Source organism: Mustelus asterias, chromosome 17, assembly GCF_964213995.1.
Source record: "Mustelus asterias chromosome 17, sMusAst1.hap1.1, whole genome shotgun sequence".
In the NCBI taxonomy this organism is placed as follows: Eukaryota; Metazoa; Chordata; class Chondrichthyes; order Carcharhiniformes; family Triakidae; genus Mustelus; species Mustelus asterias.
The window spans coordinates 59,919,809-60,063,987 of NC_135817.1; the positions used below are offsets into that span (position 1 = coordinate 59,919,809).

Here is a 144,179-nt window from a genome sequence, read left to right on the forward strand (position 1 = left end):
TGGAGGAAGAAATTGCTAAGCAGATTATGGATATGTGTGGGAGTCACAGGGTAGTTGTCATGGGGGATTTTAACTTTCCAAATATTGATTGGAACCTTTGTAGGTCAAATAGTTCGGATGGGGCAGTTTTTGTGCAGTGTGTGCAGGAGGGTTTCCTGACACAATATGTGGATAGGCCGACAAGAGGTGAAGCCACATTGGATTTGGTACTGGGAAATGAACCGGGCCAAGTGTTAGATTTGGTTGTGGGAGAGCACTTTGGAGATAGTGACCACAATTTGGTGTCTTTTGTTATTGCAATGGAGAGGGATAGGGCTGTACGGCAGGGCAAGGTGTACAACTGGGGGAGAGGTAATTATGATGCGATTAGGCAAGAATTAGGGGGCATAAGATGGGAACAGAAACTGTCAGGGAAAGGCACTAATGAAAAGTGGAACTTTTTCAAGGAACAAATACTGGGTGTCCTTGATAGGTATGTCCCTGTCAGGCAGGGAGGAAATGGCCGAGTGAGGGAGCCATGGTTCACGAAAGAGGTGGAATGTCTTGTGAAAAGGAAGAGGGAAGCTTATGTAGGGATGAGGAAACAAGGTTCAGATGGCTTGATTGAGGGTTACAAGTTAGCAAGGAATGAGCTGAAAAAGGGGCTTAGGAGAGCTAGGAGGGGACATGAGAAGTCCTTGGCGGGTCGGATCAAGGAAAACCCCAAGGCTTTTTACTCTTATGTGAGGAATAAAAGAATGACCAAGGTGAGGTTAGGGCCAGTCAAGGACAGTAGTGGGAACTTGTGTATGGAGTCAGTAGAGATAGGCGAGGTGATGAATGAATACTTTTCTTCAGTGTTCACCAAGGAGAGGGGCCATGTTTTTGAGGAAGAGAAGGTGTTACAGGCTAATAGGCTGGAGGAAATAGATGTTCGGAGGGAGGATGTACTGGCAGTTTTGAATAAACTGAAAGTCAATAAGTCCCCTGGGCCTGATGAAATATATCCTAGGATTCTTTGGGAGGCAAGGGATGAGATTGCAGAGCCTTTGGCTTTGATCTTTGGGTCCTCACTGTCCACGGGGATGGTGCCAGAGGACTGGAGAGTGGCGAATGTTGTTCCTCTGTTTAAGAAAGGGAATAGAAATGACCCTGGTAATTATAGACCGGTTAGTCTTACTTCGGTGGTTGGTAAATTGATGGAAAAGGTCCTTAGGGATGGGATTTACTACCATTTAGAAAGATGCGGATTAATCTGAGATAGTCAGCACGGATTCGTGAAGGGCAAGTCATGCCTCACAAATTTCATTGAATTTTTTGAGGAGGTAACTAAATGTGTTGATGAAGGCAGGGCAGTTGATGTCATATACATGGATTTTAGTAAGGCGTTTGATAAGGTCCCCCATGGTCGGCTTATGATGAAAGTAAGGGGGTGTGGGATAGAGGGAAAGTTGGCCGATTGGATAGGTAACTGGCCATCTGATCGAAGACAGAGGGTGGTGGTGGATGGAAAATTTTCGGACTGGAGGCAGGTTGCTAGCGGAGTGCCACAGGGATCAGTGCTTGGTCCTCTGCTCTTTGTGATTTTTATTAATGACTTAGAGGAGGGGGCTGAAGGGTGGATCAGTAAATTTGCTGATGACACCAAGATTGGTGGAGTAGTGGATGAGGTGGAGGGCTGTTGTAGGCTGCAAAGAGACATAGATAGGATGCAAAGCTGGGCTGAAAAATGGCAAATGGAGTTTAACCCTGATAAATGTGAGGTGATTCATTTTGGTAGGACTAATTTAAATGTGGATTACAGGGTCAAAGGTAGGGTTCTGAAAACTGTGGAGGGACAGAGAGATCTTGGGGTCCATATCCACAGATCTCTAAAGGTTGCCACTCAAGTGGATAGAGCTGTGAAGAAGGCCTATAGTGTGTTAGCTTTTATTAACAGGGGGTTGGAGTTTAAGAGCCGTGGGGTTATGCTGCAACTGTACAGGACCTTGGTGAGACCACATTTGGAATATTGTGTGCAATTCTGGTCACCTCACTATAAGAAGGATGTGGAAGCGCTGGAAAGAGTGCAGAGGAGATTTACCAGGATGCTGCCTGGTTTGGAGGGTAGGTCTTATGAGGAAAGGTTGAGGGAGCTAGGGCTGTTCTCTCTGGAGCGGAGGAGGCTGAGGGGAGACTTAATAGAGGTTTAGAAAATGATGAAGGGGATAGATAGAGTGAACGTTCAAAGACTATTTCCTCGGGTGGATGGAGCTATTACAAGGGGGCATAACTATAGGGTTCATGGTGGGAGATATAGGAAGGATATCAGAGGTAGGTTCTTTACGCAGAGAGTGGTTGGGGTGTGGAATGGACTGCCTGCAGTGATAGTGGAGTCAGACACTTTAGGAACATTTAAGCGGTTATTGGATAGGCATATGGAGCACACCAGGATGATAGGGAGTGGGATAGCTTGATCTTGGTTTCAGATAAAGCTCGGCACAACATCGTGGGCCGAAGGGCCTGTTCTGTGCTGTACTGTTCTATGTTCTATGATATCTTATTCGTGTCTTCCACCGTGAAGACCGACACAAAGTATTTATTTAATGCCTCTGCAATTTCCTGTTTTCCCATTATTATTTCCCCAGTCTCATTCTCCAAAGGGCCTATGTTCACTTTGACCTCTCTCTTCCTTTTTATAAATTTAAAATGATCTTGCTGTGTGTTTTTATATGCTAATTTACCCTCATAATTCAACTTCTCCCTCTTTATTTTTTTGGTAATCTTTTGTTGGTTTTTAAAACTTCCCCAATCTCTGGCTTCCAATTAATTTTTGCCATTTTATGGGCAAGATTCTCAGTGTTTTTCTTGGTGGAGGGAAGCGACACACCATTTGCTAGCAATGGGATCCTCTAGTCCCGTCGCTGTCAATGGGAATTCCTATTTAAGTCACCCCATGCTGCTGGGAAACACATGACAGTTGACCAAAGAATCCTGCCAGTGTGAATGGTCAGAGAGTTCCAGCCTATAGGTTTCTCTTTTATTTAAATATAACCCTTAACTCCTTGGTTAAAAATAGTTGATTCATCTCATTCCTAGAATCTTTCTTCCTCACTGGGATGTATCTTTGTTGTGAGTCATGAGCTATTTTTATGAACATCTGCAATTGCTGATCCACCATCTTTGCTGCTAAACTCCTTTCCCAGTCCACTCCAGCCAACTGGATTTGGAGCATTTGGAATATTGCGAGCGATTTTGGGCCCCATGTCTAAGGAAGGATGTGCTGGCCTTGCAGAGGATCCAGGAGAGGCTCACGAGAATGATCCTGGGAATCAAAAGCTTGACATATGAAGAGCGTCTCAGGACTCTGGGTCTGTCCTCGATGGAGTTTAGAAGCATGACGTGGGATCTCATTGGAACTTACAGAATAATGAAAGGTCTGGATAGACTGAACGTGGGGAAGAGGTTTCCATTAGTCGGAGAGACTAGGATCCGAGAGCACAACGACCCTTTAGAACTGAGATGAGAAGGAAAATTTTTCAGCCAGAGGGTGGTGAATCTATGGAATTCATTGCCAAAGAAGGCTGTGGAGGCCAGTTCATTGAATGTATTTAAGACAGAGGTTCTTGATTGGTAAGAGAATCAAAGGTTACGGGGAAAAAGCGGGAGAATAGAGTTGAGAAACCTATCAGCCATGATTGAATTGTGGAGCAGACTCTATGGGCCGAATGGCCTAATTCTGCTCCTATATCTTATGGTTTTATGTTGTAACTCTGCCCTCATTCCTTTGTAATTATCCTTTTTAAGTGTAACTCAGTTGTTTCTCATCCTCAAACTGAATATTAAATTCTACCATGTCACCATCACTGTTTCTTAGGGGATCTTTTACCCTGAGATTGTCTATTGAACCTGCCTCATTATACATTACCATTTCCAAAATAGCCTGATTCCTCATTGGATACACGACATATTGTTCTAGGAAACTGTCCTTAATACACACTACGAATTCTTTCTCTTGGCTACCTCTGCCAATTTGATTTTCCCAATTCAGATGAAGATTAAAGTCACCCATGATTAATGTACTGCCTTTTTTACATGCCCTCATTATCTCCCGACTTACTTTCTGTCCTACAGTATAGCTACTGTTAGGGGGCCTATAGCCTATTCTCACCAGTGTCATCTTCCCCATGTCATTTCTTACCTCCACTCATATGGATTCTACATCTTCTGATCCAAGATCATTTCTTGCTTTCATACTTATTCCATCCCGTACTGTCCATGCTTTCCTTCCTGCCCTTACAAAAAGTCACATACCCCTGAATATTTAGTTTCCAGTTTTCATCTCCTTGTAACCATGCCTCTGTAATGGCTAGAAGATCACACCCATTACTCTCAATTTGTGCCGTTAATGCATCTACTTTTGCTGACTACTATGTGCATTTAATTAACGAAACATTAATTTTTCCTTGTTGCCATTCTTTCTATTTTTGACCCTATTTGCTGTTTTTTTAAATGCTTGTACAGTCTGTCCCTTCCTGTCACACACTGGGTATCATTAACTAATAGCTGTTTTCCAATACTGCCACATGCTTTTTCTTTGCAAGCCCACATATCCCCTCTCTAGAACCTTCCCTCTCTTCATTTAGTTTAAAGCCCACTTTACTTACCCAGTTATGCAGTTTGCGAGAACACTGGCCTCAGCACAGTTCAGATGGAGACCATCTCAACATACAGCCTCCACTTTCCCCAGTGTCAGTGTCCCACAAACTGAAACTCACTTCTCCGACACCACCCTTTGGTTCTTTTATTCATCTCTCTAATTTTATGTAGCTGATGCCAATTTGCACACAGCTCAAGTAATAATCCAGAGACTATAACCATGGAGGTTCTGTTGTTTAATTTAGTGCTTAGCTCCTCAATCTCTCTATGCAGGACCTCTTTTGTCATTCTACCTATGTTGTTGGTACCTACATGGACCACAGCAACAGGGTCCTCCCAGCCTGGAGCAGATATCCCAAACCCTGGCACCGGGCAGGCAACACAGCCGCCTGGACTCTTGCTCCTTGCTACAGAGAACAGTGTCAATGCCCTTCACTATACTGTTCCCTACTATCAGTGCATTATTATGTGCTCCCCCCACTTGAATGGCTTCCTGTACCACGGTGCCATGGTCAGTCAGTTCATCCACCCTGCAGTCCTGACTCTCTTCCAAAGAAGCTGAGAGAACCTTAAACCTGTTGGAAAATTGCAGAGGCTAACACTCTTGCCCTTGGGTGCTCTTACCAGCCTTGGCTGCAGTCACACCCTCCTTTCCAAACCAGAGGATTCTAACTTAAGGGGTGTGACGGCCTCCTGATACAAAGCTCCCGGGTGACTCTCTCCCTCCCTGATGTGTTTCAGTGTCTGCAGCTCAGCCTCCAGCCCAATGGCTCTGAGCCGAAGCTCCTCAAGCTGCAGACACTTACTGCAGATGTGTTTGCCCTGGCTAACACTGGTATCCATGAGCTCCCATATGCTGCAGCCCCAAGACTGGAAATTCCCCACCGAGCTCAACATGCCTTTGATTGGGTCTGCCGAATGTTCTGCCTTGCCTGCTACAATTCCTGCGGCGGGCGAGACGGGAAAATTTTGGCCCATCTGTCCTGCTATACTGATTGAAACATAGAAACATAGAAGATAGGCGCAGGAGGAGGCCATTTGGCCCTTCAAGTTGCTCTGCCATTCATTACTATCATGGCTGATCATCCAACTCAACAGCCTAATCCTGCTTTTTCCCCATAACCTTTGATCCCATTCACCCCAAGTGCTATATCCAACCGCCTCTTGAATGCATTCAATGTTTTGGCATCAACTACTTCCTGTGGTAATGATCCCACAGGCTCACCACTCTTTGGGTGAAAGAAATGTCTCCTCACCTCCGTCCTAAATGGTCTACCCTGAATCCTCAGACTGTGACTCCTGGTTTTGGGCTTCCCCATCATCAGGAATATCCTCCCTGCATCTACCCTGTCTAGTCCTGTTAGAATTTTATAAGTCTCTATGAGATCCCCTCTTATTCGTCTGGAATCCAACGAAAACAATCCTAACCTAGTCGATCTCTCCTCATACATCAGTCCCGTCATCCCAGGAATCAGCCTGGTAAACCTTCGCTGCAGTCCCTCAAGAGCAAGAACATCCTTCCTCAGAAAAGGAGACCAAAACTGCACACAATACTCTAGGTGTGGCCTCACCAAGTCCCTTTGATCTTTAAGTAATTACTTAATTATTTTATCCAATTACATGATTTCATTTAGATATTTATTCATTGGATCAAAAACTGCAGGACAACTTTAAACCTTCAAAAAATCGACCTTGACCACTCACATGTCTATATGGACTTTAGTAAAGCGTTTGACAAAGTCCCTCATGGTAGGCTAGTGAAAAAGGTTGGATCTCATGGGGAGGTGGCTAGATGGGTGGAGAACTGGCTTGGTCACAGAAGACAGAGGGCGGTAGTGGAAGGGTCTTTTTCCGGCTGGAGGCCTGTGACTAGTGGTGTTCCGCAGGGCTCTGTATTGGGACCTCTGCTGTTTGTGATTTATATAAATGATCTGGAAGAAAGAGTAACTGGGGTGATCAGTAAGTTTGCGGACGACACAAAACTGGCAGGACTTGCAGATAGTGAGGAACATTGTCAGAGGCTACAGAAGGATATAGATAGGCTGGAAATTTGGGCAAAGAAATGGCAGATGGAGTTCAATCCTGATAAATGCGAAGTGATGCATTTTGGTGGGAATAATGTAGGGAGGAGCTACACGATAAATGGAAGAACCATAAAGGGTGTAGAGACGCAGAGGGACCTGGGTGTGCAAGTCCACAGATCTTTGAAGGTGACGTCACAGGTGGAGAAGGTGGTGAAGAAGGCATATGGCATGCTTGCCTTTATAGGACGGGGCATAGAGTATAAAAGTTGGGGTCTGATGTTGCAGATGTATAGAACGTTGGTTCGGCCGCATTTGGAATACTGCGTCCAGTTCTGGTCGCCACACTACCAGAAGGACGTGGAGGCTTTGGAGAGAGTACAGAGGAGGTTTACCAGGATGTTGCCTGGTATGGAGGGGCTTGGTTATGAGGAGAGATTGGGGAAACTGGGGTTGTTCTCCTTGGAAAGACGGAGGATGAGGGGAGACTTAATAGAGGTGTATAAAATTATGAAAGGCATAGATAGGGTGAACGGTGGGAAGCTTTTCCCCGGGTCGGTGGTGACGTTCACGAGGGGTCATAGGTTCAAGGTGAAGGGGGGGAGGTTTAACACAGATATCAGAAGGACATATTTTACACAGAGGGTCGTGGGGGCCTGGAATGTGTTGCCGGGCAAGGTGGTGGAGGCGGACACACTGGGAACGTTTAAGACTTATCTAGACAGCTATATGAACGGAGTGGGAATGGAGGGATACAAAAGAGTGGTCTAGTTTGGACCAGGGAGCGGCGCGGGCTAATTGTTCTTTGTTTCTCGTTTCAAGGCTTCATTCTATGATCATCTTGCTGGTGCCAGTACAGAGCGAGACTGCGGATAGTTGGGAACCTGTCTCGGGGGCAGGGAATTCAGATGGTGTTCGTAAAGCAGAAGTGGAAATGAATAGGGTTGGGAAGCATTTTCTGATCAGGGCCAGTGTGATCTCCTGGACTCGTTTCGATCGCCTCAGGGGGTCGGAGAGGAATTTCCCAGATTTTTTTTCCCCATATTGGCCCTGGGGTTTTCACTCTGGGTTTTCGCCTCTCCCTGGAGATCACATGGTCTGGAATGGGGAGGTGGGGGTGAGTTATTAGGTTGTGATGAACAAAGCATCATAGCTGTGAGGGACAGCTCGGTGAATAGGATATTAGGATGTAGATAGGCTGGAAAATTGGGCGGGGATCCTGGATTCAGGATTCAATCATGGACCGGGGAGCGGCGCGGGCTTGGAGGGCCGAAGGGCCTGTTCCTGTGCTGTGTTGTTCTTTGTTCTTTGTTCTTTGTTCATTGCATATTTACCAGAAACTCACCAACATTTGGATAATTATCTAAGGAGAAAGCATAAGGAGGGTGGGGTGGGGGGGACAGTGTGTTTAAGGGTGGCACCAGCTGAGTTACCATCGCAGACAGGCATGATATGCTGAATGGCCTCGTTCTATAGAATCATAGAATCCCTACAATGCAGAAAGAGGCCATTTGGCCCATTGAGTCTGTACCAACCACAATCCCACCCAGGCCTATTCCCGTAACCCCACACATTTACCTTGCTAATCCCCCTGACACTAGGGTCAAGTTAGCATGGCCAATCAACCTAACCCGCTCATCTTTGGACTGTGGGAGGAAACCGGAACCCCCCAGGAGGAAACACAGGCAGACACGGGGAGAAAGTGCAAACTCCGCACAGACAGTGACCCGAGGCTGGAATTGAACCTGTGTCCCAGGCGCTCTGAGGCAGCAGCACTACCCGCTGTGCCTCTGTGCCGCCCTAAACAAGTGAGGGCTTGTCCGGGACTTGAACCCGGTACCTCTCACACACTCACTCAATGAAGCCCCCCGAAGCAAGAATCATACCACTAGACCAATGAGCCGTAAATGTAGAGCTGTACCCATTCTATGATTCTATCTTGTATTATTATGGATGAAAGAGAGATCCAAGAACATGAGGTTCCTAACTTACATAGGAACATATGAACATATGAACTTGCAAACATATGAACATATGAATTAGGAGCAGGAGTAGACCCTCGAGCCTGCTCCACCATTCAATAAGATCACGGCTGGTCTGATTATAACCTTGACCTCACATCCCTGCCTACAGTTAATCTTTCGCCCCCTTGATTATCAAAAATCTATCTAACTCCGTCTTAAAAATATTCAAAGCTTCTGCTCTCACTGCCTTTTGAGAAAGAAAGTTCCGGACACCCTCTGAGAGAAAAAAAGTATTTCCTCATCTCTGTCTTAAATAAGCAACCCCTTATTTTTAAACATTGGCCCCAGTTCTAGATTATCCGATCAGAGAAAACATCCTCTTGTGCTTCTGGCTCAATATTAAAAGAACCTTAATGATCTCAGAGGAGTGGTTATGGTTAGTAAATGTATCTTCAAATGTCACATCCCACCCACAAGCGTCAGACACTGCTCAATGGCACCACACCCTCATCAGTCACCTACCAACAACCTCCATCTGTCACAACTCATAGCTAACATTCCTAACAATCTCCATCAACCACAACTCATACCTAACATTCATAGCTTCACCATCACTTTCATACACTGAGCACAGTTGCAAGTGTCTCACAGAAAAAGGTAGTGCCACAAAAATGGTAACAGCTGACTGATGGGGATGGGGGTGGGGGATGTGGGGGGTACAGGCATGGTTGCATGTTGTCATCCTGATGGAAGCTAAATCCTGACAGCGAAAGGCACAGAATATAAAGCTAAGGAAGTATTGTTGCAACTATGCAAGGCATTGGTGAGGCCGCACCTGGAGTATTGTGCACAGTTTTGGTCCCCTTACTTGAGGAAAGATGTAGTGGCATTGGAGACAGTTGAGAGGAGGTTCACTAGATTGATTCCAGAGATGAGGGGTTTGAAGTATGAAGAGAGATTGAACAGTTTAGGCCGATACTCTCTGGAATTTAGAAGAATGAGGGGCAATCAAATTGAGGTATACAAGATGATAAAAGGTATGGATAAAGTAGATGTGGAGTAGATGCTTCGTCTTATGGGTCATTCTAGGACGAGAGGTCATAGTCTTAGGATAAGGGGTAGCAAATTTAAAACAGAGTTGAGGAGGAACTACTTCTCCCAAAGGGTTGTGAATCTGTGGAATTCGCTACCCCAAAGTGCGGTGGATGCCGGGATAGTGAGTAAATTTAAGGAGGAGTTGCGGCATGGTAGCACAGCGGTTAGTGCTGCTGCACAGCGCCAGGGACCCAGGTTCAATTCCCGGCTTGGGTCACTGTCTGTGTGGAGTTTGCACATTCTCCCCGTGTCTGCGTGGGTTACCTCCGGGTGCTCCGGTTTCCTCCCACATTCTGAAAGACGTATTGGTTAAGTGCACTGACCTGAACAGGCGCTGGACTGTGGCCACTGGGGAAATTTCACAGTAACTTCATTGCAGTGTTAATGTAAGCCTTACTTGTGACTGATAAATAAAACTTTAAAAAAACCTTAGACAGATTTTTAATTGGCAATGGGCTGAAGAATTATGGGGAGAAGGCAAGAAAATGGAGATGAGGAGCATATCAGCCATGATTGACAAAGGGTCATCTGGACTCGAAACGTCAGCTCTTTTCTCTCCTGAGAGATGCTGCCGGACCTGCTGAGATTTTCCAGCATTTTCTCTTTTGATTTCAGATTCCACGGTTTCCTCCGGGTGCTCCGGTTTCCTCCCACAGTCCAAAGATGTGCGGGTTAGGTTGATTGGCCAGGTTAAAAAAAAACAACAAAATTGCCCCTTAGAGTCCTGGGATGCGTAGGTTAGAGGGATTAGTGGGTAAAATATGTGGGGGTAGGGCCTGGGTGGGATTGTGGTCGGTGCAGACTCGATGGGCCGAATGGCCTCCTTCTGCACTGTAGGGTTTCTATGATCTATGATCTATGATCTGCAGTAATTTGCTTTTATCGAATGGTGGAACAGACTGAATGGGCTGAATGGCCAAATTCTGCTCTTATATCTTTTGAACTTATGAAGAGATGATGCTCTCCATTGCCTTTTAGCCCTGCTGCCATGACCATGCCACGGCTGACAGCAGGGCTAAAAGGATCAAAAGTGACAGTATGTTCATACCTAATCCCCTTTCTCACATCCCACTAGGGTATAGGAATGGGGGAAAGGAGGGGTGGTAATACTGGAGCTGTGGTCAAGCTCAGCTCTTGATGGGAAGAATCAAAGGTCAAGGGTGAAGGTCAGAGGTCTGTGGAAAGTGGCCTCGAGGGATGAAGGGAGGATTTGGAGGCACGAGTGAGTTATTGAGGAGGAGAAGTTGGAGGCCTTGTGAAAGTCAGAGGCCTGGTGCGGAGGGGAGATTGGAGGGAAATTAGGGGCGTGGTAGGGAACTGAGGTCCGGCAGAGAATTTGGAGGCCTTGGAGGGAGGATGTTATAATAGAGGCCTCATGGGTGAAGGCCGAGTGAGCATATGATCATGGGAGGGTTCCTAATGTAGGATCTAGGAGGCTGGATAGCAATAGTTTCCCTCCCGTGACTGTGGAATCCTGGCTGACAACAATTAAAATCAGAAAGTTAAATGGAATGAGACTCAGAACCTCATTATCATATTTAAAGCTGCAACCCACCTCCTTGGATTGGGTTTGTAACTCCACCCCCAACCCCACAACTACACTCAGCGAAAGTCACAATTGGGTGGGTGATGGGTTAACACTGGGCTTGGATCGAGAATCTGAATTTTAAAATGTTAATCCCCACTCAAACCAAACCCCATCCATTATTGGTTAAAACTCCTCCCTGTAAATGGTCTCGGCTCCTCACTGTTTGGTCATCTATAATCTACTGAAACATTTTGGTTCAATTGATTTTTGAATGTCTTTACTGCAGTGTCTTTTGAACTCAATGTAATACAAGGGTAGCATTAGAGTTTGAGTTAGAAAATGTGTAGGGCCCATTCTGTGCCCTCAATTCTTTCTATAATGATTTGGGTTAGAAAATATTGCTCTGCAATGCATTGCATCTAGAACAGGAAGATATATTTGAAATTAATTATTCTCCCCTGATCTTCTTTGCAGATGCATAATTTAGACCATATTTCAATTGTTTAAAGTACACATGTATAAAAGTGTGGAGTTTATGGTTGTCAAACCATTCTATACTGAAAAGAAGCTGAAATGTGTTACCAAGAATTATTTTAATCAGTTGCTTGGTAGCACAGAACTTGAATATTACGGAAAAGAGAGACATGTTGCTGAAACATTTAGCCTTGCACTCATCAGGACAAAGTCAAGAACACCAAATTTCAAAGTCATAACAATTTACACTACAGGAGAAGAGGTTGCTGTTTAGTTGGCGGGTTGGCTCTAATTGGTCGTGACGCTACCATGGAGAAATTTTCAGGAACCCCAGGAGCCAACCTTTTCCACCGCCACCCCATTCCTCCAACATCACATTGCACTTCCCAAGTGGAATAATGGTCACAGGAAATTCCAAAATGGGGCAGTCAACTATCCCAGTGTATGACTATATAAAGCAGGAGGAATTTCAATTCATATTCTCTTCTTGTGATGGTCTGTTCTGATCGCTTATCAAACACGACCTTAACTTGCAATAACCATGTCCATTTTCCTGTCATCAAATTGTTATTGACCTCATTGTCCTTGCCTTCTTCAAATATGAGATGGTTATCAAGCACATTGATTTCAACATTTACTTATTACTTTGTCTAACACTCTGGCAATTCATCTCTAGCTAGGACAAATCAAGGTTATCAGTGGACTACTAACGACAGTAACTGCTATTAGATTGCTTTAAAGTATTTGCATTTTAGATTTTAGAACCCTTCTTCAACTTCCTGCACCAATTCCCTCACAACTAACATCCATTTTTATGTTACTCGCTTTTAGAATCTTAGTATCTCTACAGTGCAGAAGGAGGCTATTTGGCCCATCAAGTCTACACTGACAACAATCCCAGGCCCTATCCCCGTAACCCCACGTATTTACTTGATCCCCCTGACACTAAGGGGCAATTTAGCATGGCCAATCCACCTAACCTGCATATCTTTGGACTGGGAGGAAACCGGGTCACCCGGAGGAAACCCACACAGGGAGAACATGCAGACTCCACACAGGCAGTCACCCAAGGCTGGAATTGAACCCAGATCCTTGGCGCTGTGAGGCAACAGTGCTAACCACTGCACCACAGTGACTATAAAGAACAAATTTAACAAGTTTTAGTATAAAGTGATAGTTATCATGAATAAGTTTCCAACGCAAACTGGAGGAACAGTACCTCATTTCCGATTGGGCACTTTACAGCCTTCCGGACTGAACATTGAGTTTGAAAACTTCAGAGTATGAACTCTCTCCTCTACCTTCACCCCAGTTCCATTTATTTTATTTCATTTCTTCTTTTCATCTCATTCATCCATTTTTATCATCCTTCATTCTTACTTCCATTTTTCCACTTCTCCATTCCTGCTCTCCAGATTTTCTTTGCTTTGAGCTCAGACGAAGGGTCATCCTGACTCGAAACGTTGGCTTTATTCTCTCTCCACAGATGCTGTCAGACCTGCTGGGATTTTCCAACATTTTCTGTTTTTGGTTCAGATTCCAGCATCCGGTGCATTTTGCTTTAAATTTATTATGAATAGTTTCTCATTGGATCTATAGCCAAGACTCAGGCAGGAGGAAAGGAGAAGGTAAGTGATTAATAATACTATCGATACACTGCATAAAAAGCTCCCTCTTAATGATTTACACCACACAAAGAAAGTTTGATTTATATATAGGAATTACAGCACAGGGAAAGGTCAGTCCCTGTTGGCGTTTAAATTCCGCACAAGCGGTATTAGTATTGAAAAGAAAAGACTTGCATTTAACAGCATCTTTCACAACAATAAGCCATCCCAAAGCTTTGTACAGCTAACAAATTATAGTCACTGTCGTAATGTAGGAAATGCAGCAGCCCACGCGCGCACAGAAAGCTGCCACAGGAAGCAATGTGACAATGACTGGACCATCTCCTTTGGTGATTAAGTTGATTCAGGAATAAACATTGATCACTACACTACGGATAACCCTCCTATATAAAAGCAAATTACTGCGGATGCTGGAATCTGAAACAAAAAGAGAAAACGCTGGAAAATCTCAGCAGGTCTGGCAGCATCTGTAAGGAGAGAAAAGAGCTGACGATTCGAGTCCAGATGATCCTTTGTCAAAGCTGGATAACCCTCCTACTCTGCTTCAAAATAGTACCATGGGAACTTCTACATCCACCTTAGGGTGGCAGAGAGGGCCCCACCTGAAAGATGGCATCACCAACAGTGGAGCACTTCCTCAGCACTGCACCAAAGAGTCAGCTTTGATACTTTGTGCTCACATCCTTGAGAGAACCTGGAACCCACAACTCTCTGACTAACAACCCTTTGTCAGAGCACTATTCCGGGAATGCCTACCCCGAAGAAGTACTGCTCTTCTCTTTGTCAAAGGGTCATCCTGATTCGAAACGTTGGCTCTATTCTCTCTCCACTGATGCTGTCAGAGCTGCTGAGATTTTCCAGCATTTTCTGTTTTGGTTCAATCAAATGTCCATCTGTCTATCGGTTTTGGTTTGCATTTCCTCAACATGCAGCATGTATTTAATTGTTTGTTCTTTTCCCCAGTGAAACAATTCCCCTTCCCTTCTTGGGTTTTCCCTTTCGCTGTGACCTGAGCAACTAGATCAAACTGTCAGTAACTTTGCATTTGCGTTCAGGCGTGTCCGTAAAACACAGTCAACTATATGTAAAATATTTGCAGGGGCATAAAGATATGGGGCGGAATTTTCTGGCCCCGCTGGCCCTGAAACCGGAAAATCCCGCCTGAGGTGAATGGCCCTTTCCATTGTCCACCCCTCGCCTGCTACAACTCCCGTGACGAGCGGAACGGGAAAATTTACCCAAAGTGTGATCCAATTCTCTTCCCACACCTTGTGATGCCCTAAGGCAGATTTTTGTCTGTGTCCACAGCTGGTAATTCCCAGCAGAGGTCACTAGTCTGTCGCCAGGGGCTTATAGCTTGAGGAGCGCCACTCCACATCAAGCATGACTGACCAGGAGTCACTCCCACTCTTACCAAGAGCTATTGTCATGCTTGGAAGGAGCTGCAGGTTGACATGAGTCCAGAACTAGTAGACACTTTTAAAATTAGAAGTCAGTCTTTTAGTGGAGATAAGGAGAATTTTTTTCTTTCAGAGCGTTGTACGACCCTGGAACTCTTTGCATCAGAAGGCAATGGAAGCAGGGTCCCTGAATATTTTTAAGGTGGAGGTGGATAGATTCCGGTTAGGCAAGGGAATCTTAGATTACCAGGGGTAGATGAGAATATAGGATTTGAAACACAGAAGAGATCAGCTAAGGTCTTAAAAAATGGCGGAGCAGGCTTGAGGGGCTGAATGGCCGACCTTTGCTTCTATTTCATGTGTTTGTCGGTTCGTGTGATAACTCCCATGAATTCCATGGGGAATCTGTAATTGATCTCCCTGTGGGGCTCGCTGAATATGAATTCCCTTGATAACTGACAATGGCCTGCCCAAGTGGAACTCATCACCTGAACTCTCTCATCAACTTTTACAGACACACCATAGAAAGCATTCTTTCTGGTTGTATCAGAAATTGGTATGGCCCCATCTCTGCCCAAGACCGCAAGAAACTACAAAACGTCATGAGCGTAGCCCAATCCATCACGCAAACCAGCCTCCCATCCATTGACTCTGTCTACACTTCCCGCTGCCTCGGCAAAGCAGCCAGCATAATTAAGGATGCCACGCACCCTGGACATTCTCTCTTCCATCTTCTTCCTTCGAGATAAAGTCTGAGGTCACGTACCAACTGACTCAAGAACAGCTTCTTCCCTGCTGCCATCAGACTTTTGAATGGACTTACCTTGCATTATGTTGATCTTTCTCTACACCCTAGCTATAACTATAACACTACATTCTGCACTCTCTTGTTTCCTTCTCTATGATCAGTATGCTTTATCTGTAGAGCACGCAAGAAACAATACTTTTCACTGTATGTTAATACATGTGACAATAATAAATCAAATCAAATCAAACCCTTTATAAGGCGTGCAGGGAAGGGTATGCAGAACTCTTGTCCTGGTTGGGATTTGTGTAATTCCTGTTGGGACTTACATATGTACCTATGGAGTGGAGGCTTTACTTTATGTTTAACAATAAATACTGTTCCTTTCAAGTTGGGCATCCTGAGTTATTACAGTCCGTATGACTTACTGAGTAAATACGCTAACTCAGGTTGATACTAGAATAGGAATGTCCCAGTTAGATCCGAGGCCAGAACTTATCTAGTCGGATTGGGTTGAATACATGTAAGAGCTCCAGCATCTGTTGGAAGTTCAAAATAAAGTCAACAGGATTCTCATTCCTGATTTCCATCCAGTGGGACTGCCAGGAAAGACTATGAGCTGAATTTTACCAGGATGGCTGAGCTCTGCTGTAGAGACTGAAAGTTGGAGATGACCTGGCTTGGCTGGGCAGTGTGTCCCAAAGAGGCACATTCCCAATGGTGGGCAATAAAGGTGCTGCTCACTGCCCACTGCCCCACACCATCCCCTGCAACAAAGAGCCCCTGGCCTAATTCGCAGCACCACCCCTAGCCATGGCCATTGCTGGAACTGCAGCTGCAGCTGCAGGAAGAGGGTGACAAAGAAACTGGGCACCCTTGAAAAGGGGTAAATGAGGGTAAAAGATGCCAGGACCCAATGTATGGGGCGGTCCTAATGGACAGATGACTTTCCTGCTACAGGTTGGGTCTTGCTGCCAGGCACCCCCCACCCCCCCCCCCCCCCTGCTACCTCTATGGATTATTGAGGACACTAAAAAGAGAGACCCCCCTTCCCCTTCACCCAGAGCACACCAGGAGGCTGCTGGGTTTCAACTGACAATTTCCACAAGTGGTGGCGAACCCTAAGGAAAATAGGCAAAATACCTGTGGAGGTGGGAAGTGAATCTTAATTCGTCACTTAGGAATGCAACTTGCCTGCCATCTTTCCCTCCACTGGCACAATTGCATGAAGACAGAAAGGTAGGACGAAGATGCTGTCCTGTACCATTTTGTCAGCTTTCAGCCTCCCAGCCCATTCCCAACAGCTTGGTAAAATTCCAGCCCACGTGTGTGGACATCGCATGAAGCAGGATCATGTTGGCTGTGATGCAAAGGAATGCAGCATTGCCTTCAAAACACTGAAAATATTTAGTTCAACCTACTTGCACTTGGAGTATTGTGTACAGTTTTGGTCAACCTGTTACAAGAAAGACATTGGTAAACGAGAAAGAGTGCAAAGAAGATTTACGAGGATGTTGCCAGGGCTAGTGGGCCTGAGTTATACGGGAGAGATTGGCCAGGCTAGGACTTTATTCCTTGGAATGTAGGAGAACAAGGGGTGACCTTATTAAGGTGCATAAAATCATGAGGGGCATAGATAGGGTGAACGTACATAATCTTTTTCCCAGGCTAGGGGAATTGAAAACTAGGGGTTTAAGGTGAGAGGGAAAAGATTTAAAAGGGACCTGAGTGGCAACATCTTCACGCAGCGGGTGGTGCATATATGGAATGAGCTGCCAGGAAAATGGTTGGGGCAGGTACAATAGCAACAATTAAAAAGCATTTGGATAAGTACATGATGGGAAAGGATTAGAGGGGTATAGGCCAAATGTGGGCCATTGGGGCTGGCTGGGATGGCACCATGGTTGACATGGACCAGTTGGGCTGAAGGCCCTGTTTCCGTGCTGTATTACTTTATGAATCTATGACTCTACTTACAGGAATCTCGATGACAACATCAATGTGAAGAAAAATACTGGACCAAGATAAACCTTGATGTGCCTGTTTCCTTGCTGATGAAACCTCCATGTCTTGACAGAATTGTTGCTTAACTTAGCACCATCAATACATTTTATGTTAAGTATTAAAATATTAATGAACATGTGTTTAATTGTGTATTTTTGTTTACGTATTGTTACTTTCCAGGATATAATGGACTTTCAGTCAATACTTCATATTATTAAAAACCACAAAAAAGTTGGCTGCATAAGGATCACCTGGTTTACCTTGTGGGTTGAAACACTCCCCTGTCTCAAGAGGGAACAAAAGGAACTTTCCAGACTGATGTTGACTCAGTGCCTGTGAATAAATCAAAAGTGTATTTCAAATTGAATGGGTCACTCAGATATACAAACACTTGCTGTCTCAAACCCTGGAGGTTTTATAACATGCAAAATAGGAGGCAAAGTAGGTTCTCACTGGATTTATAATCAGCCCAGTCGCCCACTTTATTTGGAAAAGAACTTTAGACTTTTAACAGGTCACATGCTAAGACAACCATGTTTGCTGCCTGCGCTTATAACAGCAAGAAGCTGTTCTACATAGAGAAATCCATTAGCTAGCCATTGAAACAGCTGCGCATCAACTAACACCAAGGTAATAACCCTCGAAATGTTGGCTCTATTCTCTCTCCACAGATGCTGTCAGACCTGCTGACATTTTCCAGCATTTTCTGTTTTGTTTCAGATGCCAGCATCCGCAGTATTTTGCTTTTATATTAAGGTAATAATCATACCTTGAAAGAGGGAGAAGGGTTCTTCCCAATCTGTTACAATTGCAAGTTGACCTGAGAAGCAAACTTCTGAAAATCTGTTAGAAGTCTCACAACATCAGGTTAAAGTCCAACAGGTTTATTTGATAGCATGAGCTTTTGGAGCGCTGCTCCTTCATCAGGTGAATCTGTGTCGATATGCACGATCTTCTTGGAGGTCCTCTCTACTTTGAGCCGGCATTCTGCGGTCATTCGGTGGTAGCCATGATGTGGAGATGCCGGCGTTGGACTGGGGTAGGCATAGTAAGACGTCTCACAACATCAGGTTGAAGTCCAACAGGTTTATTTGGTAGCACGATCTTTCAGAGCGCTGCTCCTTCATCAGGTGAGTCCTGAAAATCTGACTGCATGAGGATTCACAGCTTACAGAAAATCCTCTGCTTCACAAGACCTTCACTTCAACCTAAGCATTAACTCATCTAAGATGCAGCGGGCCTGCTACAAAAGATAGACTGACAAAATCATGAATTGTCATTATCTTGTTTTTTTTCTCATCTGTGTCCAATAAATATGGAACAACAGTGTGGGTGAGTCGAATGAGAGGGACGTTGGCCGGAACGCTACTACCTCACCCGCCACGGAATCGGCGTGGGCAACGGCTCGACAACAGAAATCTCCGTTGACCTCGGCGGGAATTTCCAGTCTCACCCGAACAAGGCCATAAAATCCCGTCCATTGTTTTTTAAAAACTCTTGGGCAAATGTAGGATAAGAAGTAACATTTTTATTTCAAAATTCACTAAAGCTTTCTGTAGGAATTATTGCAATTGTTACAATCACTTTGAGGGTAAGGAAGAGTGACACGGTGGTGCAGTGGTTGGCACTGCTGCCTCACAGCGCCAGGGAGCTGGGTTCAATTCCAGCCTCGAGTCACTGTCTGTATGGAGTTTGCACATTCTCCCCGTGTCTGCATGGGTTTCCTCCGGGTGCTCCGGTTTCCTCCCACACTCGAAAGATGTGCAGGTTAGGTGGATTGGCCATGCTAAATTGACTCTTAGTGTCGGGGGAACTAGCAGGGTAAATATGTGCGATTATGGATTAGGGCCTGGGTGGGATTGTTGTTGGTGCAGGCTCGATGGGCTGAATGGTCTCCTTCTGCTCTGTAGGGATTCTATGATTCAATGAAACACAAACACCTCATGTAAAAACACACTGATCTTGAACAGTAAGAAAAACAACATAAATTCTGTCCCTGACAACACAGGAACAAATACTTGTGTTACATTTTGTGATTCTTTTATAACATAGAACAGGAGTTTCAGAGGGAAAAAATGCTGAACACCTCTGATCGAGTGAATCAATTCTGGTACAGCCTCTCAAAAAAGTACCATCCTGGTACACAGACCCCTTGATGAATGTATTGTTGCATTCAAAATCTCTCTGAAATGTCCATCTTGGTACACAAACTCCCCTGGTGAGTACATCCTGGTACACAGACTCATCATGTTGAATACATCCTGGTATACACACTCCCCCTAGTGAATACATCCTGGTACACACACTCTTCCTGGTGAGCACATCCTGTTCGCACACTCCCCCTGTGAGTACATCCTTATACACACACTCTCCCTGGTGAATACATCCTTGCACACAGAACCCTCTGGTGAATACATCCAGGTACACAGACTCCCTTTGGTGAATACATCCTGGTACACAGACTCCCTCTGGTGAATACATCCTGGTACACAGAACCCTCTGGTGAATACGTCCTTGCCTACAGAGTCTTCCTGATTTATTTACCCCAGAGAGTTCTTTAATGAATCCATCCGAATACAGAGACTCTCCCTGTTTGAACCATCCCAGTCCAGTTCTTTGCCAGTTGCTGAGGTTTCTTTGGCATGTACATTCCAGAATAGAGTCCCTCCTTTCTGAATCTGTCCAGCTTTTCAATCCTTTGCCACAGCTTAATGGTTCAGGTACTGCCCAGAAGCCTCATCAGCAGCAAGTCAGATGGCAGTGTATAGGCATAGCTGTCAAAGATGAGGCAACATTTACTCTATGAACAGTATGCTTTGTCTGTATTGCACAAGAAACAATACTTTTCACTGCAAACATTTGACAATAAATCAAATCAAATCAAAAAGAGAGCAAGCGATCTCGAGGCCAAAACAGTAAAGTGAAGGAAATCATGGGTGGACATTTCCCATCCCCCCCACCACGGGAATCGTAGCGGGCGGGACAAGGGCCATGCAGAGGTCCATTGACTTCAGGTGGGATTTTCCAGCCTTGGGGTGAGTGTGGCTGGAAAATCCCGCCCCACGTGGATGCTTGCAATGCTGGAGGAAGTTACAGGTCTCGGGAGAACAAGGCTAAGTATGGGTTTAAACAAGAGAATGGAAATGATGAGCTGGAGGTGATTGGGGATTAGAATCGAATGCCATTCACCATGCACAAGTGACCCCTGCACCAACGCTATAATATAACATACCAACAGGCATCTTTTCTTACACAGCTCCAATATTTTCTTGCTCTTTTTTTGCTGATCTTTATCGACATTGGTCTGTGACTTGTTTTGCTGGGCCATTTGCCATCAAATCTGACAGAAAATCAGTTCAGGATCCAACCATGGAAATTTGTCCATTATTCTCTTCTTAGATTGGGAATACAAAGGGAAATATTCGGAACCTTTACATGTGCAATTAGATTATGAACAAAAGCCATTATAAGGAAGCTAATTGCAAAATTTGCCACCTTTGAACGAATGAATAGAAATCAAAGCAACCTAAATAGATCAGGGCACTGCTTTCAACAACTTCTATATTATCTTATGTCACTCTGCTGGTTCTTTTATCGCTATCTAATTCCATGTGAACTGTGAGATGCGTGTACTTCGGTGGAGACACTTCAATGGGTTTAGCACATTGTGGGAATGTGTGTCATGCGAACAAAAATAAGCAACAGGAAGCATGTACTAATTCAAATACATCATTTTAAATATTCAGACAAACATGTTCCATATCTTAAAATAATATTTTGTCATGTGTATCTAATTTTGACCATTATCTTGTTTCGTTTGTGTACTAATAAGTGAATGGTGGACCCCAAAAAAAGGACTGCGTGTGAATGGACTCCCCCTATTGTTATAAAAGCCAGTGAAGTAATCATAGAAAGAAATCATAGAAACCCTACAGTGCAGAAGGAGGCCATTCGGCCCATCGAGTCTGCACCGACCACAATCCCACCCAGGCCCTACCCCCACATATTTACCCGCTAATCCCTCTAACCTACGCATTTTAGGATTCTAAGGGGCAATTTTTAACCTGGCCAATCAACCTAACCCGCACATCTTTGGACTGTGGGAGGAAACCGGAGCACCCGGAGGAAACCCACGTTGACACAAGGAGAACGTGCAAACTCCACACAGACAGTGACCCGAGCCGGGAATCGAACCCGGGACCCTGGAGCTGTGAAGCAGCAGTGCTAACCACTGCGCTACCGTGCCACCTTGCTGTTAAGCCTTGGGAAAAAAATCTGACTGTAATGGCATGACATTTCCATTCATCCGCTGTTAGAAGGAGAGTTACGTTTCCTCCAAAAATATTCTGAGTACTCTGTGATAAAACTTCACCCCCTGTATTTTAAATGAAAGCCTTTGGAAAATCTAGTGACTATCATGATTTTACAACAACCTACTTACCAAAATCTAGCCTTTTATGGATTTCATTTGTTATTCGCATAAAAGTATACCTCAGCTCACTGTCTCTTGTGTTCCTGACTGTACATCCCTTATCCAAGCAATACTTTTATTTACCACATCCACTCACTTGCAGAGACATTATACTGTCTCTCGTGTGAAAAGTTAAATTTATAAACAATATCCAGTGCACCACTGTACAATCATTAGAAGAGAGAGAAAGAAATGTTTCAATGCTGGAATAAATATTGATAAAGTGCTGGAGGCTAACCAGCAACTGAAAGAGAATAAGTTAAAATAGTGATGGTGATCCCCTCGGATCAGATTCAGAGGGAAATTTTTAACCTCAAATAGTCTGAGCCAGAATGTGATTTGGAGGCTGGTGATCCGAGACTGGAAATAAAGGGCGAGAGAATGAAATCAAAATAATCGTTTGGGAAAAGCAACGAGCTGTAACAATAGAAACGTAGAAAATAGGTGCAGGAGTAGGCCATTTGGCCCTTAGAGCCTGCATCACCATTCAATATGATCATGGCTGATCATGCACTTTCAGTATCCCACTCCCGCTTTCTCTCCATACCCTTTGACCCCCTTTAGCCACAAGGGCCACGTCCAACTCCCTCTTGAACATATCTAACGAACTGGCCCCAATAGCTTTCTGTGGTAGAGAATTCCACAGGTTCACAACTCTCTGAAGTTCTTCCTCATCTCAGTCCTGAATGACTTACCCCTTATTCTCAGACTGTGAACCCTAGTTCTGGACTTCCCCAACATCAGGAACATTCTGCCCACATCTAGCCTGTCCAGTCCCATCAGGAATTTATATGTTTCTATGAGATCGCCTCTCATTCTTCTGAATTCCAGTGAGTACAAGCCCAGTCGATCCAATCTCTCTTCATATGTCAGTCCTGCCATTCCAGGAATCAGTCTGGTGAACCATCGCTGGACTCCCTCAACAGCAAGAATGTTCTTCCTTAGACTAGGGGACCAAAACTGCACACAATACTCAAGGTGTGGCCTCACCAAGGCCCTGTATAATTGCAGCAAGACATCCTTACTTCTACACTCAAATCCTCTTGCTATGAAGGCCAGCATGCCATTAGCTTTCCTCACCGCCTGCTGTACCTGCATGCTAACCTTCAGCGGCTATTTAACCATGACACCAGGTCACTTTGCACTTCCCCTTTTCCTAAACTGCCACCTTTCAGATAATAATCTTCCTTCCTGTTTTTGCCACCAAAGTGGATAACCTCATATTTATCCACATTACATTGCATTTTGAAATATTGCATATATTCCACTCAGCCAGCTTATCCAAGTCACCCTGCAGCCTCTTGGCATCCTCCTCACTGCACACGCTGCCACCCAGCTTAGTGTCATCTGCAAATTTGGAGATATTGCATTCAATTCCTTCATCCAAATCATGAATGTACATTGTGAATAGCTGGGGTCCCAGCACTGAACGCTATAGTACCCTACTAATCACCGACTGCCACTCTGAAAAGGACCTGTTTATTCCCAAACTCTGCTTCTTGCCTGCCGACCAGTTCCCCATCCACGTCAATACATTACCCCCAGAACCACGAGCTTTAATTTTGCTTACTAATCTCTTGTGTGGAATCTTGTCAAAAGCCTTTTGAAAGTCCAGATACAACATCCATTGGTTCACTTTGTACATTCTACTGGTCACATCCTCAAAAAATTCCAGAAGATTTGTCAGCATGATTTCCTTTTAGTGAATCCATGCTGACTTGGACCAATCCTGTCACTGCTTTCCAAATGCTCAGTTATTGCATCCTTTTAATTGACTCCAGCATTTTCCGCACCACCGATGTCCGGCGAACCGGTCTATAATTCCCCATTTTCTCTCTCCCTCCTTTTTTAAAAAGTGGGGTCACATTAGGTACCCTCCAATCCACTGGAACTCTTCCAGAGTCTATAGAGTGCTGGAAAATGATCACCAATCCATCCACTATTTCTAGGGCCAATTCCTTAAGTACTCTGGGATGCAGAGCATCAGGCCCTGGGGACTTATTGGGTTTTGATCCCAGCAATTTCTCCCAATACAATTTCCTAATAAGTATTTCCTTCAGTTCCTCCTTCATGCTAGACCCTCTGTCCCCTAGTACTTATGGAAGATTATTTGTGTCCCTTAGTGAAGGCAGATCCAAAGTATTTGTTCAGCTGGTCTGCCATCTCTTTGTTGCCCATTATGAATTCACCTGATTCTAACTGTGACGGACCTACATTTGTCTTCACCAGTCTTTTTCTCTTCACACATCCATAGAAGCTTTTGCAGTCAATTTTTATGTTTTCTGCAAGCCTATTTTCGTATTCTATTTTCCCCCTTTGTCCTTCTCTGCTGGATTTTAAATTTCTCACAGTCCTCGGGTTTGCTGCTTTTTTGGGCCAATTTATATGCCTCCTCTTTGGCTTTAACACTATCCCTGATTTCCCTTGTTAGCCACGGATGAGCCACCTTCCCCGTTTTACTCCCACACCAGCAGGGATGCAAAGTCCCGAATGGTACAGAATTGACTCTTAAATGTATCTGCTCCATGTGCTTCAACTGCTACTTCTAGGAGCAAGCTCCACATTATTATCTCTCGAGGCAAATAAGCTTCTCCTGAATTCCCTATTGATTGACTTGTAACAGGATTCCCGTGGTGTGGAGGGAACTTGTTACTAGTTTCTGTCATAGTCTCTGGAGAAGAGTTACAAAACTGTTAACCAATGGAGATAGGATGGTAGAAATTGACAGGCATGGCTCAAAACCAATAGCTGATTTTTTTGGTCTGTAGAGTAGGCACTTCCTTAAGTTACAATTGACAGGAGAGGGTCACAGGAAAGTACAGGACAGGGAAAGCCCGTGGATTTTATCTGGTCCATTGCAAAAACAGACTTTCAACCTTTCAGTCCAAAAGCTAAAAGCAGAATAAACAGCTAAGTGCACACTAGCATTCCAATCACACATCAGTCAGAATATAGAGAAGCTGCAATATAGAACTGTCAATGTCAGAATGGATAGATTAGTTACTTAAAAAAAAACCTGAGATCTTCTTTATAATTTAATGTTTAATAAAAGCTGATGAAAGTTTCACCTTCAGTATTAAAAATATTCTCACTAGATCCAGGCTGGTGAGCAGCAGGTGCTTGTGGCTGTTTCACTTACATAACTTCACACTTTTCTGCTTGCCATGCTGTGAAAATGCAACATTTTGGTCAGGATTTTTTACAGAAGTGGTGATCCCATCCCCGGCTGAAAAGTCTGGATCGAGCCCGCCTCCACCAGCCTCCACCAGCCTGGAGGCCATGATTGAATTTACGGTTAACTGCCTAAGGTCATGGCTTCATAGAATCCCTACAGTGCAGAAGGAGGCCATTCAGCCCCTCGAGTCTACATCGACACTTCCCCAGCATATTACTCAGGCCCTATCCCTGTAACCCCACGTATTTACCCCGCTAATCCCCCAACCTACACATTTTGGAGGGGGGCTAAGGGGCAATTTAGCATGGCCAATCCACCTAGCCTGTACATCTTTGGACTATGCGAGGAAACCGGAGCACCTGGAGGAAACTTATGCAGACATGGGGAGAGCGTGCAAACGCCAAACAGTCACCCAAGGTCCGAATCGAACCCGGGTCTCTGGTGCTGTGAGGCTAACCACTGTGCCACCGTGCCGATAGATAGAAATGGGCAGTGGGTAAAACAGCTCAGCTCAGTTCTGCTCAACTAGCCTGTTGATAAGCTTGATTCAGGCTGGCATGCAAGAAGTGTCAGTTTGGGTGAGGTGCTGGATTCTCGCCAATAGCTCTGGAAATATACCCTATCAAAAAACCGACACCTTCAGGGTAGGGATAAGATAAAGACACTCAAAGAACATTCCGCAGGCAACTGAGCAATTCAAATGTAACTCTGCCTGAATCTGATGTCGTCAGACAAAAAGGTCAATTTCAGTTTTGTTCAGGAAGTAGAACAGCACCACTCTCTGGAGTATAAAGGCAGGAACCTCCAGCGCCTTTCTACATGATTCTACTTGACATTTTAGACTGTGACGTGGCGGGGTTTTGAAATTGTTCCAAAAGGTCATGCTATAATTGTGGAAAAATACAGCAAAGTCCCATCGGAATCTACAAACCACCTCCGTCACCTCCTTGAGTTGGCTCTGTGTTTACAAAGTCTCCCTCTTCCGAGACCACCTTTGTGCTCTGGATCTTCAAGTGCTATAAAACAATAAAGTGATACACGGCGAGTTATTGTTTGCTAAGCTGCAAAATTCTAAAGGGCGATTTAATGGATTTGGTAAAAGGGGAATAAAGATCTAACACCCCCAAATTAGAGTAAAATCGCGTGCTGATCAAATGTTCTACCTCAAGCCCCTAACATCAGTGGAACTTGCCAGTGTGGTTGCTTACTTTTTTCTGGTTTTCTAGTTATGAGATTGCAGACAAGCTTTTGGGTGAAGGTTTAATAATAAACCTATGTAGGCACGATCAGGATTTTAAAACTATGTCCTACGTACTGACTAATTGAATAAGTAGTCTGTCTCTGTGACTCAGAGCAGAGAGATGTATTAGTAAGCTCTCCCTGTGATTGCCGTGTATTGGAGCTGATGGAGCTGACAGCTGTTTCAAAGGAGGCTGCTGCTCCAGAGGTTCCTCTGGGGTAGTTCCCTCCATGCTTGAATCATGAATAAATGATTGTAACCTGCCCCCAGGTCTCCTGTGGTTATTGGCAGACGCGCGCCGCATTTCCAACAGGGAAGCAACTCATGCACTGCTGGGTCAGCTTTCAATTCTACTCTGCTATTCTTGCCTTGCTGCAACATATTTGAACTCATTCTAACTGCATTCAGGAGATTTAGTCCCAAATAAACATGAGCTAAGTTTAGTCACGTTTTCCCAAAATTACTTCCACTAAACATTAGCTGGAGGCAATCCTTGCTGACTTTCTGTGGCTTGTCATCTTGCGACTTGACTACACAACAGCCCAAACTTCACATGGGGAACAAGAGCAGTTTGCTTCCCTGTACCCTTATACAGTGTGTGCAGCCTGACGATAGGCAAACTGCATGTGATGCACACATTGACTCTCCATGAATGAATAACATCCACGGTGTGGTTGGTACCCCTCTACAATTGTCCAAAGTCCTTCAGAAATTAAATATTGACTGCCAGGACACTGCTACCAGTGAATCCAGGAGAAAAACCCCCACATAGGAGCAATGTTATTCTCATTTTCTTTGAATGCATTTGCTTATAGAAGTATTGGGGATGGTGTGGTGGTGGGGGTGGGGGGGGGGGGGGGAAAGAGGGGCTATGAAGTATGGTGGGGGATAGTGGAAAGCTATCTGGCTGAACATAACAGTTGAACATCGTATGGTGACGCCTCTAGAAATATATTCCAACAGAATTAACCATTCTCCCATGTTTTTTCTTAAAGCAGTTTAAAATATCCCCTCCTGTTGAAAAACACATTGGGCATCCATCCATTAGGAACAATTAATTTTGCACTCCGTAGAGCTTGCTATAGACTTCACTGTAGATCTCGCTATAGACCTTGCTGTAGGCCTGTCTAGTCTTGTCATTATTGTGGGTAACTACTTATGAGGATGTGTCTTCATTTTCCAATGACACAGGAGTCCATTTTCTGCAGGTTTTCCTCTTCCAAAAGTAATAGTTGTCACTCATTTGATCGGTGTGTACACTGCATGCAGAAGTGACTTGGAAAGACCAAGTAGCCTGAAAACATTAGGCTGTGGTAACATCCTTATAGGAGGATTTTATGCTCATCTAGGTGTGGTCATTGTGCAAGAGCTGCCACAAATTTTTCTTGGGAATTAGCAGCAACAAGGTCAGGTTAGCCATGCCCAGGTAAGTGTGAGGTGGTCTATGAAAGCAAATCCTGGGTATGGCCAAAAGGCACTTGTCCTCTCACAACCACAGAGATTCTGTGGAAGGGTCACATGGACTTGAACCTCTGAGATGCTGCCAGACCTATTGCGTTTATTATCCAGCATTTTCTGCCCTTATTTCAGACTTTCCAGCATCCGCAGTATTCTGCTTTTATCTTATTATAGTAGATTAATGGAAATGTGCGCCAAGAGCAGAAAGTAGGGTTTAGTTTTGAGATGTGCTCGGAGAGTAGCTAGAGAAAATACGTGGATCGTTGGTTAATTATCAGAGTGGGGGAAGTTTTAGGTGGTGACTTGGTGAGCAAGAGAAAGGAAATTGAAAAGGATGGTTTCAATTTGAGCAACAAGGAAGTCCATGCACTCTTTGTTCAAGATGACTGCAGAGGTGGGGGTTTCAAGGAGATTAAATTGTAGCGCATAAAAAAAGTCAAAATTCACCTCTGCTTTCCAGGGTAGAATTCTAGAATCCTTACAGTGCAGAAGGACGCCATTCGGCCAATGAGTCTGCACGAATCCTACGGCCCCATTCCCGTAACCCCACATATTTACCCTGCTAACCCCCTGACACTAGGATCAATTTTAGCATAGCTAATCAACCTAACCTGCACATCTTTGGACTGTGAGAGGAAACTGTGACACAGTGGTTAGCACTGCTGCCTCACAGCGCCAGGGACTCAGGTTGGATTCCAGCCTCGGGTCACTCTGTGAGGAGTTTGCACACCCTCCCAGTACCTGCGTGGGTTTTCTCCGGGTACTCCAGTTTCCTCCCATGCTCAAAAATGTGTGGGTTAGGTTGATTGGCCATGATAAATTACCCCTTGGTGTCAGGGGTGGTTAGGAAGGTAAATATGAGGGGTCACGGGGATAGGATTGTTGTCGGTGCAGGCTCAATGGGCCAAATGTCCTCCTTCTGCGCTGTAGATTCTGTGCTTTTGTGAAACTGGAGTGCCCAGAGGAAACCCACACAGACAGTGGGAGAATGTGCAAACTCCACGGAGACAGTGACCCAAGGCCAGATTTGAATCCGGGTCCCTGGCGCTGTGAGCCAGCAGTGCTAACCACTGTACCACCCTGCTGTCCTTACAGATGATCCTGCAAGAGTGATAGGTCTTGCTGCTCTGTCAAAACCAATTAGTGGTTAATGTGGTCTAACCTGATAAGGTGTTTGATGTCAAACAGAACAGTTTGAAGCCAGTATGCTTAACTCATTGTGGCTAGGATTTTCCACGCTCCTCTTTGTGGTGTGTTTACTGGGGGTGGAAGCAGCTCGTCATTGGTTGCCTTAGATAGGACTGGAAGATCCTGTCGAGGAAGGGCCAAAATATGTGTCTCCTGTGTCTTCACAGCATGAAAATGGTGTTATCCTAGGATAGGTAGCACGATCTGGTGAGGAAATAATGGTTTTACTCAGAACAAGGGGATCAAAGCTGAAGAAGAACATCAACTACAGGCTAGAGTAATCTTCCAACGCCGTTGTAAGTGACTTCCAGGAGACTTTATTCCACAGGTAGATGCAGAGGGAAGTGGAAAGTGAGTGGCACGGAATACAGAGGAGCATTTGTAGATGGCCCCATCCGTGATCAAGATAATGGCAGCAGAGAGGCAATTTGAGACGATAAGATTAAAGTAGATTACCGTGAATGTGACTGGAGAGTTCATACTGGCAGCTGGGTTGAGAGAGTAGAAGGAAACTGAAATCAGAGGATACAGGACAAGGTGAGATAAAAGATTCACACCAGTATGAACATGGAATCTGTCTGCAAAGAGGCCAAATAGGAAGGCTGGATAGTAAAAAAAAAAATCAGGGTTTTAGGGGCAAATGAAAAAGAAGGGGCAAAATGTTCTCAAGAGAGGGTATTAGAAATTGTGGGAGGGGAGCAGAATCCAAGGTGTGATTCGATGTTTAGGGCATCCCATGATTTCACCAAGACAGACGATTGTAAAGACAACCAGAAAATTTGTTAGTGAGGAACGAGCTGTCACCCATTCACTAATTTTCCGTCAATTGTAATAATTCACAAGGAGGTTTTGAATAACAAGATCCTTGTTTAAGAGTGAATGGATGTTCTGGAGGGAAACGGAGAGAGAGGATAGTAGTCATTTATCCAGTGGCAGATTCTGAGGGGACAACGATGGGTCGGATGACTGAGTGTTTTGTTACCCACAACAACACAATATCTTAAGATGTCTTTCCTCAAAATAACTACAGGTTGATGAGCTTTGTGGTTAAAAATAGTCAAAAGATCCAGTCGGACGTGAAAAGTAACCTTATTTGTTTTCAGTAAGACGGGTACCAAAGTTGAGTGAAGATATGGTACAGGGAAAGAAAGTTCAACCAATGTGATTCCCTTTACAGACATACCTACTGTTAAAACTAATTTTGACTGTGGTTCTGCCGGTGGTATTAACAAGCAGCTGGAGCTTAAAGAACTAGGTCACTCTCTTAATTACCAGCCTGATAAGGATTGGCTATGGATTCAATATTTTCATTTTATGCGGGAAGTGTTACATCCGAAAAAGTAAAGCCAACAAGGTCTTTAAAGCAAATGTATTTAATTGTAAACATCCCACATTTGCCCAATTATTCCAATCTGTACAAATATGAACAATATGTACAGCACAATTCAATAATTTAATAGTTTACTGATATTACACTTCTAGACTTACGACTTGAAAGGTTCTAACATTGTACACAGGATGAGTATACTGTGACGAGACATCACAAATCAGTAATTTTGTACTTTCCACTTTTACCCAAGGTAGTCACATTAACAAGTAATCAATGGGTAGCTCAAGTAACCAATATTTCAGGCTAGGATAACATATTAAAGTGTAGTGGTACATATGGAATTGGATTAGGGTTGTGGTTACAATAACTCATCATCAATAAGTCTTATTCCCAACCAACAGGTCTTGTGCTTCTGCATGTGCAGAACAAGTTTTCCTTTTCTATCCTTGTATATAAAGCCAAGTTACACAGTCCCCTTTTTTATTCCCAAACCTGCTGTCTAGTTCAAAAGTAACATTGGTAGGTGGATTGGTTTGGGAAGCAAATAAGGAAAAAATGACCGCATTCAAAGAGCTTTTTGGTATGAATTTCATTCCATTCCATACAATAACCGTCTTCAGGACCTGGCCCTCAATCTGGATTATGAAGTGCAAAAATCATTCAATCATTAGCAACGTAAATCATTCTGATAGTACACAGCAGCACTGCAGTCCTTCGCTGTGTAAGTAAACCAATCAGAAGAAACAAAAACGCAATGGGCTTAAGTATCTAAGTCAAACTCTAACATTAAAGGACAAACTAAAATGGAATTGATCATGCAATGATACATTGTGAAGCACATCGTAACACAGCTCAAGTGACTTGTGCCAGTTGATGAATTTAAAAAAAAGATTTCAACACAGTAACTGTGCTTTAGTATATACGGTTAGTTTTAGCACATGTAGCTATGTTACAGAAGATATGCAGATAGATAAAGCACAAGGGAGTGCGTCAGTCATAAACACACCCTTTGTGATGCACTTTGATAAAAGATAATGCTTTATGTAACTTTACTGATAAAAGTTTCAAAGTAAAAAGATACTTGAACAGATCCTGATAAGTGACTGAATTAACACGTGCAAGAGCTACTGTTTGCAATTAAGTTCACTTCCCCCGTGTAAGTCTTGAATATGCCAAAGTTCCACACGTGCTGCCTCTGCTGGAAAGGGCAACCGTAAATATCGGAGCAGGTCACGCTAAACACCACATGATTAACTGCAATTTTGCAATAATATGCAAATGAAGTAAAACCGTGAGGAAACAAGTCATTCCAAACATTCAAGGACATCAAAAATGGTAGAACAGCCAACTAACAAAAATTGTTCGGTGCCAACCACAGAGTTTTCGTGTGGACCATTATCACCCCTGCTGCCCTATCTGGCTGTCCTCATTAATATCTTTGCAAGTTAATGTGCAGGCTTGCAGCAGAAAATAACAACAGAATTTATACAGTACAAATTTCCCACATTCTTTCTGCCTATCAGTACACATACAGTTATATATTTGGGACCTCAATCATTTGCACGAGTTACACTGTTTGCTGTCCAGTATCCCCTTTATAACTCAGTAGTGTGGTCACTCTCTGCATGAGGAGTCCAAATGCCAAAGAAACCGAATAAGGTGGTAAAGTTCACTTTTGCTTAGAATGGCTGGCAGTATAGTCTGGCCGTCTTGTTTGGATGATTTTTGGTTTAGGTCGATTTTTCCCGTCCTCCTCCTCTTGCTCCTGCTCCAGCTCTGGGTCACTATCACAGACATGAACAACAACGCTGGGGGTGGTGTCAGTTCCCGCATGCAATTCGTATTTCTCCCCTGTCGAGAAAAAATAGATCTTAGCAGCAACTGAAAAAAAACAGCTCCTTATGTTTGATGCAAGAGTTAGAACAGATTGTTACATCCACACCTCAGTGCGTTGACCAGGTCACAGTGGATCACCTTGTACAACAAGTTCTTTCCAGGAAAAACTAGAGGACACATTATCCTTAGGCCTTCTTTCCTCTTAATCTACAGGTTTCTTTACCCCAAGTTTTGTGGTACAGGATAGATAATTGGTTCCTGATTTAACTGGTCTTTCCTCTCATCTCTTTCCATCCAGTCCTGCACCATAGTACTCACTCTCTTAAAAATAATTATCCTCATGGTTTAACCTCCCCTTCCCCCACATTCTTCATGGGGTGAGGTGGTGGTGTAGTGCTAGGCTAGTAATCCAAAGACCCTGAGTAATGCTCTGCAGACACAGGTTCAAATCCCACTACGGCAGATGGTGAAATTTGAATGCAATAAAAATCCGGAATTAAACGTCTCATGATGACCATGAAACCATTGTCGATTGTCGTAAAAACTCATCTGGTTCACAATCTGGTCTGGTGACTTGTGTGACTCCAGGCCCACAGCAATGTGGTTAACTCTTAAATACCCTCTAAAATCGCCCAACAAACCGTTCAGTTCAAGGGCAATTAAGGATGGGCAATAAAAGCTAGCCCATGTGACGTCAACACGTATGAATGAATATTATTTCCAAACCACACCGTTTCAATACATTTCTTCCATCTTAGATTTCCTTCCTCCCTTTCCACACTTTTTATTAAGAATCAGCTCAACCTTCCTGATAATGCAAACCAGCAGCCTCTGGACAACCCCAGAGGGGTGGCAGAGTGGTTAGCACTGCTGTCTCACAGTGAGAGGGACCCGGGTTCGATTCCCGGCTTGGGTCAGTGTCTGTGTGGAGTCTGCATGTTCTCCCTGTGCCTGCGTGGGTTTCCTCCAGGTGCTCCGGTTTCCTCCCACTGTCCGAAAGACGTGCTGGTTAGGGTGCATTGGCCATGCTAAATTCTCCCTCAGTATTACCCGAACAGGTGTCGGAGTGTGGCGACGAGGGGATTTTCACAGTGACTTCATTGCAGTGTTAATGTAAGCCTACTTGTGACATGAATAAATAAACTTGAAAACTTAAATCAGTAGCCTGGGTTGACCTGCCCTTTAAGCATCCCCATCAGTAGCATTGTAATTCAAGGCATCTAAGCCAACTCAGAGGAAATGTCCCACTGGGACAGTGGACAGTGGGTGGGTGGGGGGGGGGGGGAAGAGAGAGAGAGAGAGAGAGAGAGAGAGAGAAGGACTGTACTGTGATTACCTGGGCCCAGCTTAGATATCGCATACAGCAGGTCATAGTTTATAACCGGAGTGGCATCTTCTGCTTGCTTCCAACCAACAGGAGGAGATGCTGGCGGAGAAATCAGGAACTGCTTTTCTGGACGCGGTGGAGCCAGGTGTGGGCTGCCTTTACTGAAAGATTTATTCTGGATCTGGGAAAAAAAAATGCATTTTTAAAAAATGCTGCACGTTTTATTTGAAAAGTTAGATTTTGATTAAAAATTGCTGCTCATTTTCTGCACAAAAGTTAAATAGTACTTAAGAGCGGGACATTTTTCTATTTCAGACACCCAAGAGTGTATTTTTTGATCAGCAATATCTCTAATTTTCGGACACAAAGTGGGTATTCTTAATTGTGAGATGAGTCATGTTGTGCACCCCTAATGCCCCCAACCCATTTTCAGGGCCTGGATCTCATGGGATGTGGGCATTGCTGGCTGGCCAACATTTATCCTCCATCACTAATTGCCCTTGAGAAGGTGGTGATGATGAACTGCCTTCTTGAACCGCTGCAGTCCTTGTGATGTGGTTACATCCACAGTGCTGGTAGGGACGGAGTTCCAGCATTTTCATCCAGAAATGCTGATATAGTTCCAAGCCCGGGTGGTACGAGGCTTGGAAAGGGAATTCCAGGTGGTGGTGTCCTCATGAATTAACTGCCCTGATCTTTCTAGGTGGTAGCAGTCATAGGTTTGGAAAGTGCTGTAAAATCACTGCAATTACCTATTGTTCTAGATGGTAGTGATGCAGACTCGAGAGATCGGGTGTTGAGCTACTCAGTCCCTCGTCTGTAGACTCCATGCCATACCTTCATGTTTGTTTTCCTTTCACTTTACTTTTGTCTGTCCATTCTTTCCCCCTTTCATTTCACCTTTTCTTGAGATGCCTTAGCAAATGTTTAATACTTTTTCCCATTTATGTTCCCTTGAAACATTTCCATCTCCTGAATTCCCTATTTTCTAGTTGGCTCATTTCAAAAGACCATAGATGCCCACACAGCCATCAACAATGTCACTAATGAGCTGACCACTGTAATAAGTCTGCGGAGGCAGAAGTCCCTTCACCAAAATCCCTTCATTTACAATTCTAACAGCAGTACACAGAGTGCTAGCAGTTAGCAGTCTACTTTCCGGTTAAGTACAAGGCAAAGACTACCTGATTGGCCCATCAATTGGATCCTTAATCAGGGAGTTCATACTCCAATAGGCCAGCCTGAATGGCCTGATTGAAGTCATTACAACCATAAAACATTGCTTGCGATTAAGGGAATCCCTGCCATTGAATTGATTTTTTTAGCCAATTTGGACTGAACTTGCTTGGATTTGGAAACAACAACTTCTCACATCTTAGACTCGCCAGGTCTCCCTCTATTCTGAGTCTAAACATATCAAGCTCAGAATACCACTGCATGTGGCAGCAGAACCTTTATTCTCACATAATCAGTCATCCTTGTGCAATAAAACTTAAAATGTAATGTTTAAATATCTTTTTCGGCATTCCTTAATTTAAGACAATGAAAGTACAGGAAGAGTTTGGAGGCACTTCAGTATATTTGGAGCAAATGGGTTTACAAAAGAGGAACTTGCTTTCAAAATCACGAAAGTAAAAACGAATACCTGTGCGAAGTACAGTTTCATTTTCTTCCCGTTAAACTCTGTTTCATGAAGCTGAATTCTGGCCTCAGTTGCTGCAATAGGGTTGCTGAAGTTGATCCGCACACGTCTGAAGCTCTTAAAAAACTGAAAGGTCACGTTCTTGTCATAGGCCCTGAATAGCGTCTCAAAGTCATCCTGTCGAGAGATTTAATAAATGATTACATTTCAAGCAGAATAAGTTTAATAGCTTTTCAACACTAGCTTTGAATCATAGCCGTTTGTCACTTCTCCACCACAAAAATCTGGAGATCAAAGTTGAGGGAGAGAACTTCCGTTCTCTGCTCAAAGTACTCGCAATTTTCTGAATTTTTTCACTGCTTTTCTGAGTTCAAAGCGGGAACAAGAACATATTCTCCTCAGTCTCATGAATCATAGAGTCATAGAATCCCTGCAGTGCAGATGGAGGCTATTTGGCCCATTGAGTTTGTATCAACGACAATCCCACCCAGGCCCTCGCCCCGAAACCCCATGTATTTACCCTGCTAATCACCCTGACACTAAGGGGCAATTTATAATGGGCAATCAACCTAACCCGCACATCTTTGGAGAGTGGGAAGAAATCAAAGCACCCGGAGGTGATCCACACAGACACCGGGAGAATGTGCAAACTCCACAAAGTCAGTCATCTGAGGCCGGAATTGAACCTGGCTCCCTGGCGCTGTAAGACAGCAGTGCAAACCACTGTGGCACTGTGCTGCCACGTTCAATAATGTCAAACAGGCAATAGTGGCCTGAACAGTTCTCCATCGGAGATAAACATGCCTTTGGATTGCCACTAGCCATAATGCAAGGAGCACAGGGAATGCAAAGCTAATTGAGTGGGAAATGAGGGATCCCAAATGGTAATACTGTTTAGTGTATTTTGGCTTTCTGGATTAGGCTGTCAGCCACCCCATGACCAGAAGAAGTCCTCTGGGCTTTTCTTCCCCTTGCAAATCAAAGAACTGGCAAGATTGATTTTTAACATCTGAACTTTTAATTAAACAGCCAATAACTGACATGGTCAAATGCACTTGGGATTTACTGGCACACTCTGGTGAAAACATTACTTTATTGAGTTACAAGACAATGATATTTTTGACTGTGTCAGTCAACCTGATTTCTCACAAACTGAATTAAAATTCAAAACATGCAAAATGGAATGACTGACAAAAAGATCACAACTTTCGGAATAATTAGATGCAGCCTCTTTGAATTGGAGCACAGCAACGCAAACACACAGTAAGCGTTTGTTACAACTTGTGAATACATGAAAATATTACCTTTATTTTTCAAATGGTTTTTCTTTCCCGTAAAGACATCCTAGCAATAATTTTCTTTTAAACTTTCTTCACACAGTGCAAAATGGTCCAAAGCAACTGTGACGCATTTAACATTTTGCACAGGAGTAATCGGTCTTTTAAATCATTCCAAATATAAAAGCTATATCTGCCTTAAAATTGAGAATCATACAACATTCAGCTGCACGAATTCCCGTACTATACAAATAAATTTTCCTGCAAATGTATGACATCCTCAAAGTCTAATAGCAATATGCAACAACTGTGACTTATTTCTGATGCATACCAATACTGATCGCAAACTACATAACGCCTCATTAATGACAACACAACAATCAGAATCGCGCTGCCAAGTTCACCCAAGGAATGATCTTGCATGGCTGGCGCTAAACTAAAATGTTAAACTCTCGGGCCAGTCTTCAGGGACTGCATGTCTCGCTTTCAGCAAGGTTTACTTCTGGCCTGCAGCCAGTTACGTGAGACCAGCAGCTGGTGAGCCCAGTGGCATCAGTGCAATACAAGACAATGAGCAATAGCTCTATTTTTGATTATTTGCTTGCTTTCCAATGGGGATTTGTCCTAGCTCACTTCACTCATGCCTGTCTCGCCGCATTTCCTTCAAGTGCTTCTCAGTTGCCCGCTTCTCAGGGGCAACGGTTATTTATGCAATCTTACCTACCAGTGTGCTTGAACAAGGAACTGTAAACGCACTCTAAATTGCTCTATTGCCATGCAGACCCAAAGACATACCACGTTAAGCATAGCAACCATCTGATTTAACATGGTCTTGCCTGGTTGATGGATGGGTAAAATGTTGTCGCTAACTGTGGATAAATAGAATTACCTTTCTACCAGTAACACGACTGAAGCTTGCTCGTAATCACATACAACATTCAGAGCTTAATCACAGAGGTAGGTTTTATGGAGCATCTTAAAAGACGCAGAAAGATACAAGGAAGGAATCCCTGAGCATGGAGACTGCCACTGATGAGATGGACGAAGTGGGGAATGCACAAGGGTTCGGTAGAGTTGGAGAAATGCAAAATTCTTGGATAGTTTGCGGATATGGGGATAGGGAGGAACTTAAACACAAAGATGAAACTTTTCAAATCAAAAAGTGTTCTACGACCAAGAATAAATGTGGATCAGTGAGCACAGGGGTGATGAGTGGACAGAACTGGGTTAAGACGTGGGAAGAGTTTTCTATTGTGTTCAAATTAATGGCGAGTGTGGAGGTCAGGTGGGATGACGTGGGAATAGTCATGTCACAAGACCTGGTTTCAGCAGCAGATGGACTCGGGCAGAGATGGGCATTATCACTGGAGGTGGAAGCAGGCAGACTTTGTATTGGAGGTCAGATAAGGGGTCATAAATTGAACTGAGCAGAGATTGTGAACAGTCCACTTCAGTCTCAAGAGGTAACCAGGGACTGGAATGGAATTGGTGGTTTAGTGAAGGGAGTTTGTTGCTCAATTCCTGGTCATATCATTCACACAAAACAATGCCAGGCTTCATTTTCAAATACCTCAAAAATAAAGCCTAGTTAATGCCCGGAACTCATTCCTCAATAATAAACTCTACCAGGTTATAGTCAAATTTAAAAGGTATTAGTTTCTTACTGATATCCTCTTACCTCCAACTCCAAAACAATTTTCTACATGGGGCATATTACGTTCATGGAGAACAGTAAAACATTGAGAAATAAAACTCCTTTCCCATGTTGCCAAGTCAAATTGAATTCTTCTACTGTCCTCCTGTAATTGGAGTGCTCTTAATCCAAATGGAAACTTCCTCCTTTTGCAATTATAAACGACTACTTAAGTTTCTCCACTTAAAAAAACAAGGTCTCTATTTTAGTGAAAAACGACACAAAAATGCAAAACAAAAGTCAGAACGTGAAAAGATAATTCAATCTATTGAGCACATTCATTTCAGCTTACTAACGGTTAACTTACTCCATCATAGATGTTAACCAGTTCAACATGTAACAGGTATGCAATGAACCTTTTTCCTACCCTCATAGTCAAGAGGATTCACCCAAAACATCTAACCTTCATCCTAAATTACGCACTTTGCGCGTACAGTTTTGGCCAGTTGCTTTCCTCGGTAAGAGTGTAGTATTTGATACGACTAAAGCTCACAAGACATCATTGGGAGGAGTCTTACCAAAAAATGGCAGAGTGCTGTTCCCGGTGAGAAAACCGGCGTGTTTCTCCACAGATCTACAACACTGCCAGAAAAAATCAAGGGGGAGTGTTTCATGCCTTCATACAGTGAGGTGGAAGGGGGGCATAGGCCACCACAGAGGTCTCAGGGGCTCCCTTCCCCAACCCCGATTGGAATCAGCACTTCTCTCCCCTCAGCCCTGATCATTGGCTCCTACCTTCCCTCACCATCATCAGTCCCTTCCCTGCCCAATCACAGGCCTCTTGGCCCCCCCCAGTCATCGGTCCCACCCCCCTAACTACCTAGTCGGAGCCAGCACCCATGTTACTGCACCCCACTTGATCGGCCTCTACCCCCCCACCCTGATCATCAGCTCTTCCCCCCAACCCCAATCACCAGCCCCTCCCCCCAGCCCTCCAGTTGGAGCTGGTCACCCACCTCCAACGCACCCCCCCCCCCCCCCCACCCCACCCCTTGCCTGTGAGATCTGTGACTTCCAGATCTTGAACCCCCCCGGCATTTGCGTGGACAGTGAGTGCGGGGCTCAAGATCCCACCCATCGGTCTCCCTCTGTATTCAATCTTCAATCCATGCAATTTCTGAAATTGTTTATGACGATTGAATCAAACCAGCAGCAGTGATTAATGGCTAAATTCGATGCAAGCTCTCAAAATGGAAGTGTTTTTCTGTTAAAATGGGGTCAGAAGAGAAAGATGTACAACTGTAAATATAATTAAACTATAAATCCATTCTTGGGCTAATTAGCAATCGGAATTTTCCATTCTGACTCAGTGTTCAGTTTAGACACTTCCTGAAATGCTTTGTCCAAGTCAGCAGCTAATTAAAAGGTTGGATGAAAAGAACTGACATCAGACTGGTGAAATTAAACCCTCCTTTTCCTGAATCATTTAGGTTGCATTGGTAATATTCTACACAAGTGCTTTATAATTCATTATATAACACAATACCTTCCAGTGGAAGTATTTCCATAATATCATACATTTGTCCTTGTTCTCAATTTGTCCCATTTATAATGCAGAGTGGATTCAGAGGCCAACACTGCACCTCCACGCAAGAGGGAATGTTGCATGTACAGCTGGTCTGAAGTCATAGTGAAGACTTTACCCATCTCACCATTCCTGAAGGTGGAACAGAAGCGGCACTGACATCAAATGTTGGCTTGCAGACTTAGGTGACATGCCTAATCTTTGGAGGAACGCATGATGCCTTATGTTAAGGCAGTGCAAGTTTTATACAAAGCAGAGCATTACGGGTTTACTGCTGTGCCAGACCATCCAGGCTCTACCCCTCCCCTCCCACCCCACCCCACCCCATCCGGTCCCCAAGGAATTTTGTCAGAGGATGTTAAGTGTATTTCAAATCCCTCACCCTCAACAAAAAACAAGGTCAATAGTAAAATTTCAAATGATGGGAGCCCCACTTTTATAGTTTTAAACATACCTTTTTGACCAAGCAATGGGGGGGGGGGCACGATGGCACAGTGATGAGCACTCTAATCTAATGTTTTCTTGCCTCAACACGGTCCACATCCCCCTATTCCCTGCCTATTCATGTATCTATCCAGATGGGGCAGCATGGTGGCACCATGGTCAGCACTACTGCCTCACAGCTCCAGGGACCCAAGTTCGATTCCCAGCTTGGGTCACTGCCTGTGTAGAGTTTACACATTCTCCTCGTGTCTGCGCGGGATTCCTCTGTGTGTTCCAGTTTCCTCCCACAGTCCGAAAGACGTGCAGGTTAGATGGATTGGCCATGCTAAATTCTCCCTTAGTGTCAGGGGGACTAGCAGGGTAAATGCATGGGATTATTGGGATAGGGACTGGGTAGGATCGTGGTCGGTGTGGGCTCGATGGGCCGAATGGCTTCCTTCAGCACTGTAGGATTCTATGAATCTGTGTGTTGACTCTTAACTGCTTGCAATGGATAGGCAACAAATGCTGGCCCTGCCAGTGACACCTCAAGAAAGAATTTAAGCAAAGCTTTTAGTTACATGTCCCAATATCTCCCTGTGGTTTGGTGCCAAAATTTGATTGTGTACATACTTCAAATGCCTTGGAGTATTGTGCTCATTCTCAACTTGGGTAATGCATTTGTCATCGTCAAAAAGGCCCATAAATGTTACTAGTTTTCTCTTCAAATGGAAAAAACCACAAAGATGGGAGCGAGGATTACAAAGATTTCATTTTACAGAGACAGAGTCAAAAGATTTAAAATAAAAGAGTGCAAGGAGAAAATAATTGAAGCTGCTTTGCTACTTTCTTGAACAGCCAGCCACCCCCATCCGCTCCCTATTCCAGGTGCTCATGTTCATTTTTGTCCATCTACCGTCTCTCCTCAAATCTGGCCGTTTGAAAATTTCTCATTGATGGCTCTGCTTACAAGTTGCTGCCCGTCCCCCCTGAACTGTGGCTCCCACAACAATAGTTCCTGATCTCCCATGAAATTCTTGTTGCTAAGTGGAGTTCCTCTGTACATTCCAGTAGTAAAAGGAAAGACTTGCATTTATATAGTGCCTTTGACAACAACCTGCAGTTGTAGGAGTGGCTTTAGCATAGTAAAAGGTCCCTAAATGCTTTATAGTCAATGAAGTACCTTTTGAAGTGCCATTACTGCTGTTATGTAGGAAAGAAAGCAGCCAATTTGCATACAAGAAGGATCCACAACCGTATTGTGATAATAATGTGATAATCTGTACTTAGGTCTTGATTGAGGGATAAACATTGGCCAAGACACCAGGGAGAATGTCTCACCCAAACAATGATACTTCCGACTGTGCAACTCCCACAAATGTCAAATTCAAATTAAAAACAGCTTTGTCCCTCTGCTATAGCACAAAGTATGTCTATAACTGAAGGCTGAAAGAAAGCAAATGGCTCATGTGAAAAGACCCTGACCACTCTACTCAGACAACCAGCAATGTCAGGATAAACATTTCAGGATATACTGCTGACATTGCACACTGGGTCTCAGGATGGCATTAAGGCCTACGCAGGCACTCTCATCTGTCATTGAATTCAAACTAAAGAAGAATTAAACATCTAGTCAATACTAGAGCACACGGAGCCTTTTGACATAGAGCAACACATCTAGGAATGACCAAAATTGTTCGCTATGATTTGACCTTTGTATAATCCTATGCTTAAAACATTAAGTGTTAGCAACTACATATTAGATGATCAGGCCAGAACAGTACTCATTAAGCACATAGTCACTCAAAGCTCTATTATAATTCCAGTTTGCATTATCCTTTTGTGATAACATTTAAAAGTTATCTGTAACTTTCAGAGTGACGACTTGTCAAACATATCCTTCTCAATCTCAATCAGACTGGTTTGTCTGGTGTACAAGAGAAAGACATAAGAAAGTTTAAAGTTTATTTATTAGTGTCACAAGTAGGCTTACATTAACATTGCAATGAAGTTGCTGTGAAAATCCCCTAGTTGCCACACTCCGGCGCCTGTTCGGGTGCACTCAGGGAGAATTTAGCAAGACCAACGCACCTAACCAGCACATCTTTCAGACTGTGGGAAGAAACCGGGGCACCCGGAGGAACCCAGACACGGGGAGAACGTGCAGACTCCGCAGAGACAGAAACCCAAGTCGGGAATTGAACCCGGGTCTCTGGTGCTGTGAGGCAGCAGTGCGAACCGCTGTGCCACCATGCCACCCATAATCATGTACTTTATCTAGGCTGTTGGTGATAACACATTTTATATCCACATCTTCCTCAGTTTTGCTTCATATTTTAGTCCTGGAAACTTGTGTTATTTACAAATGGAAAATGCTTCTTTCACCAACATGAAAATAATAAGAAAAGGGGCCACATTATTTACCATGTTTGCAATTATGAGTAAGAACTTCAAACAATACCCGGAGCACATTTTATTCACAGAATGCTCCCACGTATGAAATAGTCACTGGGCTCAAACATGTCAACAGGCATTCACTTTAAATCTTAAATTAGGTTTATGTCACTGAGGATTATAATCTTCACTGAAGTTATAATGAGATGTTAGGAAAGATTGGGGATTCCATTCATACATTTCTTCAACAGATACCCTCAGATCATCTACTCATTAATTCAAGTACAAAGGACAAAGAACAGTAAAGCACAGGAACAGGCCCTTCGGCCCACCAAGACTGTGCCGACACAGATGCCTCTCTAATCTAAATATTTTCTTGCCTCTACGTGGTCCATATCCCTCTATTCCCTGCCTATTCATGTATCTATCCAGATGCCTCTTGAATGTTGTTATAGAATCTGCTTCCACCACCTCCCCCGGCAGCACGTTCCAGACATTCACCACCCTCTGTGTGGAAAAACTTGCCCCTTACATCTCTTTTAAACTTTCCCCCTCTCACTTTCAACCTGGGGCAGCACAGTGGCAAGCACTGCTGCCTCACAGCACTAGGGTTCGATTTCCAGCTTAGGTCACTGTCAGTGTGGAGTTTGCATGTTGTCCCTCTGTCTGCGTGGGTTTCCTCTGGGTGCTCCAGTTTCCTCCCACAATCTGAAAGACGTGCTGGTTAGGTGCATTGACCCGAACAGGCACCGGGGTGTGGCGATGAGGGGAATTTCACAATAACTTCATTGCCGTGTTAATGCAAGCCTTACTTACCCGGTCAGACCCCACCTGGAGTACTGTGCCCAGTTCTGGTCGCCTCATTACAGAAAGGATGTGGAAGCCATAGAAAGGGTGCAGAGGAGATTTTCAAGGATGTTGCCTGGATTAGATGGCATGCCTTATGAGGATAGGTTGAGAGAGCTAGGTCTTTTCTCCTTGGAGAGGCGAAGGATGAGAGGTGACCTGATAGAGGTGTATAAGATGTGAGAGGTATTGATAGAGTGGATTCTCAGAGGCTTTTACCCAGGGCTGGAATGGTTGCCACAAGAGGTCACAGGTTTAGGGTGCTGGGGAGTAGGTACAGAGGAGATGTTGGAGGTAAGTTTTTCACTCAGAGGGTGGTGGGTGTGTGGAATCGGCTGCCGGTAGCGGTGGTGGAGGCGGATTCGATAGGGTCTTTTAAGAGACTTTTGGATAAGTTCATGGAAGTTAGTAAGATAGAGGGTTATAGGTAAGCCTAGTAGGTAGGGACATGTTCGGCCCAACTTGTGGGCCAAAGGGCCTGTTTGTGCTGTAGCTTGTGACTAATAAATAAACTTTTTACTTTACTGTACCCCTGAATAATTGCCCCAAGTAATTTTTTCTTTTAAATTATGGGATATAATAAAAGGAGGCCCGTCATTTAAACCTGGCACAAAAAGCAGAATTCCTCCTGAGGAAAACAAGTATAACATGCAGCTAGTCACAATTCTGGGATTTCCCCCCCCCCCCCCCACCCCCTTCCTTTCTCAATCATCAGTCCTCAATTGTGCTCACTCTGTATTCTGTACAAGGTTTATAGCATAGAGTTCCTTCCCGGGTTATAATATGAATATTGGTACGGAAGTAACAAGCCAGGACAATGCATTCGCTGCTTACTGTGTTACCTTGTGAAATTCTCCCCCTTTATTTCAGAAACTATAGATGTTCCCAATTGTTTACGGCCCCCAAGTGATAAAATTCACCATATCTGCATTCAGTTTCCATCTTCTTAGCCCCAAACTATGTTATACACTAAATGTGCAGGAGCGGTTTTGCAAATGAGGATCACAAAATGTTCTCAGATCTTTCATTCCATGTCCGCTATTAAGAAACCAATATCGGATATCTCCAATATCAATTGGCATACCCCCAGTATATAATCAAGCACTAACTATAGTGTTACCACGTGCTTCCCAAGTCAAAATGCCAAACATTCATAACAGCACTCAGATATACCAAGCCAGTTAAATATGTCCTAAATGACGGCAGCAACAACAAGTCTTATAAACAGCCCTAAAATGGACAATAAATTAAAACTAGTTTTAAAAGAGAATACAAAGTAACCCAACTCCTTACCCGAACATCAACATCAGTAAAGACTTCGGTGTCAGGCAAACAGGCAATCAGTATTACGTTGCAGTTTAGGCTCTGCAAATGCATGGTAGGTTTAGGAAAAAAGACTCCCAGGTCTGATTTGTAAAGCAGTCTTGAGCTGCTGCTGACACTTCTATGAATTACAAGCAGTTGCACTCTGCTCTAATTTATACAGCAATGAGTGCTCGCCCTCAGGATCTTTATGGTATGAGGCAGCAAATTCTTAAACAAAAACCTGCACGTTCCAACTCGGACCAAATGAACTTCGAATGGAAAGTAGTGACATCAGCACTTAGTCAAGATATCTATGCTAATCAGCTTGGCTTTGCACTGGAAGATGGAAAAAACAGCTGATGTTGCCTGGCAGCTGTGTTATCATTGGTTCTGTACATAGTTTCCATCAGCAGTAATTCCATTCAACACCCACAATATGCACTTAATTTGAATGGCTTGCCTGAGATGGAAAATTTTACACCGTTGAAGCAACTGTTAAATAGTAACAGGAATAAATCATTAAACTGAAGATATTAAAGAGAATGGTAGGAAAGCTGACTAGTCACCCTTGAATCGCCCCAACTCGCTTTCCTTCCACTTAAGACAGGCAGCTTGTGGATTTAACCACCTTGGCTAAACCAAGGCTAACATGTAAGAAACTGCCAGCACCCTGGCACATTTCTGAATTTGATGGAATTCTTTGGGAAGTGTCCAAAGAGACTGGAAACCGTTCAAAGGAGCTACTGCATTACATTTAATGGTTAGAGAATTGTTATCAGTTGAATGTAATGGGTGGCAGAGAACCACATTCGTACTGCCAGCTTCATATCATAACCTGGCGAAGGAAAACTGAACTGCTGGAGGGCAGGGGCCCTAGGGTGGGGGGGGGGGGGGGGGGGGGGGGGGGTGGGGGGAGAGGAGAACATATTTAAAGATACATTTAATAGAAAACAAGACAGGAAGTCAAGACAGAGTGGCATGGTGGCACTGTGGTTAGCACTGCTGTCTCACAGCGCCAGGGACCAGGGTTCAATTCCCGGCTTGGGTCATTATCTGTGTGGAGTCTGCACGTTCTCCCCAAGTCTGCGTGGGTTTTCTCCGGGTGCTCCGGTTTCCTCCCACAGTCCAAAAGACCTGTAGGTTAGATGTATCGGCCATGCTTAAATTCTCCATCAGTGTACCCGAACAGGCGCCGGAGTGCGGCAGCTAGGGGATTTTCACAGTAACTTCACTACAATGTTCCAGATCTTATATCCTCAAAGTTAATTTATTCATTAGTCACAAATAGGCTTACATTCACACTGCAAGATACTGTGGAAATCCCCTAGTCGTCATACTCCGGCGCCTGTTCGGGTACACTGAGGGAGAATTTAGTATGGCCAATGCACCTAACCAGCACGTCTTTCGGACTGTGGAAGGAAACCGGAGCACCCGGAAGAAACCCACACAGACAGTGACCCAATCCAGGAATCGAGCCTGGGTCCCTGGCGCTGTGAGGCAGCAGTGCTAACCACTGTGCCGCCCCATTCTTGATTGTTATCTGGACCCTAAAATTGCACTGAACAATCAAGGATATAAGATCTGGAAGAAAAGGATTGTATATAAATAGCACAAATGTAAGAATGTGTCTCGTGGTGACTAACAGGGAAATCATTAACAAAACATGACTGGAAAAAATGTTAGAGGAACTAAATGTGGCAATTACCAAAGTATGCAAGACTTAAATATGCACATTCTTCTGTGGAAAACCAACGTAGTCGGAAAATCTTTGCCACATTTAGTTTGTGGAAACAAGGAAGGAGATCATGCTGAATGAACATAACTGCAACCTCAGAATGAATAGGACTTTGTTCATTAAGCAAGTTTTTAAAAAAAACAATCTATTTCAAAATAGGTCGAAATGTCCCCTCAGGACAATAATGCCACAACAGAAGCTGAAGTGAAGAGTCATTTACGGAAGTGTGGAGCATGCTTCAAGCAATGTCAGTTGCTGTTCCACTCAGGTCAGTAAATAGCTCAGGAAGCAGTTCTGGTAATTATTACAAAGCAAAATACTGTGAATGCTGACAATCTGAAATAAAAATTAAAAAATGCTGGACAAACTCGTTCTGATGAAAGGTCATTGATTTGAAACTCCCTACATCTCTCTACATGGATGCTGCCTGAGCTGCTACATGCATAGAACACACATAACAGGAGGAGTAGGCCATTTGGCCCTTCAAGCCTGCTCCGCCATGCAATAAGATCATGGTTGATCTGATTGTAATCTCAACCCCTCATTCCTGCCTACTCCCGATAGCTTTCCACCCCCTTGTTAATCAAGAATCTATCTAGCTCTGCCTTAAAAACATTCAAAGACTGCTTCCACTGCCTTTGGAGGAAGAAAGTTCCAGAGACTCACGACCCTCAAAAGGAAAAAATTCTCCTCATTGCTTAAATGAACAACCCTGTATTTGTAAACAGTGATCCCGAGTTCTCGATTCTCTCATAAGAGGAAACACCCTCTCCATATCCACCCTGTCAAGTCTCAGGGTCTTAAAAGTTGTAATCAAGTTGCCTCTTACTCTTCTAAACTCTAGTGGATATAAGCCTAGCCTGTCCAAACTTTCCTCATAAAACATACCCACCCATTCCTAGCATTAATCTAGCAATTCTTCTCTGATCTGTTTCTAATGCACTTACATCTTTCCTTAAGTAAGGAGACCAATGCTACGCACACTACTCCAGATGTGGAGTATTTGCTGTTTCTATTTCATCTTTAATAACTATTGTAGCCAAGTGTCCAATAATGTTTCCACACCAACACCTCCTTTTCGTGCATTATGCATTGCAGAAAATAGCTTAATCTATTAAGCAAAGCACAATAAAATTTAATTTGTGAAGCATTTGGAAAATTGAACTCCAATACAGAATGCAATGCACAAGTTGTAATAAATATTACATTTCAGTCACATCAATAGAACTCTGTCACACAGCCAACCTTTAGCAGCTATTCACAGCACAATATTTACATGAAGCATTTACTGTTAGTTTTCTTTGTTGACTAAAATACAGTTGACATTTAGATGTTTTGTCAGTGCATGTTTTCTTTCCCCTCAAACTTTTGAAATTCGGATATTTACAATCATGGTGAACCATCGCAATAAATGAATACGACCACTACCACTAGAACAACAATGAAAGGGTGGAAGAGAGGCAGAGGGGAAGAGAGGTGTAGGCGTGGGGAGGGAATGCCAGAGCTTGGGGCCAAGGCAACTGAAGATGTGGCCACCAATGGTGGTGTGATTAAAACTGAGAGTGCACAAGAGACCACGGTAATGAACAGAATTGCAGTGCTGGGTTACAGGGACAGGGAGGGTTGGGGCAATGGAGGGATTTGAAAACAAGGATAAGAAAAGAAAAAGTATTTACTTCCCACCACACCCATGTGAAACATTACAGGAGCTCTTAGTTAAAACTTGCTGCACGACAGACTTTGGGATAAGACTTTCGTTATAAGAAAACAGCAAGTGTAAAGAGACAAAGAATGAGCAACATTTTTCTCATTGCATTTCTGGTTGCTTTGATTTAGGATCTCAACTTGTATACTACACGGACAACAGTTTGATAAATGAATGCCTAAATTTCTTGTTACTGTACACAGTTCCATTGTGGCATATTAGTTTTACCAGATTTGCTCAATTGCGATTTGCAGCTTTTATGCCCATATTAAAGACAATTCAAATTTGATCAAGGTTTATGAAATGGAACAAAAAAAAAATTGTGTTGTGTAGGCAGTTTGTTTCAACTAGATAAAGGAGGCAACCGGTGGTCACAATCTCGAGTTGTCCAATCTCGAGGTTAGATGTTAGGAGCTAATTCTTTTCCAAAGTATAGCAGACCTGAGGACCAGGTTGTTGTCTCTTCTGGTGGCGCCAACTTGGTGGATTGCTTCAAACAAGAGCTTGACCTGTTTTTGGTGAGGATAAAGATCATCTGTGCAAAGATGGTTTCTGCGTAACATCAACCATGGCTGAAGTGGTCTCCTGGACTAGTTTTGATCGGCTTGGGGAGGTGGTCAGAGAGGAAATTTCCATATTGTTTTTCATTTGTTTGCCTGAATTTTAGGGGACGTGGTGGTGTAGTGGTATTGTCACTGGACCAGTAATCCAGAGGCCCAGAGTAATGCTCTGGGGACCTGGGTACGAATCCCACCACAGCAGATGGTGAAATCTGAATTTAATGAAAACAAAACTGGAACTAAAAGCCGACTGATGATCATGAAACCACTGTCAATTGTTGCAACAATCCATCTGGTTCATTAATGTCTTTTAGAATCATAGAAACCCTACAGCACAGAAAGAGGCCATTCGGCTCATCGAGTCTGCACCGACCACAATCCCACCCAGGCCCTACCCCCATACCCCTACATATTTTACCCACTAATCCCTCTAATCTACGCATCCCAGGACACTAAGGGGCAATTTTAGCATGGCCAATCAACCTAACCCGCATATCTTTGGACTGTGGGAGGAAACCCACACAGACACGAGGAGAATGTGCAAACTCCACAGAGACAGTGACCCAAGCCGGGAATCGAACCCAGGTCCCTGGAGCTGTGAAGCAGCAGTGCTAACCACTGTGCTACTGTGCCGCCCCAGTAAACACCTCACTTTATACCTCTAGTACATCTCTAGTATCTTTATATCTCTAGTAAACACCTCACTTTATATCTCTCCCACAATTCTTCCAAATTAATTCCTTCAATCAGAGTTTTTCACGTCCTCCGTAGCAGTGAAAATGGTCCTGTGCTGCTCATGGAGTTTGGATTGCCTAATTACCTAATTTTAGAGAAGGAAATTTGCTGTCCTTATCTTGTCTAGCCTACATGTGACTCCAGATCCACAGCAGTGTGGTTGACCTTTAAATGCTCTCAGAAATGGCCTTGGAAGCCACTCAGTTCAAAGGCAATTAGGGATGGGCAATAAATGCTGGCCCAGCCAGCAACATCCACATTCCAAGATTGAAAATAAATCCTTTCTTGCTTCTTCAGGAGCTTGTGCATCTTTCAGGTGGGGTGGGCGGTGTACATATTCTGTTGCACAAAAGCATCACAATTGTGTGGGACAGCTTAGCTGGACGAGTGGGGTTTATTCTGTCTTTCACTGGTGTATGCGCAAAACGTATGAGCTTTCTTTTTTAAAAAGTGGAAAGGTTCAAAACATTTTGCCCAGCACTAAATTTCACAATGCACTTGCAGGTCAGCCTCTGTGTAGTACAACTATTTATGAAGCAGCATCTAAACTGCGCTGCTGTTGGAAGCCAAATAGAAAATATATTTCACAACAATGCTAACATAATGATGAACTTGGCTCATTGCGAGTTGTACAGTCAAATAATCCATCATACGTTGAGCAATATAAAAGAAACTGAGTCACAGATGGATTTTCTTATTTTTTAAAACAATACGATATCAACGCACCAAGTTTAGGTAATCAGGAATCATGAGTCATTCATTGAAAAAGTCTGTGTAATTTTCATTTCCAAATTTCCAGAGGGCACATTTGAACTTCACCTTGGATGCTTGGTCATATAACCAAAGCAGCTGTTGCAACTAAGTTCTGACATATGTTCTATATGTATGGAGTACAAACTGCAGAAAAACACAGAATTAGTAGTCAGCTCTAAATGCGAATGTCACATTATTGCAAAGTAACCTTGGCTTTACAGCAAAGCACAACAGAGGCCCGAGTTCATGATCGAGGTCACCTCCAGGACGTACTCACACAACTCAGCTCCAAACCAGTTGTAGCAAGAATCTTTCCAGCTTTCAGTAACAGGGTCATGCACCTTCGCAATCATTTTACACAGCAGTTTACAAACTATTGTGCAAGCATTCGCAAGGGCAATTATGGATGGCTAATAAATGCTGGCCTTGCCAGCATCACCCGCACTCCAATAACAAATAAAACATCATTGAAGTGTGCGCACAATGCATTCTGCTTTATATGAATATGAGAACACATAGAACCAACAGTTCATAGAAATCATAGAAATCATAGAAACCCTACAGTGCAGAAGGAGGCCATTCGGCCCATCGAGTCTGCACCGACCACAATCCCACCCAGGCCCTACCCCCACATATTTACCCGCTAATCCCTCTAACTACGCATCTCAGGGACAATTTGTAACCTGGCCAATCAACCTAAGCTGCACATCTTTGGACTGTGGGAGGAAACCGGAGCACCCGGAGGAAACCCACGCAGACACGAGGAGGATGTGCAAACTCCACACAGTGACCCGAGCCGGGAATCGAACCCAGGACCCTGGAGCTGTGAAGCAGCAGTGCTAACCACTGTGCTACCGTGCCGCCCAGTTCAATTGATGCTCGCGATAGAAAGGCAGAATTAGACAGAGAGAAGTCGCCATTGTATATTTAAACTATAATTTCAAGGTATATTTTCATTGTTGGGCAAGTGACGCAGTTAAGTGGCACCCAACATAGTAAACAGGAAAACACAATGACAAAGAATCCAAAACAAATTAGCACAAAGAAAATGATTCAGCCCACATCACAACTATTTACTCTATTCCCATATGCCTCAGTATTTTCTTCCACATTTATCCAATTCCCTCGATTCAGGTAGTCACATGGCAATGTGTTCCAAATTTTAGTTTGTTTGTTTTATTATTAGTCACAAGTAGTCTCACATTAACACTGCAATGAAGTTACTGTGAAAATTCCCTAGTCGCCACATTCCGGCGCCTGGTCGGGTACACTGAGGGAAAATTTAACAAGGCCAATGCACTTAACCAGCACATCTTTTGGACTGTGGGAGGAAACCGGAACACCCGGTGGAAACCCACGCAGACATGGGGAGAACGTGCAGACTCCGCACAGACAGTAACCCAAGTCAGGAATCGAACCCAGGACCCAGGCATTGAGAGGCAACAGTGCTAACCACTGTGCCACCCTAATCAACATTTTAATTAACATTGAGTGAAAAATTCTTCTAACCTCTCCTAAATTTGTGGAATGTAAATCTGGAATCTGGGCTTCAGCTCATTCCTCACCTTTGCCCCCATGTCAAGTCAGTTATCTACACTAGATTCAGGCTGAAAATACATTATAGCAATAATGTCAGTCACATTACAGTCTATAACATAAAAGGATACATTTGCATTGGAGGCAGTACAATGAAGGTTCTCTAAATTGGTTTGTGGGATGTGGCATTGTCCTATGATGAGTGACTGAGCAAATTGGATTTGTATTCTCTAGAGTTTAGAAGAACGAGAGACGATCTCATTGAAATCTACAAAATTCAGAACAGGCTTGACTGGGTGGACAATTGTTTCCATTGGTCAGGGAATTTTAAAACACGGGGGCACAGTCTCAGGATAAGGGGCAATCATTTAGGACTGAGGTGAGGTGAAATTACTTCAAAGTGTTGTGAATCTTTGTAATACTCTACGCCACAGAGGGCTGTCTGTGTATGTTCTGTGGTTGAATATATTTTGAACTGGGAAGGACAGAGTTTTGGTTTCACAGGGAATAAGAAATGCGGGGGAGTGAGCAGGGAAGTGGAATTGAAGCCCATGACATCAGCAATAATCATATTGGATGACGGAGCAGGCTTAATGGGCCATGTAGTCTACTCCTGCTCCTACTTCTTATGATTTTATCTTCTGATAAAGCCCCCCAACCATGATGGATGACCAAGATACTTATTGAATGGGTGATTTTAAAACATTAATGCTCAACTTTCAGGCATAAAATAAAACAGAAGATTGAGGTGTTTATAACGCTGAAAGAGGTTCTATAGTGTAGATGAAGAGAATCCTAGAATTCCTACAGTGCAGAAGGAAGCCATTCAACCCATCGAGTTTGCACCAACAACAGTCCCACCCAGGCCCCATCCCGTAACCCCATGTATTTACCTTGCTAATCCCCTGCCACTAAGGGGCAATTTATCATGGCCAATCAACCTATCCTTCACATCTTTGGACTGTGAGGGGAAACTGGAGCACCTGGAGGAAACCCACACAGACATGGGGAGAATGTGCAAACTCCACACAGTCACCCTGAGGCCAGAATTGAACCTGGGCCCCGGCACTGTGAGGCAGCAGTGCTAACCACGGTGCCGCCCAATTCTTCTGATAGGCAAGTACAAACTCCATTTAGGAATGAAATCAGGAATCAGTTTTCATGCAAATGGTAATAGAGAAATCTAGAACTTTCTCTCCACCTCACTTTCCAAAAAGACTGTGGATGCTGAGCCAATTGAAATTTGAGACACTGAGACCACTGGATACTTTTTGGGAAACAGTATCAAGGGATTTGGATCAAAAGTGACTTAATGGAGTTGAGGTACAAATCAGTCATGACCTAACTGAACATTAGGGTGGGTTTGAGGGGTTTAAGGTCCTAATTCTGTTCCTGGGGTTATGGCAAGGAAGGACTAAATGGAAGGACCAAATGTTTTCATATGGGGCACCAAGGTCTTTGAGAAAAATGAGATAATGAATGATCCCATTTACTTATTTAACATGGCTCATAGCCTTGTAGAGGTCAAATCTGTAGCAACGTACATTGGAAAGACAAAGTAGGGTGGAAGGAAATGTGCGTGGAGCATTAACAGCGACCATGATCAGCTGAGCTGAGTGGTCCTGTTTTCCGCTGTACATGCTATATAATTTTACATTATTTTCATACACCTATTTCTTGGCAACATTCATGAGCTAAATTCTTGGGAGGAAAGAAGGCTGAGGTGAAATTTGATAGAGGCATTCAAAATCATGAGGGGTCTGGACAGAGTAGACAAGGGGAAATTGTTCCCATTTGTGAAAGGATCTGAAACAAGAGGGCAAGGTGTCAAGTCATTGCTATGAGAAGCAAAAGCGAGATGAGAAAAAATGTTTTCATGCAGCGAGTGGCTAGGGTTTGGTGTGCACTGCCTGGGAGTGTGGTGGAGGTAGGTTCGATTGAAGCACTCGAAAGGGAATTAAGACTGTTCGCTGGAAAGGGAGAATGTGCAAGGTTCCGGACAGCAGGTGGAGAGTTGGCGCAGACATGATGGGTTGAAGGGCCTCCTTCTGCGTCTAGCAATTCTGTGATTATGGTGGGCAACTCCGAGTTGCCACTACACAAAAAACGAAACACTGTTTAGAAATGGGGCTCACAATTCATTAAAAACATACATTTTAACATGTCGCAATCCCCCTTCTTCGAATCGGTTAAAGTGCAATGAGCACTTAGCAATTGAAAACTGAACCAAGTTGTAAGACTGGGATTAACAACATCTTACAGCTCGAAATGCCAATGCTTTGTATGAACAGTCCACATAAAAATGAGGCAGCTGCTCTTGTAGTTCCATTTCCTTTTTTTAAAACAAGTTGCAATTGTTGAAAACACAATGTTCGGAATTTTTTGTACATTAGTAAGTGCTACTGAAAAATCTAATCTGTGCACCATTTCCATTCAAAATCCTTGCAGCTACGTTTTAGAACTAAATACTTTCCACAAGTGGTCAGCTGTCAAAGCCACTGTAAAAAGAGATTGGGAACTGACAAGTAATTAACTGCTTTTTGGGAGGTGAAGTTATGTTGACGGTGGGTGGGAGAGAGGTTGGGGAGAGCTCTCACGCAGTAACACATAACTAAGCATTTCCACAAGTACTAGAGCACAAATCACATTAGTGAACTTTAGTTCTGTGAATGTAGATAGTCTGATTCAGATTGTACAAAGACCAGGCTATTAATACTTGACTTTCAGCCAACTTAGAACAATATCACATTTTCCATTCCTTCCGATCAGTTCCATCTGTGAAAGGCTTGATATTAACCCACTGATAGTCGCCAAATCCACACACACAAAATTAAAGAAGCTCGACAAAAAATTATTGCACTTGCAAAAGATAATGGTAACAAAAAAAACTACATAAAAAGGGAGCCATTCCATTGCTTAGTATAATTTCTTTGAAAGGAGGGATGTCATAAAGGGCAGCACAGTGGCACAGTGATTAGCATTGCTGCCTCACAGCGCTAGGGTGACTAGGTTCAATTCCAGCCTTGGATGATTGCCCATTTGGAGTTTGCACATTGTCCCCGTGTGTGCGTGGGTTTCCTCCAAGTGCTCCGGTTTCCTTCCACAGTCTGAAGATGTGCTGGTTGGGTTGATTGGCCATGCTAAATTGCCCCTTGGTGTCCCAAGATGTGTAGGTTAGAGGGATTAGCGGGGTAAATACGTGGCGTTACGGGGATAGGGTCTGGGTGGGATGCTCCATTGGAGAGTTGGTGCAGACTCGATGGGCTGAATGGCCTGCTTCTGCACTGTAGGGTTTCTACGATAAATGCACTTAAAACTAAACTACATGAAGTACATTGCATGTCCTTTCAGAAATTAATATTGCACACCAAGGGCATCAGGGAGATTTTATGGAAAGATTGGAAACATAATCTTGGGTATTAAGATAGTGTCCATTGATAGTCATACACGATTGAAAAAAATGGAACATTTGTATCAGGTTTGAATCCAGTGACTGATCAAGAGGAGGAACTTTGGAGCTTAATTTTTAACCAATTTTACTGAGGTCATGCCATATCCTTTTACAGGTAGCTGAACGTATGCTGGTATAGTTTCCAGTTTCCCATATCAAACAAAAACAAAAAATAAAAGACATCTCAGCAAACCTATGAAAGATATAACAGTCTATCTTTTGATAATTACTGTACGCTTACTAACATTTGATTCAGCATTCTGTAGCATGTCTTAAAATAAGTAACCCGAAGAAGGCAAATGGAATTTTGTCCTTCATTGCTAGAGGGATGGAGTTTAAAAACAGCGAGGTTATGTTGCAGCTGTATAAGGTGCTAGTGAGGCCACACCTGGAGTACTGTGAACAGTTTTGGTCTTCTTACTTGAGAAAGGATATACTGGCACTGGAGGGGGTGCAGAGGAGATTCACTCGGTTGATTCCGGAGTTGAGAGGGCTGGTTTATGAGGAGAGACTAAATAGACTGGGGCTATACTCATTGGAATTCAGAAAAATGAGGGGAGATCTTATAGAAACATATAAGATTATGAAGGGAATAGATAAGATAGAAGCAGGGAAGTTGTTTCCACTGGCGGGTGAAACTAGAACTAGGGGCCTGGCCTCAAAATAAGGGGAGCAGATTTAGGACTGAGTTGAGGAGGAACTTCTTCGCCCAAAGGGTTGTGAATCTGTGGAATTCCCTGCCAGTGAAGCAGTTGAGGCTACCTCATTGAATGTTTTTAAGGCAAAGATAGATAAATCTTTGAACAGTAAAGGAATTAAGGGTTATGGTGAGCTGGTGGGTAAGTGGAGCTGAGTCCATGAAAAAATCAGCCATGATCTTATTGAATGGCAGAGCAGGCTCGAGGGGCCAGATGGCCTACTCCTGCTCCTAGTTCTTATGTTCTTATTATGTTCACTCTCACATAGAAGTAAAATGCTACGGATGCTGGAAATCTGAAATAAAAACAGAAAGTGCTGGAAAAAATCAGCAGGTTTGCCAGCATTTGTGGAGTGAGAAACAGAATTCAGACCAGAAACGTTAACTCTGACCTACACATACACACAAATGAAAATACAATAAGGATCTGTCTACTTAAACCAACAAGGTCTTGTTTTAAAAATTAGCCCAGTGGGAATCAATAAAAAGTTACCCAGTGGCAAACCCCAAGAACAGAAAAGGTTGTCTTGCAACTAAGTAAGAATCCAACAACTAGCCTCATCAAATCCTTGGAAGCCTCTCAAGGGCATCAAGTCAACACAGTTTACATAAGGTTTAAAATAACTCATTTGGGAGGTTATATTTGGAATAGCATGTGTAATCCTGGGCATCCCACGTTAAATACACTGGTACATCGGAGAGGCTTCTGAGAAAAAGGGACATCTGCAAATATGAATTACATATTCAGATTCATGTCGGACTAAGATCATGTAACCAGAGGACAAATACATAAAAACGACCTTCTCATGTAAAGTCAGGAAATTCGCTTCCTTTCCCTTGGAAAAATACCTCATTAAACAAACTACAGAATCCCTTTGATTCCAATCCTAAATGGTAGAAAAAGATCGTAACCATCCTCAAAAGTAACCCATCTGAATTTAGATAAATAAACTTTTTCTATACATAAAAGGGCAACCTCGGATTTCTTTCTAGTATGGCATCCAGGTACATTCAGGTTATGTAGACCACAGTAACATGTTAATACACTTATAATCAAGATTTCTGCTCTCATCAGTCAAGGAACTTCTGAAGGGAGGGGTGGCCAGGAGAGAAATTACATTGTTGGGAAAGAGGGAGGAAATCCAGCTACGTTATACTTGACTTATGACAATTAAAACATTTCTGCTTCATGATGGATCGTGGCCTTGATACAGATGGCTTTTACCTGCCTGGTCATTTTTGTATTTCTTTTTCGTAATATGGACATTCCTCATTCCGTGGGAAATCACAGGATAAAACCCGACAACTGGATTCAACCAAAAAAAGGACACTGGGCAGTGACAGATTATTTATTTTGAGCACATGCAATGTAAGTAAAAATTCTTGAGATCCACAAGGTGCAGCAGCAGCTGGTATAAAAAGACCTTTGCTTGCAGACTAACAGTTGTGTTTTGTTTCTTCAAGAACACAGTCTAAGCAAAACTATCCCACCAGTTAAACATCCTTTGGTGCTGCATATGGGATAAGATCTTCTTCGAAGAACTTTCAACTTGATGTGTTGAGTCGCCATCAATGCAAATGAATTATGGAAAAAAATACTACATGAATGTACATGCACTGATTATCATATAAAACAATTAAAACATTATGTATTTCAATTTTAATAATTTTACTTTACATATGTGAAGGTTAATGTTGATGGAAAAGAAACTCTTCCTTTTGCCACATAAAGGGCAAATCTGACTGTTGGAATTCTGTTTTTTTGGTACGCTACAAATATATTTTTGTTGTGCTCAATGTAGAAGTAGACTTACTTTCATGTCCCCATGAACAGAAATATTTAACCCAATCAACCTGGCAGGCAACAGGTGAGTGGGCAGTTAAAATGATCTGGGTTACTTACCAGTCAGAAAGCCCAGATTGTGGCTGTTTCTGGTCAGGTGATCAAGCTGTCTATTCAAAGGTGATGTACATGAAATTGGGTCCAATGATATCACGAGTCATTTTTACACCTACGCAAGAGGGAAAGCCACCTGATTCTATATACACATTATCTTCAGGTGCTGTATACAACAAGCACACTGTTTTGTACCACTCTCTGAGACAAGATTCTCTCCCATTAAGTTTAATTGCTGGGAATTTCTTCATTATTTGTGCTTGGGACACGTACAATTGGGGCTCAAAGTAATCCATTTGGCCCAAAAGATCACAGAAATTCACAAAAAAGCAAGTTTGTGGGCGCAGGTACCAGGCATCCAATTCTCCTTGATCTCCAAGGATTGTCTAGCAATCCCTCCACTCAAAGGGATCTGAGCCCACAATAATAGCCTCATCCCAGGTTAGAATCATTTACAATACTCGCTTCAAGTTACGACCAGTTTTTCAGGTGTAGCATGAAACAGTGTAATTGTTTTGAGCTTTTGTAGAACTATCAAGAGATCTGCACTGTGCCTTCAGATCTGCTGAATGCACCCTTATGATATCAGTATAAGTCACATTAAAAACTGGAAAGTTCTTCCAATTGTAGATTCTTAAACCTGTTGTGACTAAACTGCATGAACGATGGTTAAACAAGTCAAAACTTTAATTTTCATGATCAAGCGTTTACTCTGAATTTACGCCTATTTTATGTTTGAGCATATCCTCATGAGATTGTGTCAAATGATAATCAAATGTCCTGCCAGACAGTATGGGGTGTGGTAATGGGTGTCATTTCCAAGCTGCACTTTCACAGGAAATTCCAGGCCAATCTGCACATTTGTATTCTTGAGATTTTTTTAAAAACTTCATTCATGGGGCATGGACATCGCTGGCTGGCCAGCATTTATTGCCCATCCCTAGTTGCCTGAGGGCAGTTGATTGTCAAACACATTGCTGTGGCTCTGGAGTCACATGTACAAAGAACAAAGAACAGTACAGCACAGGAAACAGGCCCTTCGGCCCTCCAAGCCTGTGCCACTCCTTGGTCCAACTAGACCAATCGTTTGTATCCCTCCATTCCCAGGCTGCTCATGTAACTATCCAGGTAAGTCTTAAACGATGTCAGCGTGCCTGCCTCCACCACCCTACTTGGCAGCGCATTCCAGGCCCCCACCACACTGTGTAAAAAACGTCCCTCTGATATCTGAGTTATACTTCGCCCCTCTCACCTTGAGCCCGTGACCCCTCGTGATCGTCACCTCCGACCTGGGAAAAAGCTTCCCACTGTTCACCCTATCTATACCCTTCATAATCTTGTACACCTCTATTAGATCTCCCCTCATTCTCCGTCTTTCCAAGGAGAACAACCCCAGTCTACCCAATCTCTCAACCCCAGTCTACCCAAAGTAGGCCAGACTGGGTAAGGACAGCAGATTTCTTTCCCTAAAGGACATTAGTGAACCAGTTGGGTTTTTCCGACAATCGACAACGGTTTCACGGTCCTCAGCAGATTCTTAATTCCAGATCATTTTTATTGAATTCAAATTCCACCGTCTGCCGTGGCGGGACTTGAACCCAGGTCCCCAGAATATTAGCTGAGTTTCTGGATTAATAGTCTAGTGATAATCCCACTAGGCCATCACCTCCCCAGTCTTATCACAGAAGTTTATTCGCTCTATTTTCCTAACTTCATAAACGCGTAGCTCTTTAGGCATTGTGATTTTTTTTCTTTAGGGAGAAACAAAACTACATTTTTTAAAATTGCATCTGTTTTCTCTTCTAAAATTTCTTTATCAGTACGGGGGCAGAATCTATTGTACAAATCAAATATTTTTTCATATTATTTGAGTGGGACTTTCTAACCAGAACTAATTGAGGGCAGGACGGGAACATTTCGGGAGACTCATCGCTAATTGTCACGAGAGCTGCTGGTTGGAAATCTCCGGCCATTCATGCTGGTGGGATTCTCTGGTCCTGCTGGTGGTGCACCCCCACCGCAGGCTTCCTGGCGGTTTGAGATGTCTGCAATGGGAATTCCCACTGGGAGCGGTGGGACCAGAAGATACCGCAGCCGGTGAACGGCGCACTGCCTCCCGCTGCCGAGAAAACCGCTGAGGAGAGGCCAGGAGAATCTCGCCCGTTGACTTTTAACGACTCTCCAAATTTTCCCTTCCCGCCCATGACAATGCCCGCCAGTGTTGCGGCCGGAAAATCCTGTCCAACAGCAAATTAGATTGCACAATACATGCTGGCCCTGCCAGTGACACACACACACGCAGGCCATTGAATAAAAATATATCAACTCTGCGGCAAATCAGCTGGAATCACAAAGCAGACATTAAAATGAACAGAAACTACTCAGCACTTGTGCCATGTGCAGACCCGGAAACGCTACTATTGTCCATGAAACATGGTTCTCTAACAGCCTGGAGAAGCAGACATGATTCACTGTTCTGATTCATCTGTACAAGTATTGGGCGAAAACATGATCATTTCAAATAGTTGAGAAACATGCATCTACGTTGTTGAAAAATCCAAAAGCCCGTCCCACGATAAGTGATTTATAGATTGGGGCGACTATTAGGTGGGGAAACACAGCAGCCATTTTGCACAAGATAAACAGTTAATTGTCCTTGCGAGGAAGAAATGTTGGCTCAGATACTGGGAGAACTGTCAGTCTTCTTTAACAATTAGTAAAAGTTAAATAAAGTTTATTTATTAGTCACTAGTAGGCTTATATTAACACTGCAATGAAGTTACTGTGAAAATCCCCTAGTCACCATGCTCCGGCAACTGTTTGGGTACACAGGAGAATTTAGCATAGCCAATGCACCTAACCAGCACGCTTTTCAGACTGTGGGAGGAAACCAGAGCACCCGGACGAAACTCACGCAGGCATGGGGAGAATGTGCAAACTCCACACAGACAGTGGCCCAAGGCCAGGAATTGAACCCACTTGCACACTAATTACCGACTTACACACAGATTGATATTGTAGTAGTATCTAGATACAATTTTAAAAGTCCTCTGAGTTATCCCAATAACTCGTGGCAAAATCAATTTCCCAATGCAGCACTAACACATTGGATGAGGAGGCCCGTCGCTAGCCCTCACCAAGTTAGCTGATCCCAGTTAAGAAGCATACAGGATACTGGGAGATAGATACAAGTAATCTATCATCTCCAACTGGCCCCATCACTACTAACCTCAGCGCCTCTCAATGCCTAATGGGGGTTGTGTGGCAGCTATTCGGAAGGTGGGGCAAGAGGGTAGAACACAAATAGCAACTAAAATAGAAATAAATATTAGGTTTGATCAGAGGTGCTATTCAAAGGTTGTCGTGGGAGAAGCTGGAAGAATACACAGTTTGCAAAGTGCACAATTAGCATCTTACCAACTTTCTTGCAGTTATCCATAAATAAGGATGGAAACATGATCTTCACTTGCATATATGTTGTGTCACAGAACTATTTCTCTACCTTCCAAAGTATCAGAATGTGGTGTGCATCTTGCATATTTTTCAGTGAGAAGTTGCTTTGATGTGTGGTTAATTGTTTGACCTGGGTCACATTTGACCTTCTCAGGGGAAATTAGGGATGAGTCTTGCCAGTGAGGCTCACATTCCATGAAGTAATATTTTTAAAATATATGAAGCAGAGGGCAGGGGTGCAAGTTTTTCTACTTATGCCTACTTGTTGAAACTGTAGGTTGGTAATGAACCCGCCGAGAGTTTGACCTGTTCATTACAACTGAATAACTTTCAGATGCTTTCCAACTATACTCAGGCATGAAGAATAATTACTTGGCAAGGTATTAGAGAGTTCCTGGTAACCATGATTTGCACAGCAGCTGTATAGTAAAGTTTTAAAGTTTATTTATTAGTCACAACTAGGTTTACATTAACACTGCAGTGAAGTTACTGTGAAAATCCCTTGTCATCACACTCCGGTGCCTGTTCAGGTACGCTGAAGGAGAATTTAGAATGGTCAATGCACCTAACGTGCACATCTTTGGACTGTGGGAGGAAACCGGAGCACCCGGAGGAAACCCACACAGACACTGGGAGAATGTGCAAACTCCACACAGACAGTGACCCAAACCAAGAATTGAACTCGGGTCGCTGGCGCTGTGAGGCAGTATAGGGCTAGGAAGTGGGAACAAAAAAAAAGAAAAATGGGGAAAAATGCTTTGGATGTAACAGGCCCAATTCTCCCATCGTGCTAATTCTTTGGCGCGTCAGGGTTGGGAGATGCACGTGTCAGCCATTTTGCAGGATTCGCGCATGCGTTCCCGATGCATGCATGTCTCCCACTGCCAGAGAGCAGGGGCAGTCGAGACCATGCTGGAAACCAGCGGAAGACCAGGTAAGTCATTTTCATCTATTGTTAATATAATTTAAATGTGATTATCGAGCCGGGGACTGAATTCTCTGGGCCCGATAGCATCTCCCACCCCGCCAGGAATATTTCACTCAGGCAGGGTTTAGAGTAGCTCCCCACTTTTGAGGAACTAGCGGGAGACCCCGCTGGAGTGCAGGGGGGGGGGGGGGGGGGGGAGGAGACCCCGCTGGAGTGCAGGGGGGGGGGGGCAATCGGGGCCCCCCAGGGGTTGGATAGCAGGGGGGTGGTACCCCCTTGGCATGGATACCCTGGCTGTGCCAGCCTGTGCCCCAAGGGTCAAAGTGCCATGCCCAAGGGGCAGCTTGGCAATGCCCACCGGGCATTGGGCAGCGCCAAGGGGGCAGGGCCTATTGTGGGCAGGGCTTAGGGATGATCTGTGGAGGTGGGGGGGGTTCCTGCTGCCACTCTGCATGGGGATCGGTCAGGGCTAAAGGGACGCCAGCAATTGGGGTGGGCTGGTCTGCCGGGGTAGTCTGCCTCCCATGGGGGGGGGTTCGTCTACCGGGTTGGGGGGGGGGGGGGATCGTCACTGCTGGGCGGGGGTGGGTGGTGCTGGAGATTGGGGCCCTCCAGGACGGGGGAGGGGTGGTGGGTCGGGGCTGGCCCCGGAGTGCTCATGGGGCCACGATCGGGCCGTGGGAGGAGCTGGAGGGGCAGCACTGCGGGGGTCCCGGGCTGGTCAGTGATTGAGCTGGCCAGCAAACGGGAGTCTGACAGTGCGGGGCCACTGCGCATGCACAGAGTTCCGGAACTGTCAGACTCCCGGCGGGAATAGGCCCCGCCTCCTCGAGCGTTTAATGAGATTCATGGTTGTGGCCTCTGCAGTGCACAGGGTGAGAGAGACTGGAGTGTGAACTCCCACTGAAAAAACAATCGCGAATTACACCACTTCTCCCGCCAATTCAGCATTTCGAATTTTCTTTGGGAGAATCACCCCCAACGTGTCTGGAGTAGATACTGTGCTATCATCAGGGTACATTGAAATAGGTATCTTGACAGTTACAACAGCATCTAACACTGTTACCTTTGCAATGGCCTCAGATTGTATGAAGGAAATGGAATTAAGAGTTTGGGAATCAGAAACAAAAATCTTTTGGAAAAAGCTAACTGTTGGAAGATGCAAATCTCAAGAGAGAAACCTTCCAATTTATAGATAAAAATGGTGCAGAATGTTCCTCCCCTCTGCAATCAATCATTCACTGAAAAGATCATCAATAGAAGTCATCTACAAGGAATCCTTGGGAAAACGTTGCCAGACGCATACAGAATCACCTTTCAAGGTCTTGAGATTTTCCTGAAAATAGCCATGGGCCTTCAGTCATTAAGGAATTCTAAATTAGGAAATGTTTAAGCCCACCCGAGAAACCCAACCCTTTCGAACTGAAGGGAAAAACACATATGGTGCTGTTCCGTGGCAGAAGCCCATTACCACTTAGACCATGTCACTGAGTATCTATCCTCTGGAATCAGTCGATGGAAAGACCATTATCTACTCAAGGCAACACTTCACCGAAGGCTCTGAGTGACAGCTTCAAACAGCTGCTCTGCAAGCAGTGGAAACTTTGAACAATTTGTACTTGACAAAACAATTTGTACTCGACAATCAAATCCTACCTCCCTGCCTAGGTCGGCTGTTGCCACAGAACAAATCGTTCAAAGCATTGACTCAGAATCAAAGTTTCCAGTCTCTTTAAACGGCACAATGTTTCCCATCCAAAGAGATATGAATAAAATCATACTGGAGTGAATGCTCCCCGGTACGAACGCTCCCCGGAGTGAATGTTCTCCGGAGCGAACCTTCTACGCCACTCAGTGACGAAAGTCAATACTGAGGTTTCATCTGCAATAAGTTTTTATAACAAAAGCAAATTTAAACTCAACCTTCACACTTCTTCTCCTGCCTGCATATGTGGAACCTCAAAGTCGATGAAAGAAGGAGGAAGAGAGAATGTCCGGGGTGCGTGGGGTTCTTAATTATGCGGGCTGCTTTTCCAAGGCAGTGGGAAGTGTAGACAGAATTAATGGATGGTCCAGATCATGCATTTGGAATGTGCTGTTGAAGGAGCCTTTACACGTTTCAGCAGTGTCTCTTCTGGATAGTACAGTTGGCTGACACTGTGCGCTGGTGGTGGAGGGGGTGCCAGGGCCGCTTTGCTGCTGAATTTCTTGAGTGCTGTTGGAGTTGTATCCAGTCATGAAAATGGACAATATTCCATCACACTTCTGGCTTGTAAATAGTGAACAAGTTTATTAATGGGGATCAGGAGGTGAGTTACGGGATACAGAATTCCCAGTCTTGCATCTGCTGTTGTTGCAATTGTATTGATGTGACTGATCCAATTCAGTTTATGGTCAATTGTAACATCCAAACATGCTGTGGATTCAGCAATGGTAATGCCGTTGAATGAAGCTTAGATTCTCTCTCGTTGGAGATGGTCATTGTCTGGCATTTGTGTGGCAGAAATGTTACTTGCTACGTTTCAGCCCAAGTCTGAACGCTGTCTAGGACTACCGATAAGGAGGCGCGGGCTGCTTCAATATCGGAGGATTTATGAATATACTGCGTTCAGTCCCAATCATCATTGACGGCACAGTGACACGTTGGTTAGCACTGCTGCTTCACAGTGCCAGGGACCCTGGTTCGATTCCTGGCCTGGTTTACTGTCTGTGTGGAGTCTGCATGTTCTCCCCCGTGTCTGTGTGGGTGCCCTCCGGGTGCTCTGGTTTCCTCCCACAGTCTGAAAGACGTCCTGGTTAGGTATATTGGTCATGCTAAATTCACCCTCAGTGTACCCGAATAAGTACCGGAGTGTGGTGATGAGGGGATTTCCACAGTAACTTCATTGCAGTGTTCATGTAAGCCTACTTGTGATACTAATAAATAAACTTAAAAACAGTGAACGTTCGCACTTTTGGCCTAAAGACGAAGGAAGATCATTGATGAAGCAGCTGAAGACAGTTGAGTTAGGAACTCCTGCAGCGATGTTTTGGGGCTGTGATGATTGGCCTCCAATATTCATAACCATCTTTCTTTATTCTAGGTAGGGCTCCCCACCTGTGGAAAACGTCCTCTAATCCTGATTGCTATGGACTTCAATTTTAGTAGGCTTCTTCAAAACCACACAGACGCCAGGGTGAAGTGTCAGCCTGGATTATATGCTCAAAACTCTGAAATGGGCCTTAAATCCATAACCTTCTAACACACAAATGAGAGAACTAGCACGAAGCTAAGGCTGGCACAGTGGCTCTTACCACTCTGCAGTATTGGAATGGACAGAAACAATTTCACATTCAAAACTCCACAAACAGAAAATTCACAATCACAACTGTTTTTCTATAAATGAGGATGGTGTGTGTCTTGGTGTGGAACTTGAAGGCAATAGTATTCCTATGTGCCTGCTGCCCTTGTCCTTTGAAGTGGTAAAAGTTGCAGATTTAGGAGGTCCTATTCGAAGACCCTTGGCAAGTCGCTGTAGGTAGTACGGGTACATTATGTGGTGGTGAAGGGGTTGAAGGTTTAGGCTAGTGTCGTTCAGGCAGACTGTCCCCGAATATGTTTTGGATAATGCTGCAGCTGCACCCAGCCAGGCAATGGACAATATTTTGTCACATTCTTGATTTGTGTCTTATCTGAATAATTGTTTTGGAAAGTCAGAAAGTGAACTTCATTTGTTGAATGACAAAGAGTATTCGATGAAGGATGTGCTATGTACACAGACCGCAGTCGGTAACGATAGGAAATGACACCTCCTCCATGATCATCCTCAACACCGGTGTCCCGCAAGGCTGTGTAATCAACTCCTTACTATATTACTTATACACCTATGACTGTGCAGCCAAATTCCACTCCAACTCCATTTTCAAGTTTGCTGATGACACCACTGTAGTGGGTTGGATCTCAAACAATGACGAGACGGAGTACAGGAATGAGATAGAGAATCTGGTGTCCTGGTGCAACAACAATAATCTCTCCCTCAATGTCAGTGAAACGAAAGAGATAGTCATTGACTTCAGGAAGCATGGTGGAGGACATGCCCCTGTCTGCATCAACGAGGATGAAGTGGAAATGGTCGAGTGCTTCACGTTTCTAGGTGTTGAGATCACCAACAATCTGTCCTGGTCCCTCCACGCTGGCGCTATAGTTAAGAAAGCCCACCAACGCCTCTGCTTTCTCAGGAGGCTAAGGAAGTTCAACATGTCCGCTATGACTCTCAGCAACTTCTACAGATGCACACAGAAAGCATCTTTTCAGGATGCATCACAGCTTGGAATGGCTCCTGCTTTGTCCAAGACCGCAAGAAACTACAAAGGGCTGTGAAAGTAACCCAATCCATCACACAAACCAGCCTCCCATCCATTGACTCTGTCTACACTTCCCACTCGGCAAAGCAGCCAGCATAATTAAGGACCCCATGCACCCCCAGACATTCTCTCTTCCACCTTCTTCCATTGGGAAAAAGATACAAAAGTCTGAGGTCACGTACCAACCGACTCAAGAACAGCTTCTTCCTGCTGCCATCAGACTGTTGAATGGGCCTATCTTGCATTAAGCTGATGTTTCTCTACACTCTACCTGTAACTGCAACACTATATTCTGCGCACACTCCTTTCCTTCTCCCCTACGTAGTCTCTGAACAGTATGTTTTGTCTGCATAGTGCACAAGAAACAGTACTTTTCATTGTATAGCAACAATAAACCAAATCAAATAAAAGATATGAACAAGCTGATGTGCACTGTGGTCTTCTCACTCCAGTTCACAATTTTCAATTCAATTAAAAATACTCCATCAACTTTCCTGTTTGCCCCCGCCCCCCCGGCCCCCCCCCCCCCGCCCCCACCGCCAATACCCTCGACTGCCTTGTTTATCAACAGTAGCCATGTCTTCTGATATTGATAAATGTGAGGATAGACACCCATATCTCAAATGTAATTCAAGCCAGGACAAATATCACACTAATGAATTCACGCCCTGAAGCTCCGCTAGACCACATTCACTAATATCAAACGCAGACATAAATAAGTTCTTTGCAGTTACATTGTTTAATCTGTGCATCTATTAGTTAATTGTTCTGTCTAACAAAAGTGCGAGTTCTCTGCCACTATTCTTAAAAACATGATATGATGGCATGTGCATTACTGGGAGCAATTAAGTGGTCTCCATGCCAGTGTCCCTTTTCCCAATTAAAAGCCACTTGCAACAGTTAACCCAAGGAGTAAATTAAAAATGCTTTCATGACACATGCATGGAAGAGAAGCCAAAATGAAACAATTCAATTATTTCCCCCTCCAATAAATGCCAACATTTGATTTACCTTCCTAATCACTTGTTCCTGCGTATTAACTTTGTGTGATTCCTGTACCAGGACACCCAGATCTCTCTGAACTATCGAGTTCTACAATCTCTCTCCATTTAACTGCCTTTCCATTCTTCCTGTTAAAGTGGACAAGTTCACATTTTCCCACATTAGACTCCACCTGTCAATTTTTTTGCCTACTCACTTAACCTATCCATATCCCCTTGCAGACTCTCTACTTCACCTTAACAACTTACTTTCCTACCGATCTTGGTGGCATTGACAAATTTAGCTACCATACATTTGGTGCCTTCATCTAAGTCACTGATGTAGATCGTAACTAGCCGAGGCCTCAGCACAGGTCCTTGTGGCACTCCACTAGTTACAGCTTACCAACCTGATAAAGACACATTTATTGCCACTTTCTGGTTCCCGTTAGCTAAGCAAGGCTTTATCCATGTTAATATGTTACCCACTAAGCCATGGCGTCATAAACAGATTGGGTGGATACAATAAAACTTTGAGAACAGAAGTGTGCAGCTTTCACTTCTGTACAAGGATGTTTCTCCTCCAACTTCAAAAAAAAATCAGAAATCTAGGACATCAGTGGCTTTTAAATATTTCAACAGTACTTCATGGAACCGTAGAAGATAGGAGTAGGAGGAGGCCATTCGATCCTGCTCCACCATTCATCACGATCATGGCTGATCGTCCAACTCAATAGCCTAATCCTGCTTTCTCCCCATAACTTTTGATCCTATTCGCCCCAAGTGCTATATCCAGCCTCCTCTTGAATACATTCAATGTTTTAGTATCAACTACTTAAGAACTGTCTACTCATCTCTGTCCTAAATGGCCGAATCCTCAGACTGTTCCCCATCATCGGAAACACCCTTCCTGCATCTACCCTGTCTAGTCCTGGAAGAATTTTATAAGTCTCTATGAGACCCCCCCCCCGCCCCGTCATTTGTCTGAATTCCAACGAAAACAATCCTAACCTAGTCAATCTCTCCTCATACATCAGTCCCGCCATTCCTGGAATCAGCCTGGTAAACCTTCGCTGCACTCCCTCGAGAGCAAGAACATCCTTCCTCAGAAAAGGAGACCAAAACTGCACACAATATTCTAGGTGTGGCCTCACTGAGGCCCTGTATAATGGCAACAACACACTCCAGCTATGTAGCAAGTTAGAATTATAAAAATCAAATACAAAAGTCAATAGTACCTGCAAAGCTCAAACAAGAAAAGGAGTCAGATTATTGGGTAGGAAGCAATATTTATTATCTATCCCATTGAAACTTAAACCACCCAAATAATTATCGGAGGCACTAGAATTTTACAAGGTACATTAACAATTATTTCATGAAACAAATGTGTCATAACTGGTAAACAATTGGTCTTGCTCCTCCAAAAACATTCTGAAATAAATGAGAGGGTCTCAATAAATGCATGGTGCCCCCTTGCCCATCCCCAACCTGGAACAAATGCACTTCAGGACACATTTCAGTCCAGTGCATCCTCCAAGAGCAAAGCAGTTCTTCTGGTATCCTGGCTAATATTCATCCCTGGACCAACCATTAACAAAAACAGATTAACTGGTCATCATCTGCTCGGAATCATGCTGTGCACAAACTGGCTTCTGTAATTCCTTATTTTCTTTATTCCTCATTTTCTTTATTCATTCATGGGGCATGGGCGACGTAGGCTGGCCAGCATTTATTACCCATCCCTAGTTGCCCCCGAGAAGGTGGTGGTGAGCTGCCTTCTTGAAACGCTGCAGTATGTTACAGCAATGACTATACTTCAGTACTGTACTTCATTAATTGTGAAGAGCGTTGATATGTCATGAAGCTGTGAAAGGTGTTACATAAATGCAGGTTCTTTTGTTCCAACACAAGTTACAGAATAAGTTCACAGGGAAGGTGATTGCAGTTGCTGTATGAGTAGATCCAGGGGACAATCAAACCGTTTTCTATAATGAAAAATAACAAGGCTCAAGGGGTCAAATGGCCTACCCCTGTTCCTATTTCCTAAGTCTCCTACGTAAACCTGCTTTCATATAATGCCTCTAATGACCTTGGGATGTCTCAAACTGCTTTATAGCTAATGAAGAACTTTACACCGTAATTACTGTACACTGACAGGAGAAAACAGGAGTGAATTTGCCCCCAGCAATATTCCACAAATAGCAATGCAACAAAACGGCAAGGTATTTTATTCCTATTGAAAAAAATGTTGAAGGAATAACTATAGGCCAGGATACAAGAATGTCCCTGCCCTCCTTCAATAGTACTAAGGGTGGTTTATTTCCAATGCCTACGTTACAACAGTGACCAACACTGCTAAAACACTTTGTTGGCTACAAACCATTTTGGGACACTGAGGCACTATATACATACCATTCATTATAATGGCTGATCATCAAATATTCTGATCCATCCTTTACCCCATATCCCTTGATCCCTTTAGCTCCAATTAGCCTCTAATTCCTTCTTGAAATCAGATAACGTTTTGGCCTCAGCTACTTTATATGATAGTGAATTCCACAAATTCACCACTCTCTGGGTGAAGAAATTTCTCCTCACCTCAGTTCGAAAAGGTTTACTCCTCAAACTCAAAATTATGACCCCTAGTTCTGGACTCCCCCACCATCAGGAACATTCTTTCTGAATCCACCCTGTCTAATCCTGTTAGAATTTTATACGTTCCTATGAGATACCCTCTCACTCTTCCAAACTCCAGTCAATATAATCCTAACCGTCTTAGTCTCTCCTCATATGACAGTCCTGCTATCCCAGGAATTAGCCTGGTAAACCTTTGCGGTACTCCCTCTATAGCAAGAGCATCCTTCCTCAGATAAGGAGACCAAAACTGCACACAATACTCCAGGTGTGGTCTCACCAACGCCCTATATAATTGCAGTAAAAATCCATACCCCTGTATGCAAATCCTCTCGTTATGAAGGCCAACATACCAGTTGTCTTCTTTACTGCCCATTGTACCTACATGCTTACTTTTAGCGACTGATGCATGAAGACAAGGTCTCATTTGAGTATCCACCTCGTTCAATTTACACCCGTTCAAATAATAACCTGCCTTACTATTTTTGTTACTGAAGTGGATAACCTCACATTTATCCAGATTATACTACACCTGCCGTGCTTATGCCCATTCACAAAGCCTGTCCAAATTACACTTTGCATCTCTGCATCCTCCTCACAGCTCACCCTTCCATCAAACTTTGTATCATCTACAAATTTGGAGATAATACATTTAGTTCGCTCGTCCAAATCATTATGTACAATATAAACAGTTGGGGTCCTAGCACAAAACCCTGTGGTACCCACTAGTCACTGCAGTACCCTACTAGTCACTGCCTGCCAATTGGAAAAAGACCCATTTATTCCAACTCTTTACTTTCTGTCTGCTAACCAGTTTTCTATCATCTCAAGACACTATGCGCAATCATGTGCACTTTAACTTTAAATAGTAATGTGCTATGTGAGACCTTGTCGAAAGCCATCTGAAAGTCTAAATAAACTACATCCACCGGTTTTCCCTGATCAACTCTACCAGTTACATCCTCAAAAGGATTGCAGTAGATTTGTTAAGCATGATTTCCCTTTTGTAAATCATGCTGACTTTCTCTGATTATACCATTGCTTTCTAAATGCTGTGCTATGAAATCGTTGATAATTGACTCAAGCAACTTCCAGAGTACCGACGTTAGACTCACTGGTCTATAGTCCCCCGTTTTCTCCCACCTACCTTTTTGAATAGCAAGCTTACATTAGCTACCTTCCAATCTGTAGGAACCGGTCCAGAGTCCAAAGAATTTTGGTAAATGACGACTGATAGATCTGCTATTTCTAGGGCCTCTTTTTTTTTTTAAGTACTCTGGGATGAAGATTATCAGGCCTTGAAGTTTGATCCGCCTTCAATCCCATTAATCTCCCTAAAACCATTTCTCTACTAATACTTCAGCTCTTTACTAAAACTTGTGTCCCTGAGAATTTTAGGTACATTATTCATGTCTTCCTTTGTGAAGACAGAAACAGAGTACAAATTTAGCTCCTCTTCCTTTGTTCCCCGTTATGAATTCCCCCATTTCCGATTGTAAAGGACCTACATTCGTTTTTGTCAATTTCTTTCTCTTTATATCTCTATAGAAACTTTTACAGTCAGTTTTTATGTTCCCTGCTATCTTACTTTCATGCTCTATTTTCCCCTTCTTAAATCAATCCCTTGGTTTGCCTTTGCTGAATTTTAAACTGCTCCCAAATGCTCAGGTATATTGCTTTCTGTTGCCGATTTGTATGCTGCTTCTTTGAATATAATACTTTTTCTAATTTCCCTTGTAAACCCTGGTTTGGCCACAATTTCCTTTCCACTCGTGTACCAAATAGGGATAAACAACTTTTGGAGCTCACCTATTCGTTCCTTGAATGCCTGCCATTGCCTGTCCATTGCCCTTCCTTTCAATAATGTTTTCCAGTTCTTAATAGCCAATTCATGCCTCATACCATCATAGTTACCTTTATTGAGATTTAGGACCTCGGTCTCAGAATCAACCACCTCACTATCCACCTTGATGAAGAATTCTATCATATTATGGTCACTCATCCCCAAGGGTTCTCTCACGATTAGACTGCCAACTAATCTTTTCTCATTGCACAATGCCCAGTTCTGTTCCCTCAAGGTATTTGTCCAGAAAGCCATCCAGCGTACGCTCCAGAAATTCCTCCTCTACTGTATTGTGACTAATTTGACTCTCCCAATCTACATGCAGATTAAAGTCGCTCATAATCATAGATGTTCCTTTATCATGTGCATCTCTGATTTCCTGTCTAATGCTATTTCCAACATTACCACTACAGTTTGGTAGTCTGTATATCACCCCCACAAATGTTTTTTGCCCCTGGTGTTTCTTAACTCAACTCGTACTTATTCCATATTGTCTGTGCTAATATCTTTCCTCATTATTGTATCAATATCTTCTTTAATCAACAATGCAACTTCATCACCTTTTCCTTTCTGCCTGTCCTTCCTAAACATTGAATAGTTCCCATCCTTGGTCACCTTGGAGCCATGTCTCCATAATCCCAACTATATCATACCCCTTCACATCTATCTGTGCAATTAATTCATCTTTATTTCAAATGTTCGGGTACAAAACCTTAAGCCTAAACCATTTAATGTTCCTTGTTCTGTTCCTAAAAGTCTTGCTTTGTGCTGCAAGAATTAACAGGGGGAACCTCAATTTCCTATTTTATCTGAAAGGTGACATTGCCAATTGTCAGTACTTCCGTCAGTGCTGCATTGTGGGTGCCCTTTGGTATTTGAGTTGGAAGCATACTACGAATAAGCTACTTGACTATTTGGCCAAAACTGTGAGCTTTCAAATATCTACTTTTTTCCCCAAAATCTGTTGTTAACATCCTTTACCTAAATAAGTGGAATGCATAAGAATTTGTTAAAAATAAGAACAGGATAATTAGGGCCTATTTCATCGAACTCTGCTTACCAGCCTTATCAACATTCTTTTCTCAATCCCTTCATAGTGCAGAAAATAGATCCATTTGACCCTTGAATCCCTTTGCATTCCATGTCAATAGCATCCCCTGCTAACAGCCCATACATTTTACCCTTTGTGTAAAGCGCTCCTCTTGACTTCTCTTAATTCAAACTTTTTGAAATTATGCGATCTGTGATTCTCAAATACATCACCTGAGGTGAACAACAGCCTGATAAATTTAATGATATCAATTTGTAAAATCGGGGCAGCTTTTCAAAAGATAAAAGGAGAAATCTTAGGGGAGGCAGTGGCGTAGTGGTACCGTCACTAGACTAGAATCCAGAGACCCAGGGTAATGCTCTGGGGACCCGGGTTCGAATCCCACCGTGGTGAATTCACCGATGGTGAAGTTTGAATTCAGTAAAAATCTGGAATGAAAAGTCTATGATGACCATGAAATCATTTAAGAAGAAGCTAAACAAGCATAAAAGGCAAAAGGTAAAATAAGGCAATGCTGAAAGATTTAGATGATGAAAGGTAGGAGGTGGTTCCAGGGGGGGTGTAAACACCAACATGGACTGTTTGAGCATATCCTATATAATCTGCTGAAAATCTGAAAAAAGACAAATCATAATTATTTAATTATGCTCAGGGATATTGACCCGAACAGGCGCTAGAGTGTGGCACCTGAATTTCACAGTAACTTCATTGCATTGTTAATGTAAGCCTTACTGGTGACTAATAAATAACTTTAATTTTAAAAAACTTTAAGTTGTCAATGTTGTGAATCATCTTAGTTGCCTTTCTATATAACCCACTTTACGATTCAATGACCACAATATTCCTAATAGCCCAACCAAAGCCTTACAACATTGAACAAATAGGTCAAATAACAAGGTTGATCTAAAATCTGTGGATAGATTTGCAAATGTGCCAACAAATCCTTAATACGTCCATTTAGGGTAACTATACAGGACTATTTTTTGAAAATGCTCAGCTGAATTCTCATAATTGATGAGAAATAAATGATTGTAGCATTTAACATTTTCCATTCTCTGAAGTACGATATGGATATTTCACTGAATGAGTAAACAGAAATTTAATGGATTATGGGCAGAATTTTACGAGAATGATTTTAAGTGTCCACTCGTGTGAAAATGGAAGTTCCGGATCCGCTTTTTGGGCACGTTTTCACACCCAGTCTTAGAGACTTATGTACTGGACCATATCTAGCTGCTGCAGACAATGGGCTGGGCTTAATTCACCATGTGGAGATGCCGGCGTTGGACTGGGGTAAACACAGTAAGAAGTTTAACAACACCAGGTTAAAGTCCAACAGGTTTATTTGGTAGCATTTAACATTTTCCATTCTCTAAAGTACGATATGGATATTTCACTGAATGAGTGAACAGAAATTTTATGGATTATGGGCAGAATTTTACGAGAATTTACGAGAATCGTAATTGTGTGGCTTTTGCTACCAAATAAACCTGTTGGACTTTAACCTGGTGTTGTTAAACTTCTTACTTAATTCACCAGCCAGCCTGCAGAGGGAGCTATTGCACATGCGTAGGCCTCTGTGTCTGCACATGCACAATAGCAACTGTAGAGGGATCTATGCCCAATTCCAACAGCAGGGGTTTGACAGGCAGCAACAGAGCTGTCAGACCCTTGCTGTTGCAGGTAGCCTCACAAACTGACCCCCTCCGCCCCCGCAATTGCAGGCGCCCGTGGCCAATCGTGGGCCATACACTGCCCGAAATGCAGCTCCCGTCGCCCAGACCGATCGTGCCCTCTCCCCCCACCTGATCGGATCGCACTACAGAGTGGCAGCAGGCTCCCACCCGCCCCCCCCCCCCCCCCTAGATTGGGCCGCCCCTTCAGGCCCTGCTCCTGTATAAGTCCTACCCCCATAGGCCCCACCCCCCTGGCCCCAGCTCCACCAGCAACGCCAACATGACTGTTCCCCGTTAATGGGGAGAAGGTATTTTCCTCACCGGAGAGAACCTCTCCCTACGAGGTCATGAAGGCAAGTGAGGCCGGACGATTCAGCGCCAGGCTCACTAGTTATATGCAAAGTCACATCACAATAAATCTGAATAATTTATTTGGCCTCTTGCCCATTTCCGGCAAGAGGCTGACCTCGCCAGAAATCCGGCTCTCATAAGATCACGAGAGCCGGGAAATTGGGTGTGGTCTGGCACGATGTTATTAACTCATTCCCATCGATGGACAGGGTGAGCCGGTAAAATCCCAACCTATTTCTCAAAATGCTTCCAATTGAAAACAGGATGGAATAAACTTAAACTGCATCACAATAAAAGTTTAAAAAAGTCCTATTTAATTCCATTATAAACCATTTATTCCACAAATAGTACATCTTCAATGGGGGAAAAAAAATCCTTAACAATTCCAAAGCCTCAGGTACAACAGTGGATCTGGGCAAATGCAAGAGAGGTGGTTAGAGAAATGGAAATTCTGAACAGTAACATCCATTGTACGCAGCAGCTTTTTAAAAGCTCGCATAATGATTATTTCCCTAATGCATCAGGTCATTTCCATCCCAACTTTCCATTACGTCATTGGAACAATAATACAACCCATATCGTAGACAGGCGATTTTGCTACAATTGGTCTCCTTCATGGTGCAGTTAAGATAAGTATAAGCATCAATGAAATAAAACACACCGATTTGTTTTTAAAGTAATTAAATGTCTGCAAACAAAGCCACACTGATTTAAGGTCATTCAGAGAAGGAGAGAAAGAATGTCTTTGAACATAAAGCCTCACAGAAAGAAACAGCCTCCTCACACTCACTGCCATAAATGTCGATTGATCAGATGCCAATGTTGTTATTGGAAACTCAGATTAATTCTGACAAAAATAGGATAGTCATGGGGCCATTGTTTAACAGAATTTAAACACAAGGCGGGTTTATGTAATTTCTATGTAAAAAGTTTATTGTATTAACTGTACAGAGCCTTCTCACTGCCTAAGTCCCTACAATCTGGTGCAAATACAATTTAATCCATGTAATATTGAAATGTGTAATAGATTCTTTCCCCCCCCCCCACCCCTTTTGTAGGCGTTGGCTCCATGTTGGGTGCGACAACTTACTACAACTGCGAGCCAGCAATTGTTGTCTAATCCTCCTGAATGGGAAGGACACCTAGTGGCCAAATAAGTATGTGGGTAGATGAGCAAAGTGATAATTTACTGGGATATACATTGAGTTTAACATTGGGTGCAACTCAAAACTTGGGCGCTACTGGAAAATTGAATTATAAGTCTGAGTCATTATTCACGCTAAATAAATCACTGCTCCCCAGGTCGTACATAACTTATCTGCAGGAACTTGCAATCATAATTTCCACCCACACTGCACAAAGGTTTCAAAACAAATTTCACTTCAAGACTCTGATTTTTTTACTTTTTATGCCAACTTACAAAGCCAATGCTCAGAATGGACCGGGCAAACACAATTCAGTTCCTTGCTTGCTCCAAAAACCAAATTCAAATTCCAATTGATCCAATTTATGGTCCCCACATTGAAGACAAACAAAATCCTAAGATGCTAAAATAAGGCGTTGCACGCCATCTTGGGCTTGACCTGACGTTGATGTTAGCCAAAAGGCCGAGAAGTGATTCGAGAGATTCTGAACCTGCCGTGCGTCAGTATTGTTCAGCATCGCTGCTGGGATTATGAAGTTACACATAAATACAAGAAGAATTTGAGGTTTATTACACAGGCTGGATTAAATGGGCTCCCCACACTCCAGCAAATATTTTTGGGCCCAATTCACCTCTACTGGCTCTTTCAGGGGATGGCCCTTTCCTTTTTTTAGTAGGAGGCGGGATTTCCGTCCGTCTCCAGGAGGAAGTCCTGCCCCATTGGTCGGCAGCTCTGTGGCACACCAGGATCGGTGGTCACTGCCGGTATTGCAGGAGACCAAAGAGGGAGAAAAACCAGGGATGCCCCCGAACCCAGGAAAGTCTGAGATCTCACTGGGGCAGAGTTGGCAGGCCCCAGTTGGGATGGTGGGGTTGGTGGTGACATTTTGGACAGGACAGGGGGAAGAGGTTGAAGGGAGAAAGGGAAGAATGTGTGTGAGTGCATGCGTGCGCGCGCACAGGGCTCCACTTGGCCAGGAAGGAATCACCACTGCACACCCCTCTCCTCCATCTCTCCCCTCCCACTTGGCTGACCAGCAACCCGCAGGGATGCCAGGCTACATGTTGGGCACAGGCTAAAAATCGGAGGTCTAGTGGGTTGGGACCCTTAATTGGGCATTAATTGCCCACTTGCGGCTATCAATTGAGCTAGGGATGGGTAGCCCACCCAACTACCTGTAAAATAGTGGCATAGGTGGGGTTGGAAAGGCACCTTAATTTATGGGTCTACTCACCTATTTTCCCACCCATGGGAGGTCCATAAATTCCAGCTGCATGAGGTTTTACATTTGAGGGCAACATAAAAGGAATCATTTTACATAGAAGCACATTCATAAAATACCATCAAATTCTTCCTTGGTCATTTTACCCATTAGACCCCAAGCAGAATCCTCTCCAAAGTCGCAACTCTTAGGGCTGATGCGGCAGGAGGGAGAGGGCTTAATCTAGAGAACCTCTGACTCAGTTTTAGGAAAAGTATCTCTTACTCCCCAAAATTGTCAAGCAAACAGCGGGAGAACAAGTTTATCCATTATCCACCATTAGACATACTTGAGCCAACACAACCCCAGCCATCTTTATACTCCCATTTGCTTAGCAATATTGAACTGTACAGATGTGAAATCATCATTCCATCCACTGGGCTGATCACGAACTGCAATACATTTCTTTCTCCATTTTAACTCCAATGCATACTAGTTGTCCTGACTGTCTAAAAATTTGTACCCACCACATTCTTGAAATTTTACACCATCCTCGATTTCCACAGCCACCCTGGGTGGCCTATTCCACATGATTTCCACTTCTACACAAGAAGTTACACTCTTCTTAACCAAGTCTTCGAGTCTTGGATCTTGAATTAATACACCAGGATCTGATTTATCTCTTCATTCTTAAGATCTAAAAACACCTCCACAGGAAACATATTGCTTTATAAAAGCCACAGCTTTACCACCAGAACAACAAATTTTTAGTCAAGGTTTGAAAAATCTAGAGCTATTTTACGTTTTGCAAAGAAAGGGTGAATACCAGTTATTTTCATTTGCTTGTTAAATACACTTAGACAAAAAAAAAACACTACCTCATGATCCATTAGAAGCCTCCAATTTGCCTAAGTTTGTGTGAAGGAATCTATAACTTCCTTTAGTAAAAAATGATATTTCCACTACTCCATTGCACCACCTCCACATAAAAACATCTCTTATACTAGGAGCTTCAGTGTCAGCCAGAGAAAGGAATAAGGATCTAACAAAGTGTTGGAAAAGGAAAAAAATTAATTGCCTCCAGAAACCCACTTATTTCTATGGGTGAGGGGGTGGGGAGGAAAACATGTGGGATGAGATTCTCCAGCCGTGCTCATCCCAAAACCAGAGAATGTCGCCCGAGGTTAATGGACCTTTGTGTGGTCCACCCCCCGCCCGCTACGACTCCCATGGCTGGCGGGACAGGAGAATTCCCCCCGTTTTGTTTAAAGCGTTAAGAGTAGGAAGACAACAAAAAAAAACTGCAGAGGAACATAGAAAGTCTTGTGCTTTTCACAAAAACTGGATCACTCAAAGCACTTCACAACCAATGAAACACTTATTGAAGAGCATTTACTATTGTGACATGGCAGTTAATTTATCTTCCCACTAGCCATATATTGATGATTGGACAATCTGTTTTTTTTCTGAGGTTGATTTGGGTATAAAATATTGGCCACGACATTGGGGATAACTCCCCTGCTCTTCTTTGCATTAGTGCATAGGATCTTCTACATCCACCCAAGCAGGCAGATGGGGCCTTGATTTAAATGTTTTGATGGCACCTCCAGCAGTGCAGTGCTCCCTCAGTGCTGCACTGGAGTACCAGCTTTAATTTTTGTGCTCCCGGAGCCTGTGATTTAGGGGCAGATATGCTACCAACTTAGCTACAGGCTGAGGGACAGAAGGTTTTAAGGAGTGTGCCTTGCCCATGGAACTCAGGGGGTAAAAACTGTTGTTGGATAGGCCTCCCAAACTACCCTACCTCAGGCACACACACATGAAGCAAAAGATCAAGCGAGCCAAAATTATAGGAGATTTAAAGGATCATACGTCTTTTTTTTTCTGTGGTGTAAGGAAGGAGACTAATAAACTCTGTAACAAAGCTTGTATGAGAGAGTTAATCCTTCAAAGCCAAATGGAATTAAAGGGAATTCTGGAGATGGGTAATTGGATTTCCTGGCCATGACATCGTTTCTGAGAAGTTGGACCCTGCCCGAGGTTGCCATGGGGATGAAAGCTAGGTTTAAAAAAAGACAAAACTGAAACTAAGTGCTTGGGTTACAGCTTGTGGTCAGCGGCAAAACACAAAGACTCTGCTGAAGAAAGAGAACACAGATCTCTCTTAGGAAGAAATCAGTTTTTCGTTTTGGCAGAAAAGACGGGAGCTCTTGGAATGCAAGAGCTGGATAGAAAGGTCTAAAAACTGGAAAGCTGAATGAATAGCTCAGAGTCACTATGAACTGGGTGTTTTATCAGAAGTGACCAAATTGTGAACCAGTGAGTTACTGACTAGTCGGTTGAAAAGGGACTCGAGGAAGCTACATCATTAGGACTGAGAGAGAGAAGGTGCCTTTGCTGTTGATAATCATACCCGGGGAACTCGGGGCTGAAAGTTATTGTTGGATAGGGCTCCTGGCCTACCTTGTAGAAATAACGAACAGCATATTATGGAACTGTGCTGAAAGGGAACACTCATACTTCTGAGACATACCATTGTTGCATTTACTATTTAAAGTAAGATTCAGAGTTGTTAGTGAATTGCAGGCTTAATTTTACATTGAATCAGAGAATCACAGAATACTACAGTGCAGAAGAGGCCCTTCAGCTCATCATGTCTGCACCGACTCATGAAATACCCTGACCTGCCCACCGAATCCCACTTGCCATCGATGTCATTTATATAAATGACAAACAATAGGGGGCCCAGCATGGATCCCTGTGGTCCGCCACTGGTCACTGGCGTCCAGTCACTAAAGCAGCCGTCTGTCACCACCCTCTGTCTCCTATCGCTAAGCCAATTATGAATCCAGCTCGTCAGATCACCCTGTATCCCATGTGCATTAGCCTTCTTAATAAGTCTTCCATGTGGGACTTTGTCAAAGGCTTTGCTGAAATCCATGTAAACGACATCAACCACACTACCCTCATCCACACACTTGGTTACATGCTCAAAAAATTCAATCAAATTTGTTCGGCATGACCTCCCTCTGACAAAACCAAGCTGACTGTCCCTGATCAAACCCTGCCTCTCCAAATGGAGATAGATTCTCTCCTTCAGAATCTTCTCCAGTAGTTTCCCAACTACAGACGTGAGACTCACTGGTCTGTAGTTCCCTGGCTTGTCGCTACAACCTTTCTTAAATCGTGGGACCACCTTGAGTTTGGCTTTGACTCACAGAAGTTTTAAAAAGTGAAATCAGTCCATTGATTTCTTTCATTGGGATTCTTTGTGGATTCCTTTCTTTTCAGGCTATTGGTTTCTAAGGGGATCATAACAATAGGTTTACACTAACACACCTATACACATTTAGCCATTCCTTCATGTCCCACGAGTCAACTTTGTGGCTGATGAGGTACTTACTAGAGGGGAAGGGGAAGCAGCAACCAGGTTCACATTTTTAAACGACCTAATCAATGCTGCTTGTGTGAACAGGGTATGGCTTGGATGCTGTAAAGCACTCTTTCCCCACTTACACACCATCCCCAATCCAAAATACTTGGGATCGGTGTAGCAGCCACCGCAGCTCATCCAAGAGTGATCAACTAAAGTAGGAAAATGTAACTTCCCCAATGAGTCACTCAGTGATGGGCAAAAGGCCACAGGTAGATGCAGTTTCCAGATCACTCAGTATCAAATTGAACTTTGAGTGAATGTTATAATGAGGCAATGCTACTGCTCTTAAGGCTAAGGCAAGATTCCAGTAGCTTTATTTTTAAAAGGAAAACTGTACAAAGGTGTTTTGATTACCTTCCCATCCTCCCACTAGATCTAACAAGGTGTTAACCAACACAAAAGCTACCAAGTTTAGAGAAGACAGCTAAGGCAAGACTGGGCGACACGGTAGCACAGTGGTTAGCACTGCTGCTTCACAGCTCCAGGGACCTGGGTTCGATTCCCGGCTTGGGTCACTGTCTGTGTGGAGTTTGCACATTCTCCTCGTGTCTGCGTGGGTTTCCTCCGGGTGCTCCGGTTTCCTCCCACAGTCCAAAGATGTGCGGGTTAGGTTGATTGGCTATGCTAAAATTGCCTATTAGTGTCCTGGGATGCGTAGATTAGAGGAATTAGCAGGTAAAATATGTAAGGATATGGGTTAGGGCCTGGGTGAGATTGTGGTCGGTGGAGACTCGATGGGCCGAATGGCCTCTTTCTGTACTGTAGGGTTTCTATGATTTCTAAGGTAGTTTGGTTAATTCCATGTCACTGGACCTCATTAGACTGATTTCATTAAAAAAAACCACTTGAAATTCTGGGGTGCAATTCTCCCAAAAAAATTCTAAGTGATGAATTTGCGGGAAAACTGGTGTAAATCATGCTGGTTTTTTCAACAGGTGTTCAGACTAGAATCTCCCATACTCTGTGTACTGCAGAGGCCACCAGCGTGAATATCGTTAGATTTCGGGGGTCGTGGCCTGTTCCCACCAGGGAGACTGAAACCAGTGGGCCTCTGTGCATGCGCCTCCCCATTTGCTGACCAGCTCAGGACCCCACAATGCTGCCCCCCCTATCCCCTCTCCACCCGATCACGGCCCCCTCCCCTTCCCCCCCCCCACCCCACCCAGGTCCCAGACCGACCCGATCTCCAGTTTCTCCCCTCCCCGGCCTCCTGCAGTGCCAATCCCCTCCACCCTCCCCACAGTGCAGACACCCCTGTGGGCAGACCCCGCCCCCCGCCCTGAGCCTCTCCGATCACTGGCCTCCCTCCTGCCCCCATCGATAACAATGCAGAGTGGCAGCATGACCCTCCACCACCACCAATCACCCCTAGGTTCTGTCCCTCCAACTGGCCCCACCCCCTTGGCATTGCCCGATGCCCAGTGGGCATGGGCACATTGCCCCTTGGGTAGTGCGAGGGGGCACAAGCTGGCACTGCCAGGCTGCCCATGCCCTGGGGGCACCACCCCCTCCACCCCCCCCCCCCTCCCCCCCACCTCCCCCTCCACCCCCCCACCTCCCGGGCAGCCCCGATTGGCCCTCTTCATTCCAGCGGGGTAGCCCCCAGTTCCCCGAAAGTGGGAAGATACTGTAATCCTTGCAGGAGTGAAACACTCTACTGGAGCGGGCCCAGAGAATCCAGTCCCAGGCCTGCTAATCTCATCTAAATTGTAGGGAAATGATTATTTAAATCATTTCCGTGTCTCCCCGCTGATTTCTGGTGCGGAGCAGACTGCGCCGAAGATCCGATGCTGAGAGATGCAAGCGCGGTGCGAATGCTCGCGGGAACTCTGCGAATTGGCCAACGCGCAATTCTCGTGGCCCGCTGCGCTGACAGAATTGCGGTCCAAGTCTCAGTCCAGTTCCTGTAAAGTTGACCAGAGTTCCATCAATTTGATGATTGCCATCAGTCTGAAGGCATGCTTGCACAGAAAATGGTGCAGCAGAAAACCGATAGTGTTGAATTTGCTGGCATGCGTGACCTAGATATTTCTAATATAGATGTGGTTTTCAAAAGAGAAACCAAGAGGAGGAAAGTGTTTCATATCTTGAAACGCTCGTCCACAGTGTCAAAAACATGACCAAAACAGCTCTCCAGAAATAGCTGCAAAGAATGCAGTCAAGCTTAGAAGCAGGTGAAAAGACCACTGCTTCTTGCAACACTTTGCTGGATTGCAAAGTTTAACTTTTGGTTTGAGTAACTGTTGTTCCCCTTTGCCCTCAAGGTTGAAGGATTTTATGTTTCAGTTGTGAGGAAGGATAATATACAAAGCGTTGAAATTGTACTATTTTTGTAGAGATGTTGACTGGTCCGTCATAAACTTCCAGCATTTTGATTCAGACTTCCGACGTTTTTAACTTTTTAAAGAGTTAATAGCTTTGGAACAAACTGCATGTGAAAGTGCCCCTCTAGAGTCAGAAAAGTATTGCTAACATTTAGAAATTACACTTCGTGAAAATGGAACAAATTGGCATCTACCCACAGGTTCCTACCTTGCTGTGGAATTACTGCCCTCACGCAAATCAGTTTCCGATTCAGGGCTCAAACCTTCTTGCACAGACAAGAAATATAAATAATCTGAAGTATATAAAAAGTTAGCTGACATGCTGTGCACTAAGGAGTGGGAGCGGGGCAAGGAGGTAGAAGGAAGGGGAATGAACTAACTGTTGTAAGCCATTTTTTTTTTTTAAAAGCCTGCTTTTATATATCACCCCTAACATATAAACATGCCCCTTACAAAACGGATATCAAGCAAAGGAATTGATATTAGGAAGCGTGGCCAAAAATTTGGTCAAGGGATAGATTTTTACAGAGGATTTCAAAGGAAGGGAAGTGCTTCACATGCACATTGGGCTGAATGGTCTTCTTCTTGTAGAAAGATTCCGGGACCATTTATCCATTCAAGTCATAGAATGTGATCACCTTGAAATTGTGTATATGAATGTGCGTTAATCCCTCATAAACCCACAGGATGTGGAGCGGTGGCAATGTTACTGAATGTTTTCAAGAAGCAGTCAGAATTCTAGTGCATAGGGTGCATGAAGGCACAGATGCCAATCCAAATTGGTGGGTCGGGGCGGGGGGGATGGGAAAGGTTTGCTAGAGATTAAAGGGTGGTGGAGGCAAGCCCAAGAGTGATTTCAATACAAGAATGTGTATTTTAATTGTAAGGTACTGAGGCAATTGGTAGCCTGTCTAGGTCAGCAAGGGCTGAGGTTGTGGACAAGCCGTTCATTATTTAAAGAAGATTGGCTGAATCAGAAAAAGACCAAATTACTGAAACCTCCATTTTGAATGAAGAAGAAAATATGCCACAAAAAACTTAGGTAAAACAGCAGCTACAAATCAAATGCAAATCAGATACAAATCAAGATGGCGCCGGAGCATGGAGACTTCTTGTGAGCTGTGCCCAGCATACTCTCTGATTCTATCTTTGACTCCCTCTCCTTTCCTTCTCTATGTACATGATGTGAAGATGCCATTGTTGGACTCGGGTAGGCACAGTTAGAAGTCTCACAACACCAGGTTAAAGTTCAACAGGTTTATTTGGTAACACGAGCTTTCGGAGCGCTGCTCCTTCATCAGGCGAGTCTTCTCTATGTACGGTATGCTTTGTCTGTATAACGCGCACAAAACAATACTTTCACTGTATACTAATACTTGTGATAATAATAAATCAAATTTTAAAAACATCTGTGGAGAGAAACAGAATTAATGGCTGAAAGTTTACCGCCATGCCCACCCAGAATCGGGGTGAGTGAGGCTCACAGAACAGAATTCTCCATTGGCCTCGGGTGGGATTTTACAAGCCTCGCCTGAGTAAAGTCATAAAATCCCTGCCAACATTTCAGATCGATGACCTTTCATTGAAGTTACGGATGCATGGCAATGGTTGGGGGAATTTTAAGAAACCCATCAAAAAATGCTGAGATTTCCATCAAATCTTTAAGGAATTAAAATTTAAACTGAATTCCCTCCAGCTTCCTGTCTAAATCATTTGGTTGCCTTTATTTTAGGAGAGTTTTTTTCTTGCAACATTTACAACCTGAGCTTCAAGCATTGCTGAACTGAGGAAGCTTTGCAGGTTGGCTCAGTTATAACAGTGATGAGATATCCAAGCAGTTGCTCAGGACTTTACTCATCCAGAATCCTTAACAATCACAGGAGGGAATTTCGTTGCTTCCACCCAAACAACAGTTAGATATGAACATACGAATTAGGAGTGGGTGGCAGCCATTAGGCCCCTTGAGCCTGCTCCGCCATTTGATAAAATCATGGCTAACTTGATTCTGGCCTCAACTCTACTTGCCTGTCTCCCCACTCTATCCTTTGACTCTCTATCGATCAAGAATCTATCTAAATCAGTGTTAAAAATATTCAATGAGTCTGCCTCCACTGCACCTGAGGAAGATGATTCCATAGACCAATGTCTGTGAGAGAAAGAAATTCTCATCACGGCCTTAAACGGGAGATCCATTATTTTTAAACTCTAGTTTAGTCTCTTTCACAAGGGTCCTATATGTTTCAATGCAATCGTCTCTCATTCTTCTAAACTCCGACAATACACACGCAACTTGTCCAACCTTTCCACACAAGATAATGCCCTCATTGCAGGAGTCAGTTGAATTAACCTCCTTACCTATATTTCACCCAATGGTTCTCTCAAGTACATCATCAAAAACAATTCCCGCAAGCAATTGATGCACCAGAAGTTTGATTTTCTTTTCACAATATTTGTTCTTGGGATGTAGATGATGAAGGTAATGCACTGCTCATTGCCCATTCTAATTCCCTTGCAAAAACGTCAGCCATGTAAGTGCAGGACTGGAGCGACAAAGGGATCAGATGTGACCAGACACTTTCTAAAGTTCATCAGTGAACCCAATGCAGCTTTCATGGGCAATCAAGCAGCTTTTACGGTAATTTGTCTGGTGCTAGCCATTGATTTACCAGGTTTATTGAGATTATTAATGGAATTCCGAAGATCATGGGGCAGTACAGTGGTTAGCACTGTTGTCTTGCAGCGCCAGGGACCCAGGTTCGATTCCAGCCTTGGATGATGGTCTGTGTCCAGTTTGCACATTCTCCCCGTGTCTGCTTGGAATTCCTCTGGGTGCTCCGGTTTCCTCTCTCAGTCCTATGATGTGCAGGTTAGGTGAATTGGCGATGCTAAAATTGCCTCTTGGTGTCCCAAGATGTATCGATTAGGTGGATTTGCCATAGTAAATGCATGGGGTGATGGTGATAGAGTGGAGGGAAGGGCATGAGTGGGATGGTCTTTCGGAGAGTCTGTACTGGAGGGATTCTATGATTTGAATTGTCATCCTTTGGGTTACTAGTCCAGTAGCCATAACCACTGGGCTAACATACCGACTACAAGTAACTTAATTAATCCTTACACACCCTTATAGTCTTTGGATAGTAGAAGACTAAATACCATCAGGCCGTGTATAGCAACAACAACTTGAATTCCAAGGCATGTTATCAGTCAATATTTGACACTGAGCCACCTAAGGAGATATTAGGGCAGATGAGGTCAGGTATTATAAGGAACATCTTTAATGAAGTAAAGCAGCTCGTGGCAGAAGCTTAGGCCTTGAGCAGATGAAAGCAGCTCCTTCAACTGTACATCAATTAAAATTAAAGAGATGCAAGAGGTCAGAATGAAGGAGCAGAGATATTCTCAGAGGACTGAGAGGCTGGAAGAGATTAATGAGCTCGGGAGGAGCAAAAGGCATGGTAGAATTTGAAAATAAAGTTTATTTATTAGTCACAAGTAAAGCTTACATTAACACTGCAATGAAGTTACTGTTAAATACCCCTAGTCGCCACACTCCAGCGCCTATTCGGATCAATGCAGCTAACCAGCACATCTTTCAGACTGTGGGAGGAAACCGGAGCAACCCGGAGGAAACCCACGCAGACACGGGGAGAATGTGCAAACTCCACACAGACAGTGACCCAAGCCGGGAATCAAACCCGGGTCCCCGGCGCTGTGAGGCAGCAGTGCTAACCACTGTGCCACCCATGAGGATGAGAATTGAAAACAAAATTGAGGAGTTGCTTAAATTACTTAACCATGTTGGCTTGGCTGTAATTTGTGTATGTTTTTATTCAGTTAATGTATAGACGTACAATGTACAGGGTTACATAAACATGGAACAGAAATACTGGGAGTGTTCAATCTGTGGCCTAAAAACTATCAGAGCATCATGTTTTAAGAGGTAATGGATACTTAATATTCAACAATGGGATGCCCCGGTGTAAGGATATAAATATTTATTTAGTACGAGGTGCTAACTTAGTTTTTCAAATGCCACGTTTTCTTTATGGATTGAAATGAGGGAAACATTCTCCAAAATAATTGAGGTGAAAATAGAAGTGAACAGAAAATAGAAGTGTTATAAAAACTGAAAATGCTGGAAAAAACCCAGCAGGTCTGGCAGCACCTGCGGAGAGAGAAACAGAGCCAATGTTTTGAGTCCCATAATGACTCTTCATGAGCATCAGTGTCCTGTCTTTTTGTTTTTCCGATTGTTTGCGTTGCTGGTTCCATGGAGTTGAGTACCTGATCAAAGAGGAGGGAAATATTCCTCGAGTAGAGAACCTTGTAAAATACAGGGATAAACTTGGGGTCACACTACCTGTGGCACAATTGAGGGTATGCAAACAGTCAAATACAATGGACACTCAGACTGATTTCTGTAAATCACACGACTTTGAAATGACAAAGGTGTAATCCAGCCGGGGTCAGAGAGATCCAGTTGGAAGAAAGTGCACAGAACCAAGAGGATGTTGCCTGGATTAGGTGGCATGCCTTATGAGGATAGGTTGAGAGAGCTAGGTTTTTTCTCCTTGGAGAGGCGAAGGATGAGAGGTGACCTGATAGAGGTGTATAAGATGCTGAGGGGTATTGATAGAATGGATTCTCGGAGGCTTTTACCCAGGGCTGAAATGGTTGCCACCAGAGGTCACAGGTTTAGGGTGCTGGGGAGTAGGTACAGAGGAGATGTTAGGGGTAAGTTTTTTACTCAGAGGGTGGTGGGTGTGTGGAATCGGCTGCCGGTAGTGGTGGAGGAGGCAGATTCGATAGGGTCTTTTAAGAAACTTTTGGATAAGTTCATGGAAGTTAGTAAGATAGAGAGTAATAGGTAAGCCTAGTAGGTAGGGACATGTTCGGCGCAACTTGTGGGCCGAAGGGCCTGTTTGTGCTGTAGCTTTTCTATGTTCTATCTGAATGTGTAGTCTTCACAGGCTGGCCTATTGGTTTTGACAAAACCCAATGGGTACAGGATTAAATTGAATCGAGTCCAATGGCATTTAGCATTCCTGTGATTTTGTGAGCAGTAAAGGACTTTGTAAGGAAGAATCCCAACAATGGACTGAAGTCCTGCTTTGGCTGTGAGGGTTGAATGCTCGGGTGAGTGATCGGTTGCTGGCAGTGGAGCAATATGAAATGATGAATTAAGAGTATTACGTAAGAAGCACACAGCTCAATATCAAAGCCTCTTGGCTTTAAGCTTTTTTTTTAAAGCCATTACACTAAATAAACCTAGTGACAGCACCATTTTAGAATGTGTGCAGCTTCAGTTGTCTTTCCCCTGAAGGTCAGGGAACGCATACAATCAACTGTTCAGAAACTGACCTGAAGTAGTTAGTCAGTGCTGAGTGTCTGTGTCGAATTTAACTTTTCTTTTTCCAATGCTGGATAATATCAGTGTTAAAGCACATGCTGTCGACAATGATTTTGTGATACCCGAGGCCAAAGCAGTTAAGGTGTGTGCCTTTTTTGTGTATGTGGACAAATATTAGCTACTACTTGACAGAGGTGGAGGGTCGGTGAGCAATAGGTTTGAAGTTCTACACTTTTTGCTGCGAATGTTTATCAAACATTCACGTCCTCGAGTTGGTGGCTTTTATCTTATCTTGGCACCTGAAGCACTGTTAACTGCAGGGCTACGGAGCAAATGCTGGAAAGTGGGATTGGGCCGAGTAGTGGCTCGCTTTGCAGCCAATGCAGACCAGATGGACAAGTGGTCTCTTTCTATGCAGTAAACTTTCTATCATTCTATCTTTGTTGCAGAAGTAGGGTCAACTGCTCTCGAATGGAACCGAGCCATTGCTGGATCACCACAGATCTCAATTAGAGGAGCTACAAATTTTAATCATGATCCATATTGAATCTGCCTGAGATCCGACTTGACTCTCGAATTTGAGGAGGTTCAGAGTGGCACGGGGTGACGTCATGTCTGCTGTCGATCAGAAGTTCCCACTCAATTCTATATTTAGTGTGGATTCTTATGGCATGAACCAAAAAAAAGCATAACAACCTATTTGTACAGCATGGTGTGCACAATGTTTAGTTGTGTAAAATGGTTGTTGGCTCACAGCGCTAGAGACCTGGGTTCGATTCTCAGCTTGGGTCACTGTCTGTGTGGAGTCTGCACGTTCTTCACATGTCTGTGTGGGTTTCCTCCGGGCGTTCCAGTTTCCCCCCATAATCTGAAAGATGTGTTGGTTAGGTGCATTGGCCATGCTAAATTCTCCCTCAGTGTACCCGCACAGTCACTGGAGTGTGGCAACTAAGTTTATTTATTATAGTCACAAGTAGGCTTACGTTAACACTGCAATGAAGTTACTGTGAAAATCCCCTAGTCGCCACACTCAAACACCTGTTCGGGAACACTGGGTGAGTAATTAAACATGGCCAATGCACCTTACCAGCACGTCTGTTGCACTGTGGGAGGAAACCAGAGCACCCAAAGGAAACCCACGCAGACATGGGGGGAACGTACAGACTCCACACATACAGTGACCCAAGCTGGGAATTGCATCCAGGTCCCTGGCGCTGTGAGGCAGCAGTGCTAACCACTGTGCCACCGTGCAGGAGAGGTCTAGGGGATTTTCACAGTAACTTCATTGCAGTGTTAATGTAAGCCTACTTAGAACCATAGAAAATTACAGCTCAGAAACAGGCCTTTTGGCCCTTCTTGTCTGTGCTGAACCATTTTATGCCTAGTCCCACTGACCTGCACTTGGACCATATCCCTCCACACCCCTCTCATCCATGAACCCGTCCAAGTTTTTCTTAAATGTTAAAAGTGACCCCGCATTTACCACTTTATCTGGCAGCTCATTCCACACTCCCACCACTCTCTGCGTGAAGAAGCCCCCCCTAATATTCCCTTTAAACTTTTCTCCTTTCACCCTTAACCCTCTTGTTTTCTCCTTTCACCCTCTTGTTTTTTTCTCCCCTAGCCTCAGCGGAAAAAGCCTGCTTGCATTCACTCTATCTATACCCATCAAAATCTTATACACCTCTATCAAATCTCCCCTCAATCTTCTACGCTCCAGGGAATAAAGTCCCAACCTATTCAATCTCTCTCTGTAACTCAGCTTCTCAAGTCCCGGCAACATTCTTGTGAACCTTCTCTGCACTCTTTCAATCTTATTTACATCCTTCCTGTAACTAGGTGACCAAAACTGTACACAATACTCCAAATTCGGCCTCACCAATGCCTTATATAACCTTACCATAACACTCCAACTTTTATACTCGATACTCCGATTTATAAAGGCCAATGTACCAAAGGCACTCTTTACGACAAGAGTGATACTTGTGACACTAAAAAATAAAATAAATAAACTATTTGTCGGGAGATCCAAAAAGTCAACCTGGGGGAGCAAAAATGATTCACAAGTTCCTCTCAGTTCTAGCATGGCCCTCATCAGTGAAGGCTGAACCAGCTGGGACCATTTTCTAGTGTTGCGAATATCTGGTTCACAATTCATATGTTTTTAAATATAACTCTGAGCATTAGGAACTAAGGATTTAACTACAGATAATGGGAGAATCTGCTTGAGAAACTGATGAGCAACCCTAAAGCAAATGCAATTCGAAAAGCTTGGGGTTTATTACATAAAAATTAATCAACATATCCCCCACCTTTTAAGAGATTAACAGCTGGAAAGGTAAAATTATAAAACAGCAGGTGGCCTGACTTAATTAAAGGACAGGTGATGTGCTATTCCAGTAAAAGATATAAGTTAGTCATATGGTTTCCAAGAATTGAGAACTTTGAAATTAAAAGGTTGTTAATTTGCATTTCTACCTGGGGACAGGCCATAGATTCTGGAACACTTCATAAGGATTGGAGAATAGCTAATGTAATCCCACTATTTAAAAAGAGAGTTAGAAAGAAAACAAGGAATTATAGACTAGTCAGCCTGACGTCGGAAATGGGGAAAAATCTAGAATCCATTATCAAAGTTTTTAATCGCAAAACACTTGGAAAACAGTGTCAAGATCAGACAGCGTGGGTTTCTGAAAGAGAAATCATGCCTGACAAATCTATTGGAGTTCTTCAAGGATGTAACTAGTAGAGTTGATGAGAGGCAAGCCAATGGATGTGGTTCATTTGGACTTTCAGAAGGCTTTCAACAAAGTCCTACATAAGAGATTAGCGTGTAAAATTAAAGCACATGGGACTGGGGGTAGTGAGATGGATAGAAAACTGGCTGGTAGACAGAAAACAGTAGGAATAAATGGGTCTTTTTCCAAATGGCAGGCAGTGACCAGTGGGGTACTGCAGGGATCACTGCTAGGACCCCAGCTATTCACAATATATATTAATGATTTAGATGAGGGAACTAAATGTAATATCTCCAAATTTGCAAATGACACAAAGTTGGTGGGAGGGTGAGCTGTGAGGAGGATGCAGAAATCTTTCAGTGTGATTTGGACAAGTTGAATGAGGGGGCAAATGAATGGCAGATGCAGTACAATTTGGATAAATGTTAGGTTATCCACTTTGGTATCAAAAGCAGGAAGGCAGATTATTATCTGAATGGCCATAAATTAGGAGAGGAGAATGTGCAATGTGACCTGGGTGTCCTCATACACCAGTCATTGAAAGCAAGCATGTAGGTGCAGTACGCAGTAAAAAAGGCAAACGGTATAGCGAGGGGATTAGAGTGCAGCAGCAGGGATGTCTTGATGCAATTACACAGGGTCTTAGTGAGGCCATACCTGGAGTATTGTGATGTGGAGGTGCCGGCATTGGACTGGGGTAAGCACAGTAAGAAGTCTCACAACATCAGGTTAAAGTCCAACAGGTTTATTTGATAGCATGAGCTTTTGGAGCATTGCTCCTTCTTCAGGTGAGTGAAGAGTTGTGTTCACAAACAGGGCATACATAGACACAGACTCAATTCATTGTGTGCAGTTTTGGTCTCCTTATCTGAGGAAGGATGTTCTTGCTCTAGAGGGAGTGCAGAGAAGGTTTACCAGACTGATTCCTGGGATAACAGGACTGACGTATGAGGAGAGATTGAGTCAGTTAGGATTATACTTGCTGTAATTCAGAAGAATGAGGAGGGGATCTCATAGAAACCTATGAAATTCTCACAGGACTAGACAGGGTAGATGCAAGAAGGATGTTCCCAATGGTACGGCTGTCCAGAAAAGAGGTCACAGTCTCAGGATACAGGGTAGACTGTTTAGGACAGAGTTGAGGTGAAAGTTCTTCACCCAGAGAGGGGTGAGCCTGTGGAATTTGCTACCACAGAAAGTAATTGAGGCTAAAACATTGTATGTTTTCAAGAAGCAGTTAGATATAGCTCTTGGGGTGAAGGGGATCAAAGGAAATAGGATCAGGCTATCGAGTCGGATGATCAGCCATAATCATAATGAATGGTGGCGCAGGCTGGAAGGATCAAATGGTCTCCTCCTGCTTTTATTTTCTATGCTTCTATGTGTGTCACATAGCCATGGAGATGCATGGAGCCTAGTGAGATTCTTTGCTTCGAGTTTATTTCTGTGAATTCAGTTAGTGTATAGGCTGCAGACAAGACTTGGTGGTGTTGGGAAAAGCAACCAACTATGTTAGGTTTGGGCCTTATGTAGCTGATAGCAACTTGGAAATGGAGAGGCAGAGTCAGGCCTACACCTGAAATAGAGCAAACCAAATTCTGGATCTGCTATCCGCGATGAAGCTTGCGTTGGGAGCTGGCATTCAGAATAAGACAAAGTTGGTATGGGGAAAACGATTGGAAGTTTTAATTAGCTGGAAGCTAAATGCAGAAATCCTGAGGGAAAGGCAGTTAACCTTGATGCAGCTGGAGTTCTGGAAGTAATTAGCTTGGTTGTAGTTTGAAATCGCAGCAGTCGGCTGTTGGAAACCAAGCCTTTTTTGGAGAGGAATTGCAAAGCGATATCTTCAAATGTGGAAATTGGAAACTCACATCAGAAAGAGGAAGTTTCAATGAGATTAGTTGGCTCTGTGTGATAAACGTCTGGGTGAGTTCTTGAGAAATTTATGGAGTCAACTTTGGTTGCATCTGTTATTTATTGTGCAGTGTGGCGTACCTCACCACAGTTTGCCTGTTAATTCACTTGTGCCTCATATTAACCCTGAATGTTAAGAGTATAAGATAGATATTGTAGATAGTTTTATCTGGTCAAATTTATAAAGTTTATTTTTGTTGTTCCAAACTGGTGGACTCCTATGGTTTTATTCACTTCATAAATGCCTTGAATCAAAAACTTTATCTACTTTAAACAATACATTATTGGTCCTTAACCCCCACAACCGAGCGTCTGGCCAAGGATTACAACACTGTTACATAGGTAACTTGATGTTTATAAGTTGTGTATATATTTTGATAGCTTTCCGCAAGTTTGATTTCCTTTACTCTTGGCTGCATTTCCACGGAGTAGTGTTCGTAGGATAGCGCAACACAAACAGAGTCCATTCAGCCCATCGAGAGCAAACCATTTCTTCAGAAGATCAAATCGGTCAGTCCCATTTTCCGGCTCTCCCCGTACCCCTGCAATGTTTTCTCCAAGTATTCATCTAATTCTCTTTTGAAGGCTACTACTGAATCTGTATTCACCACCCTTTCAGACAGTGCCTTCCAAAATTCGCTGGGTGTGTTGTAACACGCCTTAAGGGATAGCAGCATTCCATCACGTTAAGGGAAATGTGTCATGTGATCCAGCCTGCGTTTCACTTTGGCCTGATGCAGAACAGACACACAGAACACAACTCCCACTCACCTGATGAAAGGGCAGTGCTCCGAAAGCTTGTGCTGCCAAATAAACCTATTGGACTTTAACCTGGTGTTGTGAGACTTCTTACTGTGCTTAAGGAAAACCTCAGCTTTTCCAATCTATTCATGTAATCATAATCCCTCATTCCTTGAAAAGTTCAAGTAAATCTCTTCTGTCCTCTCTCCAAACCTTTCATGTCCTTTCCAGATTTGGACACAATTGCCAGAATTTTACCGGCACACCCGCCCTGAAATCAGAGCAGGTGCAGCTCACAGAACGGAATTTCCCACTGGCCTTGGGCGGGATTTTATGAACCTCACCCGAGTGAGATCCTAAAATACCAGCCAATATTCCAGCTGGTGTCAAACAAGTGTTGTTTCTTTAAAGATATTATAAAACTCTCACATTTGATGGGGAGAGCGTGAAAGAGTGCGAGAGCGCGCGAGAGCTGTTGGGATGGGAACCCTTTTATCTGAGGACTCAGTCTAAGGTCACTCTGGACACTACAATCCTTTAGTATTTGGAAATTTCTTTCAGTTGAGATTCTAAGCTAGCAATAAGTTGGAGGGAAAAGGCTTACCTTACCAGGGAGTAAAGTTAGTAGAACCATTAACACTAACAGAATTTTCTTTCTTTGTATTCTGTGCTTCTACTTACAAAATGCAAGACTCCAAATACTTCATTGACTACTCTGTCAACCTGTCCCTACTGCCTTCAAAGACTTGTGCACAAATGCCCCAGGTCTCTCCCTCTTCTTGCACCTCCATTAGAATTGGATGTGCATCGCACCTATCAAGCCTGCAGGACTGGAGACCTCCGACTCCCACAATCGGTCAACGAGAGAAGTCGATGATTGTAAGACCAGAGCCCGGTGTGAAATGAACGAGTGTAAGTGTCCCGTCACATTCGTGGAGATCACTATACCAGTGGAAGGGGAGAAGGAAAAGGTTCGTGGGAACCTAAAGACTTCTGAGACCACAGTCTACCGCGCCCCGAAGGGTCTGGCTTGGTTAGACGGCGAACGGTACTACTCCCAGGTTGCGCGAGTAGAGTATCATGTGTAACTATGAATATTGTTGGATCTGTTGTGTTGCCAATTGTACTGCTGTAGAGACAACCATTTGGCATGATTGTCCCTCCCTATACCAAAATGTACACCATACACGTTTCTGTGTTGAACTTCAGTGGCGATATGTCTACCCATTCTACCAGTACGCCTTTCTCTTAAAGTCTATAACTATCATTCTCATTTTTATTACACATCCAAGTTTCAGAACACAAGGATTAGGAACAGGAGGAGGCCATTCAGCCCATTGAGCCAGCTCTGCCATTCAATAAGATCATGGCCAATCAGATAGAGGATCAATTTCACTCTTCTGTCTATGCCCCCATAACCTTTGACTCCCTTGTCTATCAAAACATCTATCAAACTCAGCACTGAATATATTCAATGATCCAACCTCCACTGCTCTCTAGGGAAGAGAATTGCACAGACTAATGACACTGGAGAAAAAAATTCTACTCCTATCTGTCTTAGATGATAGACCCCTAATTTTTACACTGCATCCCCTAGTTCTGGACTCCCCAGCAAGGGGAAACATCTTCTTGACAAATTCCAATTCTTCAACCTGTAAAAGATACATGTTAGAAGTTCTGAAAAAAAGTGAAATCTTTTAACCTGTTATACTAAAATCTTTATCTGGCACATGTGGGGAATGGTTGGTGCTGATTAATGGAGAGTTCTATTTACCAATGGAATACAGCACAATACTTGTACCATGACCTAATATGCAAGTAATCGGGCAATAAAGAACAGCATTCTTTTTGCTTCCGATCTTCAATGTTACAACATAAATTAAAATATAAACCATTTGGATACAGGTACGGGTTCTAGAGAGCTTTGTCATTACTTCTGGTTGGCAAAATATGATTCACATTAGGGGAATATCAGAAATCCTGGTTAGCAGAGAATTCCAGTTGGTAGTGTGCTGGGTAACACGGAGGTTGTACATTTAACTTTTCTTAAACAGGATTCATAAGTTTAAGTTTATTTATTAGTGTCACAAGTAGGCTTACATTAACACTGCAATGAAGTTACTGTGAAAATCCCCTAGTTGCCACACTCCAGCGGCTGTTCAGGTACACTGAGGAAGAATTTAGCATGGCCAATGCACCTAACCAGCACGTCTTTCGGACTGTGGGAGGAAATCGGAGCACCCGGAGGAAACCCACACAGACACAGGGAGAAAGTGCAGACTCTGCACAGGCAGTGATCCAAGCTGGGAATTGAACTCAGGTCCCTGGCCCTGTGAGGCAGCAGTGCTAACCACTGTGCCACCGTGCCCATCATAGTTGGCTGGACTGTATGAAAAACTACTGGGCCCGGTTTTGTCTGCCATATACGAGCAGTGTAATAACATATTGCTAGCAAAGAACTACCAGTTGTTTTCCTCCTCTTTAAAGCACAACTACCTTGAGAACTATATGAACAGTGGCATCATGCAGCTTTAATGAAGAAGTCATACATAATAGATATTGTAGTATTTTACTAGGTCATCCTGTAAAAATATTGCAAAGGAGAGTCGGTAACATTTTCTGATATAAGAAACGTAAAAACACAATTTCAACCTGAAATCCATTTCTCTTTTGCAATTATCTGTAAAGCTAATTTGCCTCATCCATTACTTTGGTCCACAAGCCAAATACAGATCTGAAACTTTATAATGGAATTAACAAGGGAAAATGCCCATTGAATATGTAAAATAACAGTTTTCACAAATGCAGATTGGAGTCACATGAGTTCATGCTCTAGGGCGAGGCAGAGGCTGCTGACAAAGGCAAGTTCTGGGGTTATGGGCTGCAACATTGGAACTGTTCACCAGTTCACTTATGACTGTCTAGAGACACTGACAGGAGAGCCACAGATGAGTAAGCGATTCAACCGACGCTAGCTCAGGAAGGACAGAATCACATTTCAAGTCCCAAAATGCTTCACAACGAACCAGTGAATAATTTTTAAACTGTAGCCGCTGTCCTAAGGAAGTGCATCAACCAATTTGGACACAGCAAGGTCCCACAAACAGCTAGGAGGTAAATAACAAGATAACCTGTTTTCTGTTGCTTGATAGATAAATGTTGCCCAGGATACCAGCAGAACTCCTCTACTCTTCTATCACTAGAATACTAAGTCTTTGGGGTTCTTTGAGAAGGCAGATGGGCATCAGTTTAGTGTCTTCAAGAAAATCTGCAGAATCTTCCATTGTTTCACTGTGTGCCAGCCTAGGTTACTTGCTTACGCCCCTGGAATAGGATCAATACCCCCAACATTTTTAGTTAATTCAAAAGGAAAATGAGCTATTTGTGGGTCAAGGCTGATATTTGAACACCCTAAACAGATGTTCTCCTCAATTATTCCTTAAATGATTCCAAGGATGTCCTCCATCCTTGTTGCCAAAGTCCATTCCGCGTATTATTCACTTTTGACTTGAAGAGGTCCTTGACATCAGATATCAATCCAAAATTTACCTTTAAGTTTATTTATTAGTGTCACAAGTAGGCTTACATTAACACTGCAATGAAGTTACTGAAAATTCCCCCGTTGCCAAACTCCTGCACATGTTCAAGTCCACTGAGAATTTAGCATGGCCAATGCACTTAATCAGCACGTCTTTTGGGCTGTGGGAGGAAACCAGAAGAAACACACGCAGTATGTGCAGACTCCGCACAGACAGTGACCCAAGGCAGGAATTGAACCTGGGGTCCCTGGCGTTGTGAGGCAGCAGTACTAACCACTGTGCCACCGTGCTGCCCATTTTACCTTTTACCAACTTTGAATCTGCTCCCTTTGCCTTGATGCCATGGCCTAGTTTGGAGTGCAGTCCCAAACCCAGCTTTTCACAGTGTTGGCCACCTCACATCAGAATATCAATTTTCATTGGTCTCACAAAAATCAGAAGAAAGCTGTATGCATCTGGGCTCGAGACAATATTTCTCCTGCTGTAGAATTGCCATCCCTGCTTCAACTCTTGTGCAATCTCCTCTCAACAGGGACGGATAGGTTTGTGCCATGCCACTGTCTAAAACAACTGCACTAAAAAAGAAGTCTTACTTAACATTTTAAATGACACAAGCACATGCAAACCACTGGAGGCTATGGCACAGATTCAAAACCTCTCGTGCCACATTCTTTGACCAGACATTGGCTTTGAGGTACTCGGGTGATGGTAAGTTGGTATGGTGTACTGGTAAGAAAGTGGCTCACAATCTTCAAAACCTTCAAAACACCGAATTCAGACAAAACTGACCCAAATTAGTACAAATACATTGTGATTCTCGCTGAAGGTTTATTGGATTTTTTCTGATTACTCAGGAAACCTTTCAGACTAACAGAAGTCTCAGTCAATAGGGACTGCATGAAATGGCAATTTCCATTTGATTTGCAACTATTCGGACTAAAATCTGCCCGAATTGTATTAAATTGTAAATCAATGAAAGTAAAGCAACAAAACCCAGGAATGAAGTTACATTGGGTCAACAGCCACATCACCAGTTAATCACTTGTAACAAGCCTTTCCCTGGTTTAGATTAGACAGCATTGTAACAAGTTTGCAAATTGGCAACAAACAGCTGGGTGCAAAGTTGTAGCAAAGTATCACAATCTACTTGGCTATTGGGTTCGGTGAGATCCTGAACAGTTTCCTTTCCCCTGAATCTGCTGTTCTGAATATGTTTATAAAGGCTATGGTCCAAAGTGTTGGTAAATGGGATATGTACAGATTGGTATGTGATGGTTGGCATAGACGTGGTAGGCTGAAGGGCCCGTTTCTGTGCTGTATCTAGGACTGTATCTCCGTGAGATTACCTGCTCACACCAAATATATCTTCAAGGAAGTAGGAGTTTAATTTATATCTTCACATTTTCCTTCCCTTCATCGTGGCACTGGCTCCTCGGTGAGGTACAATTCCATTACAAATTAATACCTCAGTTAAACTAACAGGTAAAGGAAGTTTTGTAGCAAACATTTTCATGTTAATATTATTGCATAAATTCAAGGCCAATGCGATGTATACTGGGTGCGCGAATTCCTGATAAGACCATAAGACATAGGACCAGAATTAGGCCACTCAGCCCATCGAGTCTGCTCCGCCATTCAATCATGGTTGATATATTTCTCATCCCCATTCCCCTGCCTTTTCCCCCATAACCCTGATCCCCTTATCAATCAACAACCTATCTGTCTCTGTCTTAAAGACACTCAATGATCTGGCCTCCACAGCCTTCTGCAGCAAAGAGTTCCACAGATTCACCACTCTCTGGCTGAAGAAATTCCTCCTCATCTCTGTTTTAAAGGATTGTCCCTTTAGCCTGAGATTGTGCCCTCTGGTTCTTATGATGTACTCATGGTGGGAAAGGATGGGAGGGTAACGATATGACCATACCATAAGAAACTGAAGTTGCTGTCACACCCAGAGGTACAGCAGTGTTGATGTCTTTTATATAGTGTACAGCAAGCTTGGGAAAACATTTCAGGTGGCGGGCCACATTTAGGTATGAAAATTGTAGGGAGGGGAGGTGCATAAATGCTCATGAAATCAAATAATTAATATAGATACTTTTTGCTGCAAATAAACAAAGGGCGGGGTTTTCCGGCAGTGCTCAATCCAAGACCGGAAAATCCCGCCCAATGTCAACGGACATTTGCATGGTTCACCCGCCCCGTCTGCTATGATTCCCATGGCAGGAGGGACAGGAAATGTTTTCCCAAAACCTTCATTATAATTATATCATAACAACGCGTTACAATAATTAAAGCAAATGTACCCCTTTTTCATGTCCTCTTGTCTTAATAGGAGCAATGCAGGTGGTCACCCCTCTATTATAGCGTCAGAGTTCATATTGTGAAAATCCACATTAAGGAGCTGTGATGCTGATCAGTTAACTGAAAGCTGTCGTGAAATCTGGATTTCAGCAGAGAAAACATGTGTTTGCATATAGATGGAGCCGAACAGACAAGGGCGTTTTGTTCACCTTGCGGATATTTATGAACTTGGATTCACTCAAGAAAGTGTTAAACTCATCCAGGTTTTTCTGGATTGCATTTTTAGTTCTATTCTTGCAATATCTGACCCTCCAGCATGCTGCCAACAGTTCATGGGAAATTGGTTTCTTACATTTTCATGATCACAAGGCATCAAGGGAATAGTGGATCGCAACCAAAGATGGTTAAATGAAGCCATAAGACCATAACAAATAGGAACAGGAGTAGGCCATTCAGCCCTTAGTTACCAATGGTAAGTTCCTACTCCCTTTAGAATCCTCCCTTCTCATTGGGATGTATTTCTGTGGCAGTCATGAATTATCTCCTGAAATGTCTGCCACTGCTCAAATATCGTCTTAACTACTAATCTACGTGACCAGTCCACTTTGGCCAATTTCATCCTCATATCTTTGTAATTCCCCTTCTTTAAGTTTAACAGTCATATTTCAGTCCAATTTATTTCACACTCAAGCTGAATGCTTAATGCTATCATGTTCTGATCACTACTTCCGAGGGGAATCCTTCACCTTGAGGTCAATTATTAAACCTATCTCATTGCATATTACCAGATCCAAAATAGCCTGATCCCTGGTTGGCCCCATCGCATAGTGCTTCACGAAACCATCCTGAGTGCATTTTCTGAAGTCATTCTCTTGGGCTGCCAGTTCCAATTTGATTAGCCCAATCAATATGAAAATTGAAGTCGCCCATGATTAATGCAGTGAAGCAAAGAATGGAAGCTAGAAAATACATGTAGAGAGGCACATACAGTCAGCGAGGTCTCAAGGCCACACCCCCAAAAGTGCAGCAACCCCATAATACTGCATGAGGCATCATTTTGATTTTTGCACTCAAGTCCTGAATCCAAACCGTCTGACTCTGAGGCAAGAGTATCAAACAGCCTATCAAACAATCATTGTGCACGAGAGGACTGGCTGCTCTGGTACTGTTGGACTGCCTGCACCCGCAGCATCAGACCTCAGCAAGAATTAGCATCGTCAGGTGAGGAAATGGGAAAACAAAACATAAGACTTGACTTCACTTTTTTTAATAAATTAAGATAAGTTGAAATTCCAGTGCGCATATTTGGAAAACAATATGCAAATTGAAACCACAGTTATCTTGTAAGTAATCTTGAATGCACATTTACTTGGTGCTGCTCTCCATGCTCCTACACTTGCATTTTGACCTAACATGACAGTCGAAACACCCACCTCCGGCCATCATTAGCCAACTTGCCCTAAACCACTGCCGCTGGATCAGAAGCTTCCGCCGGCTGTAGTTTGCCCACCCCTGATTTGCAATTGTCCTCGACTAATTAAAGGGTTTTTATTTCACTTCTTTTTTTTTTCTTTCAGGGGATGAGGGTGTCGCTGGCTGTCCCTAATTTCCCAAGAGTCAGATCACTCAAAGTTAATTCCAATTTAACACTATAAATAATAAAGGGGGAACTTATGGCCAAAAAAAAAGAATAATCAGATCATTGGAATGAAGAGAAAGAGGAAAGTCAGATAAGTAACAGATGGGGGTAATCAACAATTATGGCAAGAGACAGGTATTGCTCTATACACATGACATCAATTCACAATAGTATATTGCCTCCATGGTGCCTGGCTCAGGAAAATCGCTTGAGTTGCTGCAAAGTATTCAAAAGGGGAAAAGGGTGAACAGCCAGAGGCAGTGTGTGCTCTATATCAATACCAGTGACATCAATTGAAAGAGCGGTGAGGTCCTGCTGGCGAACTTTAGGAGATTAGGAAAGAAATTACTAAACAGAGTCATCAAAAGTGGCAATCGCTGGATTACTTCCAGTGAGTACAGAAATAAGAGGACAGTGCAGATGAATGCGTGGCTGGAGAGATGGTGCTTGAAGGATTCCTGGGGCACTGGGTGCAGTTCTGGGGCAGATAGATATGTACAAGATGGACAGGTTACACTTCAACAGGACCAGGACTGATATCTGATATTGCTAAGAAGTGAGGAAACCTAAAGGAGAGCAATAGTATGGGATTGTACTTTAATATTAACTAGGATAAAATCAGTGTTAAAGTTATAAAGGGCCCAGAATTCTTCAAATGCATTCAGAGAAACCTGTTTATGCCAGTATGTAGCAAACTCACAATTGGGATCGTTTTAGATTTAGTTTTAGGGAATGAAGCTGGGCAGAGGGTGTTTTACTGATGGTGATCAGAACTCAATAATGTAGTTCTGGGAAAGGACAAAGGCCAAGAGTAAAAAGCTTCACATTGGGAAGATGCCAATCATACTAACCCGAGGTGTGATTTTGCAAAACAAGCTTCTTTGAAGGTAAATTTGCATCACAAGTGGGATTCAAGGAAGAAACAGGATTGGGCACAATGCTCCCACAAAGAAAAAGGATAAAACTCCGAAATCTAGACATCATTGGATGCCAGGGAGAGTAGGATAAGGCTAACAAGATAAACTCATGTCAGATAACGAGAGCTCAATTTGCAGAAAGTATATAGAGAGTATAGACAGTGCAGAGATGAAATTAAAAAGAAAATTTGGAATGGAAAGAGAGGGCATGAATCAAAGAAAACCCAAAGATGTCTTAAAAGCACATAAACAGTAAGAAGCTAACTAAGGAAAGAGTAGGGCCAATTAGAGACCAAAATAGTAATTTGTGTGCAGAGGAGAGGGATGTGGGAATGGTTCATAATGAATACTTTCCATTTGTTTTCACAAAACAGGAGGGGGGAGATGATGCAGACACTGTAGTTAAGGAGATGGAGTGTGAAATACGTAGTAAGAAAGGAAACACTAAGGGATTTAGCATCACCAGACCTTGATGAAGTGTATCCCAGGCTGCCCGTAGAAACAAGGGAAGAAACTCCACAGCATCTGACCATCCTTTTCCAATCCTCCCTCACTACAGATGTGATGCTGGAGGACTGCCAGCGTCGTCCATTGTTTAAAAAAAAAGAGGGATTTTAAAAAAAGATTAGCGACTGAGTACTTACAAGGCAGCCAAGTCTTACCTGGGTGGCAGGCAAATTGTTCTGAGGGACAGTATAAATTGTCATTTAGAAAGGCACGGATTAATCAAGGGCAGTCAGTCTGGATTTTGGGTCCAATGAAACACCCTTAGATCCATTTCAACTTCATCCTATAAATGGAACTTTTACCTTTATCTCAAAGGGGTTGAAATATAAACCTCTTGTTTTTGAGGAGGTAACAAGCAAGATTGTCAAGTGCATTACATTTTATGTAGTCAGCATGGTTTAGCAAGGCTTTTGACAAGATATCACATGGCAGACTGGTTAGAAAAATAAAAGCCCATGGTATCCAAGGGCAAACAGCAACTTGGATCCAAAATTGGCTCAGTGACAGAAGGCAGGTAATAGTCGATGGATGCCTTTGTGACTGGAAGGCTGCTTCAATTGGGGCCCCATGGGACTCAGTTCTAGCTTCTTTACTGTATAATGATTTAAATCAATGGTTTAGACTTGAATGTAGAAGGCATGATTAAGAACATAGAAACATAGAACATAGAACAGTACAGCACAGAACAGGCCCTTCGGCCCACGATGTTGTGCCGAGCTTTATCTGAAACCAAGATCAAGCTATCCCACTCCCTATCATCCTGGTGTGCCCCATGTGCCTATCCAATAACCGCTTAAATGTTCCTAAAGTGTCTGACTCCACTATCACTGCAGGCAGTCCATTCCACACCCCAACCACTCTCTGCGTAAAGAACCTACCTCTGATATCCTTCCTATATCTCCCACCACGAACCCTGTAGTTATGCCCCCTTCTAATAGCTCCATCCACCCGAGGAAATAGTCTTTGAACGTTCACTCTATCTATCCCCTTCATCATTTTATAAACCTCTATTAAGTCTCCCCTCAGCCTCCTCCGTTCCAGAGAGAACAGCCCTAGCTCCCTCAACTTTTCCTCATAAGACCTACCCTCCAAACCAGGCAGCATCCTGGTAAATCTCCTCTGCACTCTTTCCAGCGCTTCCACATCCTTCTTATAGTGAGAAGTTTTCAAAAGATACAATAATTGGTCATGGGGCTGATAATCAGGGAGAAAGCTGTTAGACTGCAGAAAGTTATTAATGGACAAGTCAGATGGGCAAAAAAGTGGCAAGTAGAATTCAATTGGAAGAAATGAGAGATAATGCACTTGGGGACCGCAAACAAGGCAAGGGAATATACAATAATTGGTAGGTTATCATAGGATTCTACAGTGCAGAAGGAGGTCATTCGGCCCATCGTGTCTGCACCAAACACAATCCCACCTGTCCCCATAACCCCATGCATTTATCCTAGCTAGTCCCCCTGACACTAAGGGACAATTTAGCATGGCCAATCCACCTAACCCGTACATCTTTGGACTGTGGGAGGAAACCAGAGCACCCAGAGGAAACCCACGCAGACACAGGGAGAATGTGCAAACTCCACACTGACAGTGACCTGAGGCCGGAATTGAACCTGGGTCCTTGGCGCTGTGAGGCAGCAGTGCTAACCACTGTGCCACTCTTATGCTACATCCAGCATACTGTGCACAGTTCTGGCTGCCTACATACAGATAATCCCACTAGAGGGGGCACAGAAGAGATTTAGAAAGATGTTGCCAGGAATGGAATTATTTTAGTTATGAAGAAAGATTGGACAGACTGAGGTTGTTTTATCTGCAACAGGGAATACTGAGTACAGAATTAATTGAGGCGTATAAAATTGAAGGGCCTGGCTAAAGTGGATAGGAAAGATCTACTCGTTATCAGACAGAGGTCAATAACCAGATGAAATAAACTGAAAGTAATTAGCAAGATGAGAGGAGAGTTGAGAAATCTTTTCATGGAGGGTGCATCGGGGGCCGCAGATCTCATGGCCTGAAAGGGTGGTAAAGGCAGAAACCCTCATCATATTTTAAAAATACTTGTACATATACATAAAGTGCTCTAATGTACAAGACTACTGAATGAAAACTGGAAAGTAGAATTAATTCCTATCGCTCTTTCTCTGGATGGCACAAGCACAGTGGACTGAATGGCCACCTTTATTGGTGTCATTAGTTTTCTATGTTACATCCAAGGTTACCTCCAAATTTTCCTTTCAAGAAATGATCATAGAATCCTGACAGTGCAGGAGGAGGACATTTGGCCCATTGAGTCTGCACCGACCACAATCCCACCCAGGCCCTATTCCCATAACCCCATACATTTATCCTGCTAATTCCCCCTGACATTAGGGTCAATTTAGCATGGCCAACCAACCTAACCCGCACACCTTTGGACTGTGGGAGGAAACCGGAGTACCCAGAGGAAACCCACGTGAACACGGGGAGAATGTGCAAACTCCACACAGACAATCACCCGAGGCGGGAATTGAACCCAGGTCCCTGGCACTGTGAGGCAGCAGTGCTAACCACTGTGCCTCCCAAATATTTCCAGCCTTTGCTCATAACTCAAGAGTCTGGGAATCCACCCTGCGGCTCTTTTCTTGGTTTACATTAGAACGTTCATTATTCTACTTGTTCTGTTGATTGTTGCTTCATAATGATTAGGCCTGTTGAGCATTGGGTCCAGTGAAACCCCCCTTAGATCCCTTTCAACTTCATCCTGAGCTATTTCAATACCACTCATGAAGTCATTCTGTTATCCAAAGAGTAATCAAAGTACTATAAATGGAACTTTTACTTTTATCTCAAAGGAGTTGGAATATAAATGTTAGGAAGTTGGCTTCAGTTGGAGCATTGCACTCAGTTACAGGCACCGAATCTAGAGAATTGGAGGGGATATAGCACAGATTTGCCAGGCAATGTCGTAGTTTAAATGCTATCGTGCATTCCCTTGAAGTCTAACTGAAGTGTTTGAAATGATCGATTCAATTGAGTGGATACAGATAAATTACTTCCTCTGGTGAGTCAACCCTGGACAAAAAAAACACAATTTAAAATTATGCCTCAGTTATTTCAGAGTGAACTCAGGAAGCGCTTTCTCATACAAAGGATAGTGAAAATCTGGAACTCTTCTCCAAATGGCTGTTGAGGCTCCGCCAATTAAAATGGTAAATTTTGAGATTGATATAAATTTTGTAATGTAAGGGTATCAGAGAACATAGAGCAAAAGTGGAGTTTCAGATCAATCATCTCATTAAATTGTGACATAGTCATAGACTGAATGGTTTAATGTTCTTCTATTCACCTTATGCGTAATACTTCACATTTTCATGTCAAGTTTCATTCTAACTCATTTTGCAGTTTCCAAGCTCTCTGCTTCGATTCAACTGCCCTCTTGATAGAATCTGTAAATTCAGTTTCTGAATCCATGTCATTAATACAAAGTTGAAAGGTTAAGAGACCTTGACAGGTACATGAATAGGCAGGGAAGAGATGGACCGCATCTTTGAGTTAGAAAGGCATCATGTGTCGGCGCAGGTTTGGTGGGCTGCAGCGCCTGTTCCTGTGCTGTACTGTTCTTTGTCTTTAATTTTTAACATTCTTCCTCGAGACATGTAGCATCGAGTAATGCGCTACTTCCTAATCTACCAATACCCCTGCCTATTCCCAGCTTTTTACTCCGAATGGTCAACATTTTAATGCTTATGCACTGTTACTTATATTTTTCGAAAATAAGGTAAACAAGGTCACAAGGCTTTCCACGGCCCGCTGAGAAAAATATGTCATGGAGATTTAATTGGACCAAATTTCCCCTTTTGATTCCATGTTGGCCATGGTTTGCGTCCAATAATCCTACAGGAGGCCTACAAATTTGCAACAATGCAAAACCTGAAGCTGTTGCACATGGTAAAAAAATGTGAGCCAGGCAGCACAGCAGCTGAACCGACAGGCATTTTGCATTTCCATAAGTGGAGTGAGACCACAGCCTTGCATTGGTTGTACGAGAATCACAATCAGTACGAAGAAAACTTTGAATGAATCGATATCCTTTTTAAGATGATGGCAGAGAGTCAAATGTCCCATCAGCTTTTCACCATTAAAATTTAACTGGCATTTAAACATTGGTCAGCCAAGTTTTGCAATGCCTGCTTGCATTATTGCACAGTTTTATTTTGTTTGACAGGGAGAAAAAGTGAAATGAATAACATAATACACGTCTGCCAACTCTGAAGCATTCTAAGCAGCTACAAGTCTGAAACTGGCACTTGTGCTACAACAGCAATTAACTAATTGAAATAAATACTAAATCACAACTGATAAAAACCAAACTATCAACTTGTCCAGCAAATGTAAAATTCTGTGGTTGAAAAGATCTTACACAGTTACACAGTCCAAAAAAAATTCCCCAATCTTATTATTGCATTCAAGTTTAAACTAATTTAGTAACTAATTGACAGTGGTTGTTAAATATCTTTCAATAAAGTATAATGATGAGTGTGAAGTATTTGCACACTTTTGACTATTTGAGCAAGAAAATGTAATCCAGTGGCACAATTGTTGTTTCTATCATTCTAAATTTAGTTTAGAGAGAAGAAATTCTGATGGCTATAGGTCAGTGGTGGCACTAGTAACGGGAACACGATGAACCAAACTTATTGGAGTACTAGTAATATACATTGGCTTAAATACATTTTTTTTCCTGCAATATATTCAGAGAAAGTTCATTCTAGAAAACACGCAGTGTCCTCAGCACAGATAAAGAGTCAGGCAGTGGCTTAGGAAACAATGGTCAAAGATGGCAAAAATCTAGGATGATGTGGAGATGCCGGCGTTGGACTGGGGTAAACACAGTAAGAAGTTTAACAACACCAGGTTAAAGTCCAACAGGTTTATTTGGTAGCAAAAGCCACACAAGCTTTCGAGGCTCTGAGCCCCTTCTTCAGGTGAGTGAAATCTAGGATCACAGATGTAAGTACATACTGGCAAAATCTGAAATTTATGTTTACATTGCACACACAAAAAAACACAAGATAACCTTCAGGCAAACAGATCCGGTGCATGTTCAAGTCACTGACCAACATCGGTTAAACACACAGACATGAACCTTTCAGCTCCCAGAGTTGACGATTCATACTTGTAAGAATCACAAATCAACAGAAACATTTTCATTATTTCAGGGTCAGTACAGTAATAGGAACATAAAGAAAATATCTTTGTATTGAACTGCAACTGGTACCAAGAGCATTGGGGGGCGGGGGCGGGAAGCAACTTCTCATTTACTGTCTTGATAAGCTAACTTGGTTTCCTTCGGGTGGTACAGTTGCACAGTGGATAGCACTGCTGCCTCACAGTGCCAGGGACCCAGGTTCGATTCCTGGCTTGTGTCACTTCCGTGCGGAGTCTGCACATTCTCTTCGTGGGTTTCCTCCGTGTGCTCCGGTTTCCTCCCACAGTCCGAAAGGCGTGCTGGTTAGGTGTATTAGCCAAGCCAAATTCTCCCTCAGTGTACCCGAACAGGCGTCGGAGTGTGGCGACTAGAGGATTTTCAGGCAACTTCACTGCAATGTTAATGTAAGCCTACTTGTGACACGAATAAATAAATTTTCCTTCCCATACCACTTCTGAATTTTCACTAGCTGTACAGTATCAATGTTTCAACATCAAGTCAGACCAAAACTTTCCACATTTGCAATAAAAATCAGGATGTGCAGCATTATTCATTCTTGGAAATTTGCAATCTTTTCTGTGTAGAAAAGATCAAGCAAGGGGGAATAATCAAAACATTATTATTCAAAGACACAGTTGTCTTGCATTATTTGACAGGCACTGCATACTCTCAAAGTCACCAGAGTGTATCTTTTTGCTGCAAGGTTACATAACCAGAGTTGCCATCGGACTTTTGAATGGACCTACCTCATATGAAGTTGATCTTTCTCTCCATCCTAGCTATGTCTGTTTGTTTAAAAATGTTTATTTATTGTCACAGATAGGCTTACATTAACACTACACTGTGAAAATCCCCTAGTTGCCACACTCTGGTGCCTGTTCGGCTACACTGAGGGAGAATTTAGCATGGCCAAAGCACCTAACCGTAACATCTTTCAGACTGTGGGAGGAAACCAGAGCGCCCGGAGGAAACCCACGCAGACGCGGGGAGAACGTCACCCGAAGCTGGGGATCGAACCCGGGTTCCTGGCTCTGTGAGGCAGCAGTGCTGAACACACTGTGCCACCATGCTATACCGTAACACTACATTTTGCACCCTCTCCTTTCCTTCTCTATGAACGGTATGCTTTGTATGGTGCAAAAAAACAATACTGTACACTAATACATGTGACAATAAATAAATCAAATCAACTCCTCGTTGTAAGGAGTTGTAATGAGGATTTAAAAAGTTGAGGGAACAGAATATATATATGAATAAAGATTTGATGTTAGGCCCCTGTGTGTTAGCAGCAGGTGTGATTGCTCTCTCTCTCTGACACACAGAGGCCTAGTGTCTCGGTGCACACAGTGAGGGGAAAAGAAGCCGCTTACTCGGTACAAGGCGTCCACGAACACCCGCTCGTCCACATTGCAGGCGATGGTGGAGGTGGGCAGGTCGTCCAGCTGCGAGCGCAGGTGGCCGGGCCGGGACTGCCCGGAGCTGCCCGCCTCCTCCCCGGCAGCCGGCTCGCCCTCCATCCCGCTGTCGGGCTGCAGCTCCCCGTTCGGGGCGGAACACTGAGCGTCCGCGGCCTCCGGAAGCATCTCCTGCTCTCTCTCCATGTCCGCATTGAGCAAGCTTCTCTTGTCGCTGTCGCCGCTATTCGCCACCGTCATTCTTTACCCTCCCCGCCAAACAAACCCGGCTCTTTCTGTTGTTGCTTTTCAAAGAGGAGGAGGGGGGAAATAATAATCTTTTCTGACTGGGAGGTGGGGGGGGGGGGGTGAAGGCAGTCTTTCCCCCTCAGCAGCAGCAGCAGCCAGCCATCCTGAGAGGGGTTGAATGGAGTGTGAGCAGCTCCTCTCAGTCCAGCGCCGATACTTTGTTACCAGGACACGACGCAACAAGTTAACACTGCCTTGGACGTCAGCACTGGCAACACGATCCAACTATGTTGCCATTTTTAACCTGGTAGCAATGTCCATCAGTCACCCAACTAACTCAAGTACTGCAATTTACACAACACTCTCAAAGCATTCCTAGCCCACTAACTACATCCCATCTGCTTTCTTTCTCTTTACCTCCCCCCCCCCCTCCCCCAAGGTTCAAGAAGGCACCCTGACAAAGTGGGGTGGGAGGCAACATTCATAGGATTTTCTGCCCGTGCTCACCCCACGACCAGGAATTCCCGCCCCAAAGTCAACAGACCTTTGCACGGTCTGCCTCCACCCCCACCGCCCACCGAATCCCGCGGCGGGCGGGATGGGAAAATTCCACCCGTAGAGTCATAGAGATATACAGCATGGAAATAGGCCCTTCAGCCCAACTCGTCCATGCCGGCTGGGTTTCCTAAACTGAACTAGTCCTGTTTGGCCCATATCCCACTAAACCTTTCCCATCCATGTACCTGTCCAAACTTTGTCATTGTAATTGTACCTGCCTCTCCGACCTCCTCTGGCAGCTCATTCCAAATACGCACCACCCTCTGTGTGAAAAAGTTGCCCCTCAGGTCCCTTTTAAATCTTTCCCCTCTCACCTTAAACCTAAGCTCTCTGGTTTTGGACTCCCCTACCCTGGGAAAAAGACCTTGGCTATTCACCTTATCTATGTCCCTCATGATTTTATAAACCTCTCTAAGGTCAACTGTCATCCTCCTACTCTCCAGGGAAAAAAGTCCCAGCCTCCTTATAATTCAAACATTCCAGTCCCGGTAACATTCATATAAATCGTTTTTGCACCCTTTCCAGATTAATAACATCCTTCCTATTATTATTACATGTATTGGTATACAGTGAAAAATATTGTTTGTGTGCTATACAGACAAAGCATACGGTTCATAGAATACATGGGGAGAAGGAAAGGAGAGGGTGTAGAATATCGTGTTACAGTCATAGCTCGAGTGAAGAGACTGAAGATAAGGTAGGTCCATTCAAAAGTCTGAAGGCAGCAGGGAAGAAGCTGTTCTTGAGTTGGTACCTGATCTCATACTTTTGTATCTTTTTCCTGATGGAAGAAGGTGGAAGAGAGAATGTCCGGGGTGCGTGGGGTCCTTGAATATGCTAGCTGCTTTTCTGAGGCAGCGGGAAGTGTAGATGGAGTCAATGGATGGGAGGCTGGTTTGTGTGATGGATTAGACTACATTCACAACCCTTCGCAGTTTCTTGCGATCTTGGGCAGAGCAGGAGTCATACCAAGCTGCAATACATCTGAAAAATAAGCTTTCTATGGTGCATCTGTAAAGGTTGGTGAGAGTCGTAGTGGACATGCTAAATTTCCTTAGCCTTCTGAGAAAGTAGAGGCACTGGTGGGCTTTCTTAACTACAGCATTGAAATGGAGGGACCAGGATAGGCTGTTGGTGCTCTGGACACCTAAAAACATGAAGCTCTTGACTATTTACACATCGTCCCTGTTGATGTAGACAGGGACATGTCCTCCACTATGCTTCATGAAGTCTATGTCATGATAGACTCCAGTTCTACCCTCCAAGCACTCTACTGGATGTCAGCATAAAATTGCTGTATGTGAAGGGGGTGTGGGCAGAGGGGAAGACTGCATCTCCTTTTGGAGATTGGTAGGAAAGCTACAAAACACTGACTGTTGGCATGTACCATGGGCTGTGGTTTCCCACGGGCCACCAGCCATCCAACACCAGATCCATTGGGCCATTCTTCACAGGCTTATGCAGTGTTGATCAAGAGGCTTATCAATAGAAACCTGCCAACACTGGCCCATCCTCTTGGTATACTGTGATCAGTTTTTGGCCCCCTTATCTTAGGAAAGATACACTGATGATGGAGGCAGTCCAGAGAAGGTTCATTGGGTTAATTAAAGCAAAATACCGCAGATGCTGTAATCTGAAACAAAAAGAGAAAATGCTGGAAAGTCTCAGCAGGTCCGACAGCATCTGTGGAGAGAGAATAAAGTCAACGTTTTAGTCTGGATGAGCCTTCGGGGCGACACAGTGGCATAGTGGTTCGCACTGCTGCCTCACAATGACAGGGATTCAGGTTTGATTCCCGGCTTGGGTCACTGTCTGTGCGGAGTCTGCAAATTCTCCTCATGTCTGTGTGGGTTTCCTCCCATAGTCTGAAAGATGTGCTGGTTAGGTGCATTAGCCTTGCTAAATTCTCCCTGAGTGTACTTAAACAAGCGCCGGAGTGTGGCGACCAGGGGATTTTCACAGTAAATTCATTGCAGTGTAAATGTAAGCCTACTTGTGACATTAATTAATAAGCTTTAAACTGTCAGAGCCTACTAGGTTGGGCTCACTAGATTGAGTTCACTAGATTGATCGCAGATATAGAGGGATTTTCTCATGAGGAGTGGTTGAGTAGGTGGGGCCTGTACTCATTGGAGTTTAGAAGAATGAGAGGTCACCTTATTGATGCATAGAATTCTCAGGGGTCTTTACAGGATAGATGTTTCCCCTTGAGGGAGGGTCTAGTGCGGGAGGGCATAATCTCAAAGGGGTCACCCATTTAAGGCAGAGGTGAGGAGGAATTTCTTCTCTGAGGGTACTGAATTTGTGGAATTCTTTGCTGCAGACGATTGTAGAAGCTGGGTCATTAAGTAGGTTAAAGAATGAGATAGACAGATTTTTAACCAGTAAGGAAATCAAGGGATTGGGGATGAGACAAGAAAATGGAGTTGAGGATTATCATATCAGATCAGTCATGATCCCATTGAATGGCGGAGCAGATTCGATGGGGTGAATGATCTACTTCTGTTCTTCAGTCTTATGGTCTTTTTAAGAATTACTCATGCATTGGAGGGAAAATTGGTGAACATATGAGGGAGAAAGGATCAGATAAAATTAGATAAAAGGGTAGCAGGAGGCTTGTAAAGGTGATTTGGGTTGAATGGTCTGATTTGTGCTGTAAATTCCACGTAATGGTAGGGTCCAAAGTGAGACTGGGGTTCTTTTCTCTTGGAAAGAGACTGAGGGATTTTTAAGTTTTGAAGATTACAAATAGGTTTGATAGAATACGCATAATGAAGAGATTTTCACATGCAGGTGAGCTCAGAATCAGGGGCTTTATTATAACATCGTCACTAATAAGTTCAATAGAATCCCAGCCATGGTTTACACACATAGATTCAGACTAACAACGACATTGTTAGAGCTCTGGCCTGTACAGAGTATAAGCTGAAACTAAACCAGCAGTGTATGCAGCACTATATTGACATCACCGTCAAATCACATGACTGGATTTTAAAGCTACCATGTAACCATTTAAATATATAACATCGCACCCCCTTTCCTTCACGACAGCAAACTACTCCTGTGTTATACATAGAATCAATAATACTCTAGACACAGTACTATCCATTGTGGCACACAGTGGTTAGCACTGCTGTCTCACAGCACCAGAGACCTGGGTTTGATTCCCGGCTTGGGTCACGGTCTGTGCAGAGTCTGCACATTCTCCCCATGTCTGTGTAGGTTTCCTCTGAAAAATGTGCTCGTTAGGTAGATTGGCCATGCTAAAAATCCTCCCTCAGTGCACCCGAACAGGTGCCGGAATGTGGCGGCTAGGGGATTTTCACAGTAACTTCAATGCAGTGTTAATATAAGCCTACTTGTGGCACTAATAAATAAACTTTTACATCATTAATCAATATACACAGTCAATAAGAAAGACATTCAGGAGGACATCTATTGGATATGATGTTCTAAAATTTGGCTGTCCTTGATCTGAAAAGTATGATTTGGAACTTCAGTAGATACTTCTTCTCTTGCAACTAATGCTGTTTCATTCTCACTCAGTGTATAGCAAAGTCCCAGTCGTCAGGCAACTCGGATTCAATTAGGTCCTCTGTAGTAGTATTCACAACACTAGGGACTAGAGAAGTTGGTATTTCTGGAGATGATTCAGAGAAATCATTTTAAGATAACAACAATTGATCAGCATGGTGTTATACATGCTATACTAATTCATCTTCGGTTTGAACCGTGTCAGAAATTGAATTTGTTTTTGTTAAAATTATGGCAGGTACACTTTTCTCACGCATAGCATAATTACACACTAACACTCAATCTTCTCATTCAAATGAGAATTGTTTTGTCCTCACTTCTTGCCGAGCAACATGAGATTGTTGTTGACGCTCTACTATCTCTGAGGTTTCCAGAGCTAATAACAAATCATAGAATTGTAGAATCCCTACAGTGCAGAAAGAGGTCATTCAGCCCACCGAGTTTACACCGACTTTCTGACAGAGCATCCCACCCAAGCACTATCCCCATGGCCCTTTGTATTTGCCTCACTAATCACCCTAAACTACACATCTTGGGACACTAAGGGCCCAATTTTACCATTTGGAGTCTAAGGGCCAGATCCGGGCGTAATACAGATCTGAGCCCGAATCCTCTTTCCAGCGCGCCCATACGCTTTTTGCCAGCTCCGGTCCGATCCGTGCAGTGGGCGGGGCTTAGCGCTGCCGGAACGATCGGAGCAGTTCGAAAAAAAATCTGAAGCAGCGTGCCCGGGTGGTAAAGAAAAAAAAGCAGAGAGAGCGGCTCTCTGACACATGGAAGAGTTGGCAATAATTATACCTGCTCTTGTTAGAGAAAATATTGTTCTAGCAATCTGATAACACTATTAAATTCAAAGCTTTTGTTGAAAGATTACACTTGCATCTATTTCAACTGTCTACTTTTGTCTCAGTAATGAATGTGAGCTGCTTGGGTTATTTTGGGCTGATTGTGTCTACTTGCAGGGCTCAAGTGAAAAATAAAATGTGTATTTCTGAGAATCTTCGACCACACAGAACAAAGTACATCCATATCATTTTGAGTGTCTGTTCATTCCTGTTGTCACAGAGACGTCTCCCCATCAACATATTGTAAAATAAATATATAACAAACCCAGTACTTGTAGCATAGATCCTGAAGCAACAGTTCTTTAGAATAAATTTCTAGTCCCAGGAATATCTAGGATATACTTAAACAGTGTCAGAAGTTTAATATTTTAGATCAAATGAATGTAATGGCAGTTTATGCAGAAAAATTAGTTTATTAACTTTCTAAAGTGTAACAATATTTTGAAAAGAGATGCTTTTTACTGTTAAAGGGTAGGAATTAAAAATTCAAATGTTTCAATTCCTATCCTTTAACAGTAAAGATAATGAATGGTTTACGTCCTCCCCGCCCCAACCAGAGATCCATTCTCCCCCCTCCCCCCCCCAACCGGAGATCCATCCTCCCCCCATCCTCCCCCCCAACCAGAGATCCATCCTCTCCCCCCCCCCCCGCCTCCCCCACACACACACACACACACACACACACGCCGCCGACCCGGGACGATGGAATGGCTGCGACTACAAGACACCTGTAAGTATCGGAGAGCTTTCGGACGCCACGCACCTACCCCCTCGCCAACCCTCACTGAGGAAGCACCGGCTTCCGACTTTTATTTAGCAGGTCGCTAAAAGCTCAGATCCGGATTGAGCCGCAAGGTGGTAAAGTGGGATTTGGCGGTAGAGTTGGGCAGGAAGTTCATTAAATTGATTTAAATGCATGCTAATGCATTTAAATCGTCAGGCCAACTGATTCGGGCGCAGACCGGATCCGCGTCCGAATCGGGTGTCGGTAAAGCCACGATCTGCTCGGATTTGGGTGCAGATCGCGTTAAAGGCCCGACACCCAAATTTACCGCAATTTCGCGCTTGAAAACGGGCGCGAATCTTTGGTAAAATCGGGCCCTAAGGGACAATTTAGCATGGTCAATCCGCCTAACCTGCGCATCTTTGGACTGTAGGAAGAAACCCACAGCACCTGGAGGAAACACATGCTGATACAGGGAGAATGTGCAAACTCCATACAGACAGTAACCCAAAGCCGGAATTGAACCTTTGTCCCTGGCGCTGTTAGACAGCAGTGCTAATCACCGTGCCGCCCAAATCAAATGTAATTCTGAACCATCTCTTTCAGAGTAGTAATGCAGATGGACCTTGGGTGGTCGCATGAGTAATATTTCTGTAAGATGTCAAAAAGCTATTCACAGGATATGATAATGGACGTTGCTCTTTTGAGATTTTGAAGACTGTTTCAACGATTGTAAGTGGTTTTACTTGCTCTTCTACAGACCATTTATTCCCTTTGAAGAAACCACAGCTGTCAATCAGGCGTAGTGAATTTGTAAACATTGCAGTTAGGAACAATGGGGGTATATGAGATGCATTCAAGCCTGAAGAAAACAGTAAATAAACAGCTGACTGGTGGCTGAATAGAAATCTACTGAACTGTCAATCAAAGCCTGTTTCAAAGCACTACACTATGAAATTGAAAGAGATCAAAGCTTTTCAATGGAATAGGGAGAGTTTCAAAATTTTCAGCATCCTGGGAAGGCTCAGAGACTTCAGATAAAAGCTGTGTGAATACATTGGTGCTGAGTGACCAACTGTGGAGAAAGGATACCACCGCACCGCCCTCCCCCCCGCTACCCCGCCGCATGAAATTGACATATTCTCCCTGTCAGAGGACTTCAAGGGATCTGCTCACACCTGCAGCTTCTGATAGAGAGAAAGGAAACCCCTGATGAAAAATGGAGTGTTGCTATGATTTAAAAGCTTGCCAGCTGTCCGGGGGCATGGAGATTAAAGTGACCAGGCCACTACTGATTTTCACAGTTGAAAGGCAGAAATGAAGATGTTGATCACAGGGTTCCCTGAAATCAACATGCTAGGGGTGGTCTTCAGGTCTGCCAGGGCTAGAAAGAGTGGTCCAGACATGAGACTCCCATGCCAGGGAAGAATGGCAAGGCCAGTCCCTTAACTCCAGCCCACGACCACTCAACACTCGGCAGTGGCAGAAGGGCAAATGACCACTAGACCTACTGCCTTGACCCCCTCAGTGCCCAAAGTACCAGGCCAGGATGTCATGCCAGGGGCAGTGTACTGTTGGCACTGCCAAGGCACATGGCCTGAAGGTAGGGGTCTGAGGGATGAGTGGGGCTGAGTGGTGGTCTGAGAGGGAGCAGAGCTGAGGGGTGGGCGGCCTGAGGGTGGACAAGATCGGGTTGGGTCACCCTCTTGCCTATATGGTGTGAGGAGGGTGGCAAGATGCCCTCCTTGCTGAGGGTTGCTGTTGCTCCCCTGGATCCTTAGAGTCCAGCATTCCAGGTCCATGTTGGGCATTACCAAAGCCCGCCTGGCACATCTCCAGCTGGGGAGGCGGGTGAATGGCGGGAGGGGCAGTGAATGGACTGTCAAGGGTTTTCATAATAATCGGTTTGTTGCCCACTCTGGACAGAAACCTGGTCAGGGCCGATGGGGTGAGCAGCTCGGGTAAATCCCAACAGCCCTCAGGCCCAGTGGGAATCCTGATTTTTGTCTGTCGCCCCATTCAATGGGGCATTGAGATTCCCGCTGGGCCTGTCTGACGAGGGCGGTTAAACCACCCCCCACCACACCACAAAGCTTTCAAATCAGTTTGCTTACGATTTGTTACAGCTCCCATTTCTTTTAATTCCACATCCATCACCTTCTCCATCACAGAATTATTTTTGTTATGTCTCAAAACTTTAGAAGCTGTCACAGGCTACTAGTGAACATAAAGAATATTAGCAAAACTAGCACATGGTATCTGCTCAGTATGTAAAGCATGAGGATACATCAGCATTAGCACGACACTCTGATTGACGATACTTTATATCATAAGAGTGTGCAGGTAAGATTAGTGACCATCATGTGTATGGACCTATGTGTATGAACCTTGAATGGATAGCTGTTCAGTTGGAGCTCTTCATTATGTTTCTGGACATTTTCTTCTTCACGGTCATAATTCTATTCTTCCACATTGCAAATTCTTTTTGTAGACTGCAACTTGTTCTTGAAGGTACCCAGATTCTTCTTCTGAATATTCTTCTCAGAGGAAGCTGGTCCAGCCCAACAAGTTTTGCAATGTGACCCATTTTGCCACAATTTTTGCATTGACTATCCTTGCTCCAACATTCACTCACTGAATGGGCCATTTTGGTACATTTGTGACATGCTTGTTGTGGTTCTGACTTCTTATGGACAGTTCCCAACTTGTGGATCTTCATTCCTGCACCAAATTGCGAAGCTTCTTTAGCAGCCTCAACTAACTCAACATTGCGATTTTTACTGCTGTCTTTAAAGTCAAGTATGTTCAGTAAGTAATCTTCTCTGGATAGCCTCATTTTGGAGACCACAAACTAAACAATCTCAGAGTATCTTTCAATGGCTCACCATAATCACAATGTTGTGCCTGCCTTTTTAAGGTTGCCACAAACTGAGCAACGCTTTCCATTTGCTTTCTTCGGTGAAAGCTGAACTGTTCCATGATGATCAATTGCTTTGGAGAATAATGCTTTTCAGGGATCTTTGTCAAGTTGCCATAAGTTTTGGTTCCTGGCTTTGCTGGATGAACCAAGTTCAGGAGCAAATTGAAGGTTTTACTTCATATTGTACTGAGAAAAGCTAGTACAAGCAACTCATTTTCAATTTTATTCACTGGTACAAAGTACTGAAAATTCTATACATAGGAACGCATATTTCATTTTCTTCATTGAAAGGACCCATGCATCTTAATTGACCTGTTATTTATCTTGCAGGCACAAGCGACTTGAGACTGCTCAGTGTTTGTTTTACTGTCTTACCAGTACTCCCCTTTTCATCCTGGACACAGTTGACTTGCTGTACCTTTTTTTTCAACCAACCCCAGTCATGCAACAAAGAATCCCTTCTTTCCAAATATGCCCAGATACTGCCTGGAGTCTCACACTTCTCTGAGCGGTGAAAAGCCTGCTCTTAAAGATACACAGAGAGCTTTTTCCTGACTTGGTATTCCTGCATTGGCACATCAATCTTCAATTCTGTTGCTGCTTTTCCCCAGCTTTCTCATATTCAAAGCGTGAAGACCCACAATATTTCTTCTTCTACTTAGGATCTTTTCTGAATGTTCTTGATAAAACAAAGTTCTGACTCGTCGCCAATTTTCATTTTGTAAGATCCTGACTATGTTAGCAGTTTTGGGTTTTAAAGAAAAAGAAAAGATGTGGTTTGCAAACATAGGCTGTAATTTTGCCGGCATGCCTGCCCCAATTCCGGGGGTGGACAAGGCTCGAAGAACAGCATTCTCCGTTGGCCTCAGGCGGGATTGTATGAAACCCGGGCAGACGTGCTGGTAAAATTCTTCCCACAGATTCAAACAAATAGATTTATTGTAAGAGCTCTGGCCGATACAGAGTACAAACGGAAAGTAGAACAGCAGCCTGTGCAACACCCTAATGACATTACCATCAAATCATGGGACTGGCTCTTAAAGCAATCATGCAACCATTTCCAACCATGCTCCAGTTGTGTCTCCATCCATCTTTCCTCATCTAAATCTACTATCATAATCATCTATCTCCTGCAAGTGTTTGTTCAGCCTCCCCTTAAATACATCTATATTATTTGCTTCAATGGATCCCAATGGATTTTTAAAGTTCTTTTTTGAGAAGACCAACATTTGTTGCCAATCCTAACTGACCTGATTAGCCTGCTAGGGCAGTCAGAGGGCAGTTACATTTTGGCAATTTTGGCAATTATCTGCCTCTAGGTATACTCTTCTCCATAAGAGGAAATATTGGTGGGGGGGGAAGGGGGGATTTTCCAGCCATTCATGTCGGTGGGATTTTCTGGTCCTGCTGCAGTGAACGGAGATTTGGCTGAGTGCCACATTCTCCATCCTCGCTGCAGTGGCAGCGGGACATGAACGGCTGGAAAATTCCATCCATTCTCTTTGTATCCATTCTACTGAAACCTTTCATAATTCTGGATTTTTTAAACTTCAACTATTCTTTTCATTCAAGCAATGTGTGGGCAATTTCAATGTAGTTTAGTGTAACAATGTCCTGTTTAGTCACATATCCTTTTGGATAGCTTTTATTAGCTTGGATAGGTGACTGGCTGATGGACAGAATGTGGAGATGCCGGCGTTGGACTGGGGTAAACACAGTAAGAAGTTTAACAACACCAGGTTAAAGTCCAACAGGTTTATTTGGTAGCAAAAGCCACACAAGCTTTCGGAGCTGCAAGCCCCTTCTTCAGGTGAGTGGCCCACTGAATGACCTCACACTTATCCACATTAAACTCCATCTGCCACATTTTAGCCCACTCTCCCAACCTGTCTATATCCACTTGTAAGGTTCTTATTTCCTCATTGAACTTACTGTGCCGCCTATTTTTGTGTCCTTTTGTGATGAGGGGTTTGTCCTATGAAGAGAGATTGAACAGTTTAGGCCGATACTCTCTGGAATTTAGAAGAATGAGGGGAGATCAAATTGAGGTATACAAGACGACAAAAGGTATGGATAAAGTAGATGTGGAGCGGATGCTTCCTCTTGTGGGGAATTCTAGAATGAGAGGTTATAGTCTTAGGATAAGGGGTAGCAAATTTAAAACAGAATTGTGGAGAAACTACTTGTCCAAAGGGTTGTGAATCCGTGGAATTTGCCACCCCAAAGTGCCGTGGATGCTGGGACAGTGAGTAAATTTAAGGAGGAGTTAGACAGACTTTTAATTAGTGATGGGTTGAAGGGTTATGGGGAGAAGGCAGAAAAATGGGGATGAGGAGAATATCAGCCATGATCGAATGGCGGAGTGGACTCGATGGCCTAATTCTGTTCCTATATCTTATGAACTTATGAACATATGAACTTATTCAATGTTAAACCAAGGCCACATCTACTTACCCGGGTAGATGTAAGAGATCTCATGGCATTTGGTACAATTGACTGAGTGTCCTAGGAACATAGGAATTACGAGCGAGAGTAGCCCGCTCCACCATTCTATATGATGATGGCTGATCTCCATCTCATCCTAACTCCACTTCCCTGCCTTGTCCCCATAGCCCTTTATCCTGCTTTTGATCAAATATTTATCTATCTCTTCCTTGAATCCATTGATTGATTCTGCATCTGTTGCACTCTGGGGCAGTGCATTCCATAGATACACAACCCTTTATGAGAAGCAGCTTCTCCTTATCTCTGCCTTGAACCTCCCCCCCCCCCCCCCTTTACTCTACAACTATGACCTCTTGTCCTAGACTGTTCTAGACGGGGAACATTTGGTTTACATTTACTTTATCAATCCAGTTGAGTATTTTATATACCTCAATCAAATCCCCCCTCATTCTTCTGTGCTCCAGTGAGCACAAGCCCAAACTACTTAACTGCTCCTCATACGACAGCCCCTAGCTAATATTTATCCCTCATTGAACAACCCAATAATAGAATAATCAACTCTTTAGTTCATTCCTCTTTTTGAAACCTTGCTGTGCACAGGTTAGCTGATATATATGTCCACATATAACAATAAGTGCAAACTAATTCATTCAGTAAAAGACTTTGGGGTATCTTGGGGTATCTTTGGGCAGCACGGTGGCACAGTGGTTAGCACTGCTGCCTCACAGCGCCAGGGACCCAGGTTCGATTCCCAGCTTGGGTCACTGTCTGTGTGGAGTTTGCACATTCTCCTCGTGTTTGCGTGGGTTTCCTCCGGATGCTCCGGTTTCCTCCCACCGTCCAAAGATGTGCGGGGTAGGTGGATTAGCTGTGCTGAATTGCCTAGTGTCAGGGGAACGAGCTAGGGTAAATGCATGGGGGTTATGAGGATAGGGCCTGGGTGAGATTGTGGTCAGTGCAGACTCGATGGGCTGAATGGCCTCCTTCTGCACTGTAAGATTCTATGATCGTAATGCTGCGAGAAGCATGAGATAATTATTGTACACTCCTTTTTGTTATATTGTTTTGTTTCTCAGAAACATTCTTACTGTTGTCTATTTCTTTGTATCCATTCTCATAATCCTTGTAAGTTTCTCATTCAATGAACTATTGCAAGTTTGTAGTAGTAAACAATGGTGGTGTTAAGATTTAAAAAAAAATTACATTCCAAGCAAGGAGTGATATTTCTTAAGGACTCAAAGTAATTAAGAACAAAGGAGACCATTCAGATCAAATTAATTATTTCGTCCAGGAACACCTTCTGGCCTCCTTTTTTCCAATATCCACCAATTCCTTAAATTCATTCAGCATTGTTACTTCCCCCATTCTACTAGGAAGTTTACTTTGTGCTGATCGCCTTGAGTGAAAAATAACTTCCTTAAATCATATCTAGAATTACCTTTTGTGACCCTGTTCTTGTCTGACAATTTAAATTGCAAAGGAGGCAGGTTGCCGTTTCCTGTTCTAAGTGATAGCTTCAGTCAGCGGTTAAAATGTCAGAGAAATAAACTGCCTTTGCAGGTTGTGCTTCACTCGGGTAACAGTGACAAATTTGTGACATGCCTTAGAATCTGACTGGAATCAAACCCCAACATTGGGACAACACTGCAAATAGCAGCCTCATTTATAATCGTCCTGAGCTTCCAACAGTCTCTTGGAATGTGTCAGTTTGCAGTTTACAGATCAATTAGAGCAAGCACATTTTGTGAGTTATCACATATCAATTGTACCATTGGTACAAATTCGGAAACTGGTATCAGAGTTTTGGACCAGCTTAAATTTCTGAATGGTGGAAGCTGGGAGGCCAGGGGTGTGGAGGAGTGATGGAACATTCCTTCACATGGAACATTCCTTTTCTGCTACAAGTCCTGTAGCAGCCACTGTGTGAAACAGCTCAGTTATTCCTCTGGCTCCCCCATGAGGATGTGGCACACACTCTGGCAAATGCAAGAACATGCCCAAACTCTTCCAAACACATTCCGGTGCACATCCTGACACTTTGCAGCAAATTACTTCACCTGTAATTTTGGGTGTAACATTTGTCATGTTCCAGTTCCCGAAACCACACTCACATCCAAGAAGGATATGGCCAGATCCTCCGCAATCTCCACCCTAATTTCCCTCAGAAACCCGGAATGCAACTGATCTGACCTGGTGACTTTTCTACTTTGTTTTTTTTACCTAACTTTTAAATACCTCCTTTTTAAAACCAGTTTTATTTGATCCAGTTTCCCCTCTATCTTTTTCTTTATTGTGACATTGGCAGATTCCTTTTCTTTAGTGAAGACAGCTGCAATATATTTGTTTAGTGCCTCAAACCTGCCCTCTACTTCCATTGGGTCACACGGAGTTGGGGGTAGGGTGTTAGCGTGGATTGGGGATTGGCTATCCGAGCAGAGAGTCGGAATCAATGGGTGCTTTTCTGGTTGGCAGATGGTAACTAGTGGCGTGCCGCAGGGATCGGTACTGGGGCTTCAACTATTTACCATTTATATCTGGAGGAGGGGACTGAGTGGAGGGTAACAAAGTTTGCAGACGACTCAAAGATAAGTGGAAAAGTGAATCATGTGGAGGGCGTAGAAGGTCTGCAGAGAGATTTGGACAGGCTGAGTGAGTGGGCGAGAATCTGGCAGATGGAGTATAACGTTAACAAATGCGAGGTTATTCACTTTGGAAGAAATAATAGCAAATTGGATTATTATCTAAATGGAAAGAAATTACAACATGCTGCTGTGCAGAGGGACCTGGGGGCCCTTGTGCATGAGACGCAAAAACCCAGTCTGCAGGTGCAACAGGTGATCAACAAGGCAAATGGGATGTTGGCCTATATCGCAAGGGGGATAGAATATAAAAGCAGCGATGTCTTGCTGCATCTGTACAAGGCATTGGTGAGGCCGCAGCTGGAATACTGTGTGCAGAATTGGTCCCCTTATTTGCGGAAGGATATATTGGCCTTGGAGGGAGTGCAGAGAAGGTTCACCAGGTTGATACCAGAGATGAGGGCTGTTGATTATGAGGAGAGACTGAGCAGATTAGGTTTGTACTCGTTGGAATTTAGAAGGCTGAGAGGGGATCTTATAGAGACCTATAAGATAATGAAGGGGCTGGATAGGGTAGAGGTGGAGAGATTCTTTCCACTTAGAAAGGAAGCTAGAACTAGAGGGCACAGCCTCAAAATAAAGGGGGGTCAGTTTAGGACAGAGTTGAGGAGGAACTTCTTCTCTCAGAGGGTGGTGAATCTCTGGAATTCTCTGCCCACTGAAGTGGTGGAGGCTACCTTGTTGAATATGTTTAAATCACGGATAGATGGATTCCTGATCGGTAAGGGAATTAGGGGTTATAGGGATCAGGCGGGTAAGTGGAACTGATCCACTTCGGATCAGCCATGATCTTATTGAATGGCGGGGCAGGCTCGAGGGGCTAGATGGCCTACTCCTGCTCCTATTTCTTATGTTCTTATGTTCTTATAAGGTTAACTCCTTTCTGGTCCATAATTGGCCCCAATCATCCTTTGACTCCCCTTTTACAATTGATTTCTTTGTACAATACTTTTCAGAACCCATTAATATATTCTCATACACCCTTCTTGCCCCTGTAATTTCCTCTTTTTAGTCCTGCTTGTATTCAGCTTGATTCTCTGCCTAATTATGAACCTAATATTTATCATAAAACTCCATTTTTTTGATTCACTTTGTTTGCTATTTGTTTAGTCATCAAGGAAGCTCTCATTAAGGATGCCTTTTCTTTCCCGCTGAAAGGAATGTGTCTAAGTCTGTACCTGATCTATCTTCTCTTTGAAGGTTTCCATTATTCATTTACTCTTTCACGTGTCAATCTTTAATTGCAATCCACCAGATCCCTTTTCGGAGAGGCGTTGGCCTCGTGGTATTATTACTCGACTATTAATCCAGAAAATCAGCGAATGTTCTGGGAACCCGGGTTCGAATCCCGCCACGGTAAATGGTGGGATTTGAATTCAATAAAAAATATCTGGAAATTAAAAGTCTAATGATGACCATGAAACCGTTGTGATTGTCGGAAAAACCCATCAGGTTCACTAATGTCCTTGAGGGAAGGAAATTTGCTGTCCTTACCTGGTCTGGCCTACATGTGACTCCAGAGCCACAGCAATGTGGTTGGCTCTCAAATGCCCCCGGGCAACCAGGGATGGGCAATAAATGTTGGCCAACCTGCGATGCCCATGTCCCATGAATGTCCCATGAATGAATAAAAAAAATTCACTGAGATTCGCTCACCTGCAATTGAGAATTTTCATACTTGATATTCCCATAATGACTCTAAACCTAATGACATTGTGACCATGATTTCCCAAACATTCTCTGATTGAAACATACCCCTCTGACCCTATTTTTCTCCCCAGATCTAGATTCAGCAATACTTCTGATGCTCTATTAATTACGACGTGAAGACTTCTGAGAGGGAGGGAAAAATAATAGGCTTTTATTCACTGAGAACAGGAGCACACCCTTGTAGCTGACCTGGTCTGAACTGAGGCAAGGAGGAGGGACCATCACCTTTATACCCCACTCTGGGTGGAAAGGGAGGGGTCCCAGGTGGAAAGGGAGGAGTCTCGGGCCAGGTGCAGCATGGGTGTGTCCAGGCACAAACATGTAGTAACAGTGGTTCACCACAACTTCCTACTTCAAGAATGGTTCCAAGGATGAGAAACCTTAGTTATGAGGGTAGATTGGAGAGGTTGGGATTGTTCTCCTTGGAGAGAAGGCGGCTAAGAGGATACCTGATAGAGATGTTCAAAATCATGAAGGGACTGGGCAGAGTAAATAGGGAGAAACCGTTTCCCCTCGTAAAGGATCAAGAACGAGAGGGCAGATTTAAAGTGATTTGCAGAAGAAGCAAATGTGATGTGAGAAAACAACTTTCTCGGGTCTGGAATGCTCTGCCCGGAAGTGTGGTGGAGGCAGGTTCAATGGAGGCATTCAAGAGGGCATTAGATGATTATTGGAAATTAAATAATGTGCAGGGGTATGGGGGAAAGGCAGGGGAATGGCACTAAGTCATGCGCCAGAATTCTATCGCCCCCCCCGCCACAGAATCGGAGCGAGTGAGGGGTGGACAATGGAAATGGTCTCACTCAAACAAGGCCGTAAAATCCAGCCCATGTTGTTAATTTGGACACCCAGTGCAGACATGATGGGCTGAATGGCCTCCTTCCGCTCAATAACATTTCTGTGGTTCATTGGGCTGGAAACCAACTGATCAACAAAGTTCCTTTGTACACATTTCAGGAATTCCTTTTCCCCTCCTTGGTCTCAACATTGCAAAGTTTCCAGTCTACATTAGGGGAACTGCCATCCTGTATTATCACTTCTCTAAAGGTACTTGAATCTTTCTAAAATTAGCCTGAAAATTTGCTCCTTTCTCTCCATCTCACAAGTTGGTGACCTTTCTATCCAGAGGTTGGAATTTAGAGAATCTAGAACTGGGATGGGGGAAGGGGTCACTGTTTAAAAATAAGCTCAACTAAGGAGACATGGTTTCTCTTGGAAGGTTCTGAGTCTCTGGAACTCTCTTCCTCAAAAGGCAGTGGAAGCAGAATCTTTGAATATTTTTAAGGCAGAGCAGGGGGTGAAAGGTTATCAGGGGGTTAATGTGAGCTTGCGGTTTCAATCAGATCAGCCATGATCTTATTGAATGGCGGGAAGAGCAGGCTTAACAGGCCGACTGGCCTACTCCTGCTCCTATTTCACATGTTTTGCCATTGCACTGAGGCCCCCTCCACCAGGATCACCTGAACCTGTGTGGGTGAACTGTGTGAGTGAGGAGGGGTCACTTAAGAGGCTGCTACTGGGGCCCTGATTTAATTAAGGATGGTGATCTGCTCCTTCGACTGCTGGCCCAATCAATGGGCGGGTAAGACATTTTTTTTAACATGCTGGGCAAGGCATTTCAGAAGGGTGAACCCTCAGTGACGGAGCCGTGGTTGAGGGCGCAGCCATTGTCACCACAGCGATCCGGCATGGGGCATGGAGCATCTAGGGGAAGTGGGGGTGGGGGGGGGGGGGGGAAAGAAAGACCATGCTCCCCATCCCTCCCAATGCGGGAAACCACTGGGACTCTATTTCAATGTATCTGGCAGTCTCCCTACCCAGCGCAGGGGTGGGGGGAGGTGACGGGGGAGCCATTTCGAGACCAGTAAAGTGCCGACTTCCATTGGGCGGCATGGTGGCACAGTGGTTAGCACTGCTGCCTTACAGTGCCAGGGAACCGGGTTCGATTCCAGCCTTGGGTGATTATCTCTATAGACTTTGCACATTCTCCCCGTGTCTGCGTGGGTTTCCTCCAGGTGCTCCGGTTTCCTCCCACAGTCCAAAGATGTGCAGGTTAGGTGGATTGGCCATGCTAAATTGGCCCCTAGTGTTAGGGGGATAGTGGGGTAAATGTGTGGGATTATGGGGGGTGTGGGAGTGGACCTGGGCAAGATGCTGTATCAGAGAGTCAGTGCAGACTCGATGGGCCGAATGGCCTCATTCTACACTGTAGGGGTTCTATGATTAGGAAGTAGCTGAACCGCTATGGTTCCCACTTTTGGAATATTTGCCCCCACCTCCCAGCCCAACTGTAGGGGACTGGTAAAATCCTGGCCAGTGTCTTAGTTTCCTTTACTTTACTGGGTATTAATCTGCATTTTATTTTACAATGTGATTTTACCCTGTACAAATTCTGGCGTAATGTTAAATTAGGTTTCTAATTCAGCTTTTTAAAGAAGATTAATGTTTGTAAGTTTTAGCAGGCCGCAAACTTGGTTTAATATCAAGCTGACGCAGTCATGTTTAGAAAAAGATTTCCGAGTAATGCTACACGGTGACCTAAATGACCGTGTGTTGAAAGACCAGATACTAATCCTTTCTGACTGATGTCCTGCCAACCCAATCAGCAGCTTGAGTTTAAAAGGGGTCGGACCTAAAGGTATCTAAGCAGACTTAGATGCATGAATCTCAGTGGTTGGTGCATCCTTTAAGACAATGTGATTGCATGTTGTTGTACAGTGCCTTTGTGCGCACATTGCAGCCTTATTTTGCCCTGGAGTGGACAGCCACTTTTTAGCAAGTCCAAAACCAGATAAAGGCTTGAATAGAGACAGAGTGACACTGGATTAACGATGCTGATGTTTGAGTTGATGCGGATTAATTTATTACCTAATGACCTGGCATTATAAAACACTAAAATAACAGAATTTAGAAATGAAACATTTGTGAAATAACCCCTCAGCGGCCGGTGTCCCTTCATCAGATTCCCTTTTATTTACAAACTCAATACCACTCCTTAAAGTGCTTCAGGTACAAAGTCAGAATCTGGAGTGTCAGTAGCCCTGACACTTCTCATAATATATACAGGTGAGACTCCCTGATTGGGCAGATAATCATTGCCTCAATCAGGGAGCTCATACTCCAAGAGGCCAACCTCATGAGTCTTGTTGAGGTCATTACAATTTGCTTCTTGGTTTATAGATCAGAAGTTCTCAGGCAATCACTCAAACTCCAGACTATCCTTTTCAGGATGTAATATATTAGAACGGTGGCACAGTGGTTTACCATGGAGCGGCACGGTGGCACAGTGACTCAGGGACCTGGGTTCAATTCCAGCCTCTGGTCACTGTCTGTGTGGAATTTGCACATTCTCCCCGTGTCTGCGTGGGTTTTCTCCGGGTGCTCCGGTTTCCTCGCACACTCCAAAGATGTGTAGGTTAGGTTGATTGGCCATGCTAAATTGACCCTAGTGTCAGGGGGACTAGCTAGGATAAATCTGTGGGGCTACCGGAAGAGGGATTTGGGTGGGATTGTGGTCAGTGCAGACTCAATGGGCCAAATGGCCTCCTTCTGCACTGTAGGGATTCTATGATTCTATGATTCTAACAGTGTACTTAAGAAGCCTGGAGTTTCTTGCTGATTGCAGTCATTTACATGTGTAATCTGGGTTCAAGCAAGTTGATCAGCATAATAAATTGTGGAAATTAGAATGGAAATGAATTATGTTCCTCATCACAATATGTCTGAAGTATTAGGTCAACTTGTAAGTCAGTCCATTAAATCCTGTGCCTGCAAACGTCCCTGCCTTTAAAACTGGCCACACCACCAGCACTGAGTTTCCTCTCATAGTGCTTGCTTAGTCGGGCATGAGTGGTGAGGTCATGCGGGGTGTGGTGGGAGGGGTGTTCATTTTGAATTAAGTCAATAGAACTAAAGTAACCATTGGTGTAGTGGCATTTGGGGACCAATGTTTAGGCAGTACATGCAGATGCTATAATGTGTGTGTATTTTGTAAAGATATATTGAGAAGGAAATTTTTTCATAGGTTGCAAATGGTGAAACACACAGAACATGAAAACTCAGAGCAGGAGAAGGCCACTCGGCCCCCGAGCCTGCTCCTGCCATTCAAGATCATGGCTGATCTGATAGTAACCTCAGCCCCACATTCCTGCCTACCCCAATAACCTTTCCCCCTCTTGCTCATCAAGAATCTATCCACCTCTGCCTTAAATATATTCAAAGACACTGCTTCCACTGCCTTTTGTGGAAGAAAATTCCAAAGAGTTCATTTATTAGTGAAGATCCCCTAGGCACCGCAGTCCGACACCTGTTCAGCTACACTGAGGGGGAATTTAGCATGACCAATGCATGTCTTCTGGACTGCGGGAGGAAACTGGAACACCTGGAGGAAACCCACGCAAACACAGGGAGAATGTGCAGACTCCATGCATACAGTGACCCAAGCTGGGAATTGAACCCAGGTCCCTGGTACTATGAGGCAGTAGTGCTAATCACTGTGCCACCGTGCCATTCACTACCCTCTGAGAGAAAACATTTCTCTTTATCGGAGAAGAAATAAAAGATGGATCAATAACTCTGAGAAGAGGGAGAGGAGAGAAATCGAGCCTTCCCTCCAAACCAATTAATGGAGACACCATGACATTGATAAAGGTGTTGGAATGGTTTCTCTGTCCACCTTATCAGCAGGGCTATATTTCAGACAGACCCTTCAAACAGATCTAGTCAAGGAGGTTAACACAAAGAAAATGGAAATTATTTTAGCTTCAGATTTACTGAGAAGGAATTAGAAATTTCAGTGAAAGGCAATGCTTCAAATTAATTTCAGAAGTAATTTGTGCTTGAAAGAAGAAACTAAAATAGTGGGAATGCGAAATGGATCAGTTGTTCATAGCGTTGATAGTCTGTAGCTTGGCTTTGCAGCTTGTGTAAGACACCTCTTGAGGAAAAAGGATCACAACTGGCCACTGTCCAACAATTGCAGCTAATATTGAAGGGCGGCACGGTAGCACAGTGGTTAGCACTGCTGCTTCACAGCTCCAGGGAACTGTGTTCGATTCCTGGCTTGGGTCACTGTCTGTGTGGAGTTTGCACATTCTCCTTGTGTCTGTGTGGGTTTCCTCCGGGTGCTCCGGTTTCCTCCCACAGTCCAAAGATGTGCGGGTTAGGTTGATTGGCCATGCTAAAAAATTGCCCCTTAGTGTCCTGAGATGCGGAGGTTAGAGGGATTAGTGGGTAAAATATATGGGGATAGGGCCTGGGTGGGATTGTGGTCAGTGTAGACTCGATGAGCCAAATGGCCTCTTTCTGTACTGTAGGGTTTCTATGATTCTATGATATTTGTGGTATTGAAAGCATCAGACTTTACCATCATCGAATTAAAAATAGGAGGAAACCAAGCACGGCATGTGGGAAAATGCTCCTTTTGCCCATTGAGTGGAGACAAAGAGACATATGGAGTGGGTGAGCTCCAGAAGCAGAGAGAGAGAGCGCGACGCTTTTGAATAGGAAATCAGTTCAGAACAGCAGAGGGCAACGTCCTGATCTCTAGAATTGTTTCACACTTTGTCAGGAGTAGTATTCCTAAATTGGGATGGTATTTAGACACATGTGTGTCAGGAAACAGCTGCTTTCAGAGGGAAAGTCTGACAAGGGCTCCTGTTTCATGTTTGATTCATGGAGTCACCTTATAGCATGCTGATTTGTCCAGGTGATTTGTAAGGATATGTGACCTCTGACCACAAAAAAATACAAAAGAGTTCACACACTTAGTTAAACCAAAACGGGCTGTTTTAATTTTAAAAAGGGATGAACAATGTAGAGTATTTTAAGACAATGTGAGCGATGCCTGACAGGCCTGAGGACTAGGTGTTAATCTAATTTATTGGCAGAGAGCTTGAAAGGATTTGAATTTTTCCACTGCCTCCATTTTCATACACACCAACCATCTGCATTTTATGTGACTGCCAACAGTTCACATGCTGTATCCAGTTGTTATGTTCAAAGTGAAAAATCAATAGTTTCAAACTTCCCATGTTACAGACTGACCAGAATGGGCTCAATATATACCCACTCTCCTCGCATGATTCCTGTCTCATTTCCTACCCTTTGATTTGTGTGGGATTCAATCTCGACAGCACATAATGGACAGGAATTCCTGACCTTGTAATAGTTGTGTGAGATGAGGAAGCATCGGTCTAATGAACCTGAAGTGCCGGGTAAGCCATGAAACTGGCTTACAGAAAAGAATGCATTGGTGATGGATCAATAGCAACTTTTGTTGTAGCATTTACACTCCAGTTTAGTCTTGATAATTAAATGATTTTGCTATTTGATGGTTGTGTAAATCCAAAGTTGATAATGTCCTGGTGGATTTACACCACAAGTTTATCAGTAAGAAGCTAAATAACTTTATACCTTTGTGGGCAGCACGGTGGCACAGTGGTTAGCACTGCTGCCTCACAGCGCCAGGGAGCCAGGTTCGATTCCTGGCTTGGGTCACTGTCTATGTGGAGTTTGCATGTTCTCCCTGTGTCTGCGTGGGTTTCCTCTGGGTGCTCCAGTTTCCTCCCACAGTCCAAAAGATATGCTGGTTTGGTGCATTGGCCATGCTAAATTCTCCCTCAGTGTACCCGAACAGGCACCGGAGTGTGGTGACTAAAGGATTTTCACAGTAACTTCATTGCGGTCTTAATGTAAGCCTACTTGTGACACTGTTAATATAAACTTAAAACCTAGCAATATGTGGATTGGCAGATAGGCACCAGAAAATGTTCATAATGCCAGGGAAGGGAACCTGCCATCTGTATCTACGCTGATCTCGACATGACTTTAACTCCACAATGTAATTGTTTATTCAAAAAAGAAGCAATGTCTGAACATATTGCTTTTTCCTGCCAAGGACAGGCCTCTGTCTATGAAAATATCTGGTTTTCTAGCAAATATAAATGAGCTACATGTGAACCTGACTATTAATCTTAAATTGGTTGTTAGTGTAACTCTTATTACACTCAGGATTGTTCAGTAAGTGCTGCCCAATCACAGAATGTGTTAGACACAATGGTCTGAGTTAATGTAACAGAATGCTGCTGTCAAGTCCAAAAGAAATTCTGCTTACCATACAAATCAGTAATGCGAGATATGAATTTCAGCAACAGTGTGATGCCAGGCATATGTATCATACATCCCAATAACTGGTGGATCGTACCAAGCAACATGTCCCTTCAGCTGTTTGCAATAGGCGGAGGTCTGAAGCAACCTGTGCCTGTAACACTCAGAACACAGGGCAGGACTTTACAGCCTTGCTCATCCCAAAACTTTAAAATCCCACCAGAGGTCAACAGACTTTCCCCATTATCTGGCCCTCGCCTGGTTCGATTCCCGTGGTGGGCGGGGCAGTACAATTCCGGCCATAATGTCTGATATTAGGTGTGATTCTACGATTGGATCGCACTTGCTAAACAATCCCAGTGTGCTAAGAATTACATGAACAACAAATTTAAGATCGTCGGTTGGGCTGGCTCTGTAGCTCACTTAAGGTTGCTAGACAGGGACCTGTCCTCTGCAGGCAAAGGGAATATGTCCAGACAATGTATTTGACTCAATGCTCTCTGTTGAGTAGGGATGAGCAATAATTAATGGGTAATGCGAACACCCAAGAGAAAATAAAGAATAAAATTGATGTTACATTTATTGTGTAAAGATAGCCTAAATCTCCAGCAAAAGTGCTAAAAAGGAATTAATGTTTGTACCATAGACAAAAATTCAATGATATAAATTAAGATTATCAGATCTTTTTTCTCTTAAATATGTTGGAATGTTTGAAAGAGAATTTCAGGCATATAAAAAGTGAATCAAATATCTAATAGTTAACATCTAATATCAAAAAGTGAATTAAATATCTAATAGTTAACATATTTTTCATTACAATCGGCTATCAGTAAAAGCATTGCAAAGTAAAAGTTCAGAAAGTCAGTGAAGTGATGATGGTGAATAGTCATTGTGCCAAGTTACACTATCTAGAACTTAAATTACTTTTGAGCAGGATTATTGAATTCAACAGTTAACCAAAATGCTCTGATAAAGTTAAACAGTAATTAAATTAGAAAACCTCAGGAACAATAGGGAAAGGTATCACCAACATGTTCAGTGAGTTTGAGTACATTTAAATTGAAAAATTGAAAACAATTTTTGTTAGTTTTAGAGGAATTCCAGGTCTGATATAAAATAAACTTTTTTCTAAATAGATAAAATAGGACTGTGGATTAAAAAAAACCATACACTGACATTTCTATAAAATACTCTTTCTTTATGGGCATTTTTCTCCAAGAGTTTATTCTGGCTTTGACTAACCTCAAACTAGTGTAATGCAGAGTATTTTTACAATTAGTAGAGAAAATAATTTTTTGTCCCATCATTCTGGCAGAATTTGAATCCTGCTCCCAGAACTGCAAAGAAAACCTCTTCCACCACCCAACCTTCCCTTAGACTTAGTCACTCCCACATCTAGAGGCGTATAAGGCAGACAAAGAGTTTTCTGCTGACCATAGCCAATGTTTTTGCATCACCCCAAGCATCTGTTGACCAGGAGATCTCTACTGACAGTTCATCTTGTGGTGCCCTCTTTTTCTAGACCCAGTGGGCGTCCACTGCATGATGGGCAGATCACAATGACAGAAGTCGAATGAAAATGGAGGCTGTTCTGTGTATTTACTTACTTCAGTGTCATCCAACTATTCTTCCATTGTTAATTTTGAGGCCAGACTGAACCATTGTATGTGATATGCATGGGCCTGCATGTTATGTCCATGAAAGGAAAAGAAATCATGTTTAAAGTTTAGTTATTAGAGTCACAAATAGGCTTACATTAACACTGCAATGAAGTTACTCTGAAAATTCCCTAGTCGCCATAATCAGGCCCCCCAACAGCCCAAGGGAAGTGGAAGAATGGATATGTCAGGAGATACTGGATAGGTGCAGGAAAAATAGGGTTGTTGTAGTGGGAGACTTCAATTTCCCTGGTATAGACTGGAAATCGCTGAGAGCTGGGACTCTGAATGGGGAGGAATTTGTAAAATGCATACAGGAGAGTTCTTTGGAACAATATGTAGATAGCCCGACTAGAGAGGGGGCTATACTGGACCTAGTACTGGGGAATGAGCCCGGTCAGGTCTTCAAAGTTTCGGTAGGGGAACATGTAGCAAATAGTGACCACAATTCTGTTAGCTTTAGGATAGTGATGGAAAAGGATGAGTGGTGTCCCAAGGGTAAGGTGTTGGATTGGGGGAAGGCTAACTTTAGTGGGATTAGGCAGAAATTGGCAGCTCTTGGTTGGGAGAGGCTGTTTGAGGGTAAATCCACATCTGGCATGTGGGAGTCTTTTAAGGAACAGTTGTTAGGGCTACAGGACAGGCATGTGCCTGTAAAAAAGGATAGGAAGGGTAGGATTGGAGAACCGTGGATAACCAGGGAAATTGAGGGACTGGTCAAAAAGAAAAGAGAGGCGTGTGTTAGGTCCAGGCAGCTAAAAACGGAGGGAGCTCTGGAGGAGTACAAAGAAAGTAGGAAAGAACTCAAACGGGGAATTAGAAGGGCAAAAAGGGGTCACGAAATGTCCTTGGCAGACAGGATTAAGGAGAATCCCAAGGCATTTTATTCATACGTTAGGAACAAAAGGGTTGTCAGGGAAAAAATCGGACCTCTCAGGGACAAAAGTGGGGAATTATGCTTGGAGCCCAAAGAAGTAGGGGAGATCCTAAATGAATACTTTGCGTCGGTATTCACAAAGGAGAGGGATGTGTTGACTGGGACTGTCTCGGAGGGGAGTGTTGAACCGTTGGAGAAAATCTCCATTACAAAGGAGGAAGTGTTAGGTTTGTTAGAGAATATAAAGACTGACAAATCCCCAGGGCCTGATGGAATCTATCCAAGGCTGCTCAGGGAGACGAGAGATGAAATTGCTGGGCCTCTGACGCAAATCTTTGTCTCGTCACTGGACGCAGGTGAGGTCCCAGAGGATTGGAGGATAGCTAATGTGGTCCCGTTATTTAAGAAGGGTAGGAAGGATAACCCGGGTAATTATAGGCCGGTGAGCTTGACATCCGTGGTGGGGAAGTTGTTGGAGAAGATTCTTAGAGATAGGATGTATGCGCATTTAGAAAGGAATAAACTCATTAACGATAGTCAGCATGGTTTTGTGAGAGGGAGGTCATGCCTCACTAACCTGGTGGAGGTTTTTGAAGAAGTGACCAGAATGGTTGACAAGGGAAGGGCCGTGGATGTCGTCTATATGGACTTTAGTAAAGCGTTTGACAAAGTCCTTCATGGTAGGCTGGTGAAAAAGGTTGGATCTCATGGGATAAAGGGGGAGGTGGCTAGATGGGTGGAGAACTGGCTTGGTCATAGAAGACAGAGGGTGGTAGTGGAAGGATCTTTTTCCGGCTGGAGGCCTGTGACTAGTGGTGTTCCACAGGGCTCTGTAGTGGGACCTCTGCTGTGTGTGATTTATATAAACGATCTGGAAGAAGGTGTAACTGGGGTGATCAGTAAGTTTGCGGACGACATAAAATTGGCAGAACTTGGAGATAGTGAGGAGCATTGTCAGAAGCTACAGAAGGATATAGATAGGCTGGAAATTTGGGCAAAGAAATGGCAGATGGAGTTCAATCCTGATAAATGCGAAGTGATGCATTTTGGTAGAAATAATGTAGGGAGGAGCTATATGATAAATGGCAGAACCATAAAGGGTGTAGATACGCAGAGGGACCTGGGTGTGCAAGTCCACAGATCCTTGAAGGTGACGTCACAGGTGGAGAAGGTGGTGAAGAAGGCATATGGCATGCTTGCCTTTATAGGACAGGGCATAGAGTATAAAAGTTGGGGTCTGATGTTGCAGTTGTATAGAACGTTGGTTCGGCCGCATTTGGAATACTGCGTCCAATTCTGGTCGCCACACTACCGGAAGGACGTGGAGGCTTTGGCGAGAGTACAGAGGAGGTTTACCAGGATGTTGCCTGGTATGGAGGGGCTTAGTTATGAGGAGAGATTGGGTAAACTGGGGTTGTTCTCCCTGGAAAGCCGAAGGATGAGGGGAGACTTAATAGAGGTGTATAAAATTATGAAAGGCATAGATAGGGTGAACGGTGGGAAGCTTTTCCCCAGGTCGGTGCTGACGTTCACGAGGGGTCATAGGTTCAAGGTGAAGGGGGGGAGGTTTAACACAGATATCAGACGGACATATTTTACACAGAGGGTGGTGGGGGCCTGGAATGCGCTGCCAGGCAAGGTAGTGGAGGCAGACACACTGGGAATGTTTAAGACTTATCTAGATAGCCACATGAACGGAGTGGGAATGGAGGGATACAAAAGTATGGTCTAGTTTGGACCAGGGAGCAGCACGGGCTTGGAGGGCCGAAGGGCCTGTTCCTGTGCTGTATTGTTCTTTGTTCTTTGTTTGGGTACACTGAGGGAGGATTTAGCACGGCCAATGCACCTAAACCAGTACGTCTTTTGGATGTGAGACTAAAGGTGCAATTGCAAGAAGATTTTAACATTCATGTTTACTATTTTTGCAGATTTATGGTAATGAGGATTGTGGGTACAAAAGGCATTGAAGTTTCTGATGACCCATGATCGTAGTGAATGACAGATTAGGCTCGATGGGCTGAATGGCCTATTCCTGTTCCTATGTTGCTAAGTAGACTCTTCTGTGTTGAGTAAGACAGATAGCGGTCTGACTACACTGCCCTTGCACCAGCGGAATAGGATCCACAGAAATTTCAGAACTTTTGAGATAGATTTTAATCTTTACCACTGTAACAGTGTTGATGTGGATCGATTGCGAGTGACTTCAATGGAAAGGAAAATGGGCAGCTGATGGAGAACTTTACTGCTTGATGATGGAAACTACAGTCTACCCCATTATTGTCTCAGTGGAGTCTAATTTCAAATTCAGCCCCAGACTGATGGATGGCTTGTTAAGGCTCTGAATGAATTTAATATGTTTTGGTATATTGTACTGCAAGTGACATAATGGAATCAATGCTGGACGTGCACCTTATCCTGGATTAGCCAGGTGATCAGTGTGAACAGATGTTTAGGTTGCACCAAGTACTATTTCCGTCTTATTTATTGGTCACCACATTTCACAAAGGGTTTGAGGGTCCCTGAGTTGTATGAGGGATTTTAGCTACAAGGTCAGATTGGAGAAGCAGGTTGGGGTTGGTCTCTGTGGAGTAAAGGAGTTTGAAGGGAGATTTGATAGAGGTGTATGAGATTCAGCTGGGTTTAGATGAAGGAGACAAAGAAAAGCACAAGGACTAGGGGACACAGGTTTAAGGTTTTGGGAAGAGATGCAGGGAGCATGTGATTTAGATCCTTTGATTTGATTTGATCTGATTTGATTTATTATTGTCACATGTATTAACATACAGTGAAAAGTATTGTTTCTTGCACGCTACACAGACAAAACATACCATACATAGAGAAAGAAATGAGAGAGTGCAGAATGTAGTGTTACAGCCATAGCTACGGAGTAGAGAAAGATCAACTTAATGCAAGGTAAGTTCATTCAAAAGTCTGACAGCAGCAGGGAAGAAGCGGTTCTTGAGTCGGTTGGTATGTGATCTCACACTTCCAGAAGGTGGAAGAGAGAATGTCTAGGATGCGTGGGGTCCTTAATTGTGCTGGCTGCTTTGCCGAGGCAGGGGGAAGTGTAGACAGAATCAATGGATGGGAGGCTGGTTTGCGTGATGGATTGGGCTACATTCACGGCCTTTTGTAGTTCCTTGTGGTCTTGGGCAGAGCAGGAGCCATACCGAGCTGTGATACAACCAGAAAGAATGCTTTCTATGGTAAAAGTTGGTGAGACTCGTGGCTGACATGCCAAATTTCTTTAGTCTTCTGAGAAAGTAGAGGCGTTGGTGGGCTTTCTTAACTATAGTGTCAGCATGGGGGGACCAGGACAGGTTGTTGGTGATCTGGATACCTAAAAACCTGAAGCTCTCAACCCTTCCTACTTCGACCCTGTTGGTGTAGACAGGGGCATGTTCTCCTTTACGCTTCCTGAAGTCGATGACAATCTCCTTTGTTTTGTTGACATTGAGGGAGAGATTATTGTTGCTGCACCAGTTCACCAGATTCTCTATCTCATTCCTGTACTCTGTCTCGTCATTGTTTGAGATCCGACCCACTATGGTGCTGTCGTCAGCAAACTTGAAAATCGAATTGGAGGGGAATTTGGCCACACAGTCATAGGTGCATAAGGAGTATGGTAGGGGGCTGAGAACATAGCCTTGTGGGGCACCGGTGTTGAGGATGATCGTGGAGGAGGCATTGTTGCCTATCCTTACTGATTGTGGTCTGTGAGTTAGGAAGTTCACGATCCAGCCACAGAGGGAGGTGCCGAGGCCCAGGCCATGGAGTTTGGAGATGAGTTTCGTGGGAATAATAGTGTTGAAGGCTGAGCTGTAATCAATAAATAGGGTCTGACATTGATGTCCTTGTTATCTAGGTGTTCTAGGGTTGAATGCAGGGCCAGGGAAATAGCGTCTGCTGTGGACCTGTTGCAGCGGTAGGCAAACTGTAGTGGATCCAGGTAGTCCGGGAGGTTGTAATTGATTCGTGCCATGACTAACCTTTTGAAGCACTTCATAATGATGGATGTCAGAGCCACCAGCCGATAGTCATTAAGGCACGCTGCTTGGTTTTTCTTAGGTACGGGGATGATGGTCATCTTCTTGAAGCAAAAAGGGACCTCAGATTGTTGTAAAGAGAAGCTGAAGATGTCTGTGAATACCTCCGCCAGCTGATCCGTGCAGGATCTGAGTGCTCGTCCGGGTACCCCATCCGGGCCAGTCGCTTTCCGTGGGTTGACCTTCAAGAAAGCTGCTCTGACATCTGCAATGGTGACCTCAGATACAGGATCATCCAGGGCTTCCAGGATGGAGGGCATGCTCTCGCTGACCTCTTGCTCAAAATGGGTGTAGAATGCATTGAGCTCAAGAGGGAGGGGTACGTTGGAGCCGGCGATTTTACATGTCTTCATCTTGTAGCCTGTTATGTCTTGCAGACCTTACCATAGTTGGCGGGGGTCGGTGTGGCTGGGACTCTAGCTTGGTCCGGTACTGTCTTTTGGCATCCTTGATCGTATCTGGCTTTCTTGTATAGGTCAGTGTCGCCTGACTTGAACGCCTCAGACCTGGACTTCAGCAAGCAGTGGATATCCCTGTTCATCCATGGTTTCCGGTTGGGGAATACACGGATTTGCTTCTTTGGCACACAGTCTTCCACACACTTTCTAATGAAGTCAGTTACTGTCGTGGTGTACTCGTTCAGGTTGTCACTCAGTGGGTGGTACTGCTTTGAAACTCTGCCAATGAGGGTGGGGGAAGCCAAGATAAATGGAAATTGCATGGACATTTGATGGATATAAACTTCCAGGGCTACAGGGATAAAATGGGGACATGTGACTCATTTGATTGATGGCATGGATTGATGTGACAGTAATGACGCGATGACAATTACATAAAATATCCAATAAAACGTAATCTGGGAAAAATCCAGTAACATTGCTGAACATTGAATTTAGGAAAAATAGTTAAACACGGTGGGATGGGGGGTGGGATTCTCCGGCCCGGTGAAAATCGCGTTAGCCTGGAGAATTGGGTGTTAACAGAAAAATGGGTTTCGTGCCGGACACCAAACCCGTTACGATGCTCCCGGCTCACCGCGCTGGCCATAATCAGGTTCTCACTCCAATTATTCAAAAGACCTGTTTTAAATGTAATTAGCGGACTTGAAGCCTGATTCAAATCCCTTGGCCACTCACCCACCTCCCCAGCGGGATTTGCACTGGGTGGGCTTTGGTGCAGATCCTGACAATTGTGGACCTGCCGCGTTGGATTCCGAGGTGGGGGCGGGTGGTCAGGAGGTAAGTGTAGTGCCCATATGTCCTCTACCACTGATGTGGAGATGCCGGCGTTGGACTGGGGTAAACACAGTAAGAAGTCTCGCAACACCAGGTTAAAGTCCAGCAGGTTTATTTGGCAGCACGAGCTTTCGGAGCGTTGCTCCTTCTTCAGGTGAGTGAAGAGGGCATACATAGACACAGACTCAATTTACAAGATAATGGTTGGAACGTGAGTCTTTACAGGTAATCAAGTCTTTACAGGTACAGACAATGCGAGTGGAGAGAGGGTTAAGCACAGTTTAAAGAGGTGTGAATTGTCTGAAGCCAGGACAGTTAGTGAGATTTTGCAAGCCCAGGCAAGTTGTGGGGGTTACAGATAGTGTGACATGAACTCAAGATCCGGGTTGAGGCCATCCTCATGTGTGCAGAACTTGGCTATCAGTTTCTGCTCAGCGATTCTGCGTTGTCGTGTGTCATAAAGGCCGCCTTGGAGAACGCTTACCCGAAGATCAGAGGCTGAATGCCCTTGACTGCTGAAGTGTTCCCCAACAGGAAAGGAACACTCCTGCCTGGTGATTGTCGAGCAGTGTTCACTCATCCATTGTCGTAGTGTCTGCGTGTTCTCCCCAATGTACCATGCCTCCGGACATCCTTTCCTGCAGCGTATCAGGTAGACAACATTGGCCCAGTCGCAAAAGTACGTACCATGTACCTGGTGGATGGTGTTCTCACGTGAGATGATGGCATCTGTATCGATGATCCGGCACGTCTTGCAGCGGTTGCTTGGCAGGGTTGTGTGGTGTCGTGCTCACTGTTCTGAAGGCTGGGTAGTTTGCTGCGGACAATGGTCTGTTTGAGGTTGTGCGGTTGTTTGAAGGCAAGAAGTGGGGGTGTGGGGATGGCCTTAGCGAGATGTTTGTCTTCATCGATGACCTGTTCAAAACTCCGGAGAAGATGTCGTAGCTTCTCCGCTCCGTGGAAGTACAGGACGACGAAGGGTACTCTGTCCACTGTGTCCCGTGTTTGTCTTCTGAGGAAGTCGGTGCGGTTTTTCACTGTGGCACGTCGGAACTGTTGATCGATGAGTCGAGCACCATATCCTGCTCTTATGAGGGCGTCTTTCAGTGTCTGTAGGTGTCTGTTGCGATCCTCCTCATCCGAGCAGATCCTGTGTATATGGAGGGCTTGTCCGTAGGGGATGGCTTCTTTAACGTGTTTAGGGTGGAAGCTGGAGAAGTGGAGCATCGTGAGGTTATCCGTGGGCTTGGGGTACAGTGAAGTGCTGAGGTGACCGTCCTTGAAGGAGATGCGTGTGTCCAAGAATGCAACCGATTCCGGAGAGTAGTCTATGGTGAGTCTGATGGTGGGATGCAACTTGTTGATGAAATCATATAGTTGTTTCAGTGATTGTTCGCCATGAGTCCAAAGGAAGAAAATGTCATCGATGTACCTAGTGTATAGCGTCAGTTGAAGGTTATATGCGGTGAAGAGGTTTTGTTTGAACCTGTGCATGAGGGTGTTGGCATATTGAAGTGGGAATTTGGTCCCCATGGCTGTACCGTTTGTCTGGATGAAGAACTGGTTGTTGAAGGTGAAGACGTGGTCCAGGATGAAATGGATGAGTTATAGAATTGCATCTGGAGTTTGGCAGTTGTTGGCGTTGAGTACTGAGGCAGTTGCAGCAATACTGTTGTCGTGGGGGATGCTGGTGTAGAGTGCCCAGACATCCATTGTGACGAGGAGTACTCCTGGTTCAACTGCTCTGTGTGTGCTGAGTTTCTGTAGGAAGTCCGTCGTGTTGCGATAGAAGCTGGGGGTTCTTTGTACAATGGGTTTCAGGATGCCCTCGACATAGCCGGAGAGGTTCTCACACAGGGTCCCATTGCCTGATACGATGGGACAGCCAGGTGTATTGGCCTTGTATATCTTCGGGAGGCAGTAGAGATCTCCATCGCGGGGAGTACGTGAGATGGGAGCACGGAGGGTGCTCTGAAGGTCCAGATCAAAGGACTTGATCAGTCTGTTGAGTTGACGGGTGTGTTCTTTGATCGGATCTGTGGGTAACTGTCTGTAGTGTTCCTGGTTGTTCAGTTGTCGGTACACTTCTTTGTAGTAATTGTTCTGTTCAGTATGACGGTGGACCCTCCTTTGTCTGCTGGTTTGATGACAATGTTGCAGTTGGTCTTGAGAGCGCGGGTGGCATTGCGTTGTGCTTGAGTGATGTTCGGGGCTGTCTTGTGAGTGCGGCTGATGAATCTGGCATTGACGCACCTCCTGACGGCTTGGGCATACATGTCGAGTTGAGGAGGAGGAGTCCAATTCGACTCTTTCCTCTTCAGTTGCTGCACCGCGGATCTCTCTGTTGGCTGCTTCAGTTCATTGGCTGTCTCATTGTGTTCGCTGTTGGCCTCTTGGGGTTTGTGGAAGAACTCCTGCAGCCTCATTCGCCTGATGAATTTCTCTGTGTCTGCTGTGAGACTGATGGGGTCTATTTTGGTGGTGGGGCAGAAATTGAGCCCTCGGCTGAGAACTTCGATTTCGTCTGGTTGAAGGGTGTAGTCCGACAAGTTGACAATGGACTTCCTTGCAGCGGTACTGTTTTCTACTGTGGCACCAGGGGAGGCTTGGTTGCTGCTGGTGGTGATGCCGAGTTTCTCAAGTTTCCTGTTCTTGGTGTGCACGTAGATGGCGTTGTTCCGTTGTCTCGTCTGCTTGGCAGAGTTTCGCAGCTGGCCTGCGTCCTGAGCGCAAGTTGAGAATATGGACTCTATCTTGGTTTCCAGGTTGCGGCGCCTGCTGTAGAGCTGGTGTGTGAGGTGGTTGAGGAGTGTGAGAGAGGTGCGATGGCAAAGTCTCTCAGTGTAGTCTGTGTCTGTGTTATAGGTTGACCTGAGTGGGTTCGTGATCTGTAGTCCTTTTGGTATCTTGTCTGCTTTCTTGCATCTTTGTAGAAACTTGATGTCTGTGTCAATATGCGCGATCTTCTTGGAGATCCTCTCCACTTCCCCAAAGTTGAGAAGCTACGACATCTTCTCCGGAGCTTTCAACATGTCATCGATGAAGATGAACATCTCGCCAAGGCCATTCCCACACCTCCACTTCTTGCCTTCAAACAACGCACAACCTCAAACAGACCATTGTCCGCAGCAAACTACCCAGCCTTCAGGAGAACAGTGACCATGACACCACACAATCCTGCCACTGCAACCTCTGCAACACGTGCCGGATCATCACATGAATGCCATCATCTCATGTGAGAACACCATCCACCAGGTACACATAACCCTCATTTACCCTACTAATCCCCCTGACACTAGGGTCAATTTAGCGTAGCTAATCAATCTAAATCCATACCAGGGATCTTCTGAGCGAACATTGTGTTTATTTTTGGTGATTTTTGGTACTCTAATTAAAAAAAAACAAATTAAGTCCAATCATGGTTCCCACATGACGTACAAATCACATCCAAGGCGACAAGACGAAACATTGCATCCCATTTTGGGCTCGATCAAACAAGATCCAAGCTGACAGGATGAGGCACTGCACTTTAGCCAAAGGCACTTCATCTTAGCCAAAAGGCTGAGATGGCTTTGAAAAATTGCATCAGGTAAAGCCTCGGTTTAACCTCACTGGCTACCCTGGTCCTTCATTCTACTCTAGTTTAGGCAAATCACCATGGCAGGCGTCAACACCCCCCCCAGTGCAATGGACTAGCTTCGTCTACCTAATCATGGCTTCACCCCCGCCAGGTAAATACGAGTGAACATTGTGTTAGAATCATAGAATCCCTACAGTACAGATAGAGGCTAATAATTGTTAACACAAAATCAAATGAAACACCAGCAGAAACTTGGTGGTGACTAGTACTGGTCTGAACTGGAGTTCCATTTGAAAGTATACAAGACCAGTTTGGATCAGCAGTAGTCATTTCATCTGTTTGTCAATTTCCCCGCTTCTGATCTCAGTATCCCTCTCGACTTTGTACTGAGCGCGTCTTGCATTCCCAGCCCCATCTGCTAGAAATTCTTCCTCTCTCTTACTCCTTGTTCTAATCCTCCTTTGTGCAGGGAAGGATTTGCGAAGCATGCGCAGTGTCTTTGATGAACTGCTAATCCATCCTTTCTGGGGAGGTGGACAGCAGTTGCCAGTGACCTCCAAGCCCAGGGGGCTGAATTCTCTGCTCCTACACTCTGAGTGAGGGAGGATGGCCAGCCAGCTGGGAGGCGGTGGGAGAACCGCAGGGAGAGAGGAGGCAGCGGAGTTGGGGATCGTCCCAAATCACTCGGGAGAGAGGGAAGGCGGCAAATCCGCGCAGACGGATGAAAACCAGCACTGCAATCGGGAGACAGAGGAAGGAGAGAGGGAGCTGGACAGT

At 43.9% G+C, this 144,179-nt stretch overlaps 1 protein-coding gene across 2 annotated transcripts; it reads right to left on the bottom strand.

Moving 5' to 3' along the window:
- Window positions 1-30,365: 30,365 nt before the first annotated feature.
- On the bottom strand, window positions 30,366-109,944 carry LOC144506537 (calcipressin-1-like). 2 transcript variants are annotated; one of them, XM_078232789.1, is made up of 4 exons: window positions 109,252-109,944; window positions 35,147-35,320; window positions 33,511-33,682; window positions 30,366-32,189 (listed from the first exon to the last, which is right to left on the bottom strand). In XM_078232789.1, the coding sequence occupies exons 1-4, from the start codon at window positions 109,534-109,536 to the stop codon at window positions 32,008-32,010; spliced, it is 813 nt and encodes a 270-aa protein (XP_078088915.1). In that variant the 5' UTR covers window positions 109,537-109,944; the 3' UTR covers window positions 30,366-32,007. The 2 variants fall into 2 exon arrangements, with proteins under 2 accessions (XP_078088915.1, XP_078088916.1); XM_078232790.1 differs by lacking the exon at window positions 109,252-109,944 and adding an exon at window positions 44,595-44,883.
- Between the last annotated feature and the right edge of the window lie 34,235 nt (window positions 109,945-144,179).

Coding starts and splice junctions, on each gene's coding strand:
- LOC144506537 (XM_078232789.1), bottom strand. CDS start 109,536: ATGACGGTGGCGAATAGCGGCGACAGCGACAAGAGAAGCTTGCTCAAT. Junction 35,321..109,251: donor TCGTGGACGCCTTGTACCGA/GTAAGCGGCTTC, acceptor ATCTCTCGACAG/GATGACTTTGAGACGCTATT. Junction 32,190..33,510: donor GATATCTAAGCTGGGCCCAG/GTAATCACAGTA, acceptor TTTTCTCGACAG/GGGAGAAATACGAATTGCAT.